Source organism: Pinus tabuliformis, chromosome 3_1 (genome assembly GCF_031772625.1).
Source record: "Pinus tabuliformis cultivar Carrire ecotype Pingquan chromosome 3_1, CPIR1, whole genome shotgun sequence".
In the NCBI taxonomy this organism is placed as follows: Eukaryota; Viridiplantae; Streptophyta; class Pinopsida; order Pinales; family Pinaceae; genus Pinus; species Pinus tabuliformis.
The window spans coordinates 526,999,573-527,143,751 of NC_142301.1; positions in this window are offsets into that span (position 1 = coordinate 526,999,573).

Consider the following 144,179-nt stretch of genomic DNA (forward strand, 5'->3'; position numbering starts at 1 on the left):
TTGTAGGTATTAATTTTTTAATTAACATTTTTTATACCCCTTTATATTTTTTCATTAAATTTTAACTCCATTTTTTATACTTGCCAATATAAAAGTACTTTACCCCCTACATATCCCCCAATATATTATGTCATTTTTTCTCAAATATAGATCCCCCAATATGAACCTACGTAGGTGAAGCACCCGTGGACTTGAGCCACATCAGCCCTTAACATGGCTAAATTTTTGCCCAAAGAGTTTCAAACCCGTCACTGACCTTCATATCATGAACGAGAAAAAAATTAAAATTAAAAGAAAATGATAATCATATTAAAAGAATGAGAATACTCACTATTATTTTCATTTAATTTTATTTGCAATTTATTAAAACAATATAAAAATATCATAAAATATAATTTGAATTTGCATGATTCATATGAATTTTAATGTATATGGTATAATCTAGCTAATTGAAGAAATGGTTTTTTTGAGTAAGATTGAGCAAGATTTGAACAAGATTGTGATTTAATATAGTTTCAAATTCACTTTTCAATGGGTAAATAGATTCCACACCCTAAAAAACCAAGAGTCACTCGACTTTCTAGATTAAACAACTTGAAATTACAATTTATGATTCTTAAAATCTCGAGAATTCTAGACAAAATTGACTAGAGAAAATGTGGGATTCGACATCCTAAAAAAACCAAGAGGCACTCAACTTTACATATTAAACAACTAAAAATTAAAATTTATGATTCTTAAAAATCTCCAGAATTTTAGACAAAATTGACCAACAAAAATACTTCAAAATGACCATTTCATCTTTTAATTAGACAATGTAGATATATATTCTTATTTAATTTAATTTGAAATTATTAAAATAATAAAAATAATTATAAAATATAATTTGAATTTATATGAGTTTTATTATTTTTAACCGATTTCTAATAAATAATATAAATAACAAAAACTAATTATAAAACCAAACCGATAAAAATGTGAAATTAAGAAATATGACAATCATAATAAAAAAAGGGAATTAACCTATATAAAAATTATATAAAAAAAATAAAATAATTATTGTAAATTGTAATTTGAAAAAATAAAATAATTATTGTAAATTGTAATTTGAAAATATATAGTTGGTCAAACTCACATTATGATGAGTCACAAAATTTCATATTTTCAAGTTAAAATTCATTATATATATTTTTCATATGTAGATATGGGTTTATTGATTGAACTAAGTTAAAATTCATTATATATATTTTTCATATGTAGATATGGGTTTATTGATTGAACTAAAAATATAATTGTGAACAAATACAAATGTGAAAACAATTCTTAAATATGTGAGTAAATATTATAAAAAATTTAATAAAAATATAAAAAATTTAATAATAAAAAAGTAAAAACTAAATAAAACTTTGTGTAGATTTATTTATTTATATTCTATACCTCAACTTCAGTGAAACTCACAATCTTATCCTAAATCTTATTGTCAATTCCAATCGAAAAAATCGTTTCCTTTATTAATCCTATATATATGATTAATATATATGTTAAAGATATATGATTAATATATGATAAAGTATTTATCCATATTATTTAATATTTATATCTATTAATATATATAATTTCATTAATATTAATTAATTTGGAAATGAATATTAATTAGTTATTATTATAATATTTTAGTGGATTTATCTTAATTTATTAATTAGAGAATTTATCGATTAAAAAATGAATTATATATTTATAAGGTTATCTGATAGAAATACTTGCATTGAAAATTAAAAAAAAAAAATTAATATTGAAATTAATTTTTAAATCAAAATTTTAATTATTTAAAAATTAAATTTATAAAAGTATTTTATTTTAATTTAACTTGAAAGATATATATTATCAATATTTATTTTATTTTTGGTTTGTTAATTTGTACCAATTTTGATATAACTACACATTTAATCTTTAGTTTGAAAAACTAAACCTAATATGTAAGCTATCAAAATCAACCATTAATATTACCTAGATTTTTGTTCACAAAATTTACAACTTGTGACCTTAATACTACTACGTAGTTGCACTTAAAAAATACACTTTATGTGACTGTCTACTTATTACACGTTATGTCAATGTCTATTCTAAATGAGTTTGCTATGGATAATTAATTTTTAATTCTGAAAAATTATATAATTAATTATAACAATGAAGAGTTTAAAATAATTATAGAATAAAATAAATATATATTTTTATTAAAAGCAATATAATAAAATATTAAAAATCCAAATTATATAGGTTAACCCACTATTTAATATGAATTTTATTAACATTACAAATAAATAAATAAATTCTATTTTAAATTAAAATGGTTGATAAAAGTCAATTTTCACATTCCACAATAGTGAAATTTTGATTATTTGTCAAATAACCTTTTGTTTAGTGTTGGAGAAATTAAACAACTTTAATATTCCTTGTAGAGTTAAAAACAAGTGTCACTTAATTTAAATATCACTAATTGGAGTTTGAGTTCTTGACAGGTATAAATTAAAGCTTTTATAAAAAAATGTTGAAGAATGTGCAACAAGAAATGCTAAATTTAGAAAGTGCTAAAAATAGCATGTCTAAAAATAGTAGTTTGGCCAATGAGCATTTTGGTCACTTTGGGTGAGAGGTGAAACTACTAAAAATAGAATCTTCTAAAAATTGCATTTCTGGGTCCCTTCGAATTTATAGAAGTGTCTGGTCTATCTATAGGAAGTAAATTCAAATTTGGTCTTACCAGCAGTTTAAAATATTAATTAATTAATTTCTATGAGTTAATTAGTTATGGAAAATTATACTTGAAGTCTTTATGAGATCATGCAATTATTTTCTCTCTTGATTTAGGAATTTATCCCTTGCTTAAAGGAGATAAGGTTCAGTTCTATATTGAGAGGATCAGTTGACTTAGTTTAACTTAGTCAAGTCGAGTTAGATTAATTTAACAAGTTGTTAAATTAATGAGTAATAGTTTGTTGATGCTTCCATGCATGTGACAACTATTATTCTTAGATAACTGAGTATTCTCTCATGAATAACTTATGCATGGTTGTTCAGACAAAGACCCAGTTGAGATCAGATGAGGGACAGTCTACTATCAGATGCTAGGATATTTCTAGTAAGTATTCCTTGCATGAGGAAGGAATCTATTTTCTTCTATGACTACGTAGTTGGACTTGAGGTGACAACATGTATGATTAGGCCAATTTACAACCTATATATTGAGGCCTAGGTAATCCAAGATTTTCATCTTCTGATTACAGAGAGAGCAGAATAGCTATTGAGTTGATTCTTTTTGTATGTTGTTGAGGATCTCCACTTGATTGATAATACAGTGTTGGGGTTTTATGCTGGTGCTTTCCCCAGTGATATATTATGTGTTATGTGTGATTGATTCCTTCTTATTAGTTATATGTGTTCATGTTTGATGTTGCTCATGATTGAATAGCTTCCACAAAGTTTATGGTAGATGTAGATCTAGTATTATGCTTTAGTACATTGCACATATCAGTTTGATCTGTAGGTGAAATTTCTACATGATATGAGTGAGCTAGCTGATTTGTAGAGAAAATTCTACATGGCATCAAAGCTAGCTGATTTGTAGGAAAAAATCTAAAAAATTCTACATGGTATCAGAGCACAAGTGATCAAGGAAGAACAGTATATAAGGAGGAATTCGAAGGTTATTATTTGGGATATAGATCTTAAGTTCTTATCACATCTATTTCACCAATGGCGTTCTATGGTTCGAGGGTTGAGTATACCCTTGATGGCAACTCAAACTATATAGCTTGGAAGGATTGCATGGAGGCAGTATTGGAAGATAACGGCCTTAGGGACTTCATTGATCAAGAAGTCCCTAAGCCTACTGATGCTACTCAACCGGCAGAATGGAAGAAGTGTGTGGCTAGAGCTAGGAGAATTCTCTTGGAGGGAGTGTGAGATCACATTGTCTCGAGCCTCCATGGGAAGGAGACTCCGCATGCAATGTGGAAAACATTGAAGGATTTATATGAGAATAGCAGTGATTAGAGGAAGCTGGCACCAAAGGACAAACTTTGAAATATCAAGTGTGAAAAGGATGAGACGATCTCTATGTATCTGACCAAGCTTATCACATGCAGGGATGAGCTTGCAAGTGTAGAGGTCGTGACAGCTGATGATGATATGGTGAGTCTAGCACTGCTTGGCCTTCCTAAGAGTTGGCATAGCTACCAGGACTCGGTTAATGGAAGGGAGAAACTGCCAGATTGGGAACAACAATGATCGAATTTGATGTAGGAGGAGATCAGACGGGGCACCAGAGACGGTTCTTCATCTATGGAGGATGAGGAAAACTATGCCTTAGCAAGTAAGGCAAAGAATGGGAAGGAGAAGGTTTCTCTTTCCGAATCCAGTTCTTCCAATGGTGGGAAGAAGGTTGACGAATCGAAAGTGTGATGCTTTCGTTGTCATGAGGTGGGTCATTATGCTACAAATTGTCCACAAAGGAAATCCGAGAAGGGATCTGGGGAAGGATCTGAAGGTGAGGCACTTGCTTCACAGTTTGAGTTGGATTTCACACTCTTCGCATGCATGGTTTCATCCATGGTGGGAAATGGTTGGTTTCTTGACAGTGGAGCTTCTTTCCACATGACCAACGATAAGAGTTTGTTCAGTACTTTGGAGGAGAAAGATCTCTAGATACTCAAACTGATGGGTAATGATGAAAAGTATAGTGTCTCAGATGTAGGTACGGTTATTTTTCAGAGGGAGCATGGAGCTCGCCTTACCTTGACCGATGTCAAGTATGTACCAAGACTGAAGAGAAACTTGGTGTCTATCATGATGCTGGAAGACAGAGGCTATGGTGTAGTCTTCAGAAAGGGAAAAATTTTCCTTAGACACATCATCACTAGATAGGTGAAGCAGATTGGTTCACGGGTCAAGAACCTGTATGCTCTTGAGGTTCAAGATGCATGCAAAGCCTTGAGTAGTAAGGCAATTGATGGAGACTTGGTGGTTGAGAGGGAGGGTATATTACCTCTCAACATGTAGTGGCAAAATAAGTCTCAAACGATTGTGGAGGAGCCATGATTGGTGTAGCAGCTTTAGGAGGTTGTGGAGTAAGCACAATAGGAGAAGCTAAGAAGAGATCGAGTAGAGACATCTACTCATGCAGAGACCTCCAGTAGGGGTAACTTCGAGCCAGGTGGGCAGAGGGATCACATGCAGCCACACCTCCAGGTAGGAGGTGGGGCGATATAGAGTGATCGTCCCAAGGAGGGGTGTGATCTTTGAGGTACCCAACCTCTTGGATGAGACCTTGCTATGGGAGCCCCGATGTGGAGTAGTAGGAATTGACTGATTGGGTAGAGACAGATGCGTATGGAGTGGCAAAGGGAGCTATAGTGTAGGGAATCCTAGGATAGCACAGAGCATGCAAGCTGCAGCAATGCGAGAGGCACAAGTGTGTTGCACAATGCAGCGTAGCACAGAGAAGGGTGCAATGGTGTGAGATGCATGGAGATGTTGCAGTAGCGCAGATGTCAAAGAGTGAGCACTTGTCAGCAGTAGCTAGAGCTTCAACATCAGAGTATGTTCTAGCCCAACAGAGAGGTCAATTGGGAGTGCTTTTGTTCCGAGAATTTCAGGAGCAATCAGACCGGGTAGATGTGTTGCATGGAGAACATTCTAGAGGTATAGGATCGGGTTTGAGAGGAAGCCTTTCTTGTTGAGAGGGATTGTTGAAAAATCTGCAACAAGAAATGCTAAATTTGGAAAGTGCTAAAAATAGATCTGTTAAAAATAGCATCTCTAAAAATAACAGTTTGGCCAATGAGAATTTTGGCCACCTTGGGTGAGAGGTGAAACTGCTAAAAACAAAATCTTCTAAAAATAACATTTCTAGGTCCCTTCATATTTATAGTAGTCCCTGGTCTATCTATAGGAAGTAAATTTGAATTTGGTCTTACCAGCAGTTTAAAATATTAATTAATTAATCTCTATGAGTTAATTAGTTATGGAAAATTAAACTTGAAGTCTTTGTGAGATCATGCAATTATTTTCTCTTTTGATTTAGGAATTTATCCCATGATTAAGTGAGATAGGGTTCAGTTCTATATTGAGAGGATCAGTTGAATTAGTTTAACTTAGTCAAGTCCAGTTAGATTAATTTAACAAGTTGTTAAATTAATGAGTGGTAGTTTTTTGATGCTTGCATGCATGTGACAACTATTATTTTCAGACAACTGAGTATTCTCTCATGAATAACTGATGCATGGCAGTTCATACAAAGGCCCAGTTGAGATCAGATGAGGAACAATGTACTATTAGATGCTAGGATATTTCTAGTGAGTATTCCTTGCATGATGAAGGAATCTATTTTCTTCTATGACTACGTAGTTGGACTTGAGGTGACAACAGGTATGATTAGGCCAATTTATAGCCTATATATTGAGGCCTAGGTAGTCCATGATTTTCATCTTCTGATTACAGAGAGAGTAGAATAGCTATTGAGCTTATTCTTTTTGTATGTTGTTGAGGATCTCCACTTGATTGATAATATAGTGTTGGGGTTTTATGTTGGTGCTTTCCCCAGTGATATATTATGTGTTATGTGTGATTGATTCCTTCTTATTAGTTGTATGTGTTCATGCTTGATGTTGCTCATGGTTGAATAGCTTTCGTAAATTTTATGGTAGATGTAGATCTAGTATTATGCTTTAGTACATTAGATATATCAGTTTTATCTGGAGGTGAAATTTCTACATGATATGAGTGAGCTAGCTGATTTGTAGAGAAAATTCTACATGGCATCAGAGCTAGCTGATTTGTAGGAAAAAATCTAAGAAATTCTACATGGTATCAGAGCACAGGTGATCAAGGAAGAATAGTATACAAGAAGGAATTTGAAGGTTATTATTTGGGATATAGAGCTCAAGTTGTTATAACATCTATTTCACCAATGGCATTATATGGTTTGAGGGTTGAGTATACCATTGATGGAAGCTCAAACTATATAGCTTGGAAGGATCACATGGAGGCAGTATTGGAAAATAACAGCCTTAAAGACTTCATTGATCAAGAAGTCCCTAAACCTACTGATGCTACTTAACTGGCGGAATGGAAGAAGTGTGTGGCTAGAGCTAGGAGAATTCTCTTAGAGGGAGTGCAAGATCACATTGTCTAGAGCCTCCATGGGAAGGAAACTTTGCATGGAATGTGGAAAATGTTGAAAGATTTATATAAGAATAGTAGTGATTAGAGGAAGCTGGCACTGAAGCACAAAATTTGAAATATCAAGTGTGAAAGGGATGAGACGATCTCTATGTATCTGACCAAGCTCATCACATGCAAGGATGAGGTTGCAAGTGTAGCAGTCGTGACAGCTGATGATGATATGGTGAGTCTAGCACTCCTTGGCCTTCCTAAGAGCTGGCATAGCTACTAGGACTCGGTTAATGGAAGGGAGAAACTGCTAGACTGGGAACGACTATGGTCGAATTTGATGTAGGAGGAGATCAAACGGAGCACCACAGACGATTCTTCATCTATAGAGGATGAGGAGAACTATGCCTTAGCAAGTAAGGCAAAGAAGGGGAAGGAGATGGCTTCTCTTTCCAAATATAGTTCTTCCAATGGTGGGAAGAAGGTTGACAAATTGAAAGTCTGATGCTTTCGTTGTCATCAGGTGGGCCATTATGCTACAAATTGTCCACATAGGAAATCCGAGAAGGGATCTAGGAAGGATCTGAAGGTAAGGCACTTTCTACACAGTTTGAGTTGGATTTCACACTCTTCGCATGCATGGTTTCATCCATGGTGGGAAGTGGTTGGTTTCTTGACTGTGGAGCTTCTTTCCACATGACTGGCGACAAGATTTTGTTCATTACTTTGGAGGAGAAAGATCTCTAGATACTCAGAGCGATGGGTAATGATGAAAATTATAGTGTCTCAGGTGTAGGCATGGTTATTTTTCAGAGGTAGCATGGAGCTCGCCTTACCTTGACCAATGTCAAGTATGACTAGGACTAAAGATAAACTTGGTGTCAATCGTGATGCTAGAAGACGGAGGCTATGATGTAGTCTTCAGTAAGGGAAAAGTTTTCCTTAGACACATCATCACTAGATAGGTGAAGGAGATTGGTTCACGGGTCAAGAACCTATATGCTCTTGAGGTTCAAGATGCATGCAAAGCCTTGAGTAGCAAGGCAACTGATGGAGACCTGGTGGTTGAGAGGGAGGGTATATTACCTCTCAACATGCAGTGCCAGAAGAAGTCTCAGACGATTGTGGAGGAGCCATGATTGGTGCAGTAGCTTTAGGAGGTTGTGGAGCAACCACAACAAGAGAAGTTGAGATGAGATCGAGTAGAGACATCTACTCATGCATAGACCTCCAGTAGGGGGAACTTCGAGCCAGGTGGGCAGAGGGATCACATGTAGCCATACCTCCAGGTAGGAGGTGGGGTGATATAGAGTGATCGTCCCAAGGAGGAGGTGTGGGATCCTTGAGGTACCCAACCTCTTGGATGAGACCTTGCTACGGGAGGCCCGATGTGGAGTAGTAGGAACTAACTGATTGGGTGGAGACAGATGCGGATGGAGTGACAAAGGGAGCTATAGTGTAGGGAATCCTAGGATAGCACAGAGCATGCAGGCTGCAGCAATGTGAGAGGCACAAGTGTGTTGCACAATGCAGCGTAGCACAGAGAAGGGTGCAATGGTGCGAGATGCATGGAGATGTTGCAGTAGCACAGATGTCAGAGAGAAAGCACTTGTCAGCAACAGCTATAGCTTCAACATCAGAGTATGTTCTAGCCCAACAAAGAGGTCAGTTGGGAGTGTTTTTGTTCCGAGAATTTCAGGAGCAATCGGACCGGGTAGATGTGTTGCATGCAGAACATTCCAGAGGTATAGGATCGGGTTTGAGAGGAAGCCTTTCTTGTTGAGAGGGATTGTTGAAAAATGTGCAACAAAAAATGCTAAATTTGGAAAGTGATAAAAATAGATCTGCTAAAAATAGCATCTCTAAAAATAACAGTTTGGCCAATGAGAATTTTGGCCACCTTGGGTGAGAGGTGAAATTGCTAAAAATAGAATCTTCTAAAAATAGCATTTCTGGGTCCCTTCCTATTTATAGTAGTCCCTGATCTACCTATAGGAAGTAAATTTGAAATTGGTCTTACCAGCAGTTTAAAATATTAATTAATTAATCTCTATGAGTTAATTGGTTATGGAAAATTAAACTTGAAGTCTTTGTGAGATCATGCAATTATTTTCTCTCCTTATTTAGGAATTTATCCCTTGATTAGAGGAGATAAGGCTCAGTTCTATATTGAGAGGATCAGTTGACTTAGTTTAACTTAGTTAAGTCCAGTTAGATTAATTTAAAAAGTGGTTAAATTAATGAGTGATAGTTTGTTGATGCTTGCATGCATGTGACAACTATTATTTTCATATAACTGAGTATTCTCTCATGAATAACCGATGCATGGCAATTCATACAAAGACCCATTTGAGATTAGATGAGGAAAAATGTACTATCAGATGCTAGGATATTTCTTGTAAGTATTCCTTGCATGAGGAAGGACTCTATTTTCTTCTATGACTACGTAATTGGACCTGAGGTGACAACAGGTATGATTAGGCCAATTTACAGCCTATATGTTGAGGCCTAGGTAGTCCATGATTTTCATCTTCTGATTACAGAGAGAGCAGAATAGCTATTGAACTGATTCTTTTTGTATGTTGTTGAGGATCTCCATTTGATTGATAATACAGTGTTGGGGCTTTATGCTGGTGCTTTCCCCAGTGATATATTTTGTGTTATGTGTGATTGATTCGTTCTTATTAGTTATATGTGTTCATGCTTGATGTTGCTCATGGTTGAATAACTTCTGCAAAGTCTATGGTAGATGTAGATCTAGTATTATGCTTTAGTACATTGCATATATCAGTTTGATCTGTAGGTGAAATTTCTACATGATATGAGTGAGCTAGCTGATTTGTAGAGAAAATTATACATGGCATCAGAGCTAGCTGATATGTAGGAAAAAATATAAAAAATTCTACATGGTATCAGAGCACAGGTGATCAAGGAAGAAAATATACAAGAAGGAATTTGAAGGTTATTATTCGGGATATAGATCTCAAGTTCTTATCACATCTATTTCACCAATGGCATTCTATGGTTTGAGGCTTCAGTATGCCCTTGATGGAAACTCAAATTATATAGCTTGGGAGGATCACATGGAAGCAGTATTGGAAGATAACGGCCTTAAGCACTTCATTGATCAAGAAGTCCCTAAGCCTACTAATGCTACTCAACTGGCGGAATGGAAGAAGTTTGTGGCTAGAGCTAGGAGAATTCTCTTAGAGGGAGTGTGAGATCACATTGTCTCGAGCCTCCACAGGAAGGAAACTTTGCATGCAATGTGGAAAATGTTGAATGATTTATATCAGAATAGCAGTGATCAGAGGAAGTTGGCACTGAAGGACAAACTTTGAATGATCAAGTGTGAAAAGGATGAGAGGATCTCTATGTATCTGACCAAGCTCATCACATGCAAGGATGAGCTTGCAAGTGTAGGGGTCATGACAGCTGATGATGATATGGTGAGTCTATGACTCCTTCACCTTCCTAAGAGTTGGCATAGATACCAGGACTCAGTTAATGGAAGGGAGAAATTGCCAGATTGGGAACGACTATGGTTGAATTTGATGTAAGACGAGATCAGACGGAGCACCAAAGACAGTTATTCATCCATGGAGGATGAGGAGAATTGTGCCTTAGTGATTAAGGCAAAGAAGGTGAAGGAGAAGGTTTCTCTTTCCAAATCCAGTTCTTCCAATGGTGGGAAGAAGGTTGACAAATCAAAATTGTCATGCTCTCGTTGTCATGAGGTGGGCCATTATGCTACAAATTGTCCACAAAGGAAATCCGAGAAGGGATCTGGGGAAGGATCTGAAGGTGAGGCACTTGCTTCACAATTTGAGTTGGATTTCACACTCTTTGCATGCATGGTTTCATCCCTGGTGGGAAGTGGTTGGTTTCTTGATAGTGGAGCTTCTTTCCACATGACCGACGACAAGAGTTTGTTCAGTACTTTGGAGGAGAAAGATCTCTAGATACTCAAAGCGATGGGTAATGATGAAGAGTATAGTGTCTCAGGTGTAGGCATGGTTATTTTCTAGAGGGAGCATGGAGCTCGCCTTACCTTGACCGATGTCAAGTATGTACTAGGACTGAAGAGAAACTTGGTGTCAATCGTGATGCTAGAATTCAGAGGCTATGATGTAGTCTTCAGTAAGGGAAAAGTTTTCCTTAGACACATCATCACTAGATAGGTGAAGTAGAATGGTTCACGGGTCAAGAATTTGTATGCTCTTGAGTTTCAAGATGCATGCAAAGCCTTGAGTAGCAAGGAAACTGATGGAGACTTGGTGGTTGAGAGGGAGGGTATATTACCTCTCAACATGCAGTGCTAGAAGAAGTCTTAGACAATTGTGGAGGAGCCATGATTGGTGCAGCAACTTTAGGAGGTTGTGGAGCAACCGCAACAGGAGAAGATGAGAGAAGATCAAGTAGAGACATCTACTCATGCAGAGACCTCCAGTAGGGGGAACTTCGAGCCAGGTGGACAGAGGGATCACATGCAGCCACACCTCCAGGTAGGAGGTGGGGCGATATAAAGTGATCGTCCCAAGGAGGAGGGGTGTGATTTTAGGTACCCAACCTCTTAGATGAGACCTTGCTATGGGAGCCCCGATGTGGAGTAGTAGGAATTGACTGATTGGGTAGAGACAGATACGGATGGAGCGGCAAAGAGAGCTATAGTGTAGGGAATCCTAGGACAGCACAGAGCATGCAAGCTGCAGCAATGCGAGAGGCACAAGTGTGTTGCACAATGCAAGGCAACATAGAGAAGGGTGCAATGGTGCGAGATGCATGGAGATGTTGCAATAGCGCAGATGTTAGAGAGTGAGCACTTGTCAGCAACAGGTAGAGCTTCAACATCAGAGTATGTTCGAGCCCAACAAAGAGGTCAGTTGGGAGTGTTTTTGTTCCGAGAATTTCAGGAGCAATCGGACTAGGTAGATGTGTTGCATGCAGTGTTAGGTAAACTTGACTCAGGATAGAGTCAAAGTTGACCAGGTTAAACAATGATGGTTTTGGGGCACATGGTATTGTGCACCCATAGTATTCTGCTCGTGGTATTATATGTAATGGAGCTTATAAAAGACGGGAATGACTTCATTGTAATGCAAGACCTGGAGGTGAGCGGTGAAGGCTCACTTGGTTGGATTGGCCAGGGTTTTGGCCAAGGATAATGGAATTTCATTATGGTTGGGTTTTTCCCCGGATTTGGGGTTTTCCTGGATAAACATGTGTGTTTATGTGTTTATGGTTGTTGCTATTTATTTTTATATTTATTCCTCTCAGTAATTATTTATGTTATGCAGTAAATTTCTTAACAACTGGTATCAGAGCTAGATATTGGCTTCAAAGGGATTCTTTGATGCCAGGGGTTTATATTGCCTGATCAAATCAATGCAGCCTTTAATGGTGGAACAATCATACGTAGAAGAACCTCGAGGAGAATGTGGAAGATAGTGTCGTAACTGCCAGGGATCGCAGTGCATTTGCGATATTTACCGGTTTGGAACATGCTGACAAATTGTTCAGGATTCATGCAACTTCGAAAATTGTTTGTTTTCTACTACGTGAGGCCATCGATGCTGGAATCTACGAGGTTCTCATGGGGCTCTCAGTTGGAGCAGGTTGATAGAATTATTTTGAGCAAATCAAATTGAGATAGGATGGATCAGAATGGCAGCAGCAATAAGCAGAAAAACATGTAATGAAGTCAAAATTATTGCATTAAAATGGGCATACTACTGTAAGATCTGGTAAGGCATGTGTACCCCTCGATGATCACCAGTAAAGTCTCGATTAGACCTAGGTGACAGGGGGAATGTCGGGTTAACAATACCTCGAGTAAAAAATCTAAGAGGGGTAAGAGCTAGAGTGAGCGGGATTGTCTCACTTAGGTTTGGCTGGAGTTAGTCAAGGAACCCCAAGTCAAGTTTAAGGGGGGAATTGTTAGGTAAACTTGACTCAGGATAGAGTCAAAGTTGACCAGGTTAAACAATGATGGTTTTGGGGCACATGGTATTGTGCACCCATAGTATTCTGCCCGTGGTATTATATGTAATGGAGCTTATAAAAGACGGGAATGACTTCATTGTAATGCAAGACCTCGAGGTGAGCGATGAAGGCTCACTTGGTTGGATTGGCCAGGGTTTTTGCCAAGGATAATGGAATTTCATTATGGTTGGGTTTTTCCCCAAATTTTGGGTTTTCCTGGATAAACATGTGTGTTTATGTGTTTATGGTTGTTGTTGGTTATTTTTATATTTATTCCTCTTAGTAATTATTTATGTTATGCAGTAAATTTCTTAACATGCAGAACATTCCAGAGGTACAGGATCGGGTTTGAGAGGAAGTCTTTCTTGTTGAGAGGGACTGTTGAAAAATGTGCAACAAGAAATGCTAAATTTAGAAAGTGCTAAAAATAGATTTGCTAAAAATAGCATATCTAAAAATAATTGTTTGGCTAATGAGAATTTTGGCCACCTTGGGTGAGAGGTGAAACTGCTAAAAATAGAATCTTCTAAAAATAACATTTCTAGGTCCCTTCCTATTTATAGTAGTCCCTAGTCTATCTATAGGAAGTAAATTTGAATTTGGTCTTACTAGTAGTTTAAAATATTAATTAATTAATCTCTATGAGTTAATTAGTTATGGAAAATTAAACTTGAAGTTTTTGTGAGATCATGCAATTATTTTCTCTCTTGATTTAGGAATTTATCCCTTGATTAAAGGAGATAAGGTTCAGTTCTATATTGAGAGGATCAATTGACTTAGTTTAACTTAGTCAAGTCTAGTTAGATTAATTTAACAAGTTTTTAAATTAATGAGTGATATCTTGCTGATGCTTGCATGCATGTGACAACTATTATTTTTAGATAACTGAGTATTCTCTCATGAATAACTGATGCATGGCAGTTTAGACAAAGACCCAGTTGAGATCAGATGAGGAACAATGTACTATCAGATGCTAGGATATTTCTAGTAAGTTTTCCTTGCATGAGGAAGGAATCTATTTTCTTCTATGACTACGTAGTTGGACCTGAGGTGAAAACAGGTATGATTAGGCCAATTTACGACCTATATATTGAAGCCTAGGTAGTCCATGATTTTCATCTTCTGTTTACAGAGAGAGCAGAATAGCTACTGAGTTGATTCTTTTTGTATGTTGTTGAGGATCTCCACTTGATTGATAATACAGTGTTGGGGTTTTATGCTGGTGCTTTCCCTAGTGATATATTTTGTGTTATGTGTGATTGATTCCTTCTTATTAGTTATATGTGTTCATGCTTGATGTTTCTCATGGTTGAATAGCTTCTGCAAAGTTTATGGTAGATGTAGATCTAGTATTATGCTTTAGTACATTGCATATATCAATTTGATCTTCAGGTGAAATTTCTACATGATATCAGTAAGCTAGCTGATTTGTAGAGAAAAGTCTACAAAAAATAGATATAAAATTGAAAATGTTGTGCTAAAATGGTGCTTTTTGGTGAGAACTCTACTTAATTGGATGTAATGAATCTTTATAACTTTATTTATTTGATAGTGGTGTTTGGTTCAAATTGATATGGAGAAACTTAGTTTCAACTAAATGAGATGTCAATTCTAATAATCTTGTTTTGCACAAACATTTGTCTCTTACAAATTTCACGAGCATTGTACATCACTATTATAGAGTTGAATACAATTATGTTTGTGGGGGATATGGAACTAGACTTTCAATGCTATCTCTCAAATAGTGTCCTATTTTAAACAGTTGGAGTTGTGAAGATCTATAATTCGTGATTTAGTATTAGTTAAATTTTAAATTAAATTGTAAAGACAAAATAATTAATGTTTATGAATAGTACAAACTTAAACTTGTAGAGATGGATTTATTGATTGAACTATCTGGCTATGGATAATATTAAACTTGTACATACAGATGTGACAATAATTCACAAATATGTAAGTTAATATTGTAAAGGCTTAACAAACATAATGAAAATGGAGAAATTTAAACTTGTACATATAAATATGAGAATAATTCCCAAATACGTAAATGTGTATTGTAAAAAGCTTAACCAACTCAATGAAAATGGAAAGATTTTAATAACAAGGAAAGTAAAAATTAAATAAAACTTAATGATATAGAAAATTAAGTTTATTTATTTCTATTTTCTATTTTATACTTCATTAATTCAATGTTAAAAAGTCACAATCTTACCCGAAATAGTATTGTCGATTCTGACCCAAAAAAAAAAAACATTAATTTTATACATATGTTAAAGTATTCCTCCATATTCGTTAATATTTATATATATTAATTTTTAATTTCATTAATACCTATTAATTAATTTGGAAATTAGTATTAATTTAATTATGTTTCATAATATTTAAATGGATTTATTTTAATTTATATAATTATTTTGGCAAATTTATCTATTAAAAAATGAATTATATATCTATAAGTTTATATAATCGATCAAAATACTCACATTGAAAAACTTTCACCAAAAAATTCATATCAAAATTATTTTTTAAATCAAAATTTTTATTTTTTAATAATTAAATTTATAAAAGTATTTTAATTTAATTTAATTTGAAAGATATATATTATCAATCTTTAATTTTTATTTTTGGTTTGCTAAGTTGTGCATTCTGATATGCTTACATGTTTAATCTTTAGTTTGAGGTGTTGACACCCAAAGATATATAAGCTATCAAAATCAACCATTAACATGACCTTAACACCATATAGTACCTTAAAAAATACACCTTATAAGTGCTTATTTTTTAATAATTAATAATTATAATGGTGAAGAGTTGAAAATAAATATGGAATAAATTGATTATCTTTTTTACTAAAAAATAATATAATAAAATATTGAAAATCCAAATTAAATAGGTTAACCCACTATTTAATAGGAATTTTATTCATATTTTGAATAAGTAAATACTTTTTATTTTAAATTAAAATGATTGATAAAGCCAATTCCCTCATTCTAAAATGAGGGAATTTTTTATTATTTGTCAAAACAACTTTTTGTTTAGTGTTGGAAATTCTAATTAATTTTAATAATCAATTTTAATATTCTTTGCAGAGTTTAAAAAAAATGTTATATATTAGTTAATACTTGTTGCTTAATTTAAATATAGCTAATTGGAGTATGAGTTATTGACATGTTGTGTGCTGATAAATTAAAGACTTCATAAAAAATAGAAATAAAAGTGAAAATGTTGTTTTAAAATGGTGCCTTTTGGTGATCATCCTACCTAATTGGATGTAATGAAGCTTTATAATTTTATTTCTTTGGTAGTGTTTGGTTCAAATTGATATGAAAAAACTTAGTTTCAACTGAATGAGATGTCAATTCCAAGAATCTTGTTTTGCACAAACATTTGTCTCTTACAAAGTTCATGAGCATTGTACATGATTGTTATAGAGTTGAATGCAATTGTGTTTGCGGTGGCATATGGAACAAAACTGTTAATGTTATCTCTCAAATAATGTCTTATTTTAAACAATATTGTTTTCTTTTGTAGAATAAAATTGGAGTTGGGAAGATCTATAATTTGTGATTTAGTATTAAATTAATTTTTAAATTAAATTGTAAAGACAAGTTAATTAATGTTTATGAACAATACAAAATAACAACTGTTTTACTATCAATTTAATAACTAAATTATAACTAACGCAATTATATAACTTATATCACTAGTTCAAAATTGTGTAATTAGGTTCGGTCTTCATAAGTATGAAATTTATTCTCGTTAGTATAAAATTAAAAGAGGTTATTATTATTATTGGAGCAGGGGTTTCATGCTCAAGTTGTTTTATTTTATAAGCCAAACACCGATTGAGTGCTTCTAGGGTTTGTCCTATGGGAATATTGTAAATTGTAAAAAAAAAAAGAAAAAAAAAATTGTCTTTAAAGTGTCAAAAACCTCCAAGATCAACTCTTCCTAAAAGAGATGTCAAGTCAGCCTACATGAAGAGCCACCTCCACCCTTGAAGAAGCCTATATATAGAGAGGAACTCGTCCTCCATTTGAGTACCTCACTCATCTCTTGATATGTAAAGAAGCATAAGAAGAAGAAGTCGAAGAAGGAACTATGAAGAGGAGGAAGTTGAAGAAGTTGAATTGTTTATGGGCCTTATCTATCTCTCTTGGGAAGATTGAAGTTAGGGTTTCTACATTGGGAGCTTTAGTTTTTCAATCTTGGAAGAAGAAGAGGAGGAAAGGAAAGCGAAGGTCTCACAGGGAATTTTGTTAGCCCTAAGACTCAATACAAGTCAAGAAAAGTCAAGAGGAAGGCTATTGGTGGGACATTGAGGTCTCCAAGAGGAGAAAAATTAGTTGCAACAGTTGCTGGGGAGTTGGATTTCATAGCTACTGGGAGATCAAAGATATTGCAGCAGGAGGCCGTGGTAGACTTGATCGTGGAGATTATTTGTCTAAGTCTCTAGGTCATGGTATTAGTCAATTGAAATGTCTATAAGGAGAGAATATATTTACGAGTTTTACCCTCAGGAGGAGTGGTTTTGGACCTGGCTTGCAGCCTATATATTATGTCATTATTCTTATTGTTTTGGTAGTTGTTTGATGTATTGTACTTTGGAATAATAACAAACAAAGCTAATAAGTAAAAGATAACACAAACAATTATCAATTTAAGAGAATTAAGATATTCATTGCCCTATTGAATTATCAACATGGTATCGGAGCTTTGGTTCTCTAAGGGCATCATGAAGATCTCCTCTATAATGAAGAAGTTCATCAAGAAAATTGCAAGCCATCTAAAGAAAGGTCTCATGGAAGCATGGAGTTTCTTATTCTCTTAAATGAAGGAATCAATCAATGAAAGGGATGAAGGTCTCTTCTCAGCTCTCTCTAGTACATTCCAAGACAAAGACATCTGGGTAATTGATAGTGGTGCATCAAGGCACATGACTGGTGACTCCAACCGATTGAAGAACTTGTCGAAAGGAAAATCGTCTTACTCCGTAGAACTTGGAGACAACAAAATATATCCTGTGAAGGGAATTGGATCAACTTCCATAAAACTAGAAGATGAAAGAAACATAGACCTCAACAACATTCTATTTGTTCCAGGTTTGTGCAAAAATTTAATTTCTATTTCAAGTTTAGAAGACAAAGGAGATAGAGTAGCCTTCATTGATGGAAAAGTAGTTTTTTGGGGAAAAGACTCAAGCATAGATCAAGATAAAGTTATTGGTATCTAAGAAGAAAGTATTTATAGATTAATATCTCTTATAAACCAAGCCCTCATTCACACTGGGATTAGTCCATGTGAACTTTTTCATCAAGGGTTTGGTCACTACATTTCAAAATACTTCCAACTTTAAGTTCCATATTAGATGGAATCTCGAATCTAAAGGAAGATAATGAAAGTGTTTTCAAGGGATGTGCATTGAGCAAGAATACCAAGAGACCATTTGGAAGTAGTGCTTCATGTTTGGAATAAATCTTGGACTCATTCACTTTGATGTGCGTGGCCCTATGACTCCAAAATCACTTAGAGGCCACCTATACTATGTCAGATTCATAGATGATCATTGAAAAAGACCTAGGCTTACTTAATGAAAACAAAGGATGAAGTATTTACAAAAATTCAAGAATTCAAGGCTGAATTGGAGAACCTTACATAAATAAGAATCAAGATACTAAGATCCGGTAATGGAGGATATTATACATACAAAGAGATTATAGAATTTTGTAAGGAGTCTGGGATTAAGAGGGAGCAAATAGTCCCATACAATAGCGAACAAAATGGAGTCACAGAAAGAAAGAATAGATCTATTGAAGAAAGTGTAAAAGAAATGTTACATGATCAAGATCTACCTAAGTTTCTATGGGTAGAGGCAACAAAGACAACGGTCTACGTTTAGAATCGATGTCTTCACAAATATCTAGATAAAAATATTCCAGAAGAAGTGATCACTGGAAAGAATCCATTTGTAGATCATCTGTGAATCTTTGGGTGTCTTGTGTATATTCATATACTAAAGGAAAAAAGAAAGAAATTGGATCCTTCTGGTATGAAGGGTATATTTTTTGGGTATAGTAACTCATCAAAAGCTTATAAAATATATATGAAAGATGGTCATCACATTGAATTTATTCGTGATGTCATACTTGACGAGAGTATAGAATTCAAGAAGTTGAAAGAACTTTCTATAGATTCTAATGATGAAGAAATTCCAATATTTGACGAGGAAGTTGACAAGGAAGGAGTGGAATAACACCATGAAGAAGAAGGGCCTACTGAACCCGTCCAAATCGTGGTAATTCGATAAAAAAGGAAAATACCTAATTGGTTGAAATCCACACTACTTGATGCAGAAGGTCATGTGTTAGCGCAAGGATCATTTAGAGAAAGTAAGAGACCCAAGAAATATTCTGGGTATGCTCCATACATGAAAAAATTAATAGAAGCATAACCATCCACCTTTGAAGAGGCTGTAGAACATCGAGAATGGAAGGATTCCATGAATGAAGAGTATCAATATATAAAGAAGAACTGATTCTCGGAGATAGTACTTAGGCCCAAAGACAAATTTGTGGTTATTTCCAAGTGGATCTATAAGGTCAAGCATGCAACTGATGGAAGTATAGATAGGTATAGAGCAATATTTGTGGCTGTAGGTTTCTCTCACCTTGAAGGCATCGAATATGAAGAGACATTTTCTCCAAAAACTAGATATACAAGATTCTAAAATTAGTCTCTATGGCAGCATCGATGCAATGGAACATCCACCAAATGGATGTCAAGACTAAGTTTATGAATGACACTATAGATGAAGAAGTCTATATAGAACAACCCTTGGAATTTGAATTCAAATATAGGAAGGCATATGTTTGCATATTGAAGAAAGCATTATATGGCATCAAGAAAGCACCAAGGGCATGGTATGCTAGAATGGATCCATACCTACAGAGAATAGTCTTCACAAAAAGTTTTGATGACTCAAACTTTTATATTTAGGATGTAAATAATGAACCTGTAATTATTCTTTTGTATGTAGATGATATTTTCTTAACAGGTATAGAAGGTCTAATTGAAGAATGTAAGAAGAAACTGGCAGTAGAATTTGACAGCAAGGATCTTGGGATGATGCATTACTATTTGGGACTAGAAGTCTGCAAGGACCAAATGAATTCTATATGGGTCAAGGAAAGTATGTGATTGTGATTCTAAAGAAGTTCGAAATGATGGACTGTAAACCTATGGCCACTCTGATGATCACAAACTTGAAGCGACTAAGGAGTTTTGAATCAAGCCTTGTGGATTTTTCCAGGTATAGGTCACTCATTGGCTCATTGATGTACTTGGTGAATACTCGACCAGATATATGTTTTGCAGTAAATGTAATCATACAATTACAAGTGAAGCCAAAGCATGATCATTGGATAACAGCAAAGCATATTTTTAGATATCTTCAAGGAACCATCAACTATTATCTGAAATATGATAGAAAGAATGATGTTCAATTGATTGGATATACAGATTCCAATTGGGGAGGTACTACTACGAGAGGATGTTTTAGTTTAGGATCCTCCATGGTCTCATGGATGAGCAGAAAGAAATACACCATTGCTTTGAGTAGTGATGAGGTTATGTTGCAGCATATGAAGTAAGGAGAGAAGAAGTATGGTTAAGGAAGTTGTTATCCAACTTGTTTGAAAGACCGATGAACCCTACAATGATAGTTTTTTATAACACTAGCTATATTTGTTTGTCTGAGGATCCCATTTTTCATGGAAGGACAAAGAATATCAACAACAAGTATCACTATATTCGAGATCTAGTGCAAAATGGTGTGTTGCAGCTACAATATATCTCCATTGATGAATAGGTGTCTTACATATTGACGAAATCACTTTTGAATAAGAAGCTTGTATACTTAAGGCACAAGCTTGCTTGCTTGATTTATCCTCCCTAATTGAGAGGAAGAGATAGAAACTACCTTCTTTTCTTTACTGGGAAGAAAGAATGGGGGATTGGGTAACCATTTGGCATTCAATACTCTTTGAGAATGCGGTAGGGAAATCAAGATAGGAGTAGTCATGGATCGATATTATTGAGGATTAGATACCAAAGATAAGAATAGTCCAATGGAAGGTCATACTTTGTGAAAACCCGGGTGGAGTGTGTAACTTGGGAGACAATGATGATGGTGTCTATATATCATTGGTCTCGCCATCATTGTGTTATGATCTTGTGGATAGATAATTTTGTTATTCAAGGCATTTCTATGTGAAAATATGGGTTAATATGATGCTAGACAGATGGGTTATCAATCTAAATATTCTTATGAGATATCTTCAGATTGAGAATGACCATGTACCTATTATGAATACCTCCTTAGTTAAGAGGGGGTGTTGGAAAATGTGTAACTAGCTTCGGTCTTCATAAGCATGAAATGTATTCTTGTAAATATAAAATGAAAAGAAGCTATTATTATTATTGGAGCATGGGTTTCATGCCCACATTTTTTATTTTATAGGTCAAGCACCCATTGAGTACTTCTAGGTCTTTTCCTAAGTATAAGAGTCATTTACATATATTGAAGATCCTATGGGAACATAGTAAATTGTAACCCTGCACCCTAAAGCCCCTTTAACAATTATAACCCTACGCTAATCGCGCTACGCTCCTCAAAATGTTTAGTTTTTACGTGACTCAGACAAAATTTAGACCGAGGGACCCCTGTCCAATAGGCCCCCAACACAAAGATGTGATTGTTCCTCGAGTCACTCATTTGGTACGTCCTCGATCTTTTCTTTCAGGCCTTTGTATGGAGATTTCAATGGATGAAGTGTTGTTGTGCATTTCTCTATAGCTTGTCGAACGTTTTTCACGAGCTTCTATGTTGTCAACCCTTCTATTGTGAGGGCGATTATCCTCTATGTTTGCTGCATTCTCTTGAATTTTCCCTCTACTTCCTACATATATCCAACATCAAGCAAAGCCTTGAGATATGCTTCTTTAACAGTCCAAAGACTGTCCAGTCATTAAAGTAAGCCTCCATAAACTTGTGAATGAATTCTTTAAATGTTGCAACGTCAACTTTGGAAATATCGTTGGTGCATTCTTCAACCCAAATGGCATGAATGTATATTGAAAGGATCCTCATTTAGTAGCAAAGTTGGTCTTACTCCTATCTTCCAGATCTACCTTAATATGATGGTACCCAGAAAACCCATATATAAAGGAGTAGGCCTCATGTCCTCCTACATTTTCCAAAACTTGATTTGTGAAGGGTGTTGGGAACAAGGTCATGTAGGCATGCGTCATTCAACTTCCTTAAATCGACACAAATCCTTATTTCTCCATTGGTATTTTTCTCCTATACTACCATTGGACTCACCCAGTCAGATTCTTCCACAGGTTCGATTATGCTAGTTGGGACCATTTTCTCAAGTTCCTCCTTCACCTTCTCCTTCTATTTTTGGTTGAGCCTATATGATCATTATTTTATAGGCTTTGCATCTAGCTTCAAAGTGATTTTCATGACACTCAGGTCTCCCACGGTGCCTTTTAAATCCATGAAATTTGTTGGGAACAGGTCCTGGTACTCATGCAGTAACTCGATGACCTTTCCTACTCTATCTTCATCCTAGTAATCTCCTATGCGTGTGAACTTGGGCTCCGCCTCTGAGCCTATGTTGACCTGCCCCGTATTAACAAGATACATTACATCAGATATTTTAACATCGGGTCCTTCCACTTTGCGTTGTTCTAATGACTCAAGAATATTAATTTTGTGTGAATCTTCCTCGCCCTCCTCAGCAATCACATTATAGAATTCTAATGCGTGTTGCAATTGTGCATTCCAGTCGGGTTGTACCCAAGTTGTGGGCTCATTAGTTTTCTAAAAAATTATAGCTCTAATTTCTTAAAGGTCGTTAAATATACACTGAAAACCATCCTCAAAGTTAAAGGTCAATATATAAATTTCCTTCATATCATTCCAATCAACGGTAGCATGATGCAACTCCATTTCAAGATACCAATTCATCGGTATCACATCAAAAGCGTGGAAAAATACATGTACCCATTCTAGTCGAGGTTCTTCGCCTCATGCCTTAGCACCTTTACATCAGAGCAGAATAGATAAATTCAATGGTTGTCATTAGCACCCATAACATCATCGCCAATGATCCCCCAGCTTGCACCAAGATACCTAGCTACACATCCAATCACACATTTTGATAACACCTTAATATTGCTAAGGAATGAAAGCCAAAAAGTATGCCAGAGCAGATGGGGCACCCTACCATACAACCTAAGGATCATAGAGTATCATTCCCCTTAGAGGATGAGAGATGCACTAGAAAGGACCCCACTATATAAGAATGCAATGAAGAGACTCAAAATCAATTGGATTGGTTTGAAACTTAGTCCACCCTTGTTGTTGGGTATGCCAGAATGTAGAAAGGAGGAAGACGAAAGAAAGCAGTGGGAGTATATAGAGAAACATGAATGGTTTTATCTATAAGAGAAAAGTCCATCAACAGACGTTTGGGATGTCAGAGAGGCCACAAGAGCTATGAAAGATATGGGCATAGACAAAGTTTCTTAGAGGATGAGAAACAATTTTAGTAGGGGGATGATGATGAGGCTCATCAATAGGTAAATTATATGGGCCTTAATGCCACTCTACATCTTATTAAAATCATTTTTTCTCACATTTCTTTACATATTTTATTATATTTTTCTTAGCGAGAAGGGTAAAGGTGAGATGTTATGTAATGTGGCCTAATGATCATTAATCGCAGGATTTGGAGTAGTTTTGGGCTAATCTAAGTGCAAGAACTCGAAGTAGACAATAAAGAGGGATTTTAGGAGATTTATTCTTCCTCTGAAACTCCTTAGTCACTTGAAGATTCCTCCACCAGATCTCATAATCTTGGAGTTACAAGAAGACAAGCCAACTGATTCATTGGCAACTAAGCCAATGATAGTTGAAGACAAGTCAATCTCGAGTTTCAGAGCCAAGCCTCCCTAATTTTGAGGAAGTTGTTGGTATCTTCAGTTGTATAAATAAGAAGTATTATGGAATCATTAAGATTCAAATTCTTATTCTAGCCAAGAGGAAATTTTGAGCTAAGATATTGTCGCTATTATTCTAATGTTGTTTTTTACATTTTCATGATAATGAAAAGGGTTTCTTTGATCTAGCACTAAGTTGACTTAGAGGGTTGCAGCTCATAGGTTAGGGCCCAACCCCGGCAGCAAATGTTCCTATTTTGGTACATGTATTCTTAGATTAGAATGATAGATTAGTTGTTAAAGTTATCTCTGCTTTGTTTAATTTACAAGTCTTTGAATGATTAGTTATTTTTGTTTCCATTAGTTGGAAAAGTAGATCAGTGTTAAAGTAGTGAAGGAAAATACTTTAGAAAATATTGTGACAGTGGCCTCTTCCTCATCTCCTCATGGGATCATGGTTTGAGGGCCCCACTCTCACAGCCCCAAAAACAAATTTATCTTTTGATCATTACATATCTTAGTATGTCTTGTTGAGTAGATCATTGTTTATGATTTCTTAGAAGCACCTGAAATTGTCATTTTGGTTTCTTGAGTTTGATGTAGATTAGAAATGTTGGGTTGAGTTATATTCTTTCCATGACTAGCCCAAGTAGTTAACTGGGGGGTTAGAGGGAGGGCCAGATCGCCCCCTTCGTTGCACTAATTATGTAGCGGGGGGGGGGGTCACAAGGGGTTTGAGGGGTGCAGGTAATGCCACTCTATGGGGTCTGGGGCAGCGCCTCGGAAAATTTTGTTTTTGGACCCTATATTAGGTTGGGCGGACCTACCAATGGTTTTGTGCACGCTTTCACACATGGTTTTGGATGCGATGGTTTTTGGTCCCTGGTATTGGATGCTTCTGCATGTGTAAAGATGTATTGTAACATTGAAAGGAACATAATGAAAAAATCAAGCTGGTAGTCCAAGTTTTGGGATCTAGGGGAAATCTCTGTGTAGATGTGTTTTATGTGTTATGCTATCGCATTGTTTATTTTTTGTGTTTTAGAATTTGTATGCAAGTAATTTATGTACGGGATTAAAACCTACATTTGGTATCAGAGCTGTTTTGACATCAAGGGGATGCCTTTGTTGCTGAGGGGTTTCGCTCGGGCCTGTGGTAGACCTTGTTCAGTGGGAGATCTGCGAGATAGATTCTGGTGGTGAAAGAAGATGGTGAGCAGTGGAAAGATAGAGATCAAGAAATTTAATGGTTAGAGTTTTGAGTTGTCAAAACTCAAGATGGAGGATTTGTTGGTGGATAAAGATCAGTGGATCACAGTAGATCTAGGTAATAAACCAACAAGAGTGTCCGATGAAGAATGGAAGAAGTTGGATCGGAAGGCAAAGAGCACAATACGATTGCGTGTCTCAGATTCAGTATTGATGAATGTATCAAGGGAATCTACGACTAAGGCTTTGTGGGAGAAGTTAGGGAATTTGTACCAATCTAAGTCTCTGGTGAATAAACTGTTCCTACGGAAAAATTTGTATAACCTGAGGATGAAAGATGGAGACTCGGTGAAATAGCATTTGAATGTGTTTAATACTGTGGTAAGTCAGTTATCATCTTTTGATATCAAAATTTTAGATGAAGATAAGTGCATTAGTTTGTTGTGTTCTCTACCAGATTCGTGGTGTAGTTGGGTTATTGCCATGGGTAGCAATGCAACTGCCTTGTAGTTTGATGAAATAGTCTCATCCTTGCTGACGGAGGAGATGAGACGGAAAAATATGGAGAGCCAGAATGGTGATGCCTTGTCTATACGAGGATGGTCCTAGAACAGAAACAAAAATAAGTCATTAAATGGGAGATCTAAATCTCCAGGAAAATCTGTAAAGGTGGTGTTTTGGAAATGCAGAAAGGAAGGGCACTACAAAAGGGATTGTAAATCTAAAGCTCCTGATAAAGAAAAGGGATTTGATGATGCTCCTTCTGCAGAGGTGAAAACCGCCTCAGATAAAGATGGGGATCAGGGAAAATTTTAAGGACCCCCCCTAAATTTACATATATAATAAATGGGCAAATCTCCATGGTATATAGGAAAAATGGAAGGCGATTTTATCAATAATATGATATGTATATATAATTTTTTGGCGAATCTCTCACCAGGCATGGTGAATATTTTACTCAATTATAAAATCTTGTGTTTATTGAGTACACAAATGAAATCATTGCATTTCTTTAAAATATCTTTTGAAATCAAAATTACCGAAATTACATATCGATAACCTAGTGGGTTTAGGATAAAATTCACCTGTGCCATTCACAGAAAGCATGAGAAAAAACCTAATACTATATATAAAACCAAGAAAAATTCAAATTCATCACTTCTAGGGACCTCGTAACCACCCTGCCAATACACAAGTATGTTCCTGTTTGCAATTAGAAAAATTACCCAAATTACAATCTGTTTACTCCAGCATATGTTGGAAATTTATAGAAGGATGACTAGTGCAATCAATCGATTCATTTTAGCCCTGGATTTGTTTCCGTTTAAAACAAAAGTATACAAATATACTTGTCCAATGTCTATGCTTTAACCATTCACCTTAAGATGTTTTTACAATATAATTTCCTAAGTCTATTTAATATCTTCATTATCATAAAAACCAACCTATATCCATCTTAACTCCACATCTACCACTCTTAGGGGGATGAAATCTATTTATCCCTCTGAGCACTTGGTAGACCCAGAATTAAGATGGACCTAAGATGATAGAATTTCCACTTTAAATAGTCTATGCTCACATGAATGCCATGGTATTACCATGGGTCAATACCATGAGTTATCATAAACCTGGAGCTTAAAAATTACTATTAGTAATTTATAAAAATTAATAAAATTAATAGTTGATTTTATTTTATTTTTTATTTTAACCAAGCTAAAATTTTTAACATACATTAAATTACAACATCCATTTTTACTCTTGATCGGATCAAATATTTTTTCACTCTATGCTAGTTTGCATATCACAATATTTGATACCTCTCGGGGGTTAGTAGATCTAGAGTAAAGATGGATCTATGCTGGTTTAATTCCCCCATTTAAATAGGCTACATTGCAGATGAATACCATGGGTCAATACCATGTGCCATTTTTATTTTTATTAATACTAATATTAGGGTTAATAATGTTTTTTTGCATGGTATTAATAACAATCTACTCCATGGTATTTGTCCCATAGCATTTTGTTGATAGGTTTCACCTAAATATAACGCATTTTTTGAGTGTTTATAAATATAAGGTGACTTATGGAGTAAATATAAAAAAATGTTTTATTTGTTTACCATGCCTCTCGTTTATTTATATTTTTATTAGTTTACCATACCTCTTTTACAAATATGGTATTTTGCCCATAGGATTCACTTAAATAAAACCTCTTTCTTGAGCCTTCATAAATAATAGAATGAGGGTTATGGACTAAATATAAAAAGAGGTTTTATTTATTTACCATGCATCTAGCTTATTTATATTTTTATTTATTTACCATACCTTTTGAATAAGTATAAAAAGACATTTTATTTATTTACCATACCTCCACTTTACTTATATTTTTATTTGTTTACACCCTTGCATGTATATAAGGTTACTTATGGAGTAAATATAAAAAATGTTTTATTTATTTACCATACCTCTCATTTATTTATATTTTTATTAATTAACCATACCTATTTTATAAATATGGTATTTGGGCCTTTGGACCATATGATTCACTTAAATAAAACCTATTCTTGAAAATGGGCGAATGGGAGGTTGTAACTCCTAATTTCAAGGGCTAAATTTACCTTTTTTACCCTCTCCCTTAAAATAAGGTGGGCTATTTGGGGTGATTTGTAAAAATGTACTGTGATACAAAATATTCGCCCACTAAAAATTTAAAACCCCTTAATTTCGCCAAAGGGTGAACATTCGCCCCTAAAATTTTCTATGATGGGGATGTGTACTTGGCTTCTCCAAGTACACATGTAGATCATGAGGCATGGTTGATTGACTCAGGTGCATCCATTCACTTCACTCCCCATTGAGATTGGTTCTGCGAGTATGAGAAATATGATGGTGGTGATGTCTTCTTAGGGATGACTGGAATGCTAGAATCGTTGGTCGTAGAAAGGTAAAGTTGAAGTTGCAAGGTGGAAGGGTTAGAAAAATTTCGGGTGTTCTACATATTCCTGCATTGGCCAGAAATCTGATTTCCCTAAGCAAGCTGGATGATGCAGGTGTAAAAGCATTGTTCGAGAAGGATACCTGCAAGATGGTTTGGGGAAAACTGGTATTGATGTGGGATTTCAGATTGGAACTCTATACAAGCTACAAGGTAGCACTATTGTAGATGGGTGCAATAGTTATGTGGTTCCTGAAAGTGGAGCAGAAAATCTAGTGGTCTCTGGAGAGAATACCATATTGTGGCATCAAAGGCTTGGACATATTGGAGAGAAGGTACTTCGAATACTTCATGGTAAAGGTATGGTAGAAGGTATGAGTAATAGCTCTCTGGATTTTGATTTTTTTGAAAACTGTGTATATGGGAAGCATAATTGGGTGAGTTTCCCCTCTAGTGGTAAGAGGGTGAAACAAATATTAGAGCTTGTGAACAGTGATGTGTTTGGACCTGTGATGGTGCCATCATTGGGAAAGTTTGCGTACTATGTATCATTTATAGATGTCTTCTCAAGGAATACATGGATATATTTCCTTAAGAAGAAATCTCAAGTCTTTGACAAGTTTAAAGAATTTAAAGCTCTCGTGGAAAACCATACAGAGAAGAAGATAAAGGTGTTGAGGACAGATAACGGTGGAGAGTTTTATAGTAAGGAATTTGAAGAATTTTGTAAGAAGTGTGGTATAGCATGGTAGAAGAGTACTCTATATACACCTCAACAATTGGAGTTGCAGAAAGAATGAACAAAACGTTGATGGAAAGGGAAAGAAGCATGCTCAGTGGTGCCAGGATAGGACAGGAATTTTGGGTAGAGGTAGTGGTGATAGCATGTTACATGGTCAGTGGATCACCTTCATCAACGTTGGAGGATAAAACTCCACAAGAGGTATGGACTGGTAAGAAACCCTCTCTTTCACATCTGAGGGTATTTGGATGTGATGCATATGTACATGTTCCAAAGGAGAAAAGAACCAAGTTGGATAGTAAATCTAAAAAGTGCATCTTTATTGGGTATAAGGATGGTTTAAAGGGTTATAAGCTTTGGAACCCAGTAACAACAAAGGTTGTGTACAATCGAGATGTGGTGTTCAGAGAGGTGAAAGATGTTATTAAACATGAATTCCAACCAAAGTAACCTGAGAAGATAGAGTTTGAGCTAAAGGAGGAAGAATTAGACTCTACAATAGATGCGGAATCAGAAGATGAAGAGCCACAAACTCCAGGTGTGAGAAAATCAGTTTGAGAAAGAAGGCAGCCAGAAAGGTGTAGTCCATCTGCTTTCTGTTCAAATTTTTCTTTATATATTACTGATGATGATCCCAAAACTGTGAAGGAAGTAGTAGATTCAGAGGATGGAAAACTCTGGAAAGAGGCCATGGTTGATGAAATGGCATCTTTGCACAAAAATGAGGCTTGGGATCTGGTGGAGTTGTCGGCTAAAAGGAAGCCCATTGGTAGCAAATGGGTGTTCAAGAAGAAGAAAAATGTAGAAGGAAAGGTGGAGAAATACAAAGCTCTGTTGGTAGCAAAAGGTTATTCCCAGGTGTCAGGAATTGATTTTGGTGATATTTTTTCTCTTGTTACCAAGGTAACTTCTATTAGATTACTTTTATCTGTTTCTACTACTTTCGATTTTGAGATAGAACAGAGGGATGTGAAGACAACATTTCTTCGTGGGGATCTAAAAGAGGAAATCTAAATGAAGCAACCTAAAGGCTATGCGGTGGAGGGTAAGAAAGAACTGGTATGCAAGTTAAAGAAGTCTTTGTATGGGTTAAAATAGTCACCAAGGATGTGATATCAGAAATTTGATACATTTATACAGGGACTTAGCTTCGCTAGAAGCAAAGTAGATCACTGTGTGTATTTAAATTAATTGGTGATCGTGTTATTTATTTGGTCTTATTTGTGGATGATATGTTGCTGGTTGGAAATGACAAAGAAATTATCCAAGATTTGAAGACCCATTTGTCCTCCAAATTCGACAGGAAATATATTGGTGCTACAAACTATATTTTTGGCATGGAAATTAAAATATATTGGACAAAGAGGAAGCTCTGGTTAAACCAGAGGAAGTATGTCGAGACAATTCTGTAGACGTCTAATATGCAAGATAGTAAACATGTGAAGGTTCCTATTCTTGTAGGTGTGAGTTTATCTGCTAAAGAAGACACAAGAAGAGGAAAAGGACATGTCCCATGTTCCATATGTAAGTGCAGTTGGTAGCCTGATGTATGCAATGGTCTGTACTAGACCAGACACTGCACATACAGTGGGAGTATTGAGCAGGTTTATGTCAAAACCAGGGAAGGAGCATTGGACAATAGTGAAGCAGGTTTTTAGGTATTTGCATGGCACTAGTGATTATGGTTTGTGCCACCAAGGAAGATCGGGATTAGATAGAGTTTTGGATATCCATGGCTTTTTTGATGCGGATTGGGCTGGATATTTGGATTAGAGAAGATTTACAAGTGGGTATGTGTTTAACCTATTTGGAGGTGCATTCAGTTGGATAAGTAAGAAACAATATACAGTGGCACTATCAACTACAGAGGTAGATTACATGACAGCCACTCATGCAAGCAAGGAAGCAGTTTGGTTGCAGAGATTGTGTTCAAGTATGGGGTTAGTACAGGGAGCTATAAGGATAGACTGTGATAGTCAAAGTGCAATTTTCTTGGCAAAGAACCCTTCATATCATTCAAAGACAAAGCACATTGATGTTCAGTATCACTTCGTGAGGGATATGATAGAAGACAAAAAGGTGTTGCTGGTAAAGGTGGACACTTTGAAGAATACTATAGATGCATTGAAAAAATCTGTGAGCTCTGAGAAGTTCTCTTGGTGTAGAGAAACAATGGGCATTGCAGGGCTAGACAAATGACTAAGCTCTCTTGTGGCCCCCTATGGAAAGAGAAAAACAAGTGGGAGAATGTTGGGTTCTGTTATATTCTTTCCACAACTAGCCCACATAGTTAACCAGGGGGTTAAAGGGGGGAACGGAGTGCCCCCTTCATTGCGCTGATTGCGTATTGGGGGAGTTATAGGGGTTTTAAGGGGTGCAAGTAACCCCACTCTATGGGGTCCAGGGCAACGCGCCGGAAAATTTTGTTTTTGGACCCTATATTAGGTTGGACGGACCTACCTATGGTTTTGTGCATGATTTCGCACATGGTTTTGGACGTGATGGTTTTCGGTCCATGGTATTGGATGCTTCAGCATGTATAAATATGTATTGTAACATTGAAAGGAAAATAATGAAAAAATCAAGATGGTAGTCTCGGTTTTGGGATCTAGGGGAAAATCTCTGTGTATATGTGTTTTATGTGTTATGCTTTCGCATTGTTTATTTTCTGTGTTTTAGAATTTGTATGCAAGTAATTTCTGTACAGGGTTAAAAACTACAAGAAAGCATTCAATTACATATATTTAAGCCATTAGCCATAAATAAATAAGTTCCTCAAATTCAACTCATCTTTTCCACATTTACATAACATTGTGCATGAATGAAGAAAATAATATGTGTTGTTGCAAGAGTTGTTGATATTCAGGGAGGAAATCATTACACTAGCCTCATCTAAGTCCTCTCCACCTCTCTCCCAAAGGTCCTACTAACCACTAATTCAGATCTTTGTTTTGTAGCCACCGTGGACAACCACCTTGAGAAAATCCAACCATCTTGGGTAGTGTGACCTTCCCCATACCTTATTTCACCATCATGCATCTTCCCATCACTTTCTTTCACCTTCCATACCTTCCTACATCTTTTAGCTAAGCTTCCTATTGTAAATTAGGACATCCGATAGTAACTACAGGAAATCTTGTAGCAACTATAGGAAACCATGTAGCAACTTGTTTTAGACTATTTTTGGAAGAAATGATGACCAAAGCCTAGGATAGGCCTTCAACTTGACTACCATACCCCTCAATGCCATTTTGGACCATCTTTTCCATACCTTCCTCCCCTGCAAAAGATTAGATCGTTAGCTTATCATTTACATTTCTAAATTGAAAACTAAAAGACTCTTTTCTGCAATATTTAGTTAGTGAATGCATATATCAATCATAGAAATGATATGATAATTTCTATGCCTACATAGTAAAAATAGCTAGATGATAGAATGTTAGGTTAAATTAGGTCTCTTCTGCAAGTAATGTGTGTTAATTCTTACCTAGGTAATTTTAGGCCATTTCATAGCACTTTATATTCAACATTTTTATTTCCTTAAAATACGAAAGCATTTAACTTCTGCACTAAAGATAGATTTAGATTCACTGTCAGTAGTCAGCCTCCTTCTAGTCAATAGACGAGTGGCTTGAAAATCCCTATTCGTCTATCACCCTAGTTGAGAAGTGACAAGAGTAGAGTGTTGCATATGTTGTGCATATAACAATGTCACCTCCAAGATTGTACAAACCCTGAGTTGATAAAGTAAATTTGGTCGCCCTAAGAGTTGCAGCATCCTTGTTGCAATATTGGGGCTCATCACTTTTGCCATTGTTGTTGGGGAAGTGTCTAGGTAGATGTAATTTCTTCTTTCTTTCCATTCTATAAGTAGTTTTAAAAAAAACCTAAAAGAAGAGAGCAAACTGATTTCATGCCTCATAGGAGTAGAGACAACTTAGGGAATTTTTTTCCAAATGTCCCCACACCATCAAAAAACCAACCTTCCCTCTTCTTCGGTGGTTTTGAGCTAGAGGAACAATTAGGAGAACAACCAAGGATCTTCGAAGAACCTATTGGGGAAGAAGAAGACGAAGAAACCATTCCACCAACCTACGCCATGGCTGAAAATAGAAATGGGATTGAAACATAAATGGAGCTAAAAACGAAACTTAGGGTTCTTTTCCCATTAGAGAAACTAATGGATATGTTAGGATGAAAAACATATGCCCCTATGCCCTTCATTTCTTCCATGGCTTAACCTTAGAGGACTCTGATACCTTTGTGTTTGAGTTTTTTTTCATCTTCAAAACTTATGATTATATCTCTGATGACCAAAAGTTGAAGTTGTTCCCATCCACCCTTAAGGGTGAAACCTTGCATTGGTTCATGGGTTTACCTAGAGACAACATCACTACCTGGGCTCAAATGCAACAAGCCTTCAACAACAAGTATAGGGATTATTGTAGGTCTAAATATACAAAGGAGTAAATCTTTAGAATGACCTTGGGATTTGATGAATCCTTGGAAGATTATGAGGAAAGGTTCTAACTCAGCTACAAAAGGGCCAGATGCACCCTTGACCCTGAATCACTCAAGTTAGTCCTTATTAGAGGGATTATGGAAGACATCCGAGAAACCCTAAACATGATGTTGGGAGGGGATGTATACCAGTTATCTTATGATGATATCAAGACGGTTTTCAAAAATCATTCTAAGGAAACTAAGAAGAAGGGTAGGGCTAGTCAAGCTTTGGCCAGCACATCCTCCTCCAACACATCCATCAAAAGTGAAATTGGGAAGATGTGGTAGACTTTAAGAGTGAAATGTTCCATACCGTTACTCTGCAAATGAGAACCATGCAGATCAAGAGGAAGTACAAAGAGCCTTAGCTATATTTTTCCCTAGATGCACCAGGAGGCACCCTAGAAATGAATCCCCATTGAATCTTATTGAGATCTACTCGATCTATGACAAAAAACACTCCACAGACAAGTTCCCCTCTCTGACTGGATTGAAATTTGTGTATCAAGGAACTGAAGGTGTGACTGAAAAAATTTTCTATATCAACCAAAGGAGACCTCAAGAACCTCAACCATACCAATAGTTCATGCAAGGGGTTTCCTATTCATATTACAACCCCAACCGGAATGCATCCATTTCCCCTTGGTGTCCTCCTGCGCATCCTTCATGGTCTACACCTTATCCCTAGCCTGATGACCTCAATACCATTCCCAACCTACCAGTCAAACATTTCAGCCATATGTTCCCCCACAACCTCAATGGAATACACCATCACAGGGGTGGAGGCCCCCATACAACCAGTCTTCAACCTTAATACCTCCACCTCCATCTCAACCACAACTCCTTCACCCTGCTCCACCTAAGATGCCTGCTCAGCCAAATCTGAACCCGAACAATAAGCAGACATAACAAGTCTATAGTGGAGAGACATCCTACTTTTCCTATGTTATTGAAATTCAAGAAATAAACCTCAAGTCTGGAAGAGTTCTTCCAGATAACCAACCTCCATCTCTAACTGAGGAAATTGAAGAAGAAAATGAAGAGAGTGTTCCCCAAGCCAATTCACATCCTTTTCCTAAGAGACTAATCCATCCTATCCAGAAAACCCCAGAAGAGGCTGAACTTCTGGGTGAATTGAAAAACTTGTGCGTTAAAATCCCACTCCAAGCTATCAAAGATGTCCCCATATACAACAAGTTAATCAAGGAGAAATGCTTCAAACATCCTGGGAGGAGAAAGAAATACATCCCTACCATTAATGTCATTGGAAAATTGTCTGACTTAATGTTGGGGAGAGTGATTTTCCTAAAGTATCTCAACCCTGGAAGTCATATGGTAGATGTCTACATTGATGGTATCATTGTCCGCCATACCTTGATTGATCTTGGGGTCGTCATCAAGGTGATGAGTAAGTGGACAATACTTAAATTAGATCTCCAAGAATCATTAAGGAAGACCACAACAATCTTGCAGCTTGCAAACAGATCCATTGTAGCTCTTGAGGGAGTTGTTGAGGATGTGATGGTCTCCATTGATTCCTGGGAATACCCTGCTAATTTCTTAGTTCTCTAACCTAAGATAAAATCCAATGGTTATCCTCTCATCCTTGGAAGGTCATGTCTCACCACTATTGATGCTTACATAAGTTATGGGAATATGACCATTAAAAATGTGCATTTGTCCAAATAATTGGTCTTGTACCCTTCTACTCAACCATTTCTAGAGCATGACTTACCCTTATAGTTGGAAGAAGTGGAGTATGATGAAGTATATCAATCCACATCTTACCCAATCTGTACCCTAGATGCTATTATAGGAGGGGAGAAACCTGATGAAGATGACTTGATTAATAAAATCCTCTACAATTAGTCCCCCAACACCATGTCTCTTGATGAGTTGGTAAAGAACGTCGAAGATAACCCTTGGAATTATGCTGACTCAAGTCCTACTCATGTCAAGATGATAGAATTTGGTACAACTAAAACATTAAAAGTCAACCCCTCTCTCTGTACATTAGGAAAAGGAGTTATGTGACATGCTAAGAGAGCATATGGATGCATCTACCTAGAGTTATAAGGAAATGAAGGGAGTGCACCCTTTGTTGTGTACTCACCACATTTAAATCAAGGAAGGCCACAAGCTAGTGTGCCAACCTCAAAGGAGAATGAACCCAGTCCTCAAAGACATATTTAAAGAAGAACTGCAAATGTTGTTGGATACAAGGTTCATTTACCCCATCTTAGATAGTGAGTGGGTTTCTTCTCTAGTTTTGGTTCTAATGAAGAATAGAAAATGTAAGATCTATGTGGACTATGGAGAGTTAAACAAAGCCACTAAAAAATACCATTTCCCTCTACTTTTCATTGATCAAGTCTTGGATGGTCTTGCAAGGAAGAAGTTCTTCACTTTCTTGGATGGATTTAGTGGTTACAATCAGATCCATATCAGCCCAGAGGACAAAGATAAAACCACCTTCACTTGTCCTTGGGGTACATTTTCTTATAGGGTCCTTCCTTTTGGATTATTTAATGCCCCTACCACTTTTTAGAGGTCATTTTTGAGCATCTTTGCAGAGATAGTCCGTGACTCTATAGAAATCTATATGGATGATTTGACTCCCTATGGGTGTGATTTCCTGGAACTCTCTCTAACTTGGGAAACATATTAAATAAGTGCATTGAAATGAACATTTCCCTTGATCATGAGAAGTGTGATTTCTTGATGAATGCAATGTCCTATGTCACTTAATATCCTAGGAATGGCTACAAGTGGACCCAAATAAAATTTCTATCATAAAAAGGGTCCCTACTACTTATAAGGAAAGGGATGTCAGAAGTTTCTTTGGATTAGCTGTATACTATAGGAGTTTCATAAAGGACTTCAACAAATTATCCTGACCTTTGTTCGGACTATTGGCCAATGACTATAAATTTTGCTGGTCAGAAATTTTCCAAGTGGCCCTTGAAACCTTAAAGGACAAGTTGACTATTGCACATATACTCCGAGGCCCAAATTGGGCTCTTCCTTTCAGCATCCATGTTGATGCCTCTGACAAAGCTATAGGATCAGATCTAGGCCAGGTAGATTACAAGTTTTCGTATTCCATTTACTTCATTAGCAAAAAATTTCCCAAGGTTGAATTGAACTATATTGTGACTGAAAAAGAGCTCCTAGTTGTTGTCCATTCCTTGAATAAATTTAGACACCACATCACTGGTTTCCAGAATTTTGCACATATTGACAATGCTGCTATTAGATATTTGATGAAAAAGCCTTATGTGAATTCCGTAATTATTATATGCTTTCTTTTATTACAATAATGTGATCTAACTATCATTGATAAGCCTAGTAGAGAAAATGTAGTTTTAGATTTTTTGTCTAGACTGGCTTTGCCTATAGGTGAGGAAGGAATGGTTAATGGTCAGCTACCAAATGAGAATTTATCTTCTATTTCAATTTTCTCTCCATGGTTTGTTGACATAGCCAACTACCTAGTGGCTACACAGTTCCCTCCAAATCTATCCTCCAAGGAAAAAATAAGAATAGTAAGAAAGACTGCCCCATTCACTTGGATTGGGGGAAATATATTCAAGTTAGGCCCAGATCAAATTTTGAAGAGATGTGTCAGAGACGAGGAAGTATTTGACATCCTTCTGGCCTGTCATGATGGGGCTTTTGGAGGTCACTTTGTAGCCAAGAGGACAACCTTCAAGGTACTGCGAGCTGGCTACGACTGGCACACTCTCCACCAAGATGCAAGAAGATACACTAGCTGATGTGATCAGTGCCACATATTAGGGAAACCTACTCCCAAGGATGAAATTACTTTGCAACCTCAGGTGACTCTTGAGCCATTTGAAAAGTGGGCATGGATTTCATTGGCCCCATTGATAGACCATCAGGGAAGAAAAAGTACATAATTGTATGCGCTAATTATTTGACAAAGTGGGTTGAAACCAACATTGTTAAGGTGTAAACATAAGAGAAAGTGGCTTAGTTCTTAAGGTATAATATATTCTACAAGTTTGGGTACCCTAGAGAAATAGCCATTGATCAGGGAGCTCAATTCACATCATACATGATTAAGAATTTGTTGAGGTAGCATAATATCAAATACGAGAAGTCAAATACTTATCATCCTCAGGCCAATGGACAAGTAGAGGTTACTAACAGAGCATTGGAAGGAATTCTCACCAAGGTTATGAGCAGCAGTAGAAAATATTGGGTTGATAGACTAGTGGAGGCAACTTGGGCCTATAATACAACCTAGAAGACAACCACAGGCTTCACCCCTTATGACTTGGTCTATGGGAAGAATGCTTTGCTCTCCGTTGAGTTTGAGTACAACACTTTGAGAATGGTAGCACAGTTGGATTTGGATGTTACAAAGGCACAACAAGAGAGGCTTCTCTAGCTCAATGGTTTAGATGAATTCAAGATGCAAGCCCTCCTACACACAGAAGTTTTTCAAGTACAGATAAATATTTTGGATGAAAAAGACATCAAAGACAATGTTTTTCAAGAAGTAGATTGGGCTTTACTCTATGACACCAGGTTCAAGGACATCAAAGGAAAATTGAAGAATAGGTGTTTGGGCCCATTTCCGATACAAAAGTTCCATGAAAATGGGGCTGTGCAAATAAGGACCATTGATGAAGAAGGTATACCCTTTCTTGTCAATGGATACAGATTGAAAGCCTATCAAATACCTCAGTCAAGGGAAGATTTTATCAGTACCATCAGTAAGGAGGTGAATGTGGTTGGAAGTGTCTCAACTTCTAGCTCACCAAATTCTTGAAGACTGTTTTTATTTTTGGGAAAAAATGAAAAAAGAAAAATTAAAGAAAAAGAAGAAACAATAAGAGACCTAGGTGAAAACCTCTATGAGGGACCTAAGGCCAACTTTTGGGTTGAAAGCCTCCTTGAGGCAACCCAAGAGTGAAAAAAGGAAAATAAAAATATCCTTGGCTGAAAACCTCCCTTGAGGCACCTAGGGAAGTAAAACAGATTGAAAACCTCCTTTGAGGTGACCTGTGTGTCCTTCAAAAAATAAAGAGAGAAGAAAAAAAATGGGAGGGACCTCAAACCTGCCCACTAATTTAATTCTATGAATTTTGTAGGATTTTGAAGGCAAAAAAGGACTCATATTTCAAGGCTCAAGAAGCCAAGAATCACACCTATTCTTCCTCCATTCATTTCACATCTTCCATGCCTACCATGTCCCCATCAACCATGCTCACTTCCATGCATCCAAAACCAATTTTTATTCATTTTTCTAACTTCTACATGGTTTGCTATAGCTACTACAAGAATTTCCTGAAGTACGACAAGTTGTCCCAAAACACTATAGGAATGAAGTCCCGATTAGGAAATGATGATGCAGACCTATTCTAGGTTGAAAAGGGGGACCATACACCTCACCATCTCTCACCCAACAGTAGTTCATGACCATACCAACCTCTGTGTCCATAAAAAACCACTCAGAAAAATGAAAAAATACACAAAAAAAAGAGAAAAAAGAGAGTCCAACAGACATGCCATTATTGGACTCACTCACCTACCACTCCATCTCCTCCAATTCCATCCTTCCACTCTTACATCACCTCCCATCACTCCTTGAAGTGAAAAAAAAGAAGCAAAAACTGATAGAAAATGGCAGCTACAGGATTCCCTGTAGTAACTATGCAAAACCTTGTAGTAGCTTGTGTTATAACAGCAACAGTTTCTCCATGCATTCTCCTTCACCATCCATGTAAGTCAAGAAATCCAACATCCCTCCAGACATTATGATTGTTATCCAAATCTCAACAGTAGCAGCAACGATGAAGCACCTGCACACAACAACAATAAGACAACTACATCAACAAGAAGAAATCAATAGAAAAGTGACCAAGGAAAAGCACTTGAAAAAAAAATCACAATAGAGTCACCCTCCAGCATGCATCAACCAAGCAAAGGAAGCCATAGGTATGGAACCTCATCCAAATTCTTCCCTAAGTACAATATGATAAAAGTGTAGGAATATGAAAAAGTTCGATTTTATAACCTGGAGGTAGCCAGTTTACTTGGCCACCATCAGCTCGAAAACAAAAGGTGAACTCGTATTCAACATGCGATGTTGCAATGACACATCAAGGAGAATGAGTAAAAAAGGTGGTTGAGTTAATTTGTGTGAGAGTGGTTGATGATTACGAGGGTAAATTTCATGATAACTAAGGGTGGGCCAATGGTACCAAAGAGGAAATCCTGTACACTTCCAGCCAATACAACTCTCCAAGGAATCGACCATAAATAGAAACATTCCAAACTCTCATGCACCATTTGTTCATTTTGAGAAAAGAGAATACCGGGACCAACTTGGAGATCCATCGAGGAAGAAACCTGTGTTAGCCACCCTACAAGAAAAAAAAAACTATAGGAACAACTACAAGAAACACAGGGAGCTACAAGAACCATTGGAAATTCACAGAGAAATATGCAAGGGGGTGCCTAGGGTCCAGTTGTTCAACAATTATTCTCATCCGAAGCATAAAAATGAAAGGAATGTGGCCCATATCTCCTTTATTTTGATTTGATAGCTAGGAAAAGAAAAAATCTGAGTTTTCTAAGTTATTAAAATGGGCCCGGGGTTAGACGAAATTGTGTTAAGTTTAAAAGTTGGGTGGAGATAGAAATAAATTGTAGCCATCCACCAATATTCTAAACCCTCAGTCACCCTAGAAACACTAAGGCTAGCCTACAAAACTCCCTACAACTAGCTAACCATGAAAGAGACATGACAGGTGGATTTGACGAAAGGGAACCCTCAGAGTCCTCTAGGATACACCTCCATCGCCCTGTGGTAGAAATATTTAAAAGGCATAACCTGTTGGGATTCTTTCAGTTGCTCAGAGGGTATGATGATGATGTAGCTCAATAATTTTCCATGGCATGCAACACTCAGGCTAGAACCAGTGCTACTATTGTGGTAAGAGGACTGTCAATTACAATTACTCCTGAGGTAATTAGGAGAATCACTACACTTCCTTAAGGGATGCAATGAAGAAAAGAAGATAAAGTTGCAACCACTTTTGCTAAGAAATATTTGTTCTTAATGGTGGAAGATCCAATTGAGGACAAAAATGGGATAATAAGGGAAAGTGTTCCCTGTCCTTGGAATGAGGTGAGCTGCCATATTCTCAAATATATATCTTGTGAAGGGAGGCTTGATATAACATATGGCTACCAATTTAGACTCCTCCATGAGTTTTGTTGAAATATGGCAACAAGAATATTCCAATTTAATTTGTTCTTGAATTAAATTGTGAATTAAAATCTAATTTAGTCTTAACAGCTACTTGGAAATAATCAATTAATTAATTTTAAATTAATTAGTTGGAGAAATTCAAGTTAGAAGTCTTTCTAAAGCAATGCAAGAGTTATCCATTAAATTAAGGAGATAAGATTGAGTTATATTTGAGTTGTAATTATTTAACTTAGTTTACTGATTTAAGTCCAGTTAAATTAGTTCCAAATTGTTTGAGGAACTAATAGTGAGTTAACATTCAGTTGATGCATACATGCACTCAACTAGTGCTACTCTAGTTGACTGAAGATTCCCTCATTAGAAACTCATGCATGTCTATTCTGAGAAGGACCTAGTTGAGATTAATGTTCAAGGACAATGTATTATTAGTTGCATGTGTTTTCTCATGGAGAAAACTCTTGAATGCAGTCAAGGATTTATCCTTGAGGATTGCATAGTTTTGGAGGAAGATCATCCACTTGGTTGAAGGAAAATCATCCACAAGGATCAGTGCAAGGAAATAGGAGCTTGGAGGGTAGAGAGGAAGGCTGAGAGAAGCCAAGATTACCTGTGAGCATCTGTGAGGATTGTACTGAGAGATGGCTAGCTTTGAGAGCTAAGGCTTTGTATAATTTCTATGTATTTCAACCATGTATGATAATACAATAGATGGGGTTTTTATCTGAGGATTTCTCCAAAGTATTTTCATGTGTATTGTGCCATTGATTCTTCTTCTTCTGGTTATATTGTTTATCTCGATCTTTAAGCTTCTGCAAATTGATAATAGAAATAGGTTATAGTATTCTGCTTCGATTTATATTGCATTATCAGGTTAACCTACACAGATTTTCTACATGGTATTAGAGCTAGATTTGTGCAAATTTTCTACATGGTATTGGAGCTATGAATACTTTACTCATAAGAGAATTTGAAGTTTGAAGTTCGGGGTTGTAGGTGCAAATCGAATTCATATCATACTTCAAGGTTGGCCAATGGCGTTCTATGGCTTGAGACTTGAGTATGCCTTGGAAGGTAGCTCAAATTACATAGCATGGAAAGATAGAATGGAGGCTGTATTAGAAGACAATGGCTTGAAGGGATTCATTGATCAAGAAATCCCAAAGCCAGCTTCAACTAATGCACAAGATTTGGCTGAGTGGAAGAAGTGTGTGGCCAAGGCAAGATGGATCATCATTGAGGGAGTTCGAGACCATATTGTCTCGAGTCTCCATGGGAAGGATACTCCATTTTCAATGTGGAAGACACTGAAGGACCTCTACCACAACAATAGTGACCAGAAGAAATTGGCGCTCAAGGATAAGATTCGAAGAATCAAAATGGAGAAGGGATATACTATTTCCACATATTTGAACAAGCTCACCACCTGCAGAGATGAGCTTGGTAGTGTGCGAATAACTACTTCCAATGATGATGTGGTGAGCCTCGCTCTCTTTGGCCTTCCAAAGAGTTGGAATAGCTACTAGGACTCTCTGAATGGAAGGGAGAAATTTCTAGATTGGGAACAACTGTGGTCGGATCTTATGAAGGAGGAGATCAGGAAGAGCACACGAGATGGTTCTTCATCCTAGAATGATGATGAAGAAAATTTGGCCTTAGCAAGTAAGGAAAGGAAAGGGAAGGGGAATGCTTCCCATTTCAAATCAAATTCTTCTCATGGAGGGAAGAAGGGTGACATGTCTAAAGTAAGATGCTTTAATTGTCACAAGGTGGGACATTATGCAACTAATTTCCCGTCGAAGAAGTCCAAGAAGGGATCCTCGGAAGGATCAGAAGGTGAGGCATTAGCCTCTTAGTTCGAAATGGACTTTACCCTCATCATATGCATAGTGTCATCGATGATGGGTTGTGTCTGGTATCTTGACAGTGGAGCCTCGTTCCACATGACCAGTGGTAAAAAATTATTCAGTGCCTTGGAGGAGAAAGACCTCAAGATGCACGTAGATATGGGTGACGACGGAAGGTATAGTGTTTCAGGAGTGGGAACGGTTGCTTTTCAGAGGGAGCATGGAGCTCCTCTCACCTTGACAGATGTGATGTATGTGCCTGTACTGAAGAAGAACTTGGTATCGGTCATGATGTTGGAGGAAAAAGGCTACGATGTTGTGTTCAGTAAAGAAAAGGCATTCCTAAGACACATAGACATGGGTCAGACCAAGAGGATGGCAATTCGGGTGAAGAATCACTATAAACTAGAGGTAGATGATTGTGCAACATTGAGCAAGAAAGCAGAATTGGCACAAATCGAAGACATTGGTGAGTTGTGGCATAGATGGTTGGGCCATTTCCATTATGGGGCTTTGAATATAATGCAACAAATATCTACAAGACTTCCCAAAGGTAAACTTGAGCAAGTTGACACATGCAAAGGTTGTACCTTGGGAAAGTACACCAAGTCTTCATTTCATGATCGAGACAGTCGATCATAGGCTATCTTTGAGAGAGTACATAATTATTTGTGTGGACCATTCTCAATGACATCCATAGCGAAGCAAAGGTATTATGTGATCTTCATTAATGACTATTCTCGTAAATGCTGGATTTATTTCACGCAGAAGAAGCACCAAACCTTCACAAAGTTTTGTGAGTTCAAAGCTTTGGTTGAGAAAGATTCAGGGAAGAAGATCAAGGCCTTGAGAAGTGACAATGGTGGAGAATATGTCTCTCAAGAGTCTAAGGACTTTTGTGCAGCAGAAGGAATTAAATGAGAGTTGATGGCACCTCATAACCCACAACAAAATGGGGTGGCCGAGAGGAAGAATAGAACTAGTGTAGGGACAACATGGACAATGTTGCATGACCAAGGCCTACCACTTCATTGGTGGGCTGATGCATGCAACACAAAGGTCTATTTGCAAAATAGAAGCCTGGATCACATACTTGGGATGAAGACACCAGAGGAAGATTTCTCTAGTAAGAGACGAGATGTGGGTCACTTCAGGATCTTTGGATCGTCAATATATTTCTATGTGTCAAAGAATGCATGGAAGAAGCTTGAGCCAACAACAGAGTTGGGTATATTTGTGGGGTACACTGATACACCTCACAACTAACTGGTGTACTTGTCTACCAGTCGAAGGATTGCGGTTCACAGAGATCTCAAGTTTACTGAGAAGAAGGCCATGCGAGTTTCCCTTGAGAGGGAGCTCCAACTACAGGCTATGGAGGAACTGTTGGTTCCTAAGGAGGTGGAGCCTCAAACTAATGTGGAGCAGCCGCATGCAGACGTTCCAGGAGTGGAGACATCCACTCAAGTAGAGTATTCTAGAGATGGATGAAAGCGCACAAGATAAGCTCACAGATTGTTGGAGGTTGCGAGAGAGAATGTGGGAGCACCATCTTCTTAGCATAGACAGAGAAGGTCACCTGAGAGGTACACTGGATACATGGCCCTTGCTGTGGAATGTGTTGAGACCGAGCCATCTTCCTTTGAGGAAGCAGTGCAACAGATAATTTGGGTTGATGCTATGGTGGAGGAGTATGACTCCATAGTTCATAACAGTGTTTGGGACGTGGTTATGAGACCGGAGAACAAGTCAATTGTGAGTTCTCGTTGGCTTTACAAGGTAAAGAAAGTTGTTGATGGTAGTGTGGATAAGCATGAGGCAAGATTTTTTTCCCATCGCTTTTCATAGGTCGAGAGGATCATGTTGCTATAGTATATTTCGACATAGGAGCAAGATACTGACATTTTGACAAAGGCATTGTCAAAGTGTAAATTTTAGTTCCATAGAGACAGGATCGGGGTGGAAGATAATCCATTTCTTTTTGAGAGGGAGCATTGAAATATGGCAACAAGAATATTCCAATTTAATTTGTCCTTGAATTAAATTGAGAATTAAAATTGAATTTAGTCTTAATAGCTACTTGGAATTAATTAATTAATTTATTTTAAATTAATTAGTTGGAGAAATTCAAGTTAGAAGTCTTTCTGAAGTCGTGTAAGAGTTATCCCTTAAATTAAGGAGATAAGATTGACTTATATTTGAGTTGTAATTAGTCAACTCAGTTTACTGAGTTAATTCCAGTTAAATTAGTTCCAAACTATTTGAGGAAGTAATAGTGAGTTAATAGTCAATTGATGCATGCATGCACTCAACTGGTGCTACTCCAGTTAACTGAAGATTCCCTCATCAAAAACTCATGCATGTCTATTATGAGAAAGACCCAGTTGAGATTAATGCTCAAGGACATTGTACTATCAATTGCATGTGTTTTCTCATGGAGAAAAATCATGCATGCAGTCAAGGATTTATCCTTTAGGATTGCGTAGTTTTGGAGGAAGATCATCCACTTGGTTGAAGGAAAATCATCCACAAGGAACAACGTAAGGAAATAGGAGATTGGAGGGCTAAGAGGAAGGCTGAGAGAAGCAAAGATTGCCTGTGAGCATCTGTGAGGATTGTATTGAGAGCTGGCTAGTTGTGAGAGCGAAGAATTTGTATAATTCCTATGTATTTACACTATGTATGATAATACAATAGATAGGGTTTTTATTTGAGGATTTCCCCAAAGTATTTTCATGTGTATTGTGCCATTGATTCTTCTTCTTCTAGTTATATTGTTCAGCTCGATCTTTAATCTTCCGTAAATTGGTAGTAGAAGTAGGTTATAGTATTCTTCTTTAATTTATATTGCATTATCGGGTTAACCTACACACATTTTCTACAAGTTGATATTTGGAGAGGAGATACCCATTAACAGAAGACACAGTGTACCCTACTTCTTGCTAAAGTCAGTAATAGACTTGAGCTTAAAAGTCAAAGAGGGAAAACATCATCAATTTTCACATCATGGACTTAGTAAGCTAATACTAGAGGATTCCTTGAGCCAACTATTAATCCCTATTCAGTGATCCATATTTAGAGACATGGATTGAGAGGTTGTGATTCAAATACAAGCCCTTGAATATGATAGGAACAATACCTTTAGTGGTGAAGATGAGGCATAAGAAGATGAAAAAGAACCGGAACAGGAATAATAAGAACTAGAGGAGGCAGAAACATATAAAACGAGGGAAGAAGAAACAAAAGAAGAAGAAGGAGAAGAGAAAAGTGAGGAGGAAGAACAGATGGAAGAAGTAAGCCCTAAAGAAAATACCAAGGAAGGGGATGAATCTCAAGGGTCTCTCCTGAACTCACTGAGAAGGAGGAAATTGTTGCCTTGACTTCCCTAAGAAAATCTATCAAGTCAAAAGGGAAAAGACAGAGGCAGACTCCCCTCTACTTCAAAACAAGGAGGAGCACCTGTATCAAACAAGGGAGACCACAAACACCCTTGACGACTCTAATCATAATTGAGGATTCACCAAAAGAGCAATAAAATCTAGTTTCCCTGGAAATAAAAGGTGAAGAGGGCACATCAAAATAAGATTCCCCAAATTATCCCATCACCTATGTTAGGAAACCTATCACCAGGTCAACATCAGCAAAGAATGACAAGGTACCCATGACCCATTACAGAGAGGAAAAATCCTTCCACAAGATCCTCACACCGTCCTACAGGAAACTCTATTAGCACTACAAGAAACACAAAAAAACCTATAGGAAGGACAACAAGGATAGAAGGAAACCAAGGAAGTAGCAACATAAGTGCAAGAGGGGGAAGCTTCTCCAAAGACATCTGCGGGAGAGTTTCAAGAGTTGTAGGAGCCTAGCCCATAGCCAAATTTTCGTTGTTATTATAGATTCATTGAGGGAAGCAGAGTAATACCACAGAAATTTTCCATCCCTCTCCTCTTGGATCTTGGGAAAGAGAGATTAAGGACACATCGTGGGATGAAAATTTCCAAATCAAAGAAGGTAGAGAATGTGGGGCATATGGAAGAGAAACTCATAAGGATGGGCAGAGGGTTCAGTAAGATAGGAGACATGGAACAAATTATGAGATCTCAACTAGAGGCAAAAAACACATGGTTAAGGAGGAAGTTACAAGAAAAAGAGAGCCAATTGACCACGAGGGCAAGCCTCTCCATGGAGGCACTCCGGTGCAGGATGTCACCAAAATCATATTCCTTGTACCTCAAATATCAATGCCTGCAATTTCAGATCAAGACACTAGCACAATTGGGGACTATGCCTTTCCAAGACTATAGGGAGTTCATTGAACTATGTGACAAGATCACCCTAGAGGATAAGGCAAAGATATTTGAATTCTAATTGCACAACTTGGCCTTAACAGACTTGAGTGTGTCAGATGCCAAGGCGAAGTTGGGGGACTTACAACTAATGGCCCTTACATCATGGATGAGTCATGAGGATGCCAGGGCTAAGGAAGTGAAGAGGGTGTTGGAAAGAGAATAAAAGGAGACCCTTTACATCAGAGCATAATAAATAAATTCAATGGTTTTCATTAGCATCCACAACATCATTGCCAATGATCCCCATCTTACACTAAGATAACTAGCTACACAAGAATAAGTAATCACACATTTTTAGAACACCTTGAGATTGTTAGGGAATCAAAGCCAACAAGTAGGATAGAGGAGATGGAGCAACCTACCATACAACCTAAGGATCAGAGAGTATCATTCCCTTGAGAGGATGAGAGATGCACCATAAAGGAGCCCATTGTATAAGAATGCAGTGCAGAAACTCAAACTCAATTGGATTGGTTTGAAGCTTAGTCCACCCTTGTTGTTGGCTATGATAGAAGGTAGAAAGGAGGAATATGAAAGTAAGAAATGGGAGGAAATAGAGAAACATGCAGGGTTTTATCCATAAGAGGAACCTTTATCAATAGAGGCCTAAGATGTTAAAGAGGCCACAAGAGATATGAAATATATGGACATAGAATAAGTTGCTCAAAGGATGAACAACACTTTCAGTAGGGGGTGATGATGAGGCCCATCAATAGGTAAATTATATGGGCCTTAATGCCACTCTCAAACTTAATAAAATCAACTTTTCTCACATTTATTTACATATTTTACTATATTTTTCCTTATGAGAAGGGTAGAGGTCAGATGTTATGACATGTGGCCTAATGTGCATTAATTGTAGGATTTGGAGTAGTTTTGGGCTAATCTAATTTCAGGATCTCGAACTAGAAAAGAAAGAAGGATTTTATAAGATTTTGTTTCCCTCCTTAACTCCTCAATCACTTGAAGATTCCTCCACCAAATCTCATCATCTCAGAGTTACAAGTAGCCAAGCCAACCGAGTTCATTGGCAGCCAAGCTAGTGATAGTTGAATGCAAGTCAATCTCGAGTTTGGGAGCCAAGCCTCCCTAACTTTTAGGAAGTTTTTGGTAGCTTCAGTCGTATAAATAAGAAGGGCTAGGGCCTCATTAGGATTCAACTTTTTATTGTAGCCAAGAGGAAATTTCGAGCGAAGATATTGTGATTATTATTCTCATGTTATTTTTGACATTTTGATGATAATGAAAAAGGTTTCTTTGATCCAACACTGAGTTGACTTAGAGGGTTGAAGCTCTTGAGTTAGTGCCCACCCCTAGTCGCAAAGGTTCATATTTTTGTAGATGTATTCTTAGATTAGAATCATAGATTAGTTGTTGAATTTATCTCTGATTTGTTTAATTTACAAGTCTTTGAATGATTGGTTAACTTTGCTTCTATTACTTGGAGAAGTAGATCAATGTTACATTATTGAAATAAAATACTTCAGAAAATCTTGTCATAGTGGTGTCTTCCTCATCTCCCTCATGGGATCATAGTTTTAGGGCCCCACTCTCACAACCCCAAAAACATATTTATCTTTTGATCATTACATAGATTAGGATTTCTTGTTCAGTAGATTATTGTTTATGATCTCTTAGAAGCACCTTCAATTGTCATTTTGGTTTCTTGATCTTTTTTATCGATTAGAAAGCATTCAATTCCATATATTTAATCCATTAGCCATCACTAAATCAGTTTCTCAAATTCAACTCATCTTTTCTACATATACATAAAGTTGTTCATGAATGAAGAAAAAAATATGTGTTGTTGTAGGAGTTTTTTATCTACAGGGGGGAACTCATTCCACCAGCCTCATCTAAGTCCTCTCAACCTATTGGCTTGATGGGGCCTGACCTATGTTCAACATTATATGCACCAACCAACAAAACCCTAACTGTTAGCCCTTTCAGTAACAACCTACGTAGCGTAGGCTACAATCTCACCCGAAGTAATATTAGGGGATGATATAACTAGGTTTCTACATCCAAAGGCCTATGTGATGGGTTCCTATAGTCCTTATGGCTTAGATCTACCATCACCCACCTTTAACCCTTCTGAATAGACAATTACTTTAAATGCACTTAAACAACTTCTAGATATTTGCAAAGGTTCATATTCATTCAAAACATGTATAAATATTACAGATCTACTATTGTAGTGCAACAAATAAGAATTAATTCATGTAAATAATAACACAAATCGAAGATACATAAACTTGCAGAAGTAAGAAAGAAGGCACAAATGCATCAGGATTGGCTCATAATCATCTTTATTAAGTATAATCATTCAAGTATAGACTTCTTTTCCCTTTGCACTCAGCTACAGGAGCCCACACACTGAGCTGCAAGAGCCTTTTTCTTTCTCCTAAGTACAAGAAAAAAACCTTTCCTGCCTTAGCTTACATGACCTTACAACAATTCTTATCAAAATGTTACTTTCTTAGACTCTCTATGACTCATTTATATATAGAATATTTCTTACAATACCATGGTTTGTAGACCATGGGCAGGTCTCAAAACTCTCTATCACTTACCCACTGAAGGCACTAAAGCACATTTGAATCATACTAGCTTTGCGCTCTACTTCCATATTTCATGGAGACTTTACATGCTTACAAAAGACGATTACAAATTTTAACCAAAATTTGACTCAAACTTAACCCCAGGGACCCTATCCCAACATGCCCCCAACACAAATTGGATGACTTGCCCTCGAGTCACTCAACTGGTGCAACAACATTGGCTTGGAGTTCGTGGAACTCCATCTTCGACATATGCAAACCAGAAGTACCCTTCACTACAGTTTAGTGTACTTCCTCGACCAACTTCTCTAAAGTAGGGCCTTCCATCGTGAGGCCCATCATACTTTGCATCTGCTAGATGGTCTGCAACTTTTCTTGAACTGACAGAGTGAGCTGGCATTCTTCCTCTTTCCATGGCTAATACTTGGCCCTCAAGTTGGCCTCTATACATTACAATTCTTCAATCAATGTCTGCAGTTCTTGTCCTTCCTGTAGCTAAGCAAAGCATTGGACTTGTGCCAAAGTGCACGTGGTTGACCTGATTTCTTCAAATTGTTGCTACTTCTCCCATATATATGTAACAATCTTCTTCATAGTGGGGTCCTCTTGCAGAGATTTCCAAATTTCCATGGCCTGTTGAAAATGCAACAAGATGATGGAGCTTAGTGAAAATAAGTCGCATTCACTAAGTGGGCCCGCAGGCTATTTTTGGCGCAAAGTCTATTTTTAGACATATGGATCATGGTCTATGAGTTGCAGGATGTTGTTTATGGATGATTGGTCATGTTGGGAAAAATAGATGGACTTCTATTTTTGGTTCACAACAGAGTGATCAGAGTCTATTTTTAGACTGCCTGGCTAAAAATAGAAACAGTCAAATATTATTAGCCCGTGGTAATATTTGGACTCTAAACATTACCTTATTCTCTTGGAGCACTTCAGTTCGAGCTACGGATGTGGCACATGTAGCTGACAGAAGGAATCACGCGGTTTCTTATGTGTTAGTTGAGCTATTACATGGAGGACTTCAGTTAGTACTCATGCATGTGAGTTCTGTGGAGTTGGATGTGGAGTTGATGGAGTTGTGTTCAGTTTGACTTAGTTGAACTAGTTGTATTTAGTCTAACTAAAGAATACACTAGTGATGATTTGTGTGAATTAATTATTAATTAATTCACTAATTATTAACTCATAAAGCAACTAAAGAATACATCAGTTAACTCAGTGCATGGACAGTTCAACAGAGACATGTGTTAGAGGTAAGTGAAAGGGTGAGTTGTGACTATCAGTTGTGGATGAGATTTGTACATGCATGGGATTGAGTTATGCCAATGAGGATTGTGCAATGTGGGCCAATATCAAGGCAATTGTAGCCTATGCTCGCGTGATTTTCAGTGTGGGTGATTCTCTTGAGGCATTGTGCAGTGGAGGTAGGCAAAGTAGTGAAGGAGATTTGAACCTGTGACTTGTTTGGATCTGAGCTACTTTTGTGTGTAACAGGTGGAGATATGAGTACTTGCGAGGAGTATTGTAATATGTATTGTTACATGTTGTCAATCATTATAATATATATATAGTGTGGGGTTTTCAGCTGTATGCTTTCTCGGGTTACATACTGTGTTAATGTGCGCATGCGATTATTGTTTCATTGTTTTTAATGCTGCTAAATTGATGATTAACATAGAGGAGGTTATGTATTATGCATGTATTCCACAATAGTGTATAATCGGGATAATATCTGTGAACAAGTGTTTATTATTCAAATTTCTACATGGTATTAGAGCTGTTGATCATCAGATCTATTATTCAGAAAGTGTTTACATCTTATTTCTTCGGGCAGAGTCTGTAATCGGGCCAGGTAGCCTCTGGAATCATCCTTCCTTTGGAAGGTGAGATATCCGGTAAAATCCCATACAGTCAATCTCTGTACGAGAAATACTTTGTTCTCGTGAATTCTAGATCAGAGGTGGTTGAGTTTGGAGCTGGTGGAATTCGAATTTGTAGCAGTGTTTTCTTGGTATCAACGTGGCAATGTATTTCAATGGATTGCGATTGTAGTATGCTCTTGAGGGCAGCTCGAACTATATTGCATGGAAGGATAGGATGGAGGTAGTTTTTGATGATAATGGGCTGAAGGAATTCATAAAGGCTAATGTTCCAAAGCCTACTGATACTGCACAAGTTGATGCTTGGAAAAAGAAGACAGCAAAGTGTCGAAGGATTCTGTTGGAGGGCGTGAAGGATCACATTGTGTCCATCCTGCATAGAAAGGCTTCTCCATACTTGATGTGGAAAGTGTTGACAGATCTAGTCCAAAGCAAGAGCGATCAGAGGAAGCTGGTGCTCAAAGATAAACTCAGAAACATTAAGTGTGAGAATGGAGACAGTATGCCTAGGTATCTCACGAAGTTCACCCAGTGCTGGGATGAGCTGGGAAGTGTGGGGGTGACTGTTGATGATGAGGGCTTGGTGAGCTTGGCTCTCCTTGGTCTTTTGAAGAGTTGGAATTCATATCAGGACTCTGTCAATGGTTGGGAGAAATTTCCAGGATGGGAGAGACTTTGGTCGGATCTTGTGCAAGAGGAGATCAGACAGAGCACCAAAGACAGTTCTTCATCCATGCATGATGAGGAGAACTGTGCCTTAGCGAGTAAGGCGAAGAAGGGGAAGGATAAGGTTTCTCTTTCCGAATCTAGTTCTTCCAATTATGGGAAGAAGGTTGAAAAGTTGAAGGTGAGATGCTTTCGTTGTCATGAGTTGGGCCATTATGCTACTAATTGCCCAAAGAAGAAATCCAAGAAGGGATCCGGGGAAGGATTTGAAGGTGAGGCACTTGCTTCACAGTTTGAGTTGGATTTCACACTCTTCACATGCATGGCCTCATCCATGGTGGGAAGTGGTTGGTTTCTTGATAGTGGAGCTTCTTTCCACATGACCGGTGATAAAAGTTTGTTCAGTACTTTGGAGTAGAAAGATCTCCAGATACTCATAGCGATGGGTGATGATGAGAAGTGTAGTGTCTCAAGTGTAGGCACGGTTATTTTTTAGAGGGAGCATGGAGCTCGCCTTACCTTGACCGATGTCAAGTATGTACCAAGACTGAAGAGAAACTTGGTGTCGATTGCGATGTTGGAAGACAGAGGCTATGATGTAGTCTTCAGTAAGGGAAAGGTTTTCCTTAGACACATCATCACTAGACAGGTGAAGCAGATTGGTTCACGGGTCAAGAACCTATATGCTCTTGAGGTTCAAGATGCATGCAAAGCCTTGAGCAGCGAGGCAACTGATGGAGACTTGGTGGTTGAGAGGGAGGGTATATTACCTCTCAACATGCAGAGCCAGAAGAAGTCTCAGACGATTGTGGAGGAGCCACGATTGGTGCAGCAACTTCAGGAGGTTGTGGAGCAGCCACAATAAGGGAAGCTGAGAGGAGATCAAGTAGAGACATCTACTCATCCAGAGACCTATAGTAGGGGGAAACTTTGAGCTAGGTGGGCTGAGGGATCGCATGCAGCCATACCTCTAGGTAGGAGGTGGGGTGATGTGGATTGTTAGTCCCAAGGAGGAGTGTTATGCTCTTAACCTGCAAAATAATACCCAGATAAGGAATATGTGAAGAAGAGATACCCAGAACACAGAATATGTGAAGAAAAGATACCGAGAACACAAAATAGCAATGATTTTATTATTCAAAGAGCAATGTTCACCTGCCTCTTCGAGGGGGCAACCTCCAATAGAGCAGAGCTCGATTACAAAATAAGACACGATGCTCCTCGCAGGGAGTCTCTATCCTTTATATATGAATCATACATGCAATACCACAAGCCAATACCGTGGGTTTTATTAATACCATCTATCTAATACTACGGCCCATTTGCAACTAACTGTGGTCCCGTCATTAATTTCAGGTTAACCACTTACAAATATTAATATGGGCTTTATTGACTCTTGACTATGATGTGATCCCATGACATAAATAGGGGGGTTAGGGTGGGACCCTAACATGCCCTCCCCCTTAAGACTAGCCTTGTCCTCAAGGCTGAAGCTGCGGAAACTGCTGAAGAATAGTGGTTGGTTCCCAAGTTGCATCTTCCGGAGAGGTGTCTTTCCAATTGACGAGGACTTCCTTAATCATGCGGCCGGGCAGGTGCTTGTCTCGTGTGTCTAGAACCTGTTCGGGTTGAAGCCAGATTGACCCTTCTTCGTCCAATTCCGATAGACTGGTTTGAACTCGGCAATTGTTCCCAATCACTTTCTTGAGGCATGATACATGGAAAACTGGATGGATTTTTGCCATAGGTGGCAAAGCCAACTTGTAAGCCACTTCTCCAATGCGCTGAACTATTTGGTATGGTCTGTAGAATTTTGGAGAGAGCTTTTGACAACCCTTGTCTTTGAGTGATGTTTTCTTATATGGTTGCAGCCTCAAAAAGACCTGATCCCCTTCTTGAAATCGGCACTCTAATCGATGTTGGTCGGCCTATTGCTTCATGCGGTTCTGAGCTTGATGAAGATTCTCGCGAAGATGGGTGAGCATGGTTGCGCGGTGTTGTAGGAGTTGATCCACTGCTTGTACTTTGGAGCACCCCTTGAGATAAGAAGTAGGGGAAGGCGGAAGTTGACCATAGACTGCTTCATAGGGAGTCATTTTGGTGGTGGCATGATAGTTGGTGTTATACCACCATTCAGCCAGAGGTAACCACTGTGCCCAAAGGTGTTGATTTTTTGAAGTGAAACACCTAACGTAAGTTTCTAGACATTTGTTGACGGCTAGAGTAAGTACTGAGTTTGAGTTGAGTGCCTTGTATTCTGAAGACTTCCTGCCAAAAATTGCTGGTGAAGATCGGGTCATGGTCGGACATTATAGAAGTGGGCATGCCATGTAATTGGAAGATCTGATCCATGAAAGATTGAGCAACCAAAGTTGGTGTAAACAGGTGGGGTAGGGTGCAGAAATGAGCATACTTCGACAGTCGTTCCACAACAACCATGATGACTGACTTGTTCCCTGACTTTGGAAGACCTGTTATGAAATCCATAGAAACCTCCGTCCAAATTGATGCCGGAATGGGCAATGGTTGTAATGTGCCTGGTGTGTTGACAGTTTCCCCTTTGTGGCGTTGACAGGCATCACATTTTGCTACGAAAGTAAGGATGTCCTTTTTCATGCCTGTCCAAAAGAATGATCTTCTGGTGCGAGCATACGTCTTCTGAAAGCCCGAATGTCCTGCAATGGGAGATGAGTGCAATTCTGCCAAAATGCGACTTTTGAGGGTGGATGTTGGTGATATTACGACTCTGTCCTTGTAGCGAAGAATATCATTCTGCCACGAGTAGCCCTTTCTGGAATTAGGATCTACCTGCAATTGAGAAATGAGTTGGGAGAGCCCTGGGTGTGAAAACCATTCCCTACGAGCCTCTTCAATCCAGTCTGGAATGGGAAGGGAAATTGCGAGCAGAGTACTTTCCTCCTCAAATTGGCGCGATAATGCATCTGCTACACTGTTGTCTTTCCCTTCCTTATAAATGATCTCATAATCATATCCCAGCATTTTGGCTAACCATTTATTTTGTTGTGGGGAGGATAGGCGTTGCTCCAAAAAATATTTAAGACTGTGATGATCTGTGCGGATTTGGAAACGTCGCCCCAATAAGTAAGGTCGCCAGGTCTCGACTGCATGTAATATGGTCATCATTTCCTTCTCGTAGGTAGATTGGCCCAGATTCCTCCCACTGAGTTGTTGGCTTGTGAAGGCCAATGGTCTCCCTTCCTGCATTAAGACCGCCCCAATACCTGTACCCGAAGCATCACATCCAATGACAAAGGATTTTGTTAAGTCAGGTAGTGCTAAGACTGGAGTGGAACACATGGCGTTTTTGAGAGCGGTAAATGCCTGTTGTGCTTCCTTGTTCCAGAAGAAGGAATTTTTCTTTAGGAGTTGAGTGAGGGGCTTCGCTATGCGGCCATAGTTGCGGACAAATTTACAATAATAGCCTATGAGACCCAAAAATCCTCTCAAGCTCTTCAAGGTCTTAAGTTGAGGCCATTCTTGCATTGCCTGGATCTTTTTGGGGTCCACCTTGACACCTTCACGCCCCACAATGTGGCCCAAATACTCAACTTCTTCCATGCAAAACGAACACTTAGACATCTTGAAAAATAATTTATGCTTGCGGAGCAGTTGCAAGAGTAGATCTACATGCTGAAGATGTGCCACCCAAGTGCCACTATAGATGAGAATGTCATCGAAGAAGACAAAGACAAATTTTCTGAGATATGGTTTGAGGATGTGATTCATAAGACTCTGAAAAGTAGAAGGGGCATTACAGAGACCAAATGGCATGATTAGGAACTCATAATGGCCTTCATGAGTTCTGAAAGCCGTCTTGGGAATGTCGACTTCCTTCATGCGAATTCGGTGGTAGCCGGAGCGAAGATCCAACTTAGTGAAGAATTGAGCCCCATTGAGCTCGTCCAGCAAATCGTCAACCACCGAGATGGGAAATTTATCTTTGACTGTCAACTTGTTGAGGGCCCTGAAGTTAGGACACATCCGCCACTCCCCATCTTTCTTGAGGACCATGACCACTGGGGATGAATAAGGACTAATGTTGGGACGAATGACACCTGCTTCCAACAAGTCCTTGATGATTTTTTCTATTTCATTCTTTTGGGTGAATGGATATCCGTATGGCTGCACATTTGGGGGTTGGGCCCCTGGAACCAAGGTGATGCTATGATCATGTTCCCCTCGCGAGGGTGGAAACTCATGAGGCTTATCAAAGACCGTCCGATGGTTATTTAAAATCTGCTGCATCTCAGGATGAATTGGCAGAGACATGGTTTCGACGACCTGGATGGCATTAAATTGAGCTACCACTCCATGATGGCCCTTTTTTAACAATTTTTCCATCCTATGCAAGCTGATGATAGAGGGGGCTCCGGCCTGGAGTCCACGGAGGGTATGTGTGGAGTTATTCTGCTTAAAACTCATATATAACTCCTGGAAATCCATTGTGATTGGCCCAAGAGTGAGGAGCCATTCAGCGCCTAGGACAATGTCGCAACCCCCCATGTGTATGGAAAACATGTGGGTTTTCAACTGATAATCCCCCATTTGAAGTTTGACATTTTCACAACGGCCTTCACATTTCATTGTGCCCCCATCTGCAATTTGGACTTGGAAGTTAGAAACTGCCTGTACAAAATAATGCGCTGCTTCGATGATTTTTTGATGGATGAAATTATGGGTACTTCCACTATCAATCAAGACTACTACTGGGCGATGTTTAAGAAAACCCCTGATTTTGAGAGTTTGAGGGGAAGAAATTCCTGCCAACGCACTTAGCGAAATCACTGGTTCGTCAGATACAATCTCCTTTTGGTTGTCTTCTTCGATCGCCTCCGGTTCCTCAAGTGGTTGATCTTCCTCGGTGGAGCTGTAGTCAGTGGAATCTATTTGAAAAAACTTGGGCTCCTTGCATTTATGACCCGAGGAATATTTTTCATCACAGTAGTAACACAGTCCTTGCTTCCTTCTTTCGGCCATTTCCGCAGGTGACACCTTTTGGATCTTAAGCGTCTGAGTCGTGTTGTGAGCTTGTGGGGAACGACCTTTAGTGGGGAAATTGGGGCGGCTGTATTGGGCTGCTATTGCACGTTCCACCTTACGAGCTACCTGGCAAGCCTCCGTCCACGTGGGAGGGTGGTGGAGTAGAACTTGAGCTTTGAAGGCTTCTTTAAGACCACTGATAAAACATTCCGTGTAGAAATCATCTGTGAGACCCTTAGTACGGAAGGCTAAGGCTTCAAAAGTGGTAATATATTCATCCACTGTACCCGTCTGTCGGAGCTTAGTGAGACGCCCCAAAAAAGAGTCTTCCTGTTCAAAGCGATCTCGAAGAGCTCTGGTAAATTGGGCCCAATTCTGAAAAGGTCCATTGCAACATTGATGCCATTCCCCCCATTGCCATCGTTCATTGTCCAAATACATGGTTCCCACCATCAGCTTAGTCCCCTCATCTAGGATACGATTCAATTTGAAATACTGCTCCATTTGTGCTAGCCATGCGAACGTGTGAGAACCGTCAAATTTATGCATATCCAACTTGGGAGGTCGCTGACTGGGTGGTGGATGGGTGTGCCAGACATGAGGAGAATGGCTAGACTCACCCTCATGGTATTCATGGCCATTAGACTCCTCCACTTGGGCTGGCTCCTTGCCCTTCTCGAGTACTTCCTCTACCTGGATACTTAGTCCTCCAATTAGACGGTTGAGGTTGTGCAGATCTTCTTCAATTTTGTCTAGCCTTTCATTGGCCATCGCTTGAGCTCTAGTTTCTACCATACACCAAATTGATGAACAATTGGGACCGCCAATTTTTTTTTTCTAATAAATTGAATGGTACCACCTTGCTCAGCTCGTCGTCCTGATGCTGATGGGCTAGATCACCAATAAGCGCCTCGGAAGATCTCAGACTCGTTTTTTTTTTTCGGAAAACTCCTAACAGAGTTTTACTCCTTCATCAATACTGCAGTCGCCAAATCCTCAAAATGTCAATGCTGCCAAACATCCTGTGAAAAGTATACCTCGGTACAGGAACCCTTCACAACAACTTTGATGTGGTGGATCTGAGAGATCTGAATGGTGGAACAACTGTTGCTGCGGATCTGATGTCTACTGCTGCAGCACGTCTTTGCACACGCAGATCTGATGTTTGATCCCTGATAGAAAAAGGAACTATGGTCTAGAGGAGTGTCAGGTGCTACAGATCGCAATATACATAAGGGTCTGACAGTAGTACTCGGCCCAATGTTTCGGGGCTCTAACTAAGGAGGATCGACCGTACACTTAGCCATACAACTCGACTACCCTATCGTACGGGCGAGTAATCTCTTCGAGTGTTGTTCTCGGTGTACTGTAGCCACAAGATGACCGAAGGTTTATCTATGGTGAGCTTTCAAGGGAGCCTAGGGGGCTTCCTATATACCTAGAGGGTACGTGGAAGACAGTCTGTGTGCGGTTCTGTCTAATGCGCTACTACTCGAAGGGGTACCCACAAGGGTTACAAGGGAGTCCAACAGACGTGGCCACCTCTTGTATTTCCTGCGTGCATGTCTCCCCAAATCCGCAGGTTTATGCGCTTAACGACAGATCCCGTGGTTTAAAGACGCCGGAACACGTCTCTAGCCAAAAAAAAATTTGCTAAAAATTGGAGATCCCACCGAACCCTGGAAAGTGCTCTGATACCACTTGTTATGCTCTTAACCTGCAAAATAATACCCAGATACGGAATATGCGAAGAAGAGATACCCAGAACACAGAATATGCGAAGAAAAGATACCCAGAACACAGAATAGCAATGATTTTATTATTCAAAGAGCAATGTTCACCTACCTCTTCGAGGGGGCAACCTCCAATAGAGCAGAGCTTGATTACAAATAAGACATGATGCTCCTCACAGGGAGTCTCTATCCTTTATATATGACTCATACATGCAATACCACGGGCCAATACCGTGGGTTTTATTAATACCATCTATCTAATACTACGGCCCATTTGCAACTAACTGTGATCCTGTCATTAATTGCGGGTTAACCACTTACAAATATTAATATGGGTTTTATTGACTCTTGACTATGATGTGATCCCACGACATAAATAGGGGGGTTAGGGTGGGACCCTAACAAGGAGGGGTAGGATCCTTGAGGTACCCAACCTCTTGGATGAGACCTTGCTACGGGAGCCCCGATGTGGAGTAGCAGGAACTGACTGATTTGGTAGAGACAAATGCAGATGGAGCGGCAAAGAGAGTGATAATGCAAGGAATCCTAGGACAGCGCATAGCTAGCAGGCTGCAACAATGCGAGAGGCACAAGTTTTTTGCACAGTGCTAGGTGGCACAGAGAGGTGAGAAATGGTGTGAGATGCATGGAGATGTTGCAATAGTGCAGATGTCAGAGAGGGAGCACTTTTCAGCAGCAGATAGAGCTTCAACATCAGAGTATGTTCCTAGCCCAACAGAGTGGTCAGTTGGGAGTGTTTTTGTTCCAAGTGTTGTTGGAGCAAGTGGACTAGGCAAATGTGTTGCATGCAGAACATTCCAGAGTTGCAGGATAGGGGTTGCAGATAATCCATATCTTGTTGAGAGGGAGTGTTGAAAATGCAACAAGATTATGGAGCTTAGTGAAAAGAAGTCGCCTTCACTAAGTGGGCCCGCAGGCCATTTTTGGCGCAAAGTCTATTTTTAGACTATGTCTATTTTTAGACATATGGATCATGGTCTATGAGTTGCAGGATGCTGTTTATGGATGATTGGTCATGTTGGGAAAAATAGATGGACTTCTATTTTTGGTTCATAGTGGAGTGATCAGAGTCTATTTTTAGACTGCCAGGCTAAAAATAGAAACAATCAAATATTATTAGCCCTTGGTAATATTTGGACTCTAAACATTATCTTATTCTCTTGGAGCAATTCAGTTCGAGCTACAGATGTGGCACATGCAGCTGACAGAAGGAATCACGTGGTTTCTTATGTGTTAGTTGAGCTATTACATGGAGGACTTCAGTTAGTACTCATGAATGTGAGTTCTGTGGAGTTGGATGTGGAGTTGATGGAGTTGTGTTCAGTTTGACTTAGTTGAGCTAGTTGTATTTAGTCCAACTAAAGAATACACTAGTGATGAGTTGTGTGAATTAATTATTAATTAATTCACTAATTATTAACTCATAAAGAAACTAAAGAATACATCAGTTAACTCAGTGCATGGACAGTTCAACAGAGACAGGTGTTAGAGGTAAGTGAAAGGGTGAGTTGTGACTATCAGTTGTGCATGAGATTTGCACATGCATGGGATTGAGTTATGCTAATGAGGATTGCGCAGTGTGGGCCAATATCAAGGCAATTGTAGCCTATGATCACGTGATTTTCAGTGTGGGTGATTCTCTTGAGGCATTGTGCAGTGGAGGCAGGCAATGCAGCGGAGGAGATTTGAAACTGTGACTTGTTCGGATCCGAGCTAGTTTTGTGTGTAATAGGCGGAGATAGTACTGAGTACTTGCGAGGATTATTGTACTATGTATTGTTACATGTTCTCAATCATTATAATATATAGATAGTGTGGGGTTTTCAGTTGTATGCTTTCCCCGGGTTACATACTGTGTTAATGTGCGCATGCGATTGATGTTTCATTGTTTTTAATGCTGCTAAATTGATGATCAACGTAGAGGAGGTTATCTATTATGCATGTATTCCGCAATAGTGTATAATCAGGATAATCTTTGTGAATAAGTGTTTCTTATTCAAATTTCTACATGGCCTGCTCAAAGAGATCTATGCAGTCCATGACTGTTGTGTCCAAAGTGGTCATTCCCTCTTTAATCACTCCTCCACGCTTCTCTCAGACTTCTAGCGGAGTGTTCGACTATAACTTCAACTCCAACTCTAAGATCTTCAGCTGAAGTCAAAATTGGACTCAGCCGATTTCATCCTTTGATTCCCTAACCATTGTATCTAACTTCTGAATCTTTGCTGCTGACTCTATGTCTTCGGGGATGTTGAGTTCTGGCACCATATTGCATGCTTGTGTAATGGATGCCTCCAATTTTTGGCTATGTGTGGCCATTTATTCCTTCTGATTCAACGACAGGGCCTTTTCTGCAAATATCTACTCATTGTTGGTCTTCACTTCACTGATTACTAGTAGCGCGTGCTGCTCCCTAAACCTTAACTCATTGGATACTCCTTGATGTAATTCATGGAGGGTTTGAATAGGAAGCACCGCGAGGTTGACACCCAAGTCCTTGAGCTGTGACAAATGAGTGTTTCCTTCCTCTAACTACGTGCGTAGGGACCCAACTTACAAGGGAATGACTCTTAGATCTAGATTTTGATCAATATCTAGCACAATCGTGCTCTGTTGTTGCAGGCTCGCTTAAATCCCTCTCACATGACCAACGTTCACTTGCAACTGTCCCATATGAATTTGCAGGTTGCACAGATCCTTCTTCACATTCCTAGTGCCCACTAGCACTTCTTTTCGAATTGTGTCAATAGTTCCGTCGTGGTTTCATAGACCTTATCTCTGATTTCATACAAGTCACCCTCAGTGAGGATCATTGGATCAACGCGTGTGTGATTTTTCGGATTTGTGCTTCTTTCTAGGTCCGGAATTTGCCTCCATGGTCCGCTTATGTAGTTTAAAGGGAGTGCTCTGGTCCTCACCCCCGCCTCCTTCAACATTAGATTCCCCTTTGTCGTCAAGGTGCCGAGAAGCAAACTACTCAACATAAATAGTGGTCTCCTTATCAATGCACTCTTTCTCAGCATTTGCCTTAGCAGTAGCCACCTTGGCAGCAACTTCCTTCTTCTATTGTGCAACTTTTCTCAAGTTGCAACCTGCTTAACCTCTTTCTACTTTTGTGATGTTGTGGTTTGTGTAGAGGAATTCTCCCTAGCCTTTCTTGTACCCATGCCAAGATCTGATGGGTGCAACCACTCTCTTAGCCATTTCCCCACAATTTCTTGTACATCAACGTCATCCACCAAGTACGACAACTTGTACCATGTCTTCTTCGGATCCTTTCTTGCATGGATAGACACATTGTGAAATTCCACCTTGAATTTTGCATAATCCCCCAATTGTTTGTATAGATATGGTGATAGCCTCGATCTCTCGCTGATCACCATCCAGAGCTCCATCTCGACCAATACCCAAAACATCTTTGTTTCCATGACCAGCGCAGGGTCTTTTTTCGCCCAAAGTGAAGTGAATTTCGAAGCTTCTAGTAAATCAGGTTGCTGTGGAGGGAATTTACTATCTTCTATCAGCCTCCACATGATGAGAGAAATCAACAACAATAACCAAGCATAATGGAAGTTCTTGCTTTCATCCTCTGAAGGTGTTGCTTTCATTTCCGGTGCTACTTCAAGGGATGCAACTTTAGAACTTGCGGATTTTGCGGTGTTAGGTTGTCATTCTCTCAAATATTATATCTCGGCACCACTCAGGTAAGTTGGCTAATTCTGGTTGGGCTAAAATTTCTTCGCAAATCTTCTCAGAAATATAGTAATCTCTCTGGCAGCAAGGGTTAACGAAAATTCTCTAAAATAAAAGTGTTCTAATGCTAGCTAGCCTGCCAGATTTATAGGTGAATTTGAATTCGAATCCGACTATTCCCTCCAAATTTCTATCATAAATGCATCTTTGGTGACATATTTCCAAATATTTGAACCACAAATGTAGCTTCCCTGCTCCTCCTAACGGAAAATTTATCATCCAATCATATTGAGTGCACCCAACAACTACTTTTTGACCCTACTATTTGCCACCCATCTCCATGGTGCAACTTGCTTGGCACAGTTCCTCTTGGTACCCTTCTCTCTTCCATCGCGCAACCCCCTTACTTCTTTGTTCCATTTTTTTGGAAGTGTACTTTATAGTCCTATACTTCCTTGCAACTGTATGGAGTACTAATACTACCCTGCCATCATATAGTCATTATGCAGGGGCGGTATCACCATTTTACAACTTCGATCGACTGCCATTGACTTTTCCTAGAAACAGTTCCCCATTCTGCTTCGCGAGCTAAACTGAACCACCATCTGTAATTTCCTTGAAAACATTGGGACCTAGCCAATGTATTTGAAACCTCCAAGGAATTTTTGTGAATTTTATATCATAAAGTAACACTAAATCATTCACCTTGAAGGTGCGCAACTTAATATGGCAATCATGCCAGGCCTTCTTATGCTCCTTTTGCCCCTATTGGTGAAATCCTCCTAAAAACAAGTCTTCTTCTAATTCCAGCAACTGCACGAGGCGTTCCTCCATAGTCTTGCAATATGCCATATCAGTCACTCCTGAAATCTGTAGACTCGACACAATATATTATATGGGCATTTAAACCTCGATCCCATAGACCAATCTGAACAGAGTTTGGCCTATCAAAATTTTACACATTATCCTATATTACCATAGGACCACTGGTATGTGTACATCCCAATCATCCCTTTTCACGTTGCAGACCTTTGTCAACGTGCTCTTCAGGATCTTATTGAACGCTTCAACCACACCATTAGCTTGAGGATGATAGGGCATACTCTTATGATGGTAAACCTGGAATTCTTTGAGAATCACAGTAATTGTTTCATTTAAGAAATACATACCCCTATTGCTCATCAGTATCTTAGGACATCCAAACCGTATCAAGAAAAACTCAAAGAGGAACTTAGCAGTTGTAGAAGCACTATAGTCTTTGACCAATTATGCCTTTGCCCATCTAGTAAAATACTCAGTCACAGTAATAATGTACTGTGCACCCGTGTTTTTCCCTGGTGGTTGTATCAGACCCACAAATTCAATCGCCCATTTTTCAGACACATGCAACGAAATCTACGGCTCTAAGGGAATTTCATCCCTTCGAGATGACTTCCCATTCCATTGACAAGCATGGCATCCCCTACAATACACTTTAGAATCCTTATGCACCGTCGGCCACCACAAACCTGCACGTGGAATATTCTGTATGATTTATCTGCTTGCATAATGTTCTCCCACCACTCCTCCATGTTCTTTAGTGAGGATGCTGGATCGTACAAGCTCGGGAACATATTGGCGCAATATTTCATCAATGCCCATCTTATACAAGTGTCCAACTATTACAGAAAAATCAGCTGCGCAAACCACCAATTCCTTTTTGTGTTGTGTAGAATATCCCTCTAAGGCTATGTCAGTGGTTAAGAACTAAATTATATCTACAAAGTGATCATTTGCGACACGTACAACAAATAGTTGCACATCGGACAACCCTTCCTCCAAGCTAGTGGGTTCTTCGGTTGTCTCAATTCTGGACAAGTGACCTGATCCTGCATTCAATCATCCGAGCTTCACAATCACCTCAAAATCATATTCTTGAAAAACCAATAACCACCTATAGATCTTCCCCCCCAACGTAGGCTTTTTGACCAAGTACTTGAGAGTAGAGTGTTCTGTGTACATTTTGAAGTGCGCACCTAACAAGTAATGTCGAAACTTTTGCAGTTCATATACCATTGCCAACCCTTCGCACTCTATAGTTGAGTAGTTCTTCTATGCACTTCCTACTTGCGAACGACATAGGGTGATCAATATCACCTTCGCCTGGCTGACTCAATACTGCACCTAATGAAATATAAGATGCATCCACAAGAACATGAAATTCTTTCTTCCAGTTTTGGAACACTAAAATGGGCACAGTCACCATCTTTTCCTTTAAAACATCCAAATTGTGCTGACACTGCTCATCCTAGTAGAAATTCGCACCATTTTACAATAATTTCTCCATTGGCGAAATTATTTGTGCATAATCTTTGATAAACTTCCTATAGTATCTGGTGTGGCCTATTGTTGCAGATAACTTCTTTACATTTTTGAGAGTGTATAGATTAACAATAACAACTATCTTTGTAGGTTCAAACATTAATCCTTGCTTGCATACCACATGGCATAGCAAGGGCCCATAAGGCACACAAAAGATACATTTCTTCAAATTCAAGAAATCTATTATTTGCGAAAAGTATCCAACATAAGGCGCAGAATTGCAACGTGGTGCTTTACCAACCCAAACATAGTCTAATCATCAAAATATACTTCTAAGAATTTATGGATGAATTCTTTAAACATTGCAATTACGACTGTTGAGAAGATCGCGGGTGCATTATTCAGCCCAAATGGAATCATTGTGTACTTTTTATGAAACCAGCTCACAAAAAGATAGAAAAGATAGATGAATGCCTTAGAATTTAGCCTCTTCGAGGGGGCAACCTCCTTTACATTACACAAATGAACAATTCTTGGATGATACAAATGAGAAGACCTCCTTTCTATATATAGGAGTCTAAGGAGTCATAATATAATCAGAGACGACATAACAATAATAATGTAAGGGCATAATAATAACAATAGTGGGCTTCTATGGGGCACAATAGTAACAATATGGGGACTACATGGGTACAACAATATAATAAGGGGGATGTACTACTAACAATAAGGGGTTACACTAGTAGTGTAGGGGCCTAACATGCCCCTCCATCAAAAAGTGTTGTCCTCAATGCTTGAGTAGTTCTTGATGCTTCTGTAGAATATTCTTGTCCTCCCATGTGGAATCTTCAGCAGGTAAGCTCTTCCACTTGATGAGATACTCTGATCAATTTCAATACTAGTGTGACTTCTTATTGTTAGTAGTACATCATACTTCCTTATATCGCCTTTTCTTGATTTTAGGAGCTCGATATTGAAATGACTATAACTCTGTAATTTTGGTTCTTTAAATTCTAAAGTTGTGACCTAGAGTAACCCTATGTGTCCTCTTTCCAATGCCACCAGTTTGATCCAAATTGGATTCTCCAGGGAAGAGTTATGCCAAATCTCCCACAATGACCTGATTATAGACTAGTTTAGTAGAGTGAACTTGTACGACGTGCCATGTGTCACTGTTTCGACCTTTGGCTTTGAAAAATATATACAAGAAACTATAGTCCGTCCTCTTTCTGTAACTTCTTACAAAATTTCAATCCGATGCCCAGAGAGAAAGTTATGATGATTTTCCCCAGGTCACCTTTTTGGAATGTAATTCAGGAGTCTACAAGAAGACCAACTTCCTCAGATCATATCTCTGCAAGTATAGCACAAAAAACTCTAAAATTTGGACTCGAGGTTTAGTGCGATTTCGACTCAAATGGGATTTTTTTTCGCTTCTGAAATGTCGCAAAAATAAATTATAGCGAAAATGCCACGATGACCTCTTTGGAGCAGCGAGACCCTAGAATCCAAAGCTCTGATACCAAATGTTATGAAACCAGCTCAAAAAAAGATAGAAAAGAGAGATCAACGCCTTATAATTCAGCCTCTTCGAGGGGGCATCCTCCTTTACATTACACAAATGAACATTTCTTGGATAATACAAATGACAAGACCTCCTTTCTATATATAGGAGTCTAAGGAGTCATAATATAATTAGAGCCGACATAACAATAATAATGTAAGGGCACAATAATAACAATAGTGGGCTTCTATGGGGCACAATAGTAACAATATGGGGACTACATGGGTACAACAATATAATAAGGGGGATGTACTACTAATAATAAGAAGTGACACTAGTAGTATAGGGGCTTAACAGTACTAGAAATATCCCCACTGTGTCACGAAGGTAATCCTGTTGCGATCTTCTGGCACGATCTTAATCTAATGGTACCTCGAGAACCCATCAGTGAACAAATATGCTTCATGCCCTTCAACATTCTCTAAAACTTCATCTCTAAATGGTGTTGGAAATGGGTCATGAACACACACATCATTTAACATTCTCAGATCTACACATATCCTGATTTCACCATGTTTCTATTTTTCTTAAACAACCATGGGGCTTACCCAATTAAAAACTTCTACTAACTCAATGATTCTAGCCTCCATCATTTTGTCAAGCTCTTTGTGCACTTTTTCATTATACTTGGGATTTAGGCGGTAGGGTCGCTATTTCATCGGCTTCACATCAGGCTTTAAAGTGATCTTCATTACACATAGATCCCCTACTATTCCATTTCGATCTAAGAACTTGGTAGGAAACAAGTCCTAGTATTCACGCAATAGCTCCACAACCTTATCGAATGTATCTTCATCCCAATAATCACCTATCTTTGAAAAATTAGATTGCGTGTTGGATTCAATGTTCACCTATTTGGTCTTCAAAGGTTCTATTATATCAAGGTTCACTACTTTGGGTCCTTCAACCTTGCGTTGTCCCTCAATCTTTGGAATGTTGATATTTCATGGACCCTTTTCTTCTTATTCTGAAGTCACATCGTAGCATTCTAGTGCATGGCACAATTGTGTATTCTAGTCTTGTTGAACCCATTCTACCATTCGCTTAGGTGTCCTAAAGATTGCAGCCTAAATTTCCTGTTGCACTTCATCAATACATGCAAATCCATCCTTAAAACTAAAATTTAACAAGAAACTTTCCTGCAGGATATCCCACTCAGTCGTCCCACAACATAGCTCTATTTCCAAGTATGATATCATCGAAATAATATCTAGGGTGTGAAATAATATATGCACCCATTCGTGTTGAGTTTCTTCTCCCCAAGTCTTGGTCCGTTGCACCAAGTGCTCACATGGATCATCCTTTCTAGTGTATTTTCCGGCCATGCGAGTATTAACATACCCAAACCTTAACTTTATCATTTGCTTGAACTATTTCCAGTGAACAAAGCTATGCTTATGTGTACCCTACCAATGGGCAAGCATGGCACACACCACCAGATTAAGAGCCTAGAACTAATGCTCTTATGGAACCTCTATTTCAAACTTATCTAGAAACAATCTAACATCATCTAAGCCATCATAATGAGGAATATTTCTTACCTCCATGGATACGCATCGAAGCAATTTGGTCATCCTATTACAGCTTAGCATTGAAACTTCGTGCAACCTATTCTACCAATGCTCGAGTTCTTCATCTGAATCTAAGGTACAAGAGCTATATTTATCCCATTTAATTCACCCATATATAATGGGATTGATCCAATCTTCATTGTGCACAATGATCTTGTATATTTGATCCAAATCATCTTCCTCTTGATAGTCGAAGATTGGTTCATTGTAAGACGCTCCTTCAGTGGGATCCAGTGGTACAATAACTCTGAGTTCCTTCTTTTCAAATGTAATCCTTCACTTCTTCATATTAATTACTACATCCATTTCAAATTATCAATCAATACCTAAGATCAAAGGGTAAGGATTTTTGTCATCCACTATTTCAATTACTTCATAGTTGGCCAGAGCACTCGCTCCGTCAATGATTACTGTTACCCCATATAGATGCCCCATAGGAATGCTATTCTGTTGATTGGCCATGCGTAGCTGTATAGGAGACCATTGTAGTGTAGGTCTCCCCATCCTTTCCCATGTCTGCTTAGGCAACATGTTCGCATCAGATCCCAGATCCAAGATGACTTGATCCATTTCATATTCTCCAATCTGTGCGGTCAGCCTCATTTTGTGCCCTGTCTGCTTCTTATGTTTATCTAAATTCCTGACAACACACTGTTTAGGAATAGTCTTGATTTTACCCATACAATTTTCAATTAGCTACTGGAGCCCTTCCACTGCCTTTATATCCTACAACAACTTCATACATGTTTTCAGAAAAGTGGCCAATAGTGAGGGATCCATGTCTTGTGCTTCATTTTTCTCAGCCAATTTCTCCTTATTTCTTGACATAGAAGCGTCAACAAAGTTCTTCTTGGCCTCCATAAAAGTTTCTTTTGCCTTCTTAAGATCAAATCAAACCTCCTTTTTGACAGTCTTGCACACCTAGTCTTCAGTTTCTGGTTGCTTTCCTTTATCTTATCCTATGGAAATACCACTTCACACCATGATATTGATGCTATGGTCCTCTTTTCAAGGCTCCTCCCTCATCATCTATATGTTTTGCGTGGCTTATTTCATATTTTTCTCCTGCATCTTTGCTATCAATACCGAGAAATATCCTATCACATTATAAAATTGTCTGCAATGTTGACATGATGGATGCGTTGGGTTCTGAAAATTGCACGCAAAATCTCCTGATTTTCCACAGTTATAATGAAAGATTTAATCGCGACCTCTACCAACCCCTCCTCTATGTCATCTTCCTCAGCCCTGGAATCCTTCGTGCGCTTCATCTGCACCCTGATCTTGAGGCTGATTTTATGCTTGCATTCGACTCGTAGGGGTCTGATCCATCATCAATTCATAGCTTTGGGAGATCTTCTCATCACGCCCAATAGATTTCCAGAAGGTACAAAACAACTTTTGTTGAGTCTGTACAAAATTTTGCAAGAGGTGATAATGTTTAGTCGCATGCTTCCAAAATATCTAGCAGATAGTGCACTATAAAGGCACTCATGTGCTTGGTCCCGCAATGTTCTCAGGTTTCAAATGAATAGGACCTCCTCAATTAGGTAATTATGATAAACAGGATAGTGACCCTTATCATGTCTCTTATATTTACATTTTATGCAACAAACTTCCACTCGCACCTCCAAATGATATTCCTTTCCTGTTTTCAAGCTTTGCAACTCCATGTGTAGGCTTGCTAGCTGTGACTGAATCTGTTGTACTCCAACATTTGTGTCCTCCACTGCAGAGGCTTCCAACCTCATCATGATATCCACAACTTCTTCTTGTGTTACTATCTTCTGATGTGATAAAAAAATTTCAGATGGGCTAATAGCGAAGCAATGTACCAGTCTCAGTGTTTGTCATCTGTGACCTTCATATTAGCTTGTCAGATTAGGCATTTTAACCTCTTATCGAAGTCCCATGCTGAATCAATTACCATTTGTTGTATCTCCTTAAACTCAGTTACGAACTGTGCCTAAGATGTAGGCTTTTTAAACTCATTGTTCAGTAACTGTTGAGTCTCTGCCATCATCGCACCCAGTTGATTTGTACAAAACTTGATATACCATGTCAATGCCCTATCATGCACAACTATGAACCACTACGATTTATTCATATTATCATTATTAATCTCATGTGCCTTCCACAACATCCGTGACGAACCAGAATTTTTCAGGGTCTTCACTTCCTACGCCTTTAAAGATCAACATTTTCATCATGTTCGCCATGTTGAATGGTAGATGCGGAGGTGGAGGTTGAGGTGTGGGTGTATGTGGCGAAGGTGGAGGTGTTAGTGGAGTGGATAGATAGGGTATGCCCTAGATACCTTGGCTTACTATCTGCCGCATGCTTGGCGGTGTTCTCAGAACAGTTCCTTCACTGTCACTATCAAAAGATTCTAACAACAGATTGTATTCAAAGCCTGATTCTTCGTTCCTTCTTAAGTGTTTTCCTCTTTGTGTAGTCCCAAACATCAATGTAATGGCATAAATAATTTCTCACACAAGCACATCTTAATCCAGGTATTTAGATATTTTAAGTACTTACCTCTTGGTCCCTTCAAGAACTTGCACTCTACTTCACTATAGTTGATGGTCATATCGAACATGAGCTCAGTAATGAATCCCCCTAAGATACAATCAATCCAGTGATCAATGGCCCGCATGATGTTATTTTCTGAAGCTTCCAAGTGCTTCACTAGTTCTGGGGTCCACACAATAGGGCCTTCAAGCTTCCACGTACCCCAACTATCCGCTAACCTAGATAGTCACTCGTGCAATTCGCAAGGGAAGCAACAGAAGAAGGCTTCAGTCTCGTCTCTTTATAGGTATCTATTCAGCCATTGTTCGTTGGATAACCATGGGTTTCTATTCTTTTGAGATGCAAACGCATGAAAATTTTGATCGATCCACTTTTCAATTTCCTTTTCAGTAGGAAACCACTTATTCGACATCACACATTCCTTAGACAGATCTCGGTCCCGACAACCGAACCATTTGTTGGCTTGATGGGGCCTGACCCAGGTTCAACATTATCTATGCCAACCAAAAAAACCTTAACTGCTGGCCCTTTCCATCGCAACTTATGTAACGCAGGCTGTAGTCTGACCCAAAGTAGAATTGGGAGATGACAGAACCAGGTTTCTGCATCTAGAGCCCTGTGTGATGGATTCCTGTAGTCCTTATGGCTTAGATCTACCTTTGCACACCTTTAACCCTTCTGAACAGACAATTACTGTAAATGCACTTAAAAGACATTCGGATCTTCGCAAAGGTTCATATTCATTCATAACATGCATAAATATTACAGATCTACTATTGTTGTGCAACAAAAATCATTAATGCATGTAAATCATAACACAGAGCGAAGATACACAAACTTGTAGAAGTAAGAAAGAAAAAACATATGAATCAAAGTTGGTTGAAAATCTTCTTTATTAAGTGTAATCATTCAAGTACAGACTTCTTTTCCCTGCGTAGAGGGCCTGTGCACTTAGCCTCTAGACTTACCAAGGTCTTTGTGCACTTAGCTACTGGAGCCTTCCCCTTTCGCCTAAGTATAGGAAACAAAAATTTCTTGCCTTAGCTTACTTGACCTTACAAAAATTCTTATCAAAAGGTTACCTTCTTAGTCTCCCTATGAATCATTTATATACATCATTTCTCTTACAATACCATGGTCTGCGGACCATAGGCGAGTCTCAAAACTCTCTATCACTTACCCACCTAACGGACTAAAGCTGCTTTGACTCATACTAGCTGTGTGCTCCGCTCCCATATTTCATGGAGACTTTACATGCTTAAAAATAAGATTACAAATTTTAACCAAATTTTGACTCAAAATTGACCCCAGGGGCCCTATCCCAACACCACCTCTTTCCCAATCCTACTAACCACTAATTCAGATTTATGTTTTGTAGGCATTGTGGACAACCACCTTGAGAAAATATAACCATCTTTAAGAGTTGGGTTGATTCTTGGGTAGTGTGTAGCTTCCCAAACCTTGTTTCACCATCATACATCTTCTGAGCACTTTCTTTCACCTTCTTTACGTTCCCATAGCTTTAAGCTAAGTTTCGTGTAGTAAATCAAGACATCCTTAGTAACTACAGGAAATCTTATAACAACTATAGGAAACCCTCTGGAAATTTGTTTTAGACTGTTTTGGGTAGAAATGATGATGAAAGCATAGGGTAGGCCTTCAACTTGACTTCCATACCCCTCAATTCCATTTTGGACCAAATTTTCCATACCTTCCTCCCCTGCAAAAGATCAGATTGTTAGCTTAGCATTTACATTTCTAAATTGAAAACCAAAAGACTCTTTTCTGCAATATTTAGCTAGTGCATGCATATATTAGTTATAGCAATTATAGAATAATTTCCATACCTAGTTAGTCCATATAGCTAGATGATAGAATGCAAGGTTAAATTAGGTATCTTCACCAAGTAATCTATGTTAATTCTTAGCTGGGTAATTTCATGCCATTCCATAGCACTTTCTATTCAACACTTTCATTTCCTTAAAATAGGCAAGAATTTACTTTCTACACTAAAGATAACTTTACATTCAGTGTGAGTAGTCAGCGTCCTTCTAGTCAATAGAAGACTAGTTTGAAAAACCCTGGTGGTTTATCACCCCAGTTGAGAAGTGACAAGAGTATATTGTTGCATCTATTGTGCATATAGCATTGTCACCTCCAAGTTTGTACAAACCTCGGGTTGATAAACTAAATTTGGTTGCCCTAGGATTTGCACCATCCTTGCTGCAATACTGGGGCTCGTCACATATAAAAAGCCAGTCAATTTCGAGTAATGCCGATATGAAATATTTTCATCCACAATCTCAATAACTTCAAAGTCCTCCATTAGAATTCTCCTTCAATGTCTACAAAAACGCCCTATAATCGAACCATCGGGATAATATTCTACTGATTGGACATGCACAACTGAATGGGTGACCAGTGCAGCTTTGGTTTCCCCATCCATTCTCAAGTCTACTTTGGTTATACATTCACATCTAATTCCAAGTCTAGTATTACTTGATCCATTTCAAATTCACCAATCTGCATAGGTAAGCGCATTTACCAACCAATTATTTTGTTATTTTTGTTTACCTTATTTACTACGTGTAGTTCAGGCTGCGACTTCTCTTTTCTAGCACAGTTGTTGATCAATTCTTGCAAACCTTCCACTGATTTTTGGTCCCTTATCAACTTCATACATGTATACAAAAAGGACTTTCGAACAGTCGAATCAGGGTTCTCCGTCGGAGTAACTACTTCAGGAGTGGTATTCCTTAGTACTAGTTGCATCTGTGTCTTTGATGTTGAAGCTCCTAGTTCCATGAAAATCTTCTTCGTCTCTATGAAATTTTTATTTTCCTTCTACAGATCGAACTTGGTATTCTTTTCTCCTGCCTTTCTAACCTATGTATCTACCATAGGTGTTTTATCCTGTGCTCTATCTTCTACTGTAGCCACACCACTTCGCATCACAATATTAATTCTTGGGGTATCTCTGTGCAGCTCGGATCGCATGATTTTTATATTCTGTGTAGGCTGTTGATTCCACTTTTCCTACATCTTGGTCATTAAAATAGGGAAATATTCTATGACATGGTCAAACTATCTATTATACTAACATGAAGGGTGAGTGGAATTTTGACAATCTCGGGCATAATGTCTAGCTTTGTCACAATTATAGCATATGATATCATCCCGTCCTCATCCCGCACCTCCTCCTCAACCATGTCCTCGACCTTGAAATCCTCCATGGACCACAAGTGAACCATTATCTTTTTGTGTGCAGCCTTCAACTTCCATCCTATACATCGGGGTTTCATCTATCATCAAGTCATAGCTGTGACAATGGTTCTCATCATGTTCTACTGATCGACAGAACTTACGAAATAATTGTTGTGGTGACTGCACATGCTTTTGTAATAAGTAGCAGTAATCAATAGGGTGTTGGCCTGCAAATCATAAAATAATACACCATACGCTCAGTCTGGTACTTGGTCTAACACTAGGCTCTGGGTTCAAAGGATTGGGACCTTCACCAGCCAAATAATCTAGATATACAAGACACTAGTCCTTATAGTGAACTTCCTTTTTACACTTTAGACACTATACTTCTGAGCACATCTCAAACTGAACTTCCTTTCCTTTCTTCAAATCTTGCAGCTCCATATGCAAGCTTGCTAACTTGGACTATATCTTTCAAACCCCTATGTGAATATCTTGTACCTGTGAAGCTTCTAATTTCATCACGATTTCTAATGCTTCCGCTAGTGTCCTAATGTTTTGTTGTGATAGTCATAATATGAGGTGTGGCAATCACATAACTATATACCATTCTTTGTGTAGTTCATCAGAGATCTGGAAGATGGCTTGTCCCATCAAAAATTTTAAGCTTTGATCTACATCCTAGGTAGTCTCGTTGATGGCTTGCTTAATTTCTTTTATTTTTGAAATACACTGTGACTATGACTTGGTCTTCTTAAACTTTGCGTTCAGTGAATTCTTTGTCACAACTAATGAAGTAGAAGGATTAGTAGGATTATACTTGTTGTACCACAATAGTGCCCTATCATGCAGTGTTGTGAGAAGCTTCGGTTTCTTCATATCATCATCATTGATCTACTGCGCTTTCCACACATCTTCTGTGACAAACCAAAATTGATCAGGATCATCTGATCTCTGACCCTTAAAGATTGACATCTTCGTTGCATTAGCCATCTCGAATAGTGGAGGTGGAGGTGGAGGTGTATGTGTATGAGGTGGAGATGAAGGTGGAGGTGGAGTGGACAGGTGAGGAATCCCAGAAGTGCCTTGATTTCCTTACTGCACTGCACCTCTAGGTGTACTAGGGTTTCTCCTTTCTTCTTCGCTTTTTGATTCACCAAATAATGGACTGTACTAACTCTCAATAAATTTGTCACGATCTACCGTGAATATTTTTCCACTTCATGTAGATCCAATCTAGCTTCTTTTAAACATCAATCTATAGGCATAACACTTGTTTCACATAATAGCATCTTAATCCATAGCTTTAAGGAATTCATATTCTTACCTCATGGACCTTTGAAAAATATGCACTTAGCTTCACTGTAGGATATTGTTGTGTCAATTCCAAATTCAGTAATGAAGCCTCTGAGGATACTATCCATCTAGTAATCAACAGCTCTTGTGACCTTATTTTTATAATCCTTAAGTCTCTTAATCAACTCTAGGGTCCACACAATAGGATCATTGTGTTTCCAACAAGGTTTGTTTACAACTAACTTTGAAATTCACTTTTGTTGTTCCATATAGATATACCTCTGTAACCACCTTTCTTTTGACTGGTGCAGATTTCTTCTTTCCTGTGCTGCAAATTCATGCAAATTTCAATCTACCCAATTTTGGATCTCTTTTATAGTTGATCGTCACATCACACATCCCTCAGTTAGATCTCTCATATAGATCTCAGTCCCTGCAACAAAACCATTTTTCAGATTCAGGGGCTTAGGCCCAGGTTTAGAGTTTGTTGTGATAAGCAACAAAACCATATATCACTGGACCTTTTGGCAACAACCTGTTCGCGCAAACCACAATCCCACTCAAGGAAATATTGGGGATGCTAGAACTAGGTTTCTGCATTCTTAGGGACTATGGAGTGTGGTTGTAATGTTTTTACCAGTTTAGGGCTTAATCCGACCTTCACAAACCTTCAACCTTATTGTTATAGTCATAAAGTGTTTTCCTACTTAACATACTTGCGAGTTGTGCGTAACTAGTCTATCATGTATTATTCATCATATAAAACAATATTTGAGCCTTCCTGATGCAATTCCAGAAGAAATATATAAAAGTGAACCATAAACAGGCTAAAACATAGAAACTACACGAACATAAGAAAATACACAGATCTATCTCAAAATTCTTCTTTATTAGTCAAGTCTTCCTAGATACAATCTTTGTGACCCTAGCACAGAGCTGCAAGGGCATACTCACACAGCTACAGACTTACGAAGGTCTTTGTGCAGACATATGTAGGATCCTTCTGCTTCACTTGACTACATAAATATCTCCCAAAAAACAGACTCAAAACATCTATCTCCTCAAATTGATTGCCCTAGACTTGCTAAGACATCCATTTATATATGGTTTTACCCTTACAATACCATGGTTATCAAACCATGGGCAGAGCTCAAAATACTTTATATAATCTCATCCCTTTACAAAAGAAGGGGCTTTGACCCACCCTAAATCCCATTTGACTCTTATAATCGTGCACTAATTGCGCTCCGCTCCTAAAAATGATGAGTTTTTACATGAATCAGACAAAAGTTAGACCTGGAAGACCCGTGCCCAACACTAAGAGAGAATGAATTTACCTCTCCATCTATTTATTTCTCTATTATAAACTACTTCTCTTTTATATTATTTTCCTTCTCGATTGTGTCTAGGCCCATGCATCTCTCTTCAATATTCCTTACATGATTTCATAATGGTCACACACCATTCATGTGAATGTGAAATGGCCTCCACCATTCACCTTAGAACCAAAATTAATTATGCAGCTTAGGTGATCATTGTATTGTACTATGTTTCTTGTCTTAGTCCAATAATGACTAATAATGAATCATTCCTTCTCCCCTACAACTATTCACATACATGACTCTAAGACTACATGAATCATTGCCTATCTACATTCAATTTCCTAAATCCAATCATGATTTTGTTCCCTCCCTGTCAACCACATGTGTGGGGGGTATAATGATGAATGAATGAATAAAAAAATCACCTCATCCCCAACACCCCATGAGTCCTCATTTTCCCCCTTATTGCGGGGATATGATTTTTTTCATAGAAAATGCGAGAAAATCTAAGTTTTACCATTCCTCTCACAATTCCCATGATGAAGGTACTTATCACCTTGATTTCGTAATTGTGGAAGGTGTACAAATCCACAAACACCACATGAGTTCCATGATTGGTAGTTAAGGTATCTATATTTTGAGTAAGGAACATGGTGATCAAGGAAACAGGGTGAAGTTTGGAAAAATGGAAAACTAAGGATTATTCGGCATGTAGAACCCACTAGTACCGTCTCACCTTTCCCATTGACTTCTATCATAACCCCTTTTCTATGTGCTCTATCTCAGGTAGCTCTATTATTTTATTAAATTCAAGTAAGATAATACTTACACTAATCAATGTACCATACAATTTCTTCCTCGTGGTGTAAATAAAGCATGGTAATTAAAATATACATGCTAAAAAAAATCAGACATTTAATCATAATTAAGTATAGTTAATCAATGGCATTCAATACTAAGACATTCTATCATATCCCCTTCGAATAACACAATCATAAATATTCTCTTCTCATTAACAAGATTTCTCAATTCCATTATGTAAGCATCTATTCAAATATATGTATGTATTTTTTATTTAATATTTATCTATATGGATATGCATCTATCCCATATAATGGCTTCCATAGGAAATACTTAATTTCATTATCCCTTCTAACTCACCCACAAGATTCTATCCATCATCTCACATGAAATTTTAAGTTTCTCCTCCTTGATACACTCACCCTTTATGCTTATATGTCCCCTTCTCTACTAAAAAATCCCTTAAGTGATGCATCCTGTCATGGATTTCTCATGTAAGGGAAGAACTAACTCACTACAAGACATCCACTAGTAGTATATAACATGTGGCAATCACATGGTTACTTTGTCCTAAAAATGGCCTTTCTTCAAGGGTTTCCATCTTCAATAGCCATCATGTACCATATATCATACACATACAGTTACCATAGATATATTCATAATAATACAACTTATAAATTCCATGTCTAATTCATGAATAATATCATATTTCATAAGTATGATATTCCTTCTCATAGTGTTTCACTCGTGTGTTGTAGCACCTAATATTTCTCACATAAGTACACTCATTTTCATATTTGAGACCATTCTACCTACAACCTAAAATTTTCAATCAACCAAATAAAAGTGAGTATCTATGCATATAATCCTTTTTTTAAATATTTACTACCATCCATGAGGTGTTCTTAGAATAATATTGACAAACTAATAATTCAATAATTTTTAGTTGTTAATCATACTCAATGAAATGGAAACATGATTCAATGTACATGGGTTACTTAACATACCTACCATTACAAGATGAAACTAAATATTTATTCCAATAAACCAATGTGCCAATACTCATGATCACATCTACTTAATTAATAAGTGTCACTTGATATCAAAATACTACATTTCTATATCATGTATTCCACCATCATCAGTTGGAAGGTATAGCCAACACCTCAACATGTGATCTAGTCACCTCTAATCTATACCTTATGAATACTACAAGGAACTTGCCTTCCCTACTCTATATTACCTTATGAACCCTCTCCTCTATAGGTGCTCCTCACTATTTGCAAGACGAGTAAAGTCTACAACATCAATATAAGTAGGGAGACAATTGCACACTTGTGCAATATTAAATCCTTCCATATCCATCAACAATATGGTCTCACACATTAGCTCTATTGACATTCACTTCCGTGTGTTATACAAATTCATAACATGATTATGTTACCCATTCACTTATTGTCATGGGACTCAATCATGAGATACTAATTCATGGTTGAATCAAAAGGATTATAACAATCTTTCCATATGAAAAGCTTATTCCTTCACTATATCCCACCTAGGTAGCATTATCATATGTTGGCTTGTTGGGGCCTGACCAAGGTTCAAAGTGAATTAGCCAAACAAATCCCTGTACTACTGGCCCTTTTGGCAATAGTTCGCAGAGTGCGGACTAAGGTCTCACCCGAAGTAGTATGGGGGGGTGATGGAACCAAGTTTCCACACCCTTGAGAAGTCTGAGGGTTCGATTCGGTCCAACTGCTAGTCCTTGTGCATAGGTTACTTCGCACACTATCTTGGTCTTCATGCCCCGATATACTTGCCTTCGCGCAGCCCTAACCTGGGGCTATGAGGCTTCCGCGCTGCTGGAGCAGCGCTCTGCGCTATTTCCCTAAGTTGCACATGATATCTCACCTATCTTCCTTCACCAGTTAGTTATCTTCGCCTAAATAGAAGCCTTGTGTTATATTTAGTTATACAACACACACATATAAGTTCGCTCAGAAAATAAACATTATACTTGCAATTTATACCGAATAATACATTAAATAGGAAAATATACACAGAAATATGGTAAACTTCTCTTTATTAATTCTTCCAATGGTTCCAGACTTGACCTGCCCTGCAAACTCAGCTGCAGGGGTCCGCCCACTCAGCTGCGGACTACTAGGCCTCTGCGCGCTCAACTTCAAAGCCTTCTCCTACACTATGACCCAAAGACGCACTTTACACTTCGACTCAATCTCTTAGACTCACCATGTTCTATTCCTTTTTATATATGCTATCTTCTACACTTAGAGCCTCACTCTATTTATACAATCCCATGGTCCGCGGACCATGGGTAGGTCTATCAAGCCGACATTACATTACAAAAGCAAGGGTAGACAACCTTGTGAATGTATTATGACTTCATGCTCCACGCCCACAATTCGCAGAGCTTTTACAAAGGATTTGGTTAAAACTTAGGCTTTAAGCCCCAAAACATGCCTTGGGGGGATTCCATGCCCAACAGGTCCCCAACACAAACATCATGACTCGCCCTCGAGTCACTCTGTCGATGCAGAGATATTTGCGCAGAGTCCCTCCAACTCTACTCGAACCGCTACAAGGTTGGCAGCGCACTGAGCGATTGTTTGTTGGATCCCCTGTACATGTTGTTCTGAGACCGCAGTGTCGGAACTACTTCCCTGCATCTGTGCCTGTGTCCCTTGCATTTGTGCGAACTTGCCTTCAATTGTTGTTGTCATGGTGAAGGCCTCGTTGATCTAAGGTTGAACACGCTCCTTCAGGACTGCTTCTTTGTGCCGTGTCGCGTCGACCTGCCATTTCAATGCTTTTTCCTCTTGCATCCGCGCGAGCCTCTGAGTGAGGGCCACCATCTGCACAATTCCTTTGACATTGTAATATTGTTGTTGGAGTTCACGCGCCTCTGTCTCTAAGAACTAGATGTTGGAGTCCTCCTTCAGGTTCGTGAGGACCTCAAATGACTCCTCCAACATTCTGGTGCAGTCCCTCATTGCACTGTCGATCTCTTCCAGTCCCACTGTAATTGCACTGGTGCATTGTTTTCTTACTTCTGGAGGGGTGGACAGTTGCGCCTTCAACAACATCTTTGCGATCTAAATGTTCAACTCTAGTTGAACCTTAGTCATTTCTTCTCATGCCCCACACACCCCTACAGCTGGCCTATGGATGTGCGCCTCTGTTGGTGTACTGCTGGGATGGCCAGCTTAGGGACACTTTGACAAGCTTCGTCGAGTACCTGTACCAGCTGCCGATTTTGCAACACCACTTCGTTGCATTGCAAGCTCAACTGTTCCATGTTGATCTTCTGTTGGATTAGTACTTGCAGCACGTGACTCTCCCTAGCCCACAGTTCTGTAGCAATCCCATCCTGCAGAACATATAATTTCTCCCGTGGGAGTGAAACCATGTTGATCCTGATACCCTTTAGTGCACTAATCATAGGCCTATCGGCCTCATTTGTTGTCACCAGATCCCCTTCCAATAACGCTATTGTATTCTTCACCTGAGTGCGCAACATTTGCTCTGCTACAGTTCTCCCTACTGTGACACTGGTTGAAAGGGTACCAGCCCGAGGAGTGCACACCTGCAACTCCTGCAACTGTGCTCTTAGGGCCCCCAACAGAATCTAGTTTTCCTGCACAAAATTTTGGAGGGCCTCGGAGGTGACATTACATACTATCTCGCGATGTCGTGTAGATCACCCTGGGTAAGGGTGATTGAGTCAATAAACAACTTTGATGCCTTGGCCTTCTTGCGTAGCCCCGTCTGCTCGCTCAGGCACTGGCGCTTCAACTGTGTTGATGCGGTTTGTGGGTCTGTGCCCCCCTCTTCTTCCTCTGCTTCCTGCCCATGTGAAGGTGACTTTTGTCCCTCACACATCTTCTCGGCTGCCTCCTATGCTGCTGCTGCTGGTGCAACATTTTTCTATTCCATTGCTATCTGTGCAGCGTCCCACACCTCCTGTGCTTCTACTACCACTCCCTCTTTCCTTCTCTTCTCAGCCAATTGCGCCATGCATAGTTTTCCCTCCTCTTTCTTCCTTTACACCATAGACTTTTCCATTGCCGCAATGTATGTAGCACGCCACTCTGGAGGCCATGTCTCCAATACGTCAAATATTACGTCGTCTATGGCTACAAAAGGTAGCTCTATCCATTGCTTGGCCGGGTCCTTGCGTGCTCTGATGTATATGTTGTTGAAGTACGCTTTAAACTCTACAAAAATTTGTAGGCTATTGTAGATAGTGGGTGATAACCATGGCTTGCGGTTAATCCTCATTCTGAGGTTCATTTATATGAACACCTAGAATATCTTGCTTTCGCAGATCTGGTTTGCATCCTTCATGGCCCAGAGCGAAGCGTACTTCGCAGCCTCCGGCAAATCTCTGTCAATTGTGGGGGACTAACTATCCTCCAACAATTCCCTGGCCACTAGCACTATGGAAAATAGTATCCATGCATAGTGGAACATTTTGCTTTGTTCTTGAGCCTCGCAGCAATTCTCCAAGAATTCCTTGTAGAGGAACTCAGACCAGTTAAAATGGACCCTCTCTGCACATTACTCAGCAAGTTCTACCACCGGTTTAGGTACCTCGTCCGCGCGACACTTGCGCATAACCTTACCTACCAGTATTTGGGTTGCCACTCTTAATGCTTTGTTGTTGATGCTGGATATGGCATAGCCCCTTTTCTTCTTCTCTAGTTTATATTTCTTCTTCATGGCCTCCGCGATGGCCAAGTCACTACTTTTCCCCTCTGAGATATTTGCAGGGTCCTCTCCTTTGCATGGCAGCTGGGTGATGTGGTGAGTCAAGTGTTCTGTGATGGGGATGGGCACCTCCACCCACAAACATCCACCATGAACTAGGCAGAGCAACTACCTGATGATGAAAATTGTTATTGGGGTGCGGTGGAAATGCGGCACCCAAAGTAGTTTTAGTAACCCCACCTTTTCCACTCCACTCAACCACTTTCGGGGCTCTAATTCGGTAACCCTTGCCGTAATGTTCTGCTTAGACTTCATGAGTTGTGCGGTCTCTAGGCGAGGGAAGTTCTCATGGTTAGCAAGGTCCCAATCTTCAAATTTTAAGCTAGACACCCATCCTAGGTGCGTGCCCTAAAAAATGATGTTATTTGGGAGGAGCGGGGTCTGGAGAGAGCTCTTGCTCTTGTGAAAATCCTTGGGCACTTTAGCCTTCCCCTTCCATGGGGGGATATAGGTAGGAAATTTTGTTGGAGTGTGCACAGGCTCAATTTCCTCCTCCATGCCTTTGTCCTTGTATTATTCGAGGATAACTTTCTCTAGGTCTTCCTCCTCCTCATCGGTTTCTATGTTAAGAGTTTTCTGCTTCTCCTCCATCGTCATCCTGGTGCATAATGGGTTTCGCAGGGACGCACATACGAGAACCATCGCCTATTTGTCTTTCTTTGGTCTTGGCATGCGTGGCGATTTAGGGATTTCTGCCACAATCCTGGCGCCTTCAGGGGCATCCCCTACAGTTAGGGCCTGTGCGACCTCTTCGACTGTCATCTCTGTAATTTCCATAACCTCCTCATATGTTTCCATCATGTCCGACCAAAAATCTATCACTTGCGTACTTAGGGGCTCAATCATCATTCTGCACAGGTCAGATACGGCTCTGCTCAGGCTACACAGGGTATACAACTTCTCAACCCACAAATGACCAAGTGTTGTTTGCCAAGCAGCCCTTTGTAATTTATAGCGCCTTTTGAATTTGAATTCGATCGTTCCCCCCAAATTCGCTTCATTAATGCTCTCTTGGCAACAAATTTTCCCAAATATTGCTCATATATTGTTTCTTAAATGCCTGCCACCAACTCCATTTGGTCTCAAGTCGAGCATCACATCGTGAATAGTGACTTCAGTGGTCACTTTCTGGCTAACCACGCGAGAGCACATCCACCCTTACACGGTTGCGGGCCATGTGATTCTTTGCTTCTGCCCACAACTCCAACATCGCACAGCTCCCTAGCAGAATAGTTTAGAGTCCCGCACCTCCTTTCAACTACTTGGAGCGCTAAGATTGTACTTCCCTTGGCTAGTTAGGTGGCTCCACCACCTGTATATGATTTCCTCTAGTCATCCATCACTCTTCCTGGAAAATTCCAACCTTTTATCGTTGCTGGCGGCATCACACACTTTATCATTTGCAGCGCACCACCCTGGTTGATCCGCTTAGTAATATGCAGTCCAAGCCAAGGCATCAGACTCATCAATTCACGTTGATAATCCTCAAACTTTTCAGCATGATAGTGCATAGCCTATTTTATCACCCTAGTCTTCTTATCAAGAAAATCTTCCTTTATCTAGTCCTCCAGCTTCTTGACTTCCACTTCCACCAGAGCACTTTTTTTTCTCAATCGCACCCTTTCTTTCTCAAATTCTTGGAGCCTAAAATTACCATGTTGGATTTCTTCTTCAGGTCCCAAGCATTCTGCTTCATTCGGCTGTGCGATCCCTTCTTTCAAGGCTTCACGAATCGTCGTATCAGCCGATGCTTCCATGCGCAAACTAGGAATTTCATGCTCTATGGGGATTACAAAGTTCACTTCATACTCTAGCCTCGAAGATGCCTGTGCCATCAGTTTCATGCACACTGTCCTATAAGCCCATAGAACCGCTGGTATGTGCAGGTCCCAACCAGTCCTTTGTGCATTGTGGACCTTGTTCAGCACTTCACATACTTCGTTAAAGGCTTCTCTTTGGATAACCTTCTGCGCACTTGGTTTTTCCATACTCCATGGTTCCAATCAGAGGGGTTGTTCGCGCCATTACCTTGCTCGCACATGCTTACTGACCGTGTCTCCTAACGCAAAGATAGTGTGCATCCACGCATGTTTCGTACCATATGCCAATATCCACCTAGACAGGTGGGCGCGCAGACCGTTTTGTCTAACAATCTTATTTGTTAATCGCATCTGAGGCTTCCCAAACTACATGTAAATCATCCTCCTGCATTCACGCCAGTCCTCAAAGTTTCTTTGGTGCATACTCCACCACCTCACAGGTGTAGCATGCAATACCCATTTCAAAGCTTTGAAACTTTTTTGTTCTGACACTTCTCTTTCAAATCTGCTCAGGAACTGATCCACCTCACTTAACGCATCATACATAGGCAGATCCCTTACTTTCGTCGATACACAGCACAGCGATGTCATCATCATTTTACAGTTTAGTGTGGTTACCTCATGTAACCAGTTTTGTTGTCGTTCTATTTCCTCGTCTGAATCTGATATGTAGGAGATTTCACATTCCAGTGATATTCATCCATCCGCAGTTGGATTTGCCTAGTATTGTTCTCATTCAGTTATCTTACAGATGCAATCCAAATTTTTGTTGTTGTCATAGTCGTGCATTGGCTCTATGTAGCACAATCCTTCTGCAGGGTCCAAAGGTATCACTACACGTAAACACTTTTTCTCAAAAATCATCTTGCACTTCTTCAGATTTATCACCCCATTCATGTCAGCGGCCCAATCTATTCCTTATAGTGCGGGGTAGGGATTGCTGGCATCCACAATCTCTATCACTTTGAAATCTGCTAGCGTGCTTTCTCCTTCGATATCTACTGTGATTCCCTGCAATCTCCACATAGGTAGGATCTTTTGTTGGTTCACCATTTGTAGTTGGATAGGAGACCATTGCAGTGTAGGCCTTCTCATGCACTCCCATGTTTGCTTCGGTAGGACGTTTGCGTCCAATCCTAGATCTAGAATCACTTGGTCCATCTCATATTCTCCAATCTGTGCAGTCAATCTCATCTCCCTTCTCGTTCGCGTCATGTGCTTTTTGAGATTCTAGACTACATGTGGTTCTCCTGGCGCGGTCCCAACATATCTATTTATGAGTTCCTACAGCCCCTTTACAGCTTTTCTATTGCGCAACAGCTTCATGCATGTTTCTAGGAACATTGTGAGCATCGATGGGTCCATTTTTGGCTCTAGTCTGTCCTTACTTCCTGAAGTGGAGGCATCAATGAAGCTCTTCTTGGCTTCCATGAAGGTTTCCTTAGCACGCTCCAAATTAAATTCTGGTTCCTTCATTGGAGCCTTGTGAACCCAAGTACTTTCTTCAGGCTGCTTGCCTTTGTCATCTCCTATCGTAATTCCACTTTGGAGCACAATATTTACATTAGGGTCTTCCTCGCATGGCTTAGACCTCATCATTTGTAGGTTCTAAGTCGGGGGAGGTTGGAGTGCTCCTTGATCGCATAACCTCGCTATCAGTGTGGGACAATCCTCCATCTCATGATCAAACAATGTACAATACAAGCATTGATGGCTGCGTTGGATTTTGACAATCACGAGAATAATGTCCTGGCCCTTTGCAATTGTAACATATCAACTATCTATGACCTCTTCCTAGTCCTCCTCCACCTCGGCTTCGTCTATGCCCCTGAAATCCGGTTAGCCCCATTCTTGCGTTCTGGTCAAGGGGCTGCATTTCAGCCTGAACTTTGTAGGTAGGAGTTTGATCCATCATCAGTTTGTAACTTCTACAAGTGCAATCATCATCACCTATTGATCTACAGAAATTACTGAACAACTGCTATGAATTATGCGTGTACTTCTATAATAAGTGGCAGTTATTTGTAGCATGCTTTCCTCTTATCTGACAAATCGTTCACCATAATGTAGGCACCGCACTTGGTCCTGCTTGTGCCTCCGGTCTCAATGTCATTGGCCCTACTCCTACAAGGTAATTCACGAACACCAGGCAGTGGTCCTTGTCATGTTCCCGGCCCTTGCACTTTACGCACCATACCTCATCGCGCACTTGTGGGCAAGTTGTCCTGTGTTGTTTCAGACTCTGCATCTCAAGGCCTAATCTTTTCAACTGTGCGTGAATCTGCTAAACTCCCAGGTTGGGATCCTATATTGGGGTCTCGTGCAATCTCATCGTGACCTCCGAGGCCTCGGCTTGAGTTGTTAGCCTATGTTGTGACAACACGTTCCTCAGATGTAGCACTAACGATGCTACAAACCATTCGTGGTGTTGTCCATCTATCAACTCCATGTTACTAGCTTTGTGAATTGTGCACTTCAGTCTCTGATCAAGCTCCCAAGGGGTTTTTCCTGGTAGCATTGTGATTTCCTTGAATCTAATGATCGACTGTGCCTCTAACTTCGGCCTACTAAATTCTTTGTTTAGCGCAGTTTGAATATCTACGATCCCCACAGTCGGATTGTCATTGGAATGCTTAATGTACTAGGTCGGTGCATTATCCTACGGGATGCTAACCAACATCACTTTCTTTATATTGTCATTTGTGACTCCCTGTGCTTCCCATACAGGTTTTATCACGAGCCAAAATTGGTCTGGATCTTCATTCCCTACTCCCTTGAACAATGGCAACTTTATTGCGTTCGTCATATTGATTTGCAGTGGTGGTGGAGATGGTATGGGCAAAGATGGGGGTGAAGACAGTGAAACTGGTAGTGGCATGGGTGGGGGTGGTATGCACGGAATTCTCTACCTTATCAAATTGATCGCACTTTCTCGTGAGACTTTCGTGAGCTCTTCTTCACCCCCTCGTGGAGGTGAAATCAAGGGGCTAGTTTCTAGTTCTGTACTACCTTTGTTTCTATATATTCTCCCACTTTGCATAGCCCCAAACATCAATTTATTCACATAAACCATTTTTTACATAGTAGCATTTTAATCCAAGTGTTGAAAGATTTAACGTACTTACCTTGCAGCCCTTTGAGAAAGCGTCATTCTGCCTCGCTATAGTTGACTGAAGTATCTACCATGAACTTGGTGATGAATCCTTCTATAATTCGATCGAGCTAGTGATCAACAACATGAAAAATGTTATCCTCTGATGCTTCCAATCTGCCCACCAATTCTAGAGTCCACAGAATAGGTATATTGAACTTACACCTTCCTTGCCTATATACTATCTTCACGATCCACTCGTATAGCTCAGTAGGGAAAGATGCAAAAAAACGTTTGTGCATATCTATGTATAAGTAGCAACCTAACCACTCTTCTTTTGATACTCGCGAGTTCATATTCTCCTGTGCCATGAACTCGTGAATCTTCCTATCCAACCAATCTTCAATTCCTTTCTTTGTCGGATTCCAGTGATACGACATCAAACATCTCTATGCAAATCCTAGTCTCAACAACGGAACCATTTGTTGGCTTGTTGGGGCCTGACCCAGGCTCAGAGTGAATTAGCTAAACAAATCCCTATACTACTGGCCCGTTTGGCAATATTCCATGGAGCGCGGACTGAGGTCTCACTCGAAGTAGTATGGGGGGGTGCTGGAACCAGGTTTCCGCACCCTTAAGATGTCTGAGGGTTCAATTCGGTCCAACTTCTAGTCCCTGCGCATAGGTTACTTTGTGCATTATCCTGGTCTTTGTGCCCTGATATAATTGCCTTCACACAACCCTAACCAGGGGCTGTGGGGCTTCCGCACTGTTCGAGCAACACTTTTCACTACTTTCCTAAGTTGCACCTGAGATCTAACCTATCTTCATTGACTAGTTTGTTATCTTCACATAAATAGAAGCCTTGTGTTATATTTAGTTATACAACACACACTTATAAGTTCATGAAAAAAATAAACAATATAATTGCAATTTATACCCAATAATACATTAAATAGGAAAATATACTCAGAAATATGGTAAACTTCTCTTTATTAATTCTTCCAATGGATACAGACTCAACCTACCTTGCACACTCAATTACAGGGGTCCGTGCACTTTGCTGCGGACTACTAGGCCTCTATACACTCAGCTACAAAGCCTTCTCCTACACTACGACCTAAAGACACACTTTACACTTTGACTCAATCTCTTAGACTCACCATGTTCTATTCCATTTTCTATATGCTATCTTCTATAGTTAGAGCCTCGCTCTATTTATACAATAGGTCTATCAAGCTGACATTACATTACAAAAGGAGGGCGGACAACCTTGTGACTCTATTATGACTTCGCGCTCCGTGCCCACAATTCACGGAGCTTTTACAAAGGATTTGGTCAAAACTTGGGCTTTAAGCCCCAAAACATGACTAGGGGGATTCCATGCCCAACATCATACATGCATTCAAGCATAAACAAATAAATTAATATACAAAGTATGCCTAAAGCAATCCTTACTCCAATCATTTCAAGTCATATATATTGCCATGATTAATTTTCATACCTGGATAGTTTTCTTCAGAATTCTTGATGTTACCTGATCAGTTGATGTCTCGTGGAAACTCACATGATCCCTTAATCAACCTATTGACAATAATCCTATCATCTTTATCCTTTTTACAAGTTTTTCTATCATAGGCCACTTCATCATCAACATTTCCAACCATTGTTGATATTTTTTTTTGGAATAAAATGCATGTCAATATTTTAAATGTCCAATATTTGAATGGATACTCCACCCATCATCAAGGAAAAAGAAAGAAATAAAATATGAAGTGAATTTAGTGTTTAAAAGAAAATATAATGGTAATGGAAAGGAATTAACCATGAAATAAGAAAATGGGTTCAAAGGAATGGAAAAGATATTTAAATCATATAAAGAATAATGTTGACATTACGAGAAATTTGAGCCATAAAAGATAAAGTATTTTCTTTATATATTTGATTATTTAAGGAAAGTCTTTTTTTTTCCTTTCACTTTGTGGTGTCACAAAATAATCTTTTCCTTCTAGAATATACTATGTTTGTTTAATATTTTCTTTGAAAAATACTTATTATTTGTTAAGGAAATGATATCTCCTTAGTTAACTAGAGAGAAAAATGCTCTATGCACTAGGATCCTGTGTGTTCATCATAGGAGTCCTATTATCATGAGATTGACATTCATCTAATGCAATTATACTTTTATACCAATAAAAAAACATATCACATTTTATTAGATGAGAATGATAGACTCTTTAGTGCACTACCATTCTTGAAGTGAAAAATCTCTTAATGATGATTGTTTTGTGTTTCCAAATATTAAACATGTAGAGACTATTTTTATATTTGTGTTATAAATTTTAACTCACCAACGGTAGTCATTTATTGAGTTTGTGTTATTACCTTCTTTAATTTTTCATCATGTAGGAAATTAAGTTTCAATACGTATTTATCTTCCATTCATTTTGTGCAATTTCAAATCATTATTTACCAATTCAATATTATTAGAGTTTTCAACTATAGAATAAAGTGAGACAACTACTACAATAGTTATAATCCAAAAATTATGCTAAAAACCTACATATGACAAGGAAGCACCATATTTTAAAGTTGTTGGTTTATTTGAACTCGAGGAATTGCAGAAGTATCTACCTTTTAGAAAAGCGATGCATGAGAAAACAAAAGAATTTGATGTAAATATTCATGATTTTGATCTAGTTATTCATAGACCTTATTATCATGTGAATCCTATAGAATATGAATTACATTAAATATGATTGAGTTATCTAGATGCATCAAGACCAAATTTCAGAAAAATAATTTCTTTAGTTCAACATCACACACCTTTGGGGGTTCCTTTCCAACTAGTTTCCCCTTGGGATGTGATCAGACCTTTGTGGTAAAGCATGATAAAAACATGCAAAAATATTTGCAGTAGTGTATAATAAGAACCTAGGGCAACATTACTCATGATTTTTCTTTTCCAAAACATGGAAAATTAGTATATTATAATTTAACTAAATATTTTTTTATTATTATATATATATATATTTATACATTATCAAGAAATCACCAATATTTTAAAATGCTTTCTATTTTTCTTCTATAATATCAGCCATGAATTTGCAATACCATATAACCTAGTGAAAAATTCACCAAGAGTTAACAAAATTTTATGATTTAGTGAAAGATTCACTAAAAAATTATATATGTATATTAAATCAATGAAAAAATAGCCTATGCATTTTTCTATATACCATGGGGATTCGCCCATTTATTATACATACAAATTTGGGGGGTTTCTTAATATTTTCCCTAATTTCATCCTACATCTCTCATTTCTTACAATATTCCTGATATTTATTCATAAAATTCCTCTTCATTTGCTCCCAAGAAGTGATAGTATTTCCCCCCAACCCCATAAACCAATGTAAAGTTGAGTCTTTAAGAGTTGCAGGGAAATTTTTTAACTTCTGGGCATCCAAGGAATAATCATAGCTCCTACAAAGTATGTCAAATTTGAAAAGAAAAGAATCAGGATCCTCATGTACCTTACCATGGAAATGTGGAAAAAATTAAGGTGGGATGTTTTTCATTTGAACGATTGCATCAAGGTCCATAATTGGAAATCCAAAGGTGGATTGTTCTTCCAATGGTTGATTCTCACCGACACCTTCACCATGGACTTCTTCATGATCTTCCATCATTTTTCCTCCAAACAGATTACCTCCTATAAACTATGAAGGCTAACTAAGTTTCATATTTAATTTTTCAGTCTCAACAGTCTCATTTTTCATCACCAATGGTTGTGATACCCCTAATCTACTATCTCCATAATCCAGGTGGAAAGTACTAGCTTGATTGGTCTATGTCTGCTTGGATTTTTTGCATGCAAAAAAGGCCCACCGGGGGAAAAACTTTCTGATTTACCAGTATTTCCTCTACCCTTCTTTGGAATTAGACCACTACCTCTCCTAGTCATGTATTTTGAAAAGAAAATCAAATCAAAAAATAATAAACAACTGTAAAAACACTTGCTAGAGAAAATAAATTCAATCTAGATTTAAATGTTGCAGCTAAAAAACACACTAATAACACTTTGGAAATTTACCCCTCCTATTCAACAACAAAAAGAAACACACTTGCTAAAAATATATCACAGAAATTTACCTCAAGATATAGAAATAGATATTGAAATTATTACCAGAATTTCCTAGGGGCATACCCAACAACGACACCAAAATGTTGGTTACAGTATTCGCTTATATTTGACTCAACATTTATTTTTGTCAATCCAGAATCATTAACTCGAGGCACAATACTATATATACCACAAAGACTCTCTACCTATATATTTCGACTAAATCAAATAGAATCATAAACAAGATCTCTACTTGAAGTTTCACTTCTTTAATCAATCTTTGTCTACAAAAAAGGAGGGTAGCTTATTAAAAAACTAAACTATCGTTAACATTCAAATCTAGATGTTATAGACATATTTGGGCACTGCAAACCCAATCACATATGTCCACAAACCAAGGGCTTCTGAGTCCCTAAAAGTGTTGTTTCATGCCCTAAAGGAACAAGGTTAGTTGATTACATCATCTCCCAGAAGTTCTCCACAAAAAACTGCTCATAACTGGTCAAAACGGGACCATACAGATTACCCAGTGCTAAGGGTGCGATGCATCTCACCTGCTCAGTGTAAAAAGTGTGATGCATACTAGAAAGCCCTTCTGCAGGGTGCAATGGGCGAGAGTAGACAAATGGCAGAGACAGTTTGCAAGGTGGATGATCATGGAATCTTCCAGAAGCTTCTCCTGTGACACTTGCCTCTCTGAATTCACCCAGGGATGAGTAAGAGATCATCAATGTCCAAGTGGAATCAAGAACTATCAGAGAGAAGACACTAATCAAAATCCCAGAAGCTGACTCACCCCCCTGCAATCATCTATATATGTGTCTCTCATCCCAGAGATCCAAAGGCTAGAATCTTGTATCTTGTAAGGAAGTGTTGTTGGTTTCCTGGTGGAATATCATAGTGTTGGGTGATCTAAGATTTTCATGAGGTGAAGAAGGGCTTTCATGCTGGGAAGATGATGCTGGGTCAGATCAATGGGTTGTAATCCTCTCTTCTAATCTTTATGTCAATAAAGCTATTCAAGTTTTCCTGCACATTCTTGTATGTTTGATGATATATGCATTTGTGTGGTCAATATATATCTCGTCCTATATTGTTTATGATTGTAGATATTTGTACTTTGAAGGTATTATGTTGCTTTAACTTTATAGGTACTCTTTGAAGCGGAGTGGTCAAGGAAGGAGCAGTAAAGACCTGTCAGAGAGGAGGAGGAACAAGCAAGGAACTGAGTGAAAGATTGAGGTTGGTATTCTTTGCACCTCTCCTATCTACTTCTCGTAAAGGAAAATAAAAGTAACTTTAATCTGTTTGTGTTATGAAACTAGCTCAAGAAAAGATAGAAAAGATAGATCAACGCCTTAGAATTTAGCCTCTTCGAGGGGGAAACCTCCTTTACATTACATAAATGAAAAATTCTTGGATGATGCAAATGAAAAGGCCTCCTTTCTATATATATGAGTCTAAGGGGTCATAACATAATCAAAGCCGACATAACAATAATAATGTAAGGGCACAATAATAACAATAGTGGGCTTCTATGGGGCACAATAGTAACAATATGGGCACTACATGGGTACATCAATATAATAAGTGGGTTATACTAATAACAATAAGGGGTTACGCTAGTAGTATAGGGGCCTAACATGCCCCTCTCCTTCAAAAAGCGTTGTCCTCAATGCTTGAGTAGTTCTTGATGCTTCTATATAAAATTCTTGTCCTCCCATGTGGAATATTCAGTGGGTAAGTTCTTCCACTTGATGAGATACTCTGAAATTGATTGATTTCGTAGCTGTCAGGTTCTTGTCTCTATGACTGCTCCAGGTTCCAATATGATTTTTCCTTCCTCTTCAATTTCTAGCAATATTGTTTGAATTGGGATCTTTTGCAACTTTTGAAGAAGTGGCCATACTTCTTCGTCCTTCTTCCATTCATCCCTTGCTTTGTTTATCCAATCTGGTTGGATAATATAAATAGCACAAAACAATGCTTCCACATCCTCATCCTTGAAGAGTCTTCCCATTCGGTAAGGTCGCCATTTTTTAAGTGCATGTAGTATTGCCAACATTTCCTTCTCATAAATAGCTTGCTTGAGATGTAGCAATAAAAATACCCAATCACCTACATCAAAACATTTTTCACTGCGATGTTGATCTACCTGTTGTTTCGTTTGATTTCGCACCGAACTGGCGTTATCATTTAAAAGTTGGAGAACTTGTTGTTGATGCTCAATGTGATCTTTCACTCCTTGAACCTTTTTCTTCTTGATATGTCCTTCTATCTCTAGAGTTTGAGGAGTGGTAATTTCTTCCAATCCTTTACAAGGTATGGTCGGATTCATTTCTTGATGCTCGATGTGATCTTTCACTTCTTGAACATTTTTATTCTTTATATGTCCTTCTATCTTGATAGTTTGAGGAGCGGTAATTTCAAACAATGAATTAAAAGATATGGTTGGAATCATTTATTCTTTCTCAATGTGATCTTTCACTTATTGCACCTTTTTCTTCTTGATATGTCCTTCTATCTTGAGAGTTTGAGGAGTGGTAATTCTTGCCAATGCTTTACAAGATATGGTCTGATTCATTTCTTCTTTCTCTGGGGTGGGGTCCTGGCATATATCTTCTTCTTTTGATGTTTCTTGATCCTTTTCTTCCTCTTCTTCATATTCTATGTAAAATAATTTCTTCTCAGCACACTTATGACCTTTAGTGCATTTGCTATCACAATTGTAACAAAGCCGTTTTTCTCTTTTTTCTTCCAATTGTTGTGGTGTAAACCTTGTAGGTTGTGGAAGGCTAGGAGAAACAACACTTCCATCTTTATAGGTGTGAGGGGTACGCTTCCTGGTTTCCATAATTTTGCTTCCCACTATGTCACAAAGCCCTTTTACTCTTTCCAATTGTTGTGGTGTTGCTCTAAAGAAGAGGTTGCTCTTTGTATCCTCATAATGTGCTATCATTTCCTCCATGAAAATTAACCACATAACAAGTTGTTTACGAGAACAAAGCCCTTCGTACCATAAAAATTGATCTGGTTCCAAATATGAAGATGCAATAAATAACTTTTGTAACAGTTGTACACCATGTAGATCAAAATATTGCTCCATCTGAAGTATCCAATTTACAAGATCCTTGCCATCAAACTTCCTCATCTTGCTTTTTCTTGATTTTAGGAGCTCAACCTTGAAATGACTGTAACTCTGTACTTTTGAATCCTTAAGTTCTAAAATTATGACCTATAGTAGCCCTCTGTGTCCTCCTTCCAATGCCACTAATCTGATCCAAATTGGATTCTCTAAGAAAGAGTTATGCACAATCTCCCAAGATGACCTGATTATATACCTTCCCAGAAGAGAGAAATTGTACAAAGTGCCACGTGTCACTATTTCGACCTTGGGATCGGAAAAATGCATACAAGAAACTACAGTCCGTCCTCTTCCTGTACCTTCTTACGAAATTTCAATCTGATCCCCAAAGAGAAAGTTATGACGATTTTCCCCAGGTCACCTGTTTTGAATGTAATTCAGGAGTCTGCAAAAAGACCAACTTCCTCAGATCATATCTCCGCAAAAATCGCGCGAAAAGCTCTGAAATTTGGACGCAAGGTTCAGGGCGATCTCTTATCAAATGGGTCTTTTTTGCGACTTCTGAAACGTCACAGAAAAATGTTATAGCGAAAATGCCACGATGACCTGTTTGGAGCAGCGAAACCATAGAATCCAAAGCTCTGATACCAAATGTTATGAAACCAGCTCAAGAAAAGATAGAAAAGATAGATCAACGCCTTATAATTTAGCCCCTTCGAGGGGGCAACCTCCTTTACATTACATAAATGAACAATTCTTGGATGATACAAATTAAAATACCTCCTTTCTATATATAGGAGTCTAAGGGGTCATAACATAATCAAAGCCGACATAACAATAATAATGTAAGGGCACAATAATAACAATAGTGGGCTTCTATGGGGCACAATAGTAACAATATGGGCACTACATGGGTACATCAATATAATAAGTGGGTTATACTAATAACAATAAGGGGTTACACTAGTAGTATAGGTGCCTAACAGTTTGTTTCTAAGATAGCTACCCGTCTTAGTGGGACTAGTAGCTCTGCATAGACACTAGATTTCCTAATAAAAAAATGGCGACTCCACTGGGGAAAGAATAGCTTGTTTGCTTGTCTATATTTGCTTGCTTTATAGAATTACAGATGGAGCCTGAAGTCAAGCCAGCTAGCCTTCGAACTTCATTTGCTATGCAAGTGCAAAGTAGATCAATGCTGCTTCAGTCTATCTCCGGGTTTTGTTTATAAAATGAACAATTGATTTTCAAATATCCTAATTTCCCTGGTGGTGGCTCAAGTAGCCTCATTAGATCAGCCCCTGTGATTTGCATCTACTGACTATCATTAGCTCGGCCTAAATCCCTGAACTAAGCTGCAAACTGTGACCTGGAACCAAGTTGAATCTCGTCCCTGGACCATCACACCTTCTTCCCTTGGGAATCTGGATGCATCGCACCTCCCGTGTGCAGTAGGTGAGATGCATCACTCTTTCCTTGTGTTACAGGTGCGATGATCAGATAAGACCTCTTCTGCTTCCAGATTTTGGTTTTTTGTTCACTCTCTTCAGCTTTATTTAGGAGTTTTATTGTCTGTGATCAGTGTACCTCTGTGGAAACACCCTTCCTTTGCATGATTCAGCCTCCATAGTACAAGGCACTGTAAATGTTTTTTATGTATTTTTCGCCATTTACGGTTCTCCTTTACAAAGAAGTAGTGTAATAAAACTTTCTTCTTTTGATTTGGAAGTGTCGCAAGTGTCATTTTCAGTCAAAGAAAAGAATTCTATTGTTCTTGATGGTCGATTACACTGTTACTATTGTATTTGATTTGAATTAGTAGTTTTTCAAGTGTCGAAAGAAATTTTCGATTCAAAATAGAAAAGTGTCGTCATTATCTTCCTTTCGTCTTTTGAAGAGAAAATCGTTAGTACTATCGCCTGAAACAGTTCAGATTTGTACTTAGCATTCTTTTTTTCATTCACACTTTAAGAAAGCGAAAAAAAATACATGCACGTGCATTTGCATTTAGACTGCTTGTTGATTTTGATTTAGGACAGTGCATCTAGTGTGTGGTCTCTGCTCTATGTTGAAAGAATTTCGCTTCTCTTTCGTTAGTAGCTAGGATTTTCATTGTGGAAAGAAGAATAAATGATTGTTTATCATCTTAAATTGCATTTTAGGAATTGTATATCTACATCATGAGGTGAACCTGAAAGGCAAACTTCTTAAGAAAGATCAACCGTAAAATAAATTCAATGAACATAAAAACGCTTTGGAACCTAACACACAACATTTAGAAGTCTAGGCTAGAGACATATTCCGGCATCGTAAAGCCTGGTAACAATCGCTTTCATCATAGGTTGGGTGACTCCTCCTCTTTGAGACGACAAGTGCCAGTACAGACTTGTGCTCCCATGTACCGTCGAGTATATATTGGGATACCACAATAGGCTATATCCTTTATCCTTAGGAAGTTGTGTCTGCTACCATATCGATCGCAATGCACTGAACACAGCATTTGGGAAGATTGACTATCGTATCGTGAAAAGTATTCTATAGTTTTGTGATTGGTTTGGTAATCCCTCTGTCTAGATTTCTAGAGTAGTCTCTTTCATTCCCTTTCAGACTCCTTAAAGGAAAAGGTCCATCTGAGCACTTTTCACTTCAGGCTCATTAAAAATCAAAGGCGACTAGAGTCATCTTTAGCTTTTTCTCGATTCTTAAGAATTGAAAAAGAAAGTTGTGTCAAAGCGCCTAAAATTTATTTTAATCGGAATAACGTCACTGTTCCCTCGTTGGTCTTAGGTTGAGAAAAATGGAGTCCACCAACCAAGGAGTTCCCCTTGAGGGGAATCCTATTCCTTTCTCCTCTTGGGGAAATTTTGGTGTGCCTCATATGGCCACATTGTCCTTCCCAGGACTGACAATTGGCTTGTCAATATGGCTCTTCTCAACCTCTGTCGTTCAAACCACCGCAATTCCTGAGCAATCAAGTCAGCAACTAGATGATACTAGAGTTACCCCCCAACCTTCTGCTTCACTTGTTTCTCCCTCCCCTCCTTCCTCTTTGCTTGGTGAAATTGATAAAGCTAAAAACCAAGTAACGAAGAAGAAGAAGAAAGGGAAGGAGAAAAAGAAGAAGGAGCCAAAGGCGAAAAAGGGCAACCATGCATCATCTAGCGAAAATACATACACTGCACCGTCCAAACCTAAATCTCCATGTGTCATTTGCAAAGGAGACCACTATCATTGAGATTGTCCTTACATCTCTCAGATCTTAAGGGATTGGTCTCCTCATTTGCACAATCCGATGTCATCAACCTCTAACGATCATGTTGAGAGTACACTGTCAACTAGTGAAAGCGAAGTCTCTAGACAGAAAGGAAAATGTAAATTTCCTTGCAAACTGTGTGAAGGCAATCATGCCATCCATCATTGTCCCTTCTTGGATGAAGCTAAAAGAATCTTGGATAACCATCCTGCTTCATTGTTACGGCTTCCTCCTGGGTACAAGAAACTCTTGTCAAGTCCATCGCTATTTGAAAATTCGACTGAAACAACTTTATGGTCAGTCAAAGCATCTATCCTTGAAGATAAACCATCTGAATCCATACCAGATGAAAGTCAAAAGGTTGAGGTGACAGTCAACTCGGTCTTGTCTTCAGAAGGTCCATCTTCGGATGATACAGTCACCGAAGAGAATGAGAATGACACCATTGAAATTCTTTTCATAAACACAGACTCTGATGAACATGAGGGCAATCTACCCGTTCCTTTACCGTAGGAAGGAAGTTCGTCAGGGTCATATCCGGCCGTTTATTCGGTCCCACCTCCGAGAAACCTAGTCGTTTCCTTCGATTGGAATCTACTAGGCAGACCCTGTCTACCATCTAATGTACCATTCCGAATCATTGTACAATCTTACAGAATGGTCATGGTCGGTACCATCATAGATGGGGGGACTTCTGTGAGTATCCTTTCTCAATTTCTTGGAAAGTGCTTGGTTCACCATCACTTCTGCCTAAGATGTGAAATCTAACAGGCTTTGACAAAGGAACCAGTCGAGCGTTAAGGATCCTTCCAAGTTTGTCTATAACTTTGAGAGGGAAAATCGTGTATCTGAATGTAATGGTAGTATAAGGACCTTTAGATTATAATCTTCTCCTTGGGCGCGACTATATTTATAGCATAGGAGCCATTGTCTCCTCACTCTTTCGAGTAATGTGCTTTCCACATGAAGGTGGAGTGGTCTAGCTCGTAGACCAGCTTTAATTCCCTGGCTCACACATAGCTAGTAGTCAAATTCCATCCCTAACTAGTATTTTCACGTAAGGAATGTCTCATCAATATCTAGTCCGTCCACCTGAAGAACGCGAGTAATTCGGTGGCCATGACTGAAACCCAGGGGGCATGCACCCTGGTCTGCCTCGGCAGGAAAACTTCAGGTATAGGGTAGGTTTCCGCGTAGGAATATGACTAGTTTGACATGCCCATCCATTTAGGAAAATGGGGTTAGACTAGAATAAGATACCTGCGTTAGAAGGTAGGCCTTTCCCGACAGAACAAATGTTTTGTCTGCAAATTGAAGGGTAACTTGGAAACTCTACTTCGCTATACCTGGGGGCATGCAAACCTTTTTGGATGAAAGTGAAGAGCGACCATTTATTTTCTTAGTTTGTAGGTTCTTAACCCTTTAAACTTGTAGGATTGGTCGTTCCGGGCTTATGTAAAGAAAGGATCCAGAGCAAAGTTTCGAATGGTGCAAGTTCCTTAAAAATTGAACCTATCGATGAGACATCCTTATTATATGACTGGCACGAGCAGTTTTTATGCAAAGTTCAAGCTCGTTAAAAATTAAACCTAAGAAATGAGCAAATGCTCCCCCAGAGTTTAAGCTCATTAAAAAATGAACCAACCTTCGGTAAATAACCTTTGTGAATGCATTATCATCAGCTTCAGAGCCCTGGTCGTGTTCTTGCCATAACCTCCACTTTGTTTAGCCGATCATATGCCTCCATTTGATTGTTTACCCTTTTGAGGAACAACTACGAAGAGTGATTCTGTTAGCCATTCTTGTGACACTGCCATGATTGGAAAATTCCAAACCTTACCTGGAATCAGTAGCTACCCGAAAATATAACTCGTTCCTCAAAGACGAGTCTCCTTTAAGCTCTTTTCATCTGACTCGTAAAATGTGAAAGGATTGTCGAGTAGTTGGCCTCTCCAGCTCGTTAAAGCTACCGGGAGTGCTATCCCTCCTCTATATTTTAATCTTTTTGGACCTGAGGGATTATTACACAAAAATATTGAGCGCTTGTCTCGTTAGGCTCGTTAAAACTATCGAAAATTCATCCCTTTTGTATTATTTTATACTTTTTCGGACTTAAGGGATTATATGATGAAAAAGGATTACTGGAGTTTCCTTTCCATCCATTTTCAGAATCTCTAAAATTGAAAAATGACCGAGTTGTCTTTGTCTTTAAACTCGTTAAAACCAATAGCAACAAACTTGTCCATGGAGACAAGAACGAGTTTCACTGTCGCTAGGATCGTTAAAACATAGCGACGGGTTTGCTCGAAGGGAAAATTATAGAACAAGCATATGTTATCATCCTCAAGCTTGATAAAAATAAAGAGGTACTGGTCAGCATTGACTGGGGAAAATTGGGAAGAAAACTTGAAGAGACTTTATTGATAGCAAGTCGCTCTTGAACATGACACTTTCACTCCATCACCATGATTGAGTCGGGTTGGGTTATTCCGTTCACCGGTCATATTACCATTGGTCCATCGTACCATCCATCCTTGGGGTTAACGCTACTAATCCATTTTAGTGTCGCCAATATTTTCAATAGAATTCGATCAGAGAATTCACCAACCCAGCTCTGTCTCACCCGCTACAATACCTTCACGCTTCATCCTTTCATGACCACCACCCTGAACCCTGTATCATCAGATTGTTTTCACCTCCACAAAATCATTTGCCCCATTCCGGGTCGTAGATGTGGGATTCATTAAGGCCGTCCTACGATGGGTTACTTCTTTTTGACAACAACTCATTATCCAAGAATTCAACCTAAGAACAACCCTTTCAGTACTTTGAAGCTTACATGCCTCAATGGAAAGTTTCTCACTTCCGGCGACAGGTTTACATCAATGGCCTTCGACCAAAATATTTTGCGTGGTGTTCAACGCCAAGTCCCTTTTTCACACCACACGAATTGTACTATAGTACCTTGAGGGTCATCATCATTATTGGCAATTCCTCTCACGCCTGTTAACAACTTACATCAATGGTTGGTAATCAGGCCATGTCTTTCCATGTTCGACTCCAGAACATTTTTCACATGGATTGACTTGTACTTCAGGTGAATATTGGACAAGTTTGAAGACCCCGGATATAGTTTCATCTATCTGGGCTGCGATATATTCAGGAAAATAAAGACATCAAATGTACATCATTTCTACACAGATGATCATCCGAATCAAAGGATGATGGCTCTACCAGAATCATCAGTCTGCCACACAGACAGTTGTCTGTCCTATGTACATGAAAATGAATTTATAAAGCTAAGCATGGGAATGCCCACCTTAGCTAGATCATGAAAATGTTATGAAGATAATGTATTGTATTGTATCTTATTACAAGTCGCCTTCCAGTTCGAAAAACCTCAGATCCTCATGATAAATCATTTCACCCGACATCAAAAGATTTTCGACCTCATGCTTTAGGGGGCAACTGTTATAGACATATTTGGGCACTGCAACCCCAATCACATATGTCCATAAACCAAGGGCTTCTGAGTCCCTAAAAGTGTTGTTTCATGCCCTAAAGGAACAAGGTCAGCTGATTACATCATCTCCTAGAAGTTCTCCACAGAAAACTGCTAAGAACTGGTCAAAACTGGACCATACAGATTTCCCAGTGCTAAGGGTGTGATGAATCTCACCTACTCAGTGTAAAAAGTGTGATGCATACTGGAAAGCCCTTCCGTAGGGTGTGATGGGCGAGAGTAGACAAATGGCAGAGACAGTTTGCAAGGTGGATGATCTTGGAATCTTTGAGAAACTTCTCCTGTGACACTTGCCTCTCTGAATTCGCCCGGGGATGAGTAAGAGATCATCAATCTCCAAGTGGAATCACGAAATATCAGAGAGAAGACACTAATCAAAATCCTAGAAGCTGACTCACCCCCCTGCAATCATCTATATATGGGTCTCTCATGCCAGAGATCCAAAGGCTGGAATCTTGTATCTTGTAAGGAAGTGTTGTTGGTTTCCTGGAGGAATATCATAGTGTTGGGTGATCTAAGCTTTTCATGAGGTGAAGAAGGGCTTTCATGCTGGGAGGATGACACTAGGTCAGATCAATGGGTTGTAATCCTCTCTTCTAATCTTTATATCAATAAAGCTATTCAATTTTTCCTCCACATTCTTGTATGTTTGATGATATAAGAATTTGTGTGGTCAAAATATATTTGGTCCTATATTGTTTATGATTGTAGATCTCTGCACTTTGAAGGTATTATGTTGCTTTAACTTTACAGGTACTCTTTGAAGCTGAGTGGTCGAGGAACGAGCGGCAAAGACCTGTCAGAGTGGAGGAGGAACAAGCAAGGAACTGAGCAAAAGATTGAGGTTGGTATTCTTTGCTCCTCTCCTATCTACTTCTCATAAAGGAAAATGAAAGTAGCTTTAATCTGTTTGTTTCTAAGATAGCTACCCGTCTTAGTGGGACTAGCAGCTCTGCATAGACACTAGATTTCCTGATAACACTAGACAAAAAATTTAAATTCACAACCTCACCAACCAAGCAAGATAAATTAACTAATTTTTTAATCCAATGTATGCCATGTATTGATGGAAATTTTCATTGAAAATATATCTCATCAATGTTCATACCATGCATGTATTATGTCTGCAATTATATGTGTGGGAATCCCAATAAATAAAATTAGCACTATTGTTTTGAATACTAGTAAAGCACCAATCAATCAAAATGTTATCACACCCTTCATAAAATAATTCACACTTACAAAAATTCTCTCATAACTCTTAAGAAATGTAATGCAACACACAATATTAAATGGAAACCACAACCTTGTCTTCTTAAAAAGTTAATTGGAAATATTTCTTTGTTATGCCTGTACTCAATATGAAGCTCGTACCCTATATAATGCCTTTACTGAAACACATAATCATAATCCTGAACTTAACCTAGATAAGAAATGATACGAAAAATTTTCAAACAAAATCACCTTTACTTACTGAGGCAAGGGACAAATTGTTGGTTACGATTTGTAATATGAATCACAAACACCCCAGACTTTATCAGGTCAGGTCACAAAAGAACACATGGCACAAATGGTTAGGGATCAAAAGCAGAGTGTAGAACGAAGACAAATCACAGACTAATCTCTAAGATTCAAGATAATGGTTCATCCAAAATGGTGTACGCAACAAGTTAGCCCTATTCTCAACACCCCAACTCAACTCATAGTGATCTAGGTTACAAATAATTGGTTATCTCGGTTGACAACAAAAAGGCTATCACGAAAGATAAACAGTCCTTACCTTGGACTCACTCTTCAAAATGTTTAACACTCAATGAAACAGAAGATTTAGATCACAAACCATTAATAGAAAGGAACAATTGCATGAGAAGAAACAACGAATCAAAATTATATGAAACCTTAACAATCCCAAATCAATATTGAAACCATCAAGAAACTAGATCCAAAACCCCTGTAATCATTTTAAAGAGAATGATTGTGTGATTCATTAATGAAATAGAGATTCAAATCTGACTCATATATTCACAAAAGATTATCGCAATCATGGAATAATAACCTTCAGTATGAGGGTAGTGCAATACCAAAGAATCAATACCATGTTTAAAATCGAATTTATAACAATGCTCCAACCGCAACACACACATGCATTTAATCTACAGATAATATACAATGGGTTGTGAAGCTGAGCTGGTGGGCCCTTACTAGACCAACTTCCACACCTAGATTAAAGAGATAACTTATAGAAGCAAGAAATTAATCATGTAAGATAACATAACTCACAGATATAAATAAACACCTGGCACAAAGGTTGTATTAATTAAATAGTATTCACATCAAAATTTCATCTAGTTTAAGGAGCGATAACTTTAATAGAATCTCCCTATTCTCACTGGCTTTTCCTGTAGACCTAGTTACACAATTTAAACATAATGATGAACAACAGAGAGGCACTAAGGATGACTCCTATTTAGAAACAGTCGGATCTAAGATCCAGTTTGGGTCAAACATGAAACCAAATTCTCTAGACTTATACACTTGAAACTTAAGCTGGCTATAGAAGTCGACCATTGAGACTCCACCCCTACTTCCTTGGGTTGCTACATCAGTGGAGGGAAACAAAAGATATTTCCAGAACTCATCGAACAGTCTGACTCCCAACTCACATGATGAAAAGTTGACTATGAATTTGTGGTACATGCAACAACCTAGGTACAAGAAATGAATAGTTTAGGATTAGTGGTTTATATTGATCACAAAGTTTTAGAAAAACACACAAATCAAATAAATTTGACATTAAACATAAATGTGCCTAGCTAGCTTTGTAAAATATTGTATTTGCAATACTTTTCTTCAAAGACCACAGCAAAATAAAGGATTAGCACTATAAGTTTAGGCAAAATTTGGGTGAAACAGAGGCGGGTAAGGGAAAAAATAATACATTTTCAACACCCATCATATATGTTATTATATTCATGTGTTTATCGTTATAAGTCTAAAATCATTCATATCTTAGTATGTGGTTACATGATCATAGAGATATAGATATAATTAACAAAACCATCACCAGAAATATTTAAATCGGATTAATGAATATTGTTTGGAAATATATTATCTTTATCCTTAGTTCAATTTAAAATGTTCATTCAATAAAAATAACATCAATTTCAAAGGATAAATTTAGTCTACTTATATTAATAATTATTCTATTTAAACAATGTTAGCAAGAGTGAAACATTTTAACATATCCCAAATTCTATGAAGTGGGAGCAAGAAACATATAATATGATACGAGTAGTCATAATCACATAAATAAGTTTGAAGTTATTTCCTAATGAGCATGACATGTTGATGCACTCATTCCTTTATTATTTTACATAGGAAATTTATTTCATTATTTTATCCATTGTAATTGTTTAACAAATTTTCATTTGGAAATAGTCGTTATATATTTTGTTATCTATCTTATTGTTTTTTGAGTGAAAAAATTGGAGGAATTAGCTTGCAAGGATAGAATTATACACACTTAAGAGCTTTTGAATTGTGTAAAAATCACATTAACCAAAACTTGTATGAGGAAGTTATTCCTTCCACAATTTGATGTAACTTGTTTACCACCATGGCAGGAGTTGATGCCATGTCATCCTATATTACTCGCACATGTGGGGATAGTTGTTAGGTACCTATTATACTAGTATAGGCCCCTTATTTTTATTATTAGTGTATCCCCATTATTGTTATTGTTGTTCCCATGCAACCCCCATATTATTGTTGAAATGCAGCAATAAAGTCTCAATTTGATTTTGCCTTGGTCAAATTGAGAAAATTCAAATTTCCACATCAGCAGACAGCTTGGATGCAGTTAACTTGTGTGACATGGCTTGTGTCACTCAATGTACTCAGTAAGTTCAAGTTAGAGGAGTTCAAGTTCAGTTAAGCATGTGTGAGTTCTAATTTGTAGCAATCAAGATCAGTTATTTCAAGTTGTTTTTAGTTAAACTAGTTCTAATTGTTGGAGGAACTAGTGGAAGGTCAGTTGTGTAGTGAGACTTTAGTTAAACTCAGTGATCATATAGTTAAATGATCAATCAACCTAAAATAGCCAGTTCATGAAGAGAATTCGAGTTCCCCAATTGTGCTATAGATTACAAGTTAGTGTAACATGAGTTGTAGACTAGTCTTGAGTGTACATGTGTTTTAATCAGATGATCAACCTTGGGATTTGCAGAATCATTTGGAGGAATTCCAAAATTATAAGGGCATAATTTCCTCATGAATTTCACAAGGAAATATGGCTTAATCAAAGGCACAAATTTACTAAGTTTGGATCAAACCTTCTCAGTGAGCAGAGAGATAGGTTGTTCACTTGCAGGTTGAGCTCATATTGAGCTAGCAATTTTAATACATCTCTATTCACCAGATTAATGCAAGAAGGAAAATAGTTTTTTAGCATATTTCTTTCCCATGGAAAAATTATTGTGTGCATGTGTGTTATTTCTCATTGCATGTTTGTTATTGATGTTCTAAATTGTGAATTTAAATCCCCAGAGCAGTAGAGTAGGTTTGTGTCTTGTGATTTTGATTAAAATTTCATGAGAAGTTGCAAATGTACACCATACTTTCTACATGGTATCAAATCAGGATTCACATTAGGTCAATAATTTCAAATTTGTTTATCAAGAAGTTTAAATTTGTAGTTCAGTGTTGCAGGATCTCTATATAGTTGCGAAGATGACCTTCAATGGGTTGAGGCTAGACTATCCCTTGGAAGGCATCTCTAGTTTCATTGCATGGAAGGATCGCATGGAGGAGATATTGGACATTGACAATGGATTGCTAGAATATGTAAAGATGGACATTGCAAAACCACAGGCATCTGATGCATAGAACCTAACCTAATCGAATAAAGATGTAGCCAAAGTGAGGAGAATAACATTGGAGGGAGTACGAGATCACATTGTCTCAAATCTCCATGGGAAGGAAACTTTATTCTCAATGTGGAAAGCAATGACAAAATTGTTCAAGAATAGTAGTGACCACAGGAAGCTTGCACTCAAGGATAAACCTCAAAATATCAAGATGAAAAAGAATGAAACTATCCTGTATTTTTTGAGCACATTTACACAAGTTCGTGATGAACTTGGTGGGATTTGTGTTAATGTTTCAGAATATGACTTGGTAAGCCTATAACTTCTAGGCCTTACCAAGAGATGGCATAGCTACCAATATTTTGTGAACAGGAGCGAGAAACTACTGAATTAGGAATGCTTATGGTCTGATTTGGTATACGAGGAAATAAGGTAGAATACCAGAGATGGGACTTCATCCAAGGATGAGGATGAAGAATAATGTGCATTAGCTAGGAAGGGAAAGAAGGGAAAATGGAATAAATCTCAAACCAAACCACAATCGATCCAAGGGGGAAAGAAGAAAGATTTGTACAAAATTAAATGCTTCAATTGCCTTGAATTTGAGCACTATGCCATGAAGTGTTCACATAGAAAGTCGAGCAAGAAGACCTCAGGAGGAGGAGCATGTCAAGCCTTGGCCTCACAATTTGAACTTGAATTCATCGTTATCACATGCATGGCTAGTATAATGATGGGAAGCAGGTTATACTTGGACTTAGGTGCATTGTTTTACAATACACAGTGTAGAGAGGTTTTCAGTGACATGGAGGAGAAAGATCTCCATATGCACATTGAGATGGGGGACGATAGAAGGTACAACACGACCAGGATTGGTACAGTCACCTTTTAGACGGAGTGAAGCTCCCCTCTCAGACTCAATCATCTCATATTCAATCTAGGCCTAAAGAAAATGATCATCTTTGTTGCAGTTTTGGAACACCATGGTTATGATGTGATCTTTAGGAAAGAGAAAGAATCCTTGAGACACATAGCCACATGTTAGGTGAAGTAGATCGGGGTTCATTTGAAGAACCTATATAAGCTAGATGTGGAAGATTGTGTTGCATTAAGCAGTAAGGTGGAGAAAGTGTAGAGTCGTGATGTCAGTGAATTTTGGCCCGGAAGAATTGGCCATTTATATCAGGTGCCTTAATGATTATGCAGCAAATAACCATTGGCCTCCCCAAAGGATCACTTGAGCAGCCATATGTATGAAAAGGATGTACCTTAGGGAAGTATGAAAAATCCACATTCCACAATCGAGACAACAAAGCACATGCGGTCCTGGGAAGGATCCACTCTGATGTCTGTGGACCTTTCTTTACAGCCTCCATTGCTAGACACAAATATATTTTCATTTTTATTGATGAATTCTCAAGGAAGTGTTGGATATATTTCATGTGAAATAAATATTAGACATTCTCCAAGTTCATAGAATTCAAGGCACTAGATGAGAAATACATTGACAAGAAGGTGAAGGCTCTCAGGAGCGATAATGGAGGTGAGTATGTTTCAAATGAATTCAAAAATTTATGTGCAAAAGAGGGCATTCGAAGAGAGCTAACATCACCCCACAAACGACATTAGAATGGGGTAGCTAAGAGAAAGAATTGTAGCGTTATGGGAGCTGCAAGGGGTATCTTGCATGATCAAGGGCTACCTATACATTTATGGGCTGAGGCATGAAACACAATAGTATATTTGCATAAATGAAGTCCTCGTCAGATTCTATGTATGATTATACTAGAAAAGGCATTCTTGGGGAAAAATCTTAATATAAAGAACAATGTTTGGGAAGTTATCACAAGACCAACAAACAAATCAGTTGTGGGTTCAAGGATTTTCAAGGCTAAACATGCAGAAGACAAAAGCATAGAGAAGTATAAGGCCATATTTGTTGCCAAGGGGTACTCTCAAGTTGAAGGAATTGACTATGAGGAGACCTTCTGTCCTCTAGTAAGGTACTCATCCACTAGATCAATTCTTGCACTTATTGCATAGATGGGGTGGAAGATCCACCAGATGGATGTAAAAAAAACATTTCTCAATGGATTTATTGAGGAGGAGGTGTACATCAAGAAACCATAATATTTTGATTCAATTTATTGAGAGTCTCATGTGTGCAGACTCAAGCGAGCGTTGTATACTCTCAAGCAAGCTTCCTATTCTTGGTACACTATGATAGACAACTATCTTACCTGTTTGGGTTTCACCAAAAGTGAAGCGGAGGCAAACCTCTATCACAACTTAGTAGAAGATAAATTTCTTATTATTGTCTTATATGTTGATAATTATATTTTAACTAGTGATGACCAACTGATCAAATCTTGCAAGGGAATTTGAAATGAAGGACATGGGTCTCATGCACTACTTCCTTGAGTTGGAAGTATGGCAAGGTGATGGGGAATTGTTTGTGTCTTAAGGATAGTATGAAAATGCGACACTACAAAGATTCTACATGGGGAGTTGTAAACCCATGGAGACACCTCTATTGACCAACTAGAGGAAGGAGGATGCCACTTTAGGTGAAGAAGTGGATGCTACCATTTATCAATAGTTAGTTGGTTCACTAATGTATCTTGTGAACACAGGACTAGATATGTGCTATGAAGTGAACTAGTTGAGCCAATATATGGTTAGGCTGACCAAATTATTTTGGAAGGAATCTAAGCATGTTTTACTGTACCTCAAAGGCACTACCTAGTTTGGACTATGGTACAACCAGGCAAAGGGAGTGAACTTATGTGGCTTCACCGATGCAAATTGGGTGGGGAGTCCATCAGACCGAAATAATACATCAGGTGGAATTTTTACAAGAGGAAGCAAATATCTATGGTGTTCAACTCAGCAAAAGTAGAATACATGGATGTAGGTCAAACAACATGTGAGGCAATATGAATGAAAAAGATACTTATGGGATTGTTTGGTCAAATGATGGATCCAACTGTGATATATTGTGATAATTAGAATTTCATTAAACTCACTGATAATCTTGTATTTCACGATTGATCCAATAATATAGATATCTAGTGTCACCATTTATGGGATTGTGTGTAGAGGTGGATAATGTTGCTACAATACATTCTAGCAAAGGAACAAGATGCTGAAATTTTGTCAAAGGTCTTGTCAAGAGGGAAGTTCGAGTTCCAAAATTGTGGGATGGGGATGGTTGATCATCCATTTCTTTCTGAGAAAGAGTTTTGTAAGAAGTGACTTAAATTTAATAGACTGTAGTCATTCATGTATCATTTTTAGAGCTGAAGTTTGAAACAATGAAACATGGCATTTTGTACAAGTTCGCTCTACTAAACCAGTCCATAAACAGGTCATCATGGGATATTGGACATAACTTTATCTTGAAGAATTTATTTTCAGTCTGATTTGTGATGTTGGAAATAATACTCAAATGGATGCCAAAAGACAAAATTTTAGACCTTTGAGAGTTGAAATTACATAGATACAATAGTTTCAAGATCAAGTGCCAAAAAACAAGAAAAAAAGTATGTATATAGTTTTTTAATTTTCAAGGTTCTTTTGTTTGAAAAATAAATCTGAAATGATTCAAAAGGAATATTGGAACATAGATATTAGTATTTAGTCACAATATGCCTTGAAACAAAAAAATGGACACACCTAGTAAGCAATGAGAAAGCTCTAATATGACACATGAAGAATAGGAATAAATACAACATGATATATCAAAATTATGAGACCAAGTGCAAAAAACGTCGCTCTCACAAAGAGTAACCAAAAATAAATTGGAAGCAATGATGAATGTTAAGATAGATGGTTTAAAAAGGAACATGGATGATTTAGAATAAAAAATAAAAAGGGAAATGGATGTTTTGAAGGAAGGTTTGACAAAGTTGCTACAAGAAATGTTTTCTAATGGCAACAAGGTATTTTATGAAACCCATGATGAGGATAAAAAGAATGTGAACCACGATTTTAGAGACTCTAACATTTGGTTGAATACCATCCACATTCCAAAGATCAATATGAAGAAATTTTTGGGGGAAGAATCTTGTAACATGGATACTATAGATGGAGCAATTCTTCAATCTACATGATGTGTCGCACACGCAAAAGGTACAAATTGTTTTATATTTATAAAAAAAATAGCTTGTGTGGTATAGATCGCTTTATTCTCATAAATCAATTGTCACTATGAAATTTTTTACGGAAGTATTAGTGGCACATTATGAAGATACAAAAATCACTACCTTATTTAGCTAATTGATAAATATCAAATAAAAGGGTTCAATGGCGGAGAACATTGAGGGATTACAAAGATTTAATATCAAGGTAAATGATATTATAGAGGAGCATAGGATTAATATCTTCATAGGTACTTTAAAGGATAACATCGAACATGAGGTTTGCCTTTAGGAACCTGATTCATTGGAGAAGGCATTCAAGGTGGAAATAAAAGTTGAAAGAAAAATTATGGCAACAAGGAAGTCTACCACTCACAACTATAAATATTGTAGTTTTGTTGCTCCTAGCATCCCACAACCTACAAGCTTTACACCACAAAACCTAGAGGAAAAAATAGAAAAACGGATTTGTTATAATTGTGATATAAAACACACTAAGTGTCATAAGTGTGTCGAGAATAAATTATTTTACATAGATTGTGAAGAGGAGGAAGAAAAGTAACAAGAAACATTAAAAGAAGAGGATATGCAACAAGAACCAATCCCAGAGAAAGAAGAAATGAATCTAACCATATCTTGTAATACATTGGCAGGAATTAACACTTGTCAAACTCTCAAGATGGATATATTAAGAAAAAAAATTTAATAGTGTTGATTGATGATGGTAGTACCCATAATATTTTTAATTGTAATATAGCCAAGGAATTTAATATCTTTCTATATCAAGCACTACAGTGCCAAGTGATGGTTGCAAATGGAGGAACTATAAGTTACTCAGGGAAGTGCGATAATATTAATCTAACCATGGGGGAATACGTATTGAATAATCCAATGTTTTCCATTCCAATGGGTGGTTTTTTTTTTTCTAAATAAGATTAATCTATTAACATAAAGGGAGTAAAATTACAACGTGACCAAAGTCAAAACACTACCCTGAAGAGAGGCAAAATTGTCAAGATAAGCATGGAATGAGATTGCCCCATTTCTGGGAGCTCAGTCTTGAACCGTTTACTGAGTTTACAAAAATTCAAAAAAGAATTAAAATTCCATATAGCAGTCTGAACAAAAACTTGCCCAAAAATATGGGCTGCATGCCATGCTATCAAGGCAACCGTGAGTAAACTAATCATCTGGAGGTTCTTCAACAATCTTGCACCAACCTGTATCAGGCATGTCCCCTACAAGAGCTACTATAGAGTTGGATGGACCCAGATCAGCTGGCGCCATCACCACCGCCTGAGCACTACGTGCTTGAGCATCTTGAATCTACAAATATGCGCTGCCAATCCCCATCTGGACGTTCAAAGACGGAACAGTGACAGAGCCCGGGCCCTCCTGATGAGAGCTAGACTCTCCCTCTTGGGCTTCCTCATGGAAGACCACCGAAATGTGAGCGGTGATCCTTGGGCGATTTAGAGAGCTGCTGAAGGTAAAGAGCGTAGAGCCAGACGAGGGACGCCCTCTCACACTTCGAGTGCGAGGGTAGTGGTCGTCAGAGAAATCACTTGAAAGGGAAGGCGACTCGGATGAAGGGCTGGAAGGCATGCGTTGGGGCTGGCCTCTGCGAGACCTCATTCTATGGCGACAGTGAGGCACTGGGGAGACAGAAATAGTGGGAGGAGAGCGAGGCAGGGCAGCAGCAATGACAAGGCCAGAGGAAATCAATAAAGCGACAATGCGAAGGCCTGAAACCTAGGAGAAAACCCAACGAATAGACAGAGGCGACTCTACCAAAAGACTAGAGCAAGGCTTCAGAGCAGCCTCCCCTTTCAATCTACAAGAGGCAGTAGAGATGACGGAACCCACATGAAATACACTGAAGCTAGAGCTACCACCAGAAGTGGGATAATTCTACGGATGAATCGACTGACACTGCTCCACCGCAAGCTCATAGTTGAGCCTTAAAGTGTCAACCTCCTTTAGGCATCGAAAAACATCCACCATAACTGCAACAATGAAGAGTGCCGAGGTCTGAGATGAGCAGGAGCGTGTGAGAGCATAAACCAGGGCACCGGACAGGATGGGAGATTTAGAGTCGCTTAACATGAAATAAATTAACACTGCACATTCCAAATTCTGAGAGCCTCCATTCATAAACCGAGTTATCATACTTTACTGGGTGGGCAGGTGTCATCCCGCCTCGTGCCATCCCTGTCCCATCTGAATTGAAACATGTTTAAACACCCACATCTGGGTATCTGCATCCCGTTGGACCAAAATTTTGCACTCCTGTTCTTGATCATGATTCTGAATTATGTCCAGAGCTCCAGTGATCAGAGTGTGCCCATTTTCCACCCCTAGGTTAGGTAGTAGATCAGCGACCTTGTTGCCTTCCCGTTTAACATGATTGAATATGATGGCACGATTGGTGTGAAGCGATTGTTCTATTGCATCCAATCTGGCTTCGAGTCTCCAACTGTTGGCAATTTTCTGCGCATGAGCCCCATTGAGGAGTTGATTGACCAGGTTGATGAGGAGTAGGGAGTCACCTTCGATCTCCAGAGGTTGGAAGCCATGTCATTGGGAAAGGAGTAATCCTTGCCAGAGACCCTCCAATTCAGCCGAGTTGTTAGTGTCCCAGCCAATGTTTCCAAAGTATATTAGGAGAGGCGAGCCCTCATGATCTCTAAATATGCCACCAAATCCTGCCTTACCAGGGTTTCCCTTTGAAGCTCTGTCAAAGTTGAGTTTGAAAGTGTGCTTTGGAGGGGGGGTCCATGAGTGCTTTCTGATGTTATTGCCTTCTGAAGGTCTGAGATTGTGAGTACCTTGTGGGAGTTGAATGTTCCAGTTTTCCCATATGGCTTTCTCATTTGCAAGAGAGGGGAGATCGTCTGGGAGCCAAGATTGGAGCGCCAAGGTCTCTTTAAGATTGAGACAGAAGTTGCTCCAAATGATTTCTAAAGGAGTGCTTTGATCTTTGAATATGTGTTTGTTCCATTCTTTCTAGATTGTCCAGAGGAGGAGGCTGGGAATCAAACTCCATAATTGGTTAAGAAGCTTGCTTTTATAAGGGTGCTGAGGCCAATGACGAATGGAGTTGATGATGTCTTCGGATCCTCTGCATCGTTTTTGGCATCGGAAGCTAGCCTTCTCCCACATTTGATTGGCAAGAGTGCAAGAGTCCAGGAGATGTTGTAGCGTTTCCTCCTGAGAATTACAATTGGGACACCTGGAGGGCCCATGAAAGTTTCTTTTCCTGAGATTGTCCCAAGTGAGGATTTTCCTATGCCCAACAAGCCAGAGGAAGAGAGAGACTTTGGGCCAAGTACCTGGTGACCAGATTCTGTCCCAGATAGGATCCAAGGGCGTTGTGTCTTTGCATACAATGTTGTAAGCCTCTTTGGTGGTGAAGGATCCTCTGGGGGTATATCCCCATCTTAATATATCCCTCCCTTCTGAAGATCTGATGCATTGATTTAGGAGATCCCTCTCCAAGACCTCCTTAGTCTAGTTATCTGCATTCCTGATCAGCCTGTCAATCTGCTTCCATTGTCTATATCCTTGTTCTGTCTCTGGAGTCCATTGTTGCTGGACGGTTTCCTTTTGTTGCTCCTCCCACTCTTGGCTATGAGGTAGACTGAGGAGGCTATTAAGCTTTGGTAATTTGTTCCAGGCATCCGTCCAAAATCTAGCAGTGTTGCTGTTATTTCCTAAAAGTTGTGTTGTTGGATCAACAAAAAATGTTGTCTACAAATGTTCCATATTAGTGATCCTTTGTCAGTATGAATGAGTCTAATAAGCTCCTCCATTGGTCTGTGATTGGCATATTTTGCTGTCCATATGGCTGCCCATTACTTATTGGGAACATAGAGCCATTGCCAACATATTTTTGTGCCCATGATTGCATTGTTGTGACTGGGATCTCCCAGACCTATACCCCCTTTTTCTTTTGGCTTGCATGCTGTGGTCCATTTTACCAAGGCCCATTTGCGATTTGTGCCTGTTCCCCCCCCCCCCCCCGCGATAAAATTGCGTTGTAGAGCTTTTATTGTTTTAAGGATCCATTTAGGTGCTGCCAGGATTGAGAAGAGGTAGAGAGGCATTTCCTGTAGCACAGCTTTGATTAGCACTAATATGCTAGCTATGTTTAGAGTTCTATGCGTCCATAAAGTGAGACGAGATTCAAGTTTCTCAAGGAGCATACGCCAGGAGGCGTGCTTGATGGCAGAGTCTATAAGGGGGGCTCCAAGGTATTTGGAAGGAAGGGAGGCTATGGAGAAGCCCAGAATGCGTGCAATGGCATATTGTATGACAGGGGGAGTGTGAAAGAAGAAAATTTGCGATTTAGCTGTGTTTATACTCATTCCTGAAGCGTCAGAGAAGTCATTCAAAAGGGATTTAAAAAGGGAGGCTTCCTGAACAGAGGGGTACCCAAAAAGCATGTTGTCATCAACGAACTGTTGATGAGTAATGGCTGGAGAATTGTGAATGGATAACCCTTTGAGATGCTGGGAGAGGAGGGCTTGCTTGATATGGCGACCCAAACCTTCTGCCATTAGAACAAACAGGAAAGGGGAGAGGGGATCTCCTTGTCTGATACCTCTGGAAGGACTAAAAGGTCAAGAGGGTATGCCATTTATGAGGATAGAGAAGAATGTTGTTGAGATTAAACTCAGAATCCAACGAACCCACATTGGGGAAAAACCAAAGGTTGTTAGCATTTTTTGTATATAGGTCCAACTCAACTTATCAAAGGCTTTAGAAAGGTCAATCTTGAGAATCATACCTGCCTGTTTGGAGTGCTTGAGGGAGTGTATGATTTCATGCATGAGGATGATGCCATCCAATATTTTTCTTCCTTGTATGTATCCAACTTGTTCAGGCGATATGAGCAAGGGCAGAAGTGGCTTCAACCTGTTGGCAATGACTTTAGATATCACCTTGTAAATGACATTACAAAATGCGATTGGATGAAATTTTTCCAGAGTACTGATGTTCTCTTCTTTTGGGATGAGGGCAATGAAAGTTGAGTTTAGGGAGGGAAAAAGCCAATGAAGAGTGCGCGATTCCTCCACCACTTGCCACACTTCTTCTTTTATAAGGTCCTAGAAGGTGTGGAAGAATGTAGTAGTGAAGCCATCCGGACCAGGGGCTTTGCCCTCCTTCAGCTGGTTCATAGCCAAATCTACCTCCTAAGGCATGACTGATCGCAGAAGGAGTTGGTTGTGTTCTTCTGTGATGATTTTCAGCACATTTTGAGTAATCCTTTCTATAGCAGGCCGTTTATCAATTTGGGGTTCTTGATGGACTTCCTGGAAGTGATTGATGAACTCCTGTTCGATCTCTGCATGGTTTTCCACTCTTTCCCCTCCTGGCTTTTGTATGAAAGAGATGGTATTGTACATTCGTCTCTATATTGTTGTTCTGTGGAAGAATTTAGTGTTCCTTTCTCCTTCTTTCAGCCATCTAATCCTAGATTTCTGCTTCCAGAGAATTTCCTCCTACTTTCTCCTCTCCTCCAGTTGATTGTGAATGTGTTTTTCCTGTGCCAAAGTCCCTTCCTTGTATCCCTCTGTGATTATCTGTTGCTGGAGCTCTCTCATTTCTTTGTTTAGATCTTGTTGCGCCTGGAAGATATTACCGAAAGTCTCTTGATTCCAACGCTTGATTTGGGATTTCATAAATTTGAGTTTCTGTTGAAACTGAAACATTTTTGATCCCTCTGGAAAAGGAAAGTTGTTCCAGGTGGATCTGATGAGATCATTGAAGGTGGGGTGGGTGAGCGAGAACGCCTCAAAGTGGAATGGTCGCCTGGTAGCATTGCCTGGTCTTTGCCAGTGGAGGGAGATAGGCCAATGATCAGAACCTGAATAAGAAAGGATTGATGTCGCGATGTCACCTCCGAGATGCACCGCATTATCAAAGATGAGGAATCCATCTAGTTTAGAAGCTATTTGTTGCCTCCCAACCCTGCGATTGCTCCAGGTGTGTGTACCATTGCAGAATTGTAGATCAATTAACAAATTGTTTTGGATGAATTCTTTGAAGTGGCCATTTTCCTGTTCCAGCTTGGCTCGGCATCCTTGCTTTTCCTCTAGTTCGGTGATCATGTTGAAGTCTCCTCCAATGATCCAAAGAGGATGGACTCTATTGATGTTAAGCGCTTCTATTGTGTCTAGTAAAGCAATTTTTTTGCCTGCTTCCTATGGGAAGTAGACATTGGTAAGATGGTTGTGGATGTTGGTGCTGATAATATGAAAAGTAGCCTGAATAATGTGATGGGAGGAATGAATGTTTGAAAGCGTAATAGCTTGCATGTTCAAGGCAATTACTAGTCCCCCGAAGGCACCCAAAGCATCCACTACAACCAAGTGACAACCTAGCCATGCTCTAGAAAGAATGCTTCCTAGAGTGTTTCTATTACATTTCGTTTCCTGAAGAAAGAAAATCTGGGGCTGCTCCTGCTTTATCATGTTTTTTATCATTCTGAGTTTCTCGGGGCTGTTGAGCCCTCTTAAATTCCATGAAGTAAGCTTCATGATTCACTATTAGTGGTGGGTTTGTAGTACTTTGTCATCTTAGCATACATGCCTGAGTCTACCAGGATTCATCCTATTGCTATAGTTCTTTGGAGATTTGTCCTTCTCCCACGTTTTTTGGAGTCTTTAGGAAGGAAGCCACCATCCCATTGACTACCCAGCTGAATACCCAGTTGTTGTTGCTGGTAGGCCCTGGAGATGATGACTTCCAGTGTGCTGAGCTGATGCTCTGGAATCTTGTCATAGTCCTTCTTTCTGCATGCTTGTTTGAGCTCGAGAACATCAAGTCCTCCCAAATCAATACTCTCTGGTTCTTCGTCCATTTGTTGTGTCTGACTCTTTTCATCTGAAGTGATTGCTAAGTGCAAGGATTGGCTGGGGAAACTGTCAACATCCATATCATTAGATTTCCATTCCAGGACCTTTCGAGCCTCCTCAGGAATCCCATTGATGTCATTTGGTGGCAGGGGATTGGGAGAGGAACCAAATGGATGGGGGGGAGAGGATGAGATGATAAGTTGAGGGATGGGCAACGAGTTCTGAGGATGTTCTTCTGAGGTTTTAGAAAGAACCTCAAAGTTGTTGCTTGTGGAAGGAATGGAGGCAGCATCCTGCTGTGGTTTTTTCCCTGAGGAAGGTTTTTTGTGTGATCTTTTGTGGTTTGCAACTTTGTTGAAGCCATCATGGGTCAGCTTGTCTAAGGGATAAGAGGTTTGGGGTTTGGCGTTTAGAGGGAAATCCCAAAAAAGATGCCCATGAGCATGACACTTACGACAACGGAAGGGTACATGTTCATAATCCAAGGGTTGAATCCATTCATAGTCTTCATGGAAGAGGCTTACCGAGTCCGGAAGGGCTTTGTCCAGGCGCATGAAAGCACAGATACAGGCGTAGGAAGTGTATCTGCTGAACTTCGTTTCTTCCGCAATTTTTATAAACTCCCCCATCCCTTTGCCAATGGCTTTGATCGAATCTTCATCCCAGTATTTCGACAGCAGCGAGTACATCCTGATCCATACTGGTGACCAGCTGAAGTCCTCCTTGTCTGGGTTAAATCTCTTTACCCATTTCCGTAAATAAAAACCAATGGAGTTGAAGAAATAGGGCCCTTCATCGATGATTCTATTCCGATCTTCGATGCAAATGAAGATCATAGTGAAGAACCCCTTTGGTCCTAGCTGCAGGGTGACATGATCCTTTGGTTTCCATTTGGCAGAGATCCATCCTTGCAAAGCTTTTTTAGTCAACCAGAATCCAATAAATTTTCCAATGAGCACATGGTCCTTCATATACTGGATTTTACCATTGATTCTATGGCTGGGAAGTTCTATCTTGGGCCTTTCATCTGCTATGGGTTTGCATGTCCTTGAAGTAACCTTGGGCGTTTCCTGTTGCCCTATTTTTCCTTCGGTACTTCACTACGCCTGTCTGACTGATCAGTGGAAGCATTTGTCGTTTCTTGCAGTGGGGAATCTCTTTTGTCTGCATCTTCTTGTTCTGGCTCAGAGGGCGAAGTCCATTGCTGCGCAGGAGGATCTTAGTCAGAAGGAGGGGAGGGATTTGAAACCCCCCTGGGGGAAATCCATTGCAACGCTACTTAAGCCAAGGGCCTACTGTCACGATGAGGTAGGTGGACGACAGGTGGAGGCAGAGAATGAACAGTTTGTGTCGTTGCAGAGTCTCGTTGAAACCCTAGTTTACACAGTGCTTCACGTTCCCCGATCCCAAATAGTTAACCTTTCCAATGGGTGGTGTTGTTGTTGTATTAGGAGTCCAAAGTTTATAATCTTGGTCAACAATAGATTTTAATTTTCAAGAAATTTTCTTGAAATTTTCCTAGGAAGGAAAGGAAATTGAATTAAGGGGCATCATATGGAAATCGGGGAAGATAATTAGCTCTAATTGCATGAAAAACCTTTTGAATAAATAACACTGATGCATAATTTCACAATTATGCTCACTATATGTTCAAACATCAAAATCTTTTGTTTCTCTAGATCTCCAAAGAATCTTAGAAAATCCTTCCAAGGTATTTGAGACTCCCAAAGGCTTCACACCTATTCACAATAATGATCATTCTATTCACTTAATTCCAAGAAGCATTCATCCAAACATCAGACCTTATAGATATCCCTATGCCCAAAAGAGTGAAATTGAATGCATGGTTGCAAAAATTCTAGAGGGAGGTATAATTCAACCTATCCAAGGTTCTTTCTCTAGTCCAGTAGTATTGGTACACAAGAAGGATGGATCATTGCATATGTTTCCATATTATAGGGAGCTCAACAAGGTCACTATTAAAGATAAATTTCTCATTCCTATTATTGATGAATTTTTGGATTAATTACATGGAGCAATTTACTTCACCAAGTTGGATCTTCATTCAGGATATCATCAAATTAGAATGAAGACTTAAGACATTTTGGAAACAACATTAAGAACTCATGAAGGTCAATATGAATTTTTGGTCGTGCCTTTTGGACTTACTAATGCACCTTCCACAAGAGGTTAGATGAATTCCATTTTCAAACCCTTCCATATAAAATTTGTGTTAGTAATTTTTTATGATATGCTAATCTACAACAACTCTTGGAAGGATCACGTTCAACATGTTGACAAGGTTCTCAAACTATTGGAGGAGAAACAATTGTATGCAAAAACCTCCAAATGTTTCTTTGGGTTACAGGAGGTGGAATATTTGAGTCATATTGTAACTCATGAGGGTGTTAAGATAGATCCTAACAAAATTATATCCATCAAGGAATGGAAAATCCCCACAACCCTAAAGCATCTTCAAGGATTTCTTGGGTTGACATGGTATTATCATGCGTTTGTTAATAATTATGGGAAAATAAAAACACCTCTAACAACATTACTGAATAAAGATGCATTTTTTTGGACTCCATAAGAAACTAATTCATTTGAACATATTAAAGAGGTAATGTGCCAAGATCCATTTTTAGTTACTATAGACTTCACAAAAACATTTATGGTGGAATGAAATGCCTTAATAAATGGAATTGGTGTTGTTTTAATGCAAGAAGGAAGACCCATTGATTTTGAAATTTTTCCAATAAGGGGAAAGTATTTACATAAACCTATTTATGTAAAGGAAATGTTGGTAATACTACATGCTCGAAATAAATGGCACCCTAACCTAATGGGAAGACACTTCAAGGAAAAAAAATCATGATAATCTTACATACTTTTCGGAACAAATATTATGTTCAGAAGAGAGAAAAAATGGTCATTAAGATATTGGGTTATGACTTTGAAATCATCTACAAAAAAGGGAAGTAAATTGTTGTTGCAGATGCACTCTCAAGAAGGGATGATGATGTGGAAGCATTGATCTATGCCATTTCTATTATCCACACTATCTAGATAACTGAAGCAAGGAAGGAATGGAAAAATGATGAAGAGGTATTGACACTCATTCAAAAGTTGTAGGAAGATCCCAGTACATGTGAAACCTTTATCTAGAAAAATGACACATTTTGGTACAAAGATCACTTATATATATGTAAGAACTCCCAACTCAAACAAAATATTATTTTGGAATTGCACACCTCTCCTTTAGGAGGTCACTCGATAATTTTAAAAACTTACCATAGGTTCCATAAGGAATTTTTTTAGGATGGCCTTAAATCCAATATTCATAATTTTGTGGAAAATTTTTTGGGTTTCCAACAAAATAAAGTTGAGACAATTAAGACCCTAGGTCTTTTACAACCTTTGGCCATTCCAAGTCAACGTTTGGAGGAGGTCTCAATGTATTTTATCACAGGTTTAGTCAAGTCCAAAGAAAAGAGTGTCGTCATGATGGTAGTTGACAGACTTACTAAGTATGCACAATTTTGTGCATTATCAGGTCCTTTTAAAGCCAATACAATTTCTATTGCATTTATGGAAACAATTCAAAAGCTACATGGAAACCCAAAGGTTATTGTAAGTGACAGAGATCCCATTTTCACTGGAAATTTTTGGACGGAATTATTTTCTTTTCTTAGTAATCAATTAGCTCATAGCTCATCTTGTCATCCTCAATCTCATCGGAAAATATAGATACTAAACAAATGTTTGGAAGTATATCTTCATTGCTTTGTATCTGATAAACAAACACAATGGGTCAAGTGGTTACCTCTAGTTGAATGGTGGTATAACACTTCCTTCCATATTGCAACAAAAATGATCCGATTTATGGAACTTTATGTATATCATCCACCTTCCATAACATCATCTTTAAGGGAGAATTCTAAGGTTTAAACAGTGGAGTATCACATCGAGCATCAACAAAAAGTTCTCCAACTCTTAAAGGATCACAGCGAAAGAAGTTTCAACATAGGTGATTGGGTATTTTTATGGCTACAACCATACAAACAAATGTCGCTCAAACAAGCTAAAAAGAATAATAAATTATCACCCAAGTACTCTGGTCTTTACAAGGTGTTGCAAAAAATTGGTACTATGGCATACAAATTGGAGTTACTTGCATCTTCCAAAGTACACCTAGTTTTCCATGTTTCATGCTTAAAGAAGGTTGTTGGTGACAAGATCCTAGTTCAAACAATATGGCCACAACTTGGAAAGAAAAATCGTATTGGAGCCTGAAGAATCATGGAAACAAGAACTTGAAAACTACGAAATCAATCAATTTCAGAGTATCTCATTAAGTGGAAGAACTTACCCGCTGAAGATTTCACATGGGAGGATGAGAATTTTATACAAAAACATCCAGAATTACTCAAGCATTGAAGAGAACACTTTTTTGAAGGAGAGGGGCATGTTAGGTCCCTATTATACTAGTATATCCCCCTTATTGTTATTGTTAGTGTAGCCCCCTTATTGTTATTGTGGTGTTCATGTAGCCCCTATATTATTATTTTTGTGCCCTTACATTATTATTGTTATGTAGGCTCTGATTATATTATGACCCCATATAATCCTATATATACCAAAGAGGTATTGTCATTTGTATCATCCAAGAATTTTTCATTTATGTGATGTAAAAGGAGGTTGCCCCCTTGAAGAGGCTATTTTTTAAGTCGTTGATCTATCTTTTCTTTTCTTTTGTGATCTGGTTGCATAACACTAGCCATGTCTGGACTTCCAAGAAGATTCAAGAAGGTCCAAAACCTTATCACTAATTGTCGGTTGAAGATGCAAATATCCTAACCCTAGATGATTATAAATCTATGTTAAATATCGAAAATGGTATCATTATTTAGCATTACACTTGTTCCACAACTAATAAAAAAATCAGTGAGTGGTATTTTGAGAGCATAATATAGAAGGCGTAGGATTTATAGAAGTGATTTAGGACACAATGTTAAAAGGTAACTCCATAGTGAGTTCTCATTCTTTCATAAGTGAATTTTTACAAGTAATACGGTCCAACCTTCTTGCTACTTTTCCTCTTGTTTAGGGTTTCCAATTATAATTCTTGTGTCAATTTGTGTGGATGGTGTGTACATGTGCCTATTAATTTATTTTTATGTTTAATTTACTTCTATAAATTCAAGCAAGGTTGTAATTAATTATTCAAAATCTAAACAAAATTAGTTTGCATGGTCTAAAGTTTCATAATATTATAAAATATCATGGTGGATGAAATTTTATAAAGCAAATTTACAAAGAGTGCAAATGATCTGAATGGAAATTGGCATCCACCCATGGTATCTATCCACTCCTGGAACATACATATGGTATTGTAAGTGACATCTACCCATGGTATTCATCCACGTAAGTTATTTATCCACCCGTGGTATTTTAAGTGGTATCCAACCATGGTATTCATTCACCCATGGTATTGTAAGTGAGATCCGCCCGTCGTACTTACCCATGCATGGGATTTACTCGCTGATCCGGATCTTGGGGGGAGGCCCCCAAGATATAGAAAATTGAAATGCCGGAAGAAAAGGGGAGAACACACAGTAAACAAAACAACAAAGAAACTTTTTTTTTATTAAAACAAAGAATGACTATAAAGCTACATTGCGGTGGAAAATATGTCCTTTTACAAAATGTGATTTGTTACTTATAGCCTCTTTTTAGTTATAATATCATAAGTAAATTCCATGGGTGGGTAGATACCATGGGTGATTGAATACCATGGGTGGATATCACTTACAATACCATGGGTGGACGTCACTTACAATACCATGGGTAAATTCCATGGGTGGATAAATACCTTGGGTGGATAGAATACCATGGGTGGATGCCACTTACAATACCATGGGTATATTCCATAAGTGGATAAATACCATGGGTAAATGAATGCCATGAGTGTATGTCAATTTCCATTCAGTTTAGTAAATTATACTTGAAACAACATTTAATCAATACAAAATGTTTTAAAGATTATTGATTTAATAAAATTATTCTAAATCTTATTTTGAAGTTCCATGTTCACCAATTTTATGTAAAAGTAATGGTTATTTAAAATAACTTTAATTATTAATTAAGATACATATTTTATTGATTGATTCATGTTACCACAAGGATAAAAATTGTATTATGGTACATTTAAATGATTTCACGCTATAAAAGTTATAAATTCATATTTTAATGTCATTGAAAGAAATTAGATTATTGTAATATTTACAAAATGAATCCCTCATTATAACAATCCCATGGCCCTCTCCGTCATCAATAAACACTTTCTTTTAAACATTTATAGAACCCGTGAAGCATCAAATACTTGAATACATATATATCTAAATTCCAAGAATAATATATCCATTAATGCTTCAAATAGTGTCGTTGCGGGGAAAGTGCCCCATTTCAATAACAAGGATTCTCCTAAATTAGACTTACATCATTTAGAATATGCAGCCCTCCCAAATTTTAAGCCAACAATCATTAATATTAAATATGAAATGTAGTGTAAAAGACAAAATTATTTTCATCAATATGTACATCACTATGTTATCCTACCTATCCTAACTAGAAGCATATTTTAACTTTTCAATATGAAATTAGTTATACATTTCTGAGTGTTTCAAGCAAAGGATTTAAAAAAAAATGAAAAGTAAAAACGTTACCTATTGCATTACCAACACAACCTTGAATTCAGCATCGCAAAGAAAATTTTAAATAGTAAATAAAGAACTATGATATTCATACAACAAAGTCTACACTAGAATAAACTTTAGGTGATCCCAATAACAACATACGCATGGAAATATTTCTCAACATACACGATATTAGACACTAATGTTGCTCCTTCACAATTAACCCAAAGGTCTTCTTGTATTAGAATATTATAAAAGAGTTTACAAGCTATCAACAAGCAAAAAGAGGCACTTGCTAACAAGTCAATTTTCTTTTATATCCTTTACCTTTATAACTACTTTATGACTTCTTGGTCTCCCGAACAATTGTAAATTTTTTGACTTCATTTCTGTGTTTCTCTGGGAAGACTAATTTAAAACAAAAAAATATCTTTTTTATGGCGAAGTTGAACATATACTTTGTTTTCTATGAAGGATCCCCACACCTCATGTTGAGAGTATATTCTTATGATTCACATAATGATAACATTTTCAGAGACGAATTCATATGACACTAGGTCCTCAAGCATAACTACCATTCCTCTCGTAAGTGTGTCAAGAAATGAATAACAATGAAATTGATTCCTTTGAAAGGGTTAGAAATATATTCTTTTAGGATCTCCTTTGAGATCCTATGTGTTATTCCAATTGTGATTCCCTTTCCCCTAATACTTTCTTCCATCTCATTTAAAAAAATATCTCATGGGTGATGGTGAACCCATGTTACCAAGTAGTGTGAGTTGACACATTTTTCTCATTTTTTTTGAAAGAAAGGTGTAAGATTTTTTATTTATTTACAAAAGTAAGTTTTATGAATGACATGCTTGTTAATTGAAAATTATCCAAGGCTACATATAATTTCATTGAATTTCTCTTTCAATTATCGTAGTAAATCCTTCATGAGAAGGACCAATGTTCTAATTCTCTTGATTCCTCTTCTTCTCCTCTATTCTCTACTTCTTGTTCTTCCTTCTTCTTTTTGGCTTCCTCTTCCTATTATAGTCTTAAATCTACATTTATTTATCTCTTCTCTATTCTCTCTAAGCCTCTCTCCATGTTGTGCCAATTACCAATCTCATTGATCTCCTACATATCCTTTTCTATCATACAATAGGTAGTTTCATAGAGGATAAACATATATATAGATATATATATATATATATATATATATATATATATATATATCTAGGTAATATAAAAATGACCATATATCTTAGTGTTGTGGATCCTAAAGTAGTGTCCCCATATGATCTAATATTGGATGTGGATTGTGGCATCGCTAGGCTATCATTGATAGCCCAATGATAGGAAAATATTTATTATAAAAGTAATGTATCACATATAGGACATATAGAATATTGGATGAAAGTATAAAGCTTTATGTTTGACCCTAGAGATGGCTTGAGCCATTAATGTTGGAAAAAAATCCAATCAAATATTTCTCTGGCCTAGCTGATTTCATTGATCAATGGCAACCAAGATTCTTTAAATCGTATTGCATCATCCTTTTCATATAATTTTTTGATTAAATCCATTGTTATATTATATGGAATTCTTAGATTATTTTTCAGATACTATCCCAATATCCTATCCCTCAATTCTTTGGGTTTGATCCACTAGCTCTTGACGAGTTCACAATATTTCAAGGAAAACAATACAATCCACTCATTCATGTGATCAATATCTAGATAGGGAAATTTATAAAAAATCTCTAAGGATGAAGGTTGGAAGGGGCTAATAGCTTTCCTAAACTTATCCTTGGCCAATATGTCCTAAATATCTACATGACTAATTATCCACAAAAGGACTTTAGCACAAGGAAATATGATGAGTTTGGGGCGACCTTATGTAGTCCTGATTTATTGATTTGTTGTAGACATGAAAATTTAATTTTACTTCCCCATGTAGAGAGGGATCTCTAGAAAATTTCCCTATTTTAAAAAAGGATATAAATCACCCTATTTGTAAGTGGTACCCATGTCCATATTGTATAAATTGTTTTCATAAAGCAGTCTATGTGCTATAACCTCTATTTCAAGTTTTACCATCTCTTCCCTATATAGATTCAATTTTATCAAACGTTTCCTTTTTTTTCCTTATCTCTTTAACACCATATTTAGATCGTATGCCTCATCCATTTCAACAACATAGAACATTAGTGTAGTTAGAAGCAAAATAAAAATGAAATGACCATTTTGGTGAAAGATTATTCTTAAACAAAGTTAGAAGAAAGTTGAAATATGACTTCTAAGGAAGTGGTTTTAGGACCTACATCTTTTTGAATTGGGAAATATAATGGCATCGCAAATGTCTTTGTAATAAATTCCACTTTATATCTATTTATTGAGCTTGTAAACTAAAAAATCAATGATGGATTCTATATTGATGGTTTGTAAGATTTAGCTCACACATAGGAATAAATTTTAGGAGAAACCCCACATTGAAAACTAGAAAAGGATTTGGGAAACTAGGGTCCACTAAATTTCAAGTTACCTCTAATAATTGTGACTTAAGGGATTTCACAACTTCAGGTCTTAGTGGTTGGTTTTTCTTTTCATTTGTAATATTTTTGCACTCAAGTGCTTCATGAAATTACCAAAAACTAGGTAAGTGAATTGAATATGAATAATTGATTGGTAGCCTTCTCTAAAACATGGGGGTTTCACTTAATTAACCTCTAACATGTCCTGTGTGTTCATGGCGTAATAAACAATACCCTTAATTTTGTTAGAAAATTATATATTACAGATAAATGGTACACATAAATATTGTATAAACAAAAGCATAGAAAATTCATAAAATAAGAGAGACAAAAATATACGTGGTTCACCCAATTTAGGCCACGTCCATAGAGAAAAATATAGTCCTTCCTTTTATATTATCCAACAAAATGAAGAGATACAATCTATAGAAGATTTGTTGTAATTTCCTCTTTTCTCTCACACAATCTTCTCTCTCTGTCTTTCTCAGAATACACATATACATAACCACAATACAATTCCATCAGAGCAGTTGCCTTCTAGGGAAAAAAACCTTAAATTAAACATAGCTTCTACCATCATATCATCCCCCTAATGAACGGATCAGATTGACTACGAAATTACAATATTTGACAAGGAAATGTTACATCTTTTTTTAGCTTATGGGCACTGCCCCCAAACCCCCGTGAGGGGGGGGCTCATAAACTCAGTGTGACCCCCCCTAGACTCCCTTGATGACAATTAAATGAGTGGCATTTCCGACCCATAAGGAACTAGGGTCCAACATAGTGATACCTTTAAATAAATAAGATAACTAGGCTCCACACCCAACAATCTCCCACTTAGAGACTGATTATATTAACTCCATCGCTGCTTCATTTGTTGGAAAATGCTTCCACTTTGGACCTAGTTGTTTCTCATATTCATCGTCATACTTGAATACCAGTTGAAACTGAGCATAATCTCAGTTTCTCCCTAGTTACAACTTTTGTTAACATATCTGCAGGATTATGACTAGTGTGTATCTTTTCTATCTTCAATTGCCCATCTTCCAATACTTACCATATGAAATGGTACTTGAGTTGTATATGTTTAGTCTTGGAATGAAATGTTGAGTTATTTGCAAGATTAATGACACTTTGGATGTCACTATATAACCTGCCCATCTCCTTCTTCTTACCCAATTCATCCATAAAACTTTGCAAACAAATCATTTGTTTACTAGCCTCTGTAGTACCAACATACTTCACTTCCATCATTGAAAGTGCAGCAACACTTTGCATTTTTGAAACCCAGCTGACAATTGTTCCACCTATAGCAAACACATACCATGTGGTGCTCCTCCCGTTATCTCTATCACCTGCCATATCTGCATCAACATATCCATGTAGAGAAATTTTGAACCACCAGATCATAATTCTTGATTTGTGGTACCTCTCAAATACCCGAGAATCCATTTCACTGCCATCCAATGTTATTTTCCTCGATTGTTCATGTACCTTCTTACGAATCCCATTTCATGTGCAATATCCGGCCTTGTGCATACCGTTACATACATTAAGCTTCCAATTTTTGATGCATATGGAACTTTATACATATAATCCATCTCTTCCTGAGTCTTGGGACACTTCTCCTTACTTAGTTTTAAATGGCTAGCCAAAGGTGTACTAACTGGTTTTTCATTCTGCATATTAAATATTTCCAACACCTCTTCCTATCTCTAGTTATTCTCATACCAAGGATTTGTTTTGCAACACCCAAATCCTTCATTGCAAATGAATTTGCCAAATTTTTTTGAGCACATTTATTTCCTGCATGTTAGACCCTGCAACAAGCATGTCATCTACATACAATAACAATATAATATAGTTGTCGTCCTTTTTCCTTTTGAGATAAACAAAATGATCAAAGTGACATCTAGTATAATCTTGTTCAGATATGAACCTGTCAAATTTTAGATATCCCTGTCTTGGAGCCTGTTTTAGGCCATACAAGCTCTTCTTCAACTCGCACACTAATTTCTCCTTCCTTTTGACCTCATACTCTTGTGTTTGCTGCATATACATCTCTTCCTCCAAATCCCCATGGAGAAAATTTGTCTTTACATCTAACAGCTCAAGATGCAAATGTTTTGTTGCTACTAGACCTAAAATAGTTCTGATTGAAGTCATTTTAACAACATGAGAAAATATTTCATCAAATTATATACCTTTGTTTTGTGCAAACCCCTTCACCACAAATCTAGCTTTATACATTTTCTGCCTCCACCTTCTTCCTCTAACCTGTAAACCCATTTATTCTGCAATGTTGTTTTACCTACAGACAACTTGACTAAGTCCCAAATTTGGTTATGTACCAAGGAGTCAATATCTTCTTTGATGGCTAGCTCCCAATACTTCCTTGTTTTTACATGAATTGCTTCTTCATAACATTCTGGTTCACCAGAATAAGTCAATAATACATAATATAATGAAGGACAGTATCATTCTAGGGGTCTACTTATCCTAGTAGATATTTTAACACCATTTTCAATTGGTTTAGGTGCATGTTACAATTGTGGTCATTGTTGTTGTTGTGGTTGTTGATCATTATGATTTTTCATACACGATTATTTTTTTTGTGATCTCATCAACCACTATGTATTCTCTGTTTTATTTTTCTTGTTTATTTTCCTGCATCTAATCCTTATATAAGACTCTTTCATTGAATATGACATATCTACTCCTAATGATTTTGTTATTTTCATAATCATATAAGCGATAACCAAAATCATTAACGCCATATCCAATAAAGGTACATTTTTTTATTTTTCCTCAAGCTTTGTTTTATTTTATTTATTAATGTGGACAAAGGCTTCACAGTCAAAAGTCTTTAAAATGATTAGTTTACCTTTTTACTTGTCCATTCCTCCTCTGGAATGCCACCATTCAAGGATCTTGAAGGCCCTTTGTTTATTCGATAAACAATAGTATCTACAACATAAGCCCAAAATTGTAAAGGCAATACTTCATGCAATCTCATGCACCTTTCACACTCCATGATTGTCCTGTTCATCCTTTATAACTCACCATTTTTCTTTGGTGCTCCTGGAACTGTCTTCTCTCTACAAATTCCATGATCTGAACAATACTTATTAAACTCTTTGTTGCAGTGTTGACCTCCATTGTCTAATATGAGACACTTCAACTTATTTCCTGTCTCATTCTCAACCAAAACTTTCCATTTCTTGAAAATATCAAATACATTAGATTTATTATGAATACAATAAATCCAGCCTTTCCTAGTTGCATCATCAATAAAAGTAACATGATAAGGAGATTGTAGAATTTCCTGTAGATTCACAACTCATGTAATGCAGTAAAAAATAAGAAAAGAATCTACTCTACTCTTTAAACAGTGGAAACCAATATATCGATGAAGACAATAATCGACAAGAGGAAGATAATCAAAGACACATGGCACAATTGTTTCTCTGGGGAAATCCACTACTCAAAACCTCGACTATCTATTGCATTAATTAGAAATATAAGTGATAATATAAAGCGTGTTCTCACAAGAACAATTCTTGCACAAGAATGATCAAATTTGTGCCTCACAAGCTCACACTAACCAACACTTAGCCAATTATGTTGCCTGTTGAGCCCCTATTTCCTTGTGAAATTCCTAAGAGGAATGATCCATATTTAATTGGGAATTCCTTCTTCCATAAGTGCACAATACAAATATAGGTCCTTCTCTAATTGCATGCATTCCCTGTACAACTTGGAACATTCTACAACTAATAGTACATTGTCCTTACACTCTAGTCTCAACTAGTTCTTTCTCTGAATTGACATGAATGAGCTTCTCAGACCGATCATGAAAAATTGGTTTTTTAGAGAGTTTGATACAACTATGATTATCAGAGTAAATCATAGTTGAATCCATCTGCTGACGAAACAAACCAACCAGAATCTTCCTCGTCTAGATGGCCTCACATGCTTCTTGACTTGCAGCCATGTACGCTGCCTCTACTGAACTGAGTGCAACTAATCTTTGTTTCTTGTTGAACCAAGAAACTCTTGCTGGCCCAATATTGAAGATCCCTCCTGGTGTGCTCTTCCTGTCGGATGGAATCCCTGCCCAATCTGTATCAGTGAATCCTTGAAGCTTCACTCCCTCAATATATATGTACCACAATCCATACTGAGTAGTTCCTTTGAGGTATCTCAACACATGCTTTGTCGGCTTTTAATATAGCTTGGTAGGCCTAACCATCGCTTGACTAAGTAGGTTAACTTCATAGCACATATCCGGTCATTTGTTCACCAAATACATGAGTGAACCCACAAGCTTCCTGTAAATAATAGCTTCCACTACTTTCCCCATACTAGCATCCTCTTTCCTCTACTTACCTGCTAGAGGAGTCTCAGGGGGTTTTCTACTCTCCATTTGAAATCTCTCGAGTATTTCATTGGCATACTTGCCCTGAGATACAAAGAGTTCCCCATCACCCTGCCATACTTCCATGCCCACAGATTAATGCTTGAGCCCCATGTCCTTCATCTAAAACACTCTTATAAGGTCCTCCTTGCAAGACTTGATTAGTTGATCATAACTTATCAAATAAAATCGTCGACATATAACACAATGATCAACAATTTATCTTCCACCACTATCTGGTACAGGCTCACATTTGATTCACTCTTGGTGAAGCCCAACCTGGTGAAGTAGCTATCAATCCTAGTGTACCAAGCATGGGGTGCCTGGTTTAGCCCATACAATGCTCTCTTGAGACAATACACATGTGACCTACAGTCGAAGTTCTCAAAACCTTAAATCTACTATATGCACACCTCTTCTTCAATCATGCCATTAAGGAAGGTTGTCTTTAAATCCATCTGATGTATCTTCCAACCCATCTGCGTTGATAGTGGAAATATGGATATGATTGATGAGTACCTTGCAACAAGAGAAAAGGTCTCATCATAGTCAATCCCTTCTACCTGTGAAAATCCTCGGGCCACAAACCTAACCTTATGCTTATATAGACTACCATCTACAACTTGTTTTACCTTGTAAAGCCATTAGGAGTTCACCACTATCTTGTCCTCCGGTCTCGGAGCCACATCCCAAAAACTATTATGGACCATGGAGTCATACTCCTCCTCCATGGCATCAATCCAAATCAGTTGTTGCACTGACTCCTCAAAGGAAGATCGCTTTGTCTCAACACATCCACTCATAAGAGCCATGTATCTAGTGCACCTCTTAGGTGACCTCCCCTTCCTACACTGAGATGTGGGTGCTTCCACATTCTCTCATGCATCATTCAATAATCTATCAGCCTCTCTGGTGCGATGTATCCCATCTATGGAAGACTCTGCCCGAGTGGAAGTCTCCACTCCTGAATCCTCTGCCTGTGGCTTCTCCACATCAATCTAAGGCTCCTCAACATTAGGAGCTAAAATTTCCTCAACCGCATGTAGCTCAAGCTCCCTCTCAAGGGAAACTTGCATGGCCTTCTCCTCATCGAATTTGACATCCCTGCGAACCACTATCATCCTATTGTTCGGAAAGTACACTCGATACGTGTGAGTTGTATCAGTGTACCCCACAAATATCCCCAAATTTTTTGTCCCGTCAAGCTTCTTCCCTACATCTTTGGTCACATGGAAATATACCGTTGACCCAAAAATCCTGAAGCGACCAACATCTGGTCTCTAACCGGAATAAGCCTCCTCTGGTGTCTTCATCCCAAGAATCTGATGCAGGCTACAATTTTTCAAATAAACTGTTGTGTTGTATGCCTCAACCCACAAGTGTAGTGGTAGGCGCTGATCATGCAACATCACCCGCGCTTCCCCTACAATGCTTTTATTCTTCCTCTTAGCCACCCCATTCTACTATGTGTTATGGGATGTCGCTAGCTCCATTTTAATCCATGCTGCTGCACAAAATTTCTTAAAATCATTTGAGACATACTCATCACCATTATCACTCCTCGGAGCCTTAACCTTCTTGCCAGAGTCTTTCTCAACCAGTGCTTTAAATTCACAAAACTTTGTGACAGTTTGATCCTTCTTTTACGTGAAAAATATCCAGCATTTACGAAAATTTTCGTCAAAAAATATAACATAATACCCATGTTTGGTTTTGGATGCTGTCGAGAATGGTCCACACACATCTGAATGGACTCACTCTAGAATAGCCTCTTATTGACTGTCTCTGTCATGAAAGGAAGCCTTGGTGTATTTTCCCAAAGTACACCCTTTTCATGTATCAACTTGCTCAAGCATACCTTTGTGAAGACCAATAGAGATCTGATACATGATTTTCAAAGCCCCATGATGCAAGTGACACAATCACCTGTGCCACAACTCGCCAATGTGTCAGCTTTGCACCTTCTTTGCTTTCATGCTCAAAGTAGCACAATCCTCTACCTCCAGCTTATAGAGATTCTTTACTTGAATCCCTATCTTCTTTATTTGACCCATGGCTATGTGTTGAAATCTGAGTGATAATACAAAGTTTGTTCTCACAAGAACAATTCTTGCACAAGTATGATCAACTATGTGCCTCACAAGGTCGCACTAACCAACACTTAGGTAATTATGTTTTCTGTTTAGCCCCTATTTCCTTGTACAATTCCTTAAAGGAATAACCCATATTTAATTGGGAATTCCTTCTTCCATAACTACACAATCCAAATCTAAGTCCTTCTTTGATTTCATGGATGACTTGTACAACTCGGATCATTCTACAACTGATAATGCAATGTCCCTGCCCTCTAGTCTCAAATGGGTCTTTCTATGAACTGACATGCATGAGTTTCTCATGAGGGAATCTTAAGCTATTTGGAGTAGCACTAAGGATGCACTAAGGATGCACTAGTGCACCAACTCACTACTAGACCTATACTAGTTCCACAAATAATTAGAACTGGTTTAACCTTCTATAACTCAGTCAAACTGAGTTATCTAATTAAAACTCAAATAAACTCAATTTGGACCCCTAAAATTTAGGGAGACATACTCATCACCGTTATCACTCCTCGGAGCCTTAACCTTCTTGCCAAAGTCTTTCTCAACCAGTGCTTTAAATTCACAAAACTTTGTGACAGTTTGATCCTTCTTTTACGTGAAACATATCCAGCATTTACGAAAATTTTCGTCAAAAAATATAACATAATACCCATGTTTGGTTTTGGATGCTGTCGAGAATGGTCCACACACATCTGAATGGACTCACTCTAGAATAGCCTCTTATTGACTGTCTCTGTCATGAAAGGAAGCCTTGGTGTATTTTCCCAAAGTACACCCTTTTCATGTATCAACTTGCTCAAGCATACCTTTGTGAAGACCAATAGAGATCTGATGCATGATTTTCAAAGCCCCATGATGCAAGTGACACAATCACCTGTGCCACAACTCGCCAATGTGTCAGCTTTGCACCTTCTTTGCTTTCATGCTCAAAGTAGCACAATCCTCTACCTCCAGCTTATAGAGATTCTTTACTTGAACCCCTATCTTCTTTATTTGACCCATGGCTATGTGTTGAAGGAACACTTTTCCTTTGCTAAAGACCACATCATAGCCTCTATCCTCCAACATGGCAAACAATACTAAGTTCTTCTTCAACCCGGACACATACATAACATCTATCAAGATGAGAGGATCACCCTTCTCCCTCTGAAAAGTAACCATGCCAAATCTAGTAGCACTATACCTCTCAGTGTCACCCATATTGATATGCATCTGGAGATCTTTCTCCTCCAGGTCACTGAAAAACTTCTTTTCACCGGCCATGTGGAATGAAGCTCCATTGTCAAGTTACCATACATTACCCATAATTTATGACACCAGCCATGCAATGAGAGTAAAGTCGAATTCGAATTGAGAGGCCAAGGCCTCACCCGCTACTCCTCCTAAGGAATTCTAGAGTGGACAATTTATAGCAAAATATCCCAGCTCATGATAATGAAAGAACTTAACTTTTTAGATGTCTTTCTTCTTGCCTCCGTCACATCAATCTGATTTGGAATGGGATTCCTTCCATTTCCCCTTCCTTGCCTTACTTGCTAAGGCATAGCTTTCCTCATCATCAGCCTTTGATGAGGAACCATCTTTGGTGTTCCTTTTGATCTCCTCCTACATCAAATTCGACCACAATCGTTCCCAATCTGGAAGATTCTCCCTCCCAGTAACAAAATCTTGATAATTGTTCCAACTCTTAGGAAGGCCTAAGAGAGCTAGGCTCACCATATCATCCTCGGTAACAATTATTCCAACACTTCCAAGCTCATCACAATAGTGAGTGGACTTGGATAAGTATTTTTCAATGGTCTCTCCTTTCTCCATCTTGATTTTTCGAAGTTTGTCTTTCATTGCCAACTTCCTATGGTCATTGTTGCTCTAGAACAGGCCCGTCAATGTTTTCCACATAGCATGTGGAGTTTCCTTCCCATGGAGACTGAAGACAATGTGGTCTTGAACTCCCTTAAGGATTATCTAACTCGCCTTCGCCACACACTTCTTCCATTTCGCCATATTTTGTGCATCTGATGCTGCTGGCTTAGGAATGTCTTGCTCAATGAATTCCTTAAGGCCATTATCCTCCAACACAACCTCCATCCTATCCTTTCAGGCTATATAATTCCAGTTGTCTTCCAAGTCATACTCAAGCCTCAGACTGTTGAAAGCCATTTGTCGATCTTGAAGTATGATTGCAAATTTTAATTTCAGTTGTAACCCAAAACTCAAAACTTCAAAATCTCCTCTAGTATAATGTCTATAGCTCTGATACCATGTATATTTTCCTATAGATTCACAACTCATGTAATGTACTAAAACACAAGACAACAATCTACTTTTCGATTTAAACAACAGAAACTAATATATCGATGAAAACAATAATCGAAAAGAGGGAGATAATCAAATACACATAACACAATTGTTTCTCTAGGGAAATTCACTGCTCAAAACCCCGACTATCTATTGCATTAATCAGAAATCTGAGTGATAATACAAAGTTTGTTCTCACAAGAACAATTCCTGCACAAGTATGATCAACTATGTGCCTCACAAGGTCGCACTAACCAACACTTAGGTAATTATGTTTTCTGTTTAGCCCCTATTTCCTTGTACAATTCCTTAAAGGAATAACCCATATTTAATTGGGAATTCCTTCTTCCATAACTACACAATCCAAATCTAAGTCCTTCTTTGATTTCATGGATGACTTGTACAACTCGGATCATTCTACAACTGATAATACAATGTCCCTGCCCTCTAGTCTCAAATGGGTCTTTCTATGAACTGACATGCATGAGTTTCTCATGAGGGAATCTTAAGCTATTTGGAGTAGCACTAAGGATGCACTAAGGATGCACTAGTGCACCAACTCACTACTAGACCTATACTAGTTCCACAAATAATTAGAATTGGTTTAACCTTCTATAACTCAGTCAAACTGAGTTATCTAATTAAAACTCAAATAAACTCAATTTGGACCCCTAAAATTTAGGGAGAACATATACATGACTACAAAAAGACTTCCAACTCGAAATTCCTAAGGTAATTAAGTTAATTAAACTTAATTAACTATTTACAAGTTGTTATGAGAATAGAATTCGATTGTAATTCACACTTTATATCAAGGACAATTTAAACTAGAATTTCTTGTTTCCATTTCTCAACATAGAGCCACTGAGAGATGATACATGATAAGGTCCTCATACATGTGTATTCACGAGCTCTAATTTTTCACTTTTCTTTTCTTTCCCAACTCTAAGAAATATGACTCTTTTATGTTTTCCATAAACACAATTTTCACAAAAATCCAAATCAACATGCTTCAAACGTGCCAACAAATTTCTTGAGTGAATAATCTCCATCATTGCATAAATACAATTTACCAACCTTTTTCTCCTTTTGCTATTACCATGGCTCCTTTAGCGACCTTCTAGGTTTTCTCTGTAAAAGTAGTTATACAGGCTTCACCTCCCAACTGACCTGTTGAAATTAGATTTTTCTTCAAATCTGGACATGCATTACCTACTTCAATAGCCATTGGTTTCTATTTTGTTGTTTTATGAAAACTTTACCCATTCCAATGATTTTATAGGGTTTATGGTCACCCAAATAAATTTTTCCAAAACCGCCTTGAACATAATCATGAAATTTTTTCCTATTAGGTTTGGCATGGAATGAGGCCCTTGAATGTACCACCCATGCATCAATAATATTTTATAATGAAAGAATCAAAGCATCTTGAAGCACATCACCTGTCACATTTTCTTCATGATTTTTTTCTTGTTGTGTGTCTCTTTCTTTTCCCTTTCGATACTTACATTCCTTCTTAAGGTGTCGTTTCTTCCCACATTTCCAACACACTATCCCCAATCTAGACTTGGATATGTCTTTCCTTGACTTATTGCGATGTCCTGTGCTCTTTCCTCTTTCCATTTTTGTTCCCCCAATATCTGCAGTCAAAGCATCACCTGATGTCTCACCAAAGCTTTTCCGTCACATTTCCTAACTAAGGATGACAATGAAAACATCATCAAACTTCAAAGTACTAGATCTAGAGACAGAGTTACTAATGGCCATAACTAATTCATTCCAAATTTCTAGAAATGAGCACATAAATAACATAGCCCTAACTTCATGATCAAAATTTACCCATAGAGAATTTAATTGACTGGTAACTGTATTAAATTCATTTAAATGATGAGGAACAGATCCACCTTCTTACATCTTCATCTTAAATAAACGCTTCATAAGAAATACCTTGTTTGAAGTCGAGGTTTTTTCATATAGTTTTTCCAATGTCGTCATTAAGTCCTCTGTTGTTGTTTCCTTTGAAATATTAAAGGCTACTGATGCCACCAAGCATAGTCGTATCGTTCCCAGTGCCTTTTTGTCAAGAATCTCTCATTCTTTGTCTGTCATACTCATTGGCTTTTTTGATTTTCCGCTCAATGGTAGGTACAGATTTTTCTGGTACAAATAATATTCCATCTACATCTTTCACAACTGGTAGTTTTAGTCGTTAAATTCCTCGACCCTAAACCTACTATCTTTCGCCATTGCCCCCACTCAAAACAATAACCCTTCTCTCCTACAAGTTTATCATCCAAATATACCTTCGTCTCTCATACTAGTTGTTAGAAAATTATATATTACAGAGCAATGATACACATAAAATATTGTCAAAACACAAACAGAAAACATATAAAACAAGAGAGACATAGATATACGTTGTTCACCCAATTTGGGCTACGTTCACGGAAAAACATCTAGTCCTTCCTTTTATATTATCCAACAAAATGAAGAGATACAACCTACAAAATATCTGTTGTAATTTCCTCTTCACTCTTACATAGTCTCCTCTCTCTTTCTCGCTCAGAATACACATATACACAGTCGGAATACAATTCCCTCATATATATCAAGGGGTTTTCTTCTAAGGAAAAATACCTAAATTAAACAGAACTTCTACTGTCATATCATCCACCTAGTGAACAACTCAGATTGACTATGAAATTACAATATTTTACAAAGTAATTTGATATCTATTTTTAGCATTGAGGGCACTACCCTCGAAGCCCTTCTAGGGGGGGCTCATAAAATTTTCGTCACCCTCCCCACTGAGGACGATTAAATGGGAAACATTTCCACCCCATTAGGAACTAGGGTCCAATGTGGCGATACATATGAATAAAGAAGATAATCAGGCTGCACACCCAACAAATTTGATTACATATTGGAGAATACCTTTAAAAATCACATTTTTTTAACCCCCTACCAATACGAACCCAATACACCTTCTCAATGTAAAAGACTCCTTCTTTCATTAGATATTGTCGGTATCCATTTTTTCATTAACTTTGAGCTCCATTTTTTATACCTGCCAATATAAAATCCCTTTACCCCCAATATATGCTCAATATATTATGTCATTTTTCCCTCAATATATATCCCCCAATATGAATGCATGTGCTATGGTATTGCTCCCCCAATGAAGCCTCTATGCTTTCAAATGTCATGGCCTATACTTATATGTAATAAAATTATAAGTTCATTGTGTTATAGTCCCTTCTCTAGGTGAAAATATATGTAAGTATCCTTTCCAACATTATGAACTCATCATAGATGAAGAGTGATGGAAATATTACATGGAAATGCCTTAAATCCAAAGCATGTATTTTGATTCGAAAAAAATAAAAAGAGAAATAAATAAATGATGTGTATCTAATCGAGTATTTATACCCCAATTACATGGAATTGAGAAGGGAATAAGCAAGGACCATAGAATCTTTGGAATAACATATGGAATGGGAGGATTTAGCCTAAACAAGTTACAATTTGGACTTTTTTTGTTTTTTTTTTTCCAATTGGTTTTGCTAATGTTTCAAAACTCAAAATTAGACTCAAATTTAGAATTGGTCAAGGATAAACTCTAACTCGAACTCAAATTGACTTAAACCAATTTGATTTCAATGACCCAATTTACTAAAAGGTACATGAAATATAAATAAAAAAATATATTTTAAGGATTCTAAATCACAATTCTAAATTGAAATTTTGAAAGAAAACATTAAGAATAAATGAGAAATAACAATTAAATCACATGCATAATGACAAGCAGTATTCCACCATCATTTCTATTGAAATTATCATCATTATTATCACCTTTGCCTCTACCTCGATTCTCTAGGGACATCAATCTACCAGACCCAAGCCTTATAATATGGTAGGAAAAGCCTAACATGCTTAATCAATAATTTTGGCTTGAATCAAAGGTACATTTTTACTATTTCCATAATAGAGTCATATTTGAATAATCAATACAACCAATATTAAGGTACATAAAGGGCTTGTTGTTCTTGATTGCCAATCACATAGCCCCATAAGCTATAAAATCCAATAAAATGTTACAATCCTATGCTTAAAACTATTAAGTTTGAATGTGATGTGAAATTCAACTTCCTCCACATAAAGTCCAATGAGCCTAGAAACACTCAAAAATCCTAGAACAAATATTGTTAAAAATTTAAGTAAAAGAACAGAAAAAATAAAAATAAAAAAATGTATAACTAATTTGGTAGTGAATCAATCCAGTCAAGCTTTGACTTGATTGGTCCAGAACCAAATTGATGTCGATATGGTTGCTAGACTTGACCGAGCTAACAAAGTCCAAATTGACTCGAGCGATTTTTTAAAACGTCCATTTCTATTCAAAATCTAGTTAAGAATTTAGAAAAGGTAGTTGGAATAACAAAAATCTATGTTGAGATGTCCAAGTACATTAGAGGTTTTAGAAGAGGAGGAATGACCTGTTCTAGAGTTTTGTGAACCCAACGTTTCGAACTACCAAGTGAGTCCATCATCAGGGGATGCGTCATGTGGTAAGGAATATATAAGTGAGATAGAGAGTCCAAAACGTTAGGTTCACAAAATTCTATAACAAGGCATTCCTCCTCTTTTAAAACTTTCCTCACATGTGTAGATTCATTATTTAACTAAATTAAAAAATTTTGAGGGTACAAATCACTTTTACATTAAAAATCACAAATTCAATAATGAAAATTATGGATTTCAATTAAAAAAAATTAATGATAATAAAAACCATCATAATCTTAAAATATTCAAACTTCGCCATTTCATCTCATATAAATTTATAATATATTTAAGAATTTAGACTTTAAATTGAATTATGATAAACGTCTTTTTCGAGATCCATCACATTTAATGTCGACAGTTTTCCGGCAAATAAACCATAATTAATAGTTCAAAACATCAACGCAAAAACCATTTCTTTTTGATGAATTGGGAAGAAAAAGGTACGTACAATATATGGTATTCAATATTCTCTTTCCTCTTCCTTATCATAACGTCTTATAAATTTCAACCATTAAATATTTTATATAAACAATACCATCATACAATTAAATTCCTAAAAAATGTAGTTCTTGGGCTCTTAAAAATGTAACCTCCTTATTGTAGAAGAGTAATAAGGTAAAATACATCACTAATGTTATATTAAAAATTACTTTCTTTCTAAATGCTTCGAATCCTCTTACTGCCCTCATTCAAATTCTTTTTAAATTCTAATTTGATGCATTGTTTTTCTTAAAATAATCAATCAAATTATTACGCAAGAAGATGAAAATGATCTTATATTTTAAAATATTATTTATTTGTCTATGATAACTCAATTAATCATTATGTTATAAAATATTAAGTAAATGGTAAGATTGAAAGTTAAAATTTCATAAATATTTAATTAAAAAAATCATTTATCCAAAAAAAAATATTATTATTAAAAATATTTATTTATTTTTTCTATTTTTTAAAAATAAATAATTTTTTTAATGGTTTAATCTATTTATCTTATTAGATATCTTTCCATTCCTTTTTGACACCACATCAAAGGTGTACTTTTAACATTAATATTATTATTATTTTTTAAATATTTTTTTAGGATAAATTTATTAAAAGCTAAATTATCTAATTATTAAATGTTTTGAAGATTTTAGTTTAAATATAGTCAAAATTGTTGTTTGCAATGGGTTTTTGGATAGATATATAAATTAAGCATCCTGAAAATTTCTTAGAATACTTCAATTCTTAAAAATTGACAATTCAAACTTGTGATTATAACAAATTTCTACAAAATTATAAATAAATTAAACCAAAAATAGAAGAGAAAACCCTCCGGAACATTTATGCCAGTGTTGAATTCACTATCGTTTTTTTATTTTTTAAAAAGAGTATAGTCATTTATTTTCAATCTAGGTTGAGTGAAGAGGTACCGTGTGGCTGGTGTTAGTGTAGGAATTTCGAAACCAAAACATTTCTCAAATTTGATAGTTTTCATAATTTTGTTGATCTAACAATTTCAATGATGAAGAAAGATAGCGGTTAGTGTAGGAATTTTAAACTAGTTGTTTTTAGGGAGACTTTTTGGAAGCTTTTCCGGTGGGTTTTTCTAGTTTAATTTCTCTAAAATTTGGTAGAAATTTATTGAAATCACAAGATTGATTGATAACCCCTGCACAATTGAAGTGTCACAGGGATTTTTCAAGATGCTAAATCCATATATAAATCAAAAAACCAGTTTTAATAACACAAATCAAAATTTCACCTCAAATTTTTCCACAAAATTCAAACACTGAAAAATCCAAAAAAATCACACAATTTTTTTTTGTTAATCGTCTACTCCTAGTTTACTATCATAAAGATTTGAAACGTCAAGCATGTGATGGATTCAACAATACCTTACCTTCAATAATGTGGGAGTTTCAACTTCTCATTGGGCACGAGTCAAGTTAGCAGTCTTTGGTTTCTTAGAATCTGCATGATTAATTCGTCGTTAATAATATTTATTTATTTTATGGACTTTACATAAACGTTTATTCATTTTTATAGGGAATTGGGGTTGTGAATTTTTTTTTTTTTAAATTTGATTATTTTTTAAATATGTTTAAATCATATTTTAAATAATAAGAATAGATTAATATCATAATATAGATTATTATTTTTATTTTTAATTTAATAATAGTATAATTAATTATTAATTTAATAATAATTTTAACTTAATTTATAATATGATTTTGCTCTTTTTTTCTTTTGTCTAGTCTAACTAGCAGTTTCTTAGTCTAATATAGCTGTTTCTTGATAAAAAATTATAGTCATTGGAAGTTCTGCTCTGATTATTTAACATGCAATTTGGATCTGATTCTTCAACTTGTCTTAACGATGAACCACACTGTTTGAAACGCGTAGACAAATATACTATCACGTGATTTAAGCTGAAAAATTCTATTAACCTTAACATGGATCACAAAAGCCTGAATTCAAATATAAAATACTCTCTTTAATCAATTATTGATGATTGAAACATGAAAAAGAGACCTTCATTAATGTGAAGCGTGTCAAAACGAAAGACACTTTTACATTTTTCTTTAGGTAGACTGTAAAGCGGGCCCCATTATTCATACATGCAAAGTAGGAGGAGGACCTTTGAACACATGGTTCAATCAATGCTATGGACTCAACATGTGGGGCACTGTGCCACGTGCGGTCTCAATTTCATTGACTTTCATGCAACCAAAACGGGTTAAAGGAAAAAAACAAGATAAGGGTTGAAATTTTAAAATAAATCAAAATATAATTATGGGTTTGGACTCTGGAGTATGCTTCCAAACGGCGTTTACTTTTTTGGAATTAAAAAGAAATAAGCGAATTGGCCGAAATTTAGAAATAGTTGGTAAAAGTGGAAGTCCATATGCTTTATAGACTATTAAAAAATAATTTCTAATTTATTTAATTATTAAATTATGATAAATTTTATTTAAAAATTTCAGAGTCGGTTTGTATTAGCTTAAATTATGATAAATTTTATTAAAAAAATCAAAATTTAACTAACACATTTTTATAATTATTTTTTTTTATTTTCTTTAATGATTAGATGAATATTATAAATAGTTTTTTCTTGATGTTTTTTTTTAAGGAAATCAATATATATTATATTATCCATCTATTATCTATTCGATAGATTTTGTATTTGCTTAAATTTAATAAGTAGTATATAGATTTTGTACTTGCTTAAATTTAATAAATAGCATATACTGCGCGGCTCATTAATAGATAAATAGCAGTGTATATTAATACATTTTTTAATGTGTTGTTTCATACTAAATGAGTAAAAAAAAGTTGATTTACAATATTAGTTTCAATGTATTAAATTAGTGAGATAATTAAATGATTAAATATGAAATGTTTTATTTTATTATTGACAATTTCATAAATGTAAATAAATTTTTTTAATTATATTTCATATTTTAAAATAGTTTTCTTTATCTGCTACAGATTTTATTTTTTTTTTGAATTTTTTTTAATCAAATCTTTATCTTTATTTTTTAAATTTGATTTTTAACTATATATAAACTCAACACTGAAAAAAACTCCCAAACATCTAATCGATAAACTACTACCCCTTTGAAACCTTGAGCATATGGATTCAATAATGCAGGAGTTTGCACTTTAGCTTACGCGTTAACTGGCCAAGCGAGTCAAGTTAGCAGTGTTGGTTTCACAAAACTTTCATGACTAATTGGCGGTTCATAATACGTATCGACTTGCGACAAAGAATGGTTGTGGATTCAGCAAGTAAAGATGATTCATCTCTTTAGTTCTCCATTCTTTGTCACCTCATGTCGGGTATAAATTTGACCGACACTCTTATTCGCTTTTATATATAGAGTAATTTTTTATGAACATAAAATAAACTTTAACCATATTTTATATTATTTTAAAAAATCAAATATATTTAACCGTGTTCATTTTTAATGTTAAATTAGTCAATGATTTAGTGCAATTATATATAGTCACTATTTATATAATTTGAAGGATTCTACAAATTACGCTAAATCATTTTATGAAAAGTTTATGTACTTTTAAGAGGAATAGTTTATCTTTGTTTTCAATTTGATGATTTAGACTTAAATAAGATCTTATAAATAATAAAACAAATTTGAAGCCACTTTTAAATCAGAATTTGGGACGACTCTAACTTTTCAAGCAATAATAATATGCAGGATGGATTTTGAATAAATTCGTAATCTTATGACAAGGAAGAAGAATGGAGATTTGAGGCGGAAAGGCTAACACCTAAAATGAACATACCCAATTGTGTTTAGATTCAAGTGTGAATGTATGGAAAACATCATAGACTTGGTAACCAGACATTTGAGATTCTCATATCTAGCCACAATATATATATTTGTTTTCTAATCAAACTAATACGTAGACCCATTTTATAAAAATTGATATGTATCACACCTAAAAAACTACATAAAACTCTCAAAATTAAAAGAAAAGTAATTATTTCACCTACACAAACAAAAAAGAATCAATTAGTGTTTTATGTGAATACCATTGGCCGCACATGTGTCTCGACATATCGTGTAAGTCTCAACCTTTAAGCTTCAGGCTTCATTGTTCATGCTTTATGCTTAAATGTGTACAATGTAGGATCAGATGGTGTGACTAAAGATGGAAACAATTTTTTTGTAATAAGTCGAAAGATCCACTATGGACGAGTCTATGCTTATTTTAAAGTGTTAGTAATGTGGGTACTGCATGAGATACTTATCTCGGAATCTCAGCCAACAAAATCACTAACTTTATATATATGTATATGTATATGTATATGTATATGTATATGTATATGTATATGTGTATATGTATATATATATATATATATATATATATATATATATATATAT